A 118,922-nucleotide genomic window follows, 5' to 3' on the forward strand; every position below is an offset into this window, starting at 1 on the left:
AACAGCCCTTTTAGCCAAGAGAGATCACCACCTCAGTCTTGGCATCTGTCACAAATCTGGAGTGAGGTCACTAACTCTATAGCCATGTGACCAAAGATGAAGCCTTTTGGAAATCAGGGAGGACCTGTTCTTAGGGGCAAAAGAAGAAAATGCAACTTTTGAGAGTAGATTTTTGAAGGGCGGAATGGAGGAGGGAGGGAGAAAGGAGAAGATACATTAATTAAGTAATCCAAAGCAGCCTGAAGCAATAGGACTACCGTCCAAATTTGCATTCCCACAGGAGCCAAACCAAACTAATCCCCCAGCTGGGATGAGCTCTGCAGAAGGCCAGAGTCCAAGAGAACAAAAGCACCGTCGAGCCTGAATAACTCCTCACTCCTCACTGACATTCTAGCTTGACGATTTTGTTGGAGGGTAAAGACCGGTTTCTTTTTGTCTATTATTATTGTTGTTCGGGCAAAAGATGAAAACATTCTCATTTTAAAAGGCCCGTTCCACAGAAAGAAAGAAAAGGTGAGGTGATGTATTTAATCCCTTCAATACTGATGGATATTTGAATCGTTTCTAACTTTCCCCATTGTAGAAGTGTACTAACGTTCTTTGTACGTAAATCTTGGCGCAGGTGTGCAGACATTCCTTTAGCATCCGTTGCTGGCATTACCAGCATACTGACTAGACCCAGAGCGGGAGAGCCATCCGGTAGGAGGCACCATCAGTGTCCGGTCTGAGTCGGCAGGAAATGCTCACGCCCATCCTGGGTACCTGTGCCCACTCTTGTCCTGGTCCTGATCGGCCACCCTCTGGCTGTTCCTGCGGGCAACCCCTCCCCCCGCTGTGCTCACCGAACTCCCTGTCGCACTGAGAACACGTTACCTGACAGTATTCACCTGTGTGCAGAACGTTCCCACACTTCTTTATCTTAAACTGCCCACAACTGTTTTTAGCCAATGATGTCCTCACAAAATGAGGCTGCTGCAGGTCCTGCAGCGTTGGCAGGAGAGAGGAGGTGATGAGGAAAGGACAGCCTGCATTTTACAACAATAAAAAACAAGGGCTCCTCGGAGGCACATGCCATCTTCCCCCCACTCCGCCCCCCATCCATAGTCTATTCCTTCTTGCCACTATCATCCTCAGACCTGTTCCCTCCCTCACAGTGATCCGGGATTTTGGCCCAGAATTCAGTCATCGCTAAGTTAGACCTAACTATACTCAAAACAGCAAAAATGAATTAATTATTAAAATGTAAAACAAGGGGTGCCTGTCTGGCTCAGAAGAGCTGTGACTCTTGATCTCAGGGTCGTGAGTTCCAGCCTCATGTCGGGTGCAGAGCTTACTTAAATGAATAAATACAATACTTAAATAAAACTTTAAACAATAAAATGTAAAATAGTAATATAAATTTATTAGGAAAAAATTTGGAAAATGTATGCATAATCCTAGGTAGGGGATTCAAAGTAGAAAACCAGAATCCACAACTTGCAGGGGGGTGGGGGAATGAGAGATTCGACTTTATTAAAACTTAAAATGCATGAATAGAAAAAAAATCTCCACGACATTAAAACACACACACACAAACCTACACACACACACACACACACAAACAGTAGACAGAAAACATTTGTAACAAATATAACTAACAAGAGATTACTCCAAGTATACACAGTGCCTACAGATTGGTAAGAGAGGGAAAAAAAAAAACCCCACAAAAACGCTGAGAGAATAAATAGCCAAGGGATCTGAACAGGTAATTCAAAGGAAATACAAATTACAAATGAACTTGAGAAGATGCTCAAAGATATTAGCAGTTAGGAAAACACAAACTATAGCTGGGACGTAACATTCCTCCTCTCCCCCTCCCATCCCCACTCAAGAGTAAGAGTAAGAATGATGATAATAAGCCAAAATTTAAAACTTGGAGAACATCTGGAGCTGAGAAGGGAGGATCGGTATTCTCATCCACTGCTAGTGGGAATAAAATGGTTTCAATCTTAGAATCTAGTAGTATCTGTTGAAATTTTTAATTTGGCATACATTTTGGCCCAGGACCGCCACTTTTAGGAATCTGTTCTAGAGAAGTAGGGCATATGTGCAACAATGTTCACTGCAGTATTTATCTCACCTCCTGTACTATTGATGAGGGAGCCGAAGGCAAACTGAGGACAAGGACAAAGCACAAGCTCACACCCTGCAAATCCCCTACCTCCACTCCCAGGTGGGATCTGTGACATGCCTCAGGCACTCCTGGCTGCCCTAAACCTAAGGGAAGGGAAACACCACCACCACCAACAACAACAAATGGTTAGCAATAGAGATCACAGTCCAGCAAGACAGGAGTCTCCCTCAGCTTACAAATGTCTTAGTGAGTTATAAGAAAAAAAAGAATCTTATTAATAGCCTAACTTCCAGAAGAAAACTGTCTTAATGTTAATGCTTTACTAGAGGGAAAAGTTACCTTAATCTGACAATGGCAAGGCCTCCAGGATCTTGTAGGTCCTCCTTAGCAAATAAAAGTTCTTTTGAAAACCTCGCTTTGCCTTATATCCCCAACTCCCAAGTACAAAAATCAGTCCCCCCTCACAGCCCCCAGGGAGCAGTTCTTTCTGTCCACGAGTACTGTCCCCATGCTTTAATAAAATCACCTATTTGCACCAAAGACGTCTCAAGAATTCTTTCTTGGTTGTCGCCTCTGGACCTCACCTACATTCCTAAACTACATCACTGTTACTTCCAGATCTTTTCCTGTCCAGCATGTTCCTCGCTCCAGGATCCCCTACTCTTGGGGTTTCTTACCTACTTCTGGCTACTTCTATTTCCTGAAACCTCCCTGTAAAACCCCCACCCTTCATCATTCCTACCATTTGACTTCTCTGTTACTACAACTGGTCTGGCGTGGGCTGCTGCCGATAATCAGGCAATAGTGTAGGCTGAAATCATTAAAAACGTATGGCTTCCTGCCTCACCTGAGCTCTCAGTACTGACCGGCAATGTTGTGTCTCTTAGGTAGATGTCTCTTTTCCCTGTGTAGAAATTCCAAAATTCTGCCTTCCATAGATGCCAAACCTATCACTTCCTCCTTCATTCTCAGTATATAACCTTGTCCTTTATTTCACTGAGAAAATAGAGTTCACCAGGCAAGAACAGTGTCCATTTTCTTTTTTCTTTTTTTTAAGATTTTATTTCTTTACTTGAGAGAGACAGTGAGAGCACGGGTGAGGAGGGGGGTTCGGAGGGAGAGGGAGAAGCAGACTCCCCAATAAGCAGAGACCCCGATGTGGGACTCGATGGCAGGACCCCGGGATCATGACCTGAGAAGAAGGCAGCCGCTTAACCAACTGAGCCACCCAGGCGCCCCAACAGTGGACATTTTCTTTCCTATCATTTGGACAAATGTATCGGAATCTTCCCCTATCCCTCCCCCTTCCATGGGAAGGGGGGCACTCTTTCCACTCAAAATGATTTCTTCCATTTATGCATTGGGTCACACAGTCATCCACTGCCTCAAAGATCCTGGTCTTGCATAAATTTTTTAATCTCTCTTTTTCAACTAAGTTGAAATTTATAAACATGAGCTACTCTTTCTTATCCATATGTAAAAATACACCAGTGGAACATAGAGCCCTTTATGTAGATATTCTCTTTTTCCTTCCTGCTGTAACAAAACTTCTTAAAAACTGCTTAAAAGAATTATCTAAACTCATTGTTTCCATTTCCTTACCCCCTGTCAGGTCACTGAAATTTCACATCTTTCACTAGCACACTAATAAAGAATGATGAGCAATGACCTCCATATTGTCAATTTCATTGACTACTCTTCTGTCATTATGCTACTTCACATCTTCTTAGCATTTTAGATTGATGAATGCTCCCTCCACCTTGAAAATCACTCCTTCCTTAGCTTTTATCACATTCCTTTCATACTTTCTCTTGTGTGCCAAGAGTTTTCTCCCCACCCCTTTAATTCCTTCCTCATCTCATTACTACTATGGAAACAAAGACTTCATTATCATCAAGGTTTTGCTTTGAGAGTTGATTACTAGCAAAGATCATTACTAGCTTTGTCTTACAGAGGTCTTCCAATGTGAAGAAACTGAAAGACCTTCTAAGTAAAAACTCATAGGAGGATAGAGCCAGGAGTGAAAACTCATGATCAAAAGGAGCCTGTGGTTCACTTCACCCTTGCCTGAGTAGGGTAGAGAGCAACAGGCACTTAACTTCATACATTGCTGGAGAGCTTAAAATAGTAGGCTCCTTCGAACAAAGTATCCATTGACCCAGCAATTCACCTCGATATATTCATACATTTACAAAATAACATAGGAATAGAATATTTATCTAAGATCTACAGTAAAATATCATAGGACCTAGAACAACTAAAACAATTTTGAAAAAGAAAAACAAAGTTGAAGGATTACACCACTTGATTTCAAGACTTTTGATAAAATTACAGTGGTGTAGAAATGAAATGACAGACATATAAATAAATGGCACAAAAGACAAAACACAGAAATGGGCCAATATGGGGGCACCTGGGTGGCTCAGTCGTTAAGTGTCTGCCTTCAGCTCAGGTCATGATCCCAGGGTCCTGGGATTGAGCCCCTCATCGGGCTCCCTGCTCAGCGGGAGTCTGCTTCTCCCTCTCCCACCCCCGCTGCTTGTGTTCCCTCTCTCGCTGTGTCTCTCTCTGTCAAATAAATAAATAAAATCTTAAAAAAAGAAAAAGAAATGGGCCAATATGATCATTGATTTTCAACAAAGGTATCAAAGGAGCTTAATGACGAAAGGGTAGTTATTTCAATAAAAGGTGCTGGAACAATTAGGCCTCTTTAAAAAGAAGAAAAAAGAGACCTCAACCCATACCTCACACCATATATAAAAGTTGGATCAAAACAGATCACAGACCTCAACGCAAAAGCTAAAACTATAAAATTTCTGGAAGGAAACAAAGGCAATCTTTGTGAACGTGGACTAGGCAAAGATTTCTTAGACAACATACAAACAACACAAACTATAATACAAAGATTGATAAAATAGACTTCAAAAAAATTAAAAACTTCTGTTCTTTGAAACACACTATTAAGAGAATGAAAAGACACACCACAGACCAGGAGAGAATATTTGCAAAGTGTATATCTGGTAAGAACTTATATCCAAAATATAAAGAACTCTGAAAACTCAGCAACAAGAAAACAAAGATGCAAAATATTTGAACGGATACTTCACCAAAGAAAGATATATGGATAGCAAAATAAGCACATGAAAAGATGCTCAACGTCACTGATCTTTAAGGAAATGGTAATTAAAACCACAAGATACCACTGAGTACCTACTAGAATAGCTAAAAATAAAAAGACTGACGATACCCAATATCACTGAGGATGTAAAGGAAATAGAAATCTCATACACTGCTGGTTGGAATATAAAATGGTACAAACACTTTGGAAAAGAGGCTGACAGTTTCTTAAAAAGTTAAACGTATACCTACCATATGATCCAGCCATTCCCACCTTCTAAGTATTTTATTCAAGAGAAAAGAAAACCTATGTCCATACTAAGATTTGTACCCAAATGTTCACAACAGCTTTATTTTTAATAGCCCAAAACTGAAACAACCAAAATGTCAATCAACGAGTGAACGAAGAAACAAATTATGACACATCCATATAATGGAATATTAGCAATAAAAAAGGGTAAACCACTGATACACACAACACCATGAATGAATCTCAAAATAATATTCTGAGTGAAGACTGAAAAAAAAGAGTACATACTTAATGACTCTGTAAAACTCTATGAACTGTAAAGCTCTAGAATACGTAATCTAATCTATAGTGACGTAAAGTAGATCAGGGTTTCCTGAGGATGGGAGAGTGTTGGGTGACAGGGACGAGAGAGAAGGAGGAATTACAAAAGGCATGAGGAAGCTTTTCAGGATAGTTGTTTCACCATCTTGATTACGGTGACATTTTCATGGAGATATATATATATATATATATATATATATATATATATATATATATGCATGTCAAAACTTGTCAGATTTTATTCTTTAAATATATTCAGTTTATTGTGTGTCAACTACACCTCAATAAAACTATTTTTTTTTAATTTTATTCATTTATTTAGAGAGTGAGTGCACACGAGTGGGGGAAGCAGCAGAGGGAAAGGGAGAGAGAGAATCCTAAGCAGAATCCTTGCTGAGCACAGAGCTGCCTCAGCACTCCATTCCATGACCCTGAGATAATGACCTGAGACGAAACCAAGAGTTGGACACTCAACCACCTGAGCCACCCAAGTACCCCCTCACTAAAACTGTTTTTAAAGGAGGTAATAACAAAAGAAGCTGTCATAGTAATCTAGGTGAACAGCAACAGAGTCTTGGACTGGAACTCAAAGCGGAAATGGAGGGGCACCTTGGTGGCTCAGTCGGTTAAGCGTCCCACTCATGATTTTGGCTCAGGTCATGATCTCATGGGTCATGAGATGGAGCCCAGGTTGGGCTCCATGCTCAGCGGGGAGTCTGCTTGAGATTCTCTCCCTCTGCCCCTTCCCCCACTCGCACTAGTGCGCATGTTCTCTCCTGTTCTCTAATAAATAAGCAGACCTTTTTTTTTTAATGGAAATGGAAAGAAGAGAGGAGATTTAGAATATAGTTTGCTGCTGGTGATGATAAAATTTGTTGATATAGAAAAAAAGAAACCAGGAAGCTCTTTAGTTTGTAATCTGAACAACTAAGTGGAGGTAGAGCCATCTCCTAAGATGGGGCAGACTTTGGAGTAGGGATATACAAGAGAATATCCATTCCATCACTGTTTGTGATAGTGGGGAAACAAAGGCAAACTAGGTGTCCATCATTAAGAGAATGGATACATAAAATGAAGATTATGAAGCTAAAAGGATGAATTACATGTACATAGTGCAACAGAACTCACACACATGCTCGTGGAAAAAGTAAAACAATGAAATATATAGAATCATTAAATATGAAACAAACAAAGAACACTACACATTTTATAAGGATACAAACAAGCTTAAGGAATATATCAAATATCAAAGTATGTTCCTGTGAAGGAAAGATAAATGAAAGTGGGGATTTAGGGCCAAGGGGAAAGGTAAATGGACTGTGAGAGAGGCATATATGACTGATGAAGAGGGTGACCCATGAACTGAGGAGTTTGATTTTTTTTCTAAGACTTTATTTATTTGACAGAGACAGACACAGCGAGAACAGGAACACAAGCAGGGGGAGTGGGAGAGGGAGAAGCAGGCTTCCCCCCAAGGAGGGAGCCCGATGTGGGGCTTGATCCCAGGACCCTGGGATCATGACCTGAGCCGAAGGCAGATGTTTAACGACTGAGCCAGCCAGGAGCCCAAGGAGTTTGATTAACTAATCATGTACTCTAAACAATAAAACACAGATGAAAGAAACTGAAGATGGCACAAACAAATGGAAAGATATTCCACAGTCATGGATTGGAAGAATAAATATTGGTGGCGTCTGGCTGGCTCAGTCAGTACCAGCATGTGACTCCTGATCTCAGGGGTTGTAAGTTCAAGCCCCACTTGGATGTAGAAATTACTAAAAACTAAAAACTCTTTGGGGCGCCTGGGTGGCTCAGTCGTTAAGCATCTGCCTTCGGCTCAGGTCATGATCCCAGGGTCCTGGGATCGAGCCCCGCATCGGGCTCCCTCCTCGGGGGGAAGCCTGCTTCTCCCTCATCCACTCCCCCTGCTTGTGTTCCCTCTCTCGATACGTCTCTCTCTGTCAAATAAATAAATAAAATCTTTAAAAAATAGTAAAATAAAAAATCTTTTAAAAAAGAATATTGTTAAAATGTCTATACTACCCAAAGCAATATATAAATTTAAAGCAATCCCTATCAAAACACCAACAGCCTTTTTCAAAGAACAAGAACAAACAATCCTAAAATTTGTATGGAACCACAAAGAAAAACAAAACTGGAGCTATCACAATTCGAGATTTCAAGATACACTACAAAGCTGTAGTAATCCAAAGAGTATGGTACTGGCACAAAACCGACACATTAATCAATGGAACAGAAGAGGATACCCAGAAATAAACCCACAGTTATATGGTCAATGAAGCTTTGACAAAGGAGGCAAGAATATGCAATAGGGAAGAAGTCCTTTCAACAAATGGTAGTAGAGCTAGGGCTGAGCAGTTATTTCTTTCCAGTACTTTTTAGTTCTTAAATTTTATGCTTGCATTTGATTATAGATGCCAGTGACACTTCATAGTTTCAAAAGTCCTTGATGCTCTGAGAAGTGTAGAGTCTAGTGAAAAGTACATTGTCATAAGAGAAATGTGTTTTGTTTTTGTTTTTGTTTCCTTTTTGAAAGTTGTGCTATTTTGGCTCTACGCTCCCTGGAATATTACTGCTTTGTGAAAGTGCAGACCGAATGCAGCACCTTCCTTGTACCTAGTACATTTATAAACCTGGGTTTCTCACTACTTGATATGTTTGCATTAGTTAAGAGAGAAATTTGGTAGCTTGGTTAGAGGGGAGGGGGAATCTGCTGCTAGATAGGTCTGAAATAAGTGCCATACTTTTTTGGGTAAGATTTGGGAAACATAACCTCTGTACATTTAAAAAAAAAAATTAAACATCACATAGTAGACAGCCATTAAATTATTTAAAAAGTTAATTTATGAAGAAAGACCTTTTGTACAGATTGAAAAAAAAAAGATTTTCATGGAGATAACCATACGATCAAGAGAGTTAATTTTTTTATTTTTGTGGGGCACCTGGGTGGCTCAGTCGTTAAGTGTCTGCCTTTAGCTCAGGTCATGATCCTGGGGTCCTGGGATCAAGCCCTACATCGGGCTCCCTCCTCGGGGGGAAGCCTGCTTCTCCCTCTCCCACTCCCCCTGCTTGTGTTCCCTCTCTCGCTGTGTGTCCCTCTGTCAAATAAATAAAATCTTTTAAAAAAAATTTTTTTTATTTTTGTTTTACCAGTACCACAAACTTGCCAGTGCTCACTTGTCTGGTTCAAGAAAACTCTAGTTTTTTTTTCCTAGGACTTGTTGCTAAATGCCAAAAGACATTTTTGAACTGTACATTTGATCAGATTGTTAGCTTTTTCTGTTTTATTTCTTTTGAAAACCTTTGAATAAAAAACATTTGAATTTTTTTTTAAAAAATGGTGTTGGGAAAACTAGTCAAAAGAATGCAAAAGAATGGGGGCGCCTGGGTGGCTCAGTCATTAAGCATCTGCCTTCGGCTCAGCTCATGATCCCAGGGTCCTGGGATCAAGCCCCACATCGGGCTCCCTGCTCAGCGGGAAGCCTGCTTCTCCTTCCCCCACTCCCCCTGCTTGTGTTCCCTCTCTCGCTGTGTCTCTCTGTCAAATAAATAAAATCTTAAAAAAAAAAAAAAAGAATGAAAGTAGACCATTTTCTTGCACCAGACACAAAAATAAACTCAAACTTTATTTCATTAGGCAAAGTAGAAGAATTGAGTTAGTAACTGACCCTGGCTCCTAATGAGTAAGTCTAGGGGATAAATAAATAACTAGGAGATAAGTGATTTCTAACGTAACATCCTAAAGGGAGAAAGAGCAGTGAAGAACTAGGTCCAATCCTGATGAGAGGTGGTGAGAAATCCTTGCAAAAAGACCGAACCTTGGGGCACCTGGGTGGCTCAGATGGTTAAGCATCTGCCTTCAGCTCAGTTCGTGATCCCGGTGTCCTGGGATCGAGCCCCGCATCAGGCTCCTGGCTCGGCGGGGAGCCTGCTTCTCCCTCTCCCTCTGCCTCTCCCCCTGCTCCTGCTTTCTCTCTCTGTGTATCTCTGTCGCAAATGAATAAATTTAAAAAAAAATCTTTAAAAAAAAAAAAAAAAGACCGAAACTTTGTTGCAGAGAAGAGCTGCCTGCTCAGGGGAGAGCTCAGGAGTGCACAGTCCTCCTCTGTCTCTCTTTGAGTGAGTAAATGAGATTGTGTGCCCTGTAGCAGCCATGACCATGGCCCAAGTGGAGTCATTATCATTACATCCTTAACCAAGCGGGAGTCGCTACCATCACATTCGTAATCAAGAGACACCCTCCCGCCCCAGAGCCAAAGGTAAGAGATCATAAGGAGATGGGAGTTTGTTTCCACCACTTCTGTGAACATTAGTACATCTAGACGAAACCGGCTTATTGCCTCTTTAGAGGCAGCTACTGAATGCACACATAGGTGGGGTTAGGAAGGATTAGAAAATACTGTGTTTCTTGCCCTTAATTCCTCTAATTAACTCATGGGCTAACAGAAAAAACTAGAGTCAGAATTTTTAAATTTTTATTCATCCATTCATTTATTTAATATTCACTGATACAAGCACTATTTTAGGTGTGAGGGATACAATGGTGGATAAGATACAGTTCATGTTCCTAAAAAAATAAAATCTATGAGAGAAAGATAAGAGATTATAATCCAGGATCATAACAGTACAGAACGGTGGTCCCCTTCAGTACTCCCTCCTACTCTATCTCCAAACCCTACTTAAGAGAAATAATCGAGTTTTTCTCATTTTTGAGGCATTCGTGCCTAAAATAATTTGGGAATCAAGCACATAAACGGCTTTTGTAAACTTTCCTCAGATTGACCACTATTGTGAAGTTAACCCGCAAATCACACATTCACAACATGGAAAAGCTATGATCATATATCAGTTTATTCAACCACGTCTATGCACGCCCAGAAAAATTAAATTCAGCCAAGGCCAGGTCTCTAAGTGAAGAGCTGAGAAGCAGAAAGCACTACCCTGTTCTCATCCACTTACTACAACTTACATTCTCACTGTTTGCATTATCCTTTAGAATACAGCTTTATCTGTGAAGGGCCACCGTTAGGATAACAATATATTATGAGGAATAAGTAACATGCCAACCCACTAACACACACCAAACCCCTATAACACATGAGCAATAGTATATACCTGCACGGATTTCATCAGATCAGTTCGGATCATAACATAGAGGAGAGGTACATTTTTTAACAGAGATGGTGGGAATGGGGATGAAGGAGGCAGCCTCAGTCACTAGAGTGAGAAGTACTACAAAAAATTTTTATTTCCCAAATGTTCCTAGACCTGATCTTTAAATTGTTAAGATAATATCTAAATGTTCTCAAAGAGAGTCCAGAGTCTTGCATCGCATGCCATGTCCTAGAAGGTTCAGTATTCACACATTCATGTCCATCCCAACACCCAGAGGCCTGCTCCTTCATACTAGGAAGCCATATGACAGATCTGACCCCTCAAAGTCTGACCTTCTTACAGACCCACTGTAAAAGAACTTCACAGCTAGAGGCTTGGAGACCATCTTTGCTGATGGTACCACACTTCTGTATCAAGCTGTTTGAAAGAATCCTGTAAGAAATCAGAAAAGTCCATCACTTAAGGTAACATGAGAGCAAAGGAGCTGCAAGGCGTGAAGGGATAAAAACTGGGCAGTTCTTTCTCCCATTTCAGGCCCCACTTCTCTCAGCTCCCAAAACAGCAGAATAAAAATTGTTCACTAGCCTCTCTTTAAAATGTCTTTTTTTTTTTTGCTCTTATCCGCCATTCATTTCCTCTCCTGTTCCCTAGTTCCCTTCCTTACCCTTTCCTCTCCTCTCCATCTGTTATCCATGATCTATTTCCCCAGTCACATAATTTCTCTTCCCCTTTTCTCTTTTTTTCCCATTGTTTTGAATCCCCTTACCTTGAGATGTTTAGGGCTGATCCATCTTCCCACCTCCAGCCAAAATTGTTCCTCAGACCAATCCAGTAAAAGTCCTTTTTGAGGAAATGTTGAAGCAGTCTCTAAGGGAGAGATTGAAGATGATGGGAAAAGGTAAGAAAATGCAGGAAACTGAAGAAGAGATTCAGTGTCATGATCAAATTCCTTACATCCCCTCTCATTACCATTAATATGGACCGAATGTTTATGTCTCCCCAAAATTCATATATTGAAGCTCTAACCTCTAACATGATGGTACCTGGGGGTACAGACTTTGGAAGGTAATTAGGTCCAGACAAGGTCATGAGACCCTCACTAATGATGGGATTAGTGTCCTTGTAAGAAGAAGAGACCCCAGTTCAATCTCCCTCTATCAGGAGAGGACACAGAGGGCAGCTGTCTGCAAGCCACAAAGAAGGTTCTCACCAGAAACTGAAAATGTCAACACCTCAATCTTGGACTTCCCAGCCTCCAGAACTATAAGACATAAATGTCTGTGGTTTAAGCCACCCAGTGATACTTCGGTTAACAGTTCAAGCTGATTAAAACTACCACCTAGTCCAAATAACTAATCTCTCTTTTAAACTCTAATTCCAGAGATGCACTGCAGAGTGGAACATTTCCTAGAATTGAACTTTATGTGTATAATTGCATTCTATAGCATGAAAGATAAGATAAATATTATACTCTGCCTTCCACTATAACTTCCTCCTTGATTAGACTGAAGTTATTCAAATAACTTTTACAGAAGAAAAGCTAAATACCACTATGGAAGCAGTCGTCTTTGTCATTATCATTTAATATATAAGTTATTATTAAGCCTGTAGCAAATATACTTGTTTTTTTCCCACTACACACCCATTTTTCAAGTTCTCATCAATCTTTCATTTGACAAAATAAAAACAGGTTTTTTTTTAAAGATTTTATTTATTTATTTGACAGAGAGAGACACAGCGAGAGAAGGAACACAAGCAGGGGGAGTGGGAGAGGGAGAAGCAGGCTTCCCGCCGAGCAGGGAGCCCGATGCGGGGCTTGATCCCAGGACCCTGGGATCATGACCTGAGCCGAAGGCAGACGCTTAACCGACTGAGCCACCCAGGTGCCCCAAAATAAAAACAGTTCTTAAGGAAAAAAACATAAGATGGTTAAGTTGGCTGCACCCATAGGTCCCATGCTACCACTAGAACAGAGATAACAGATTCTATGCTCTGTAGAGTCTGACATTCAAATGAACGAGTTTATACTCTAAGGTAATTGCTTCTGTAAGTGGAATAAAATAAAGGCTAAATCCCAGAAGATTAATTCTGTTGCAGGATTTGGTGTTAGTGTAATGAATAGACTTTACAATAAACATCACCTCAGCTTTGAAAATTGCTTTTGTTACAGAGACTTTTCTTGTGATGCTGCATTTTTAATGTGACGTTAATGTTAACAAGTAATGTGTTTTTTCATGAGCAAAATTGTGAGTCTGAAGACCAACATATTGATGGGAAACTGTTACATATAAAATAAGAAGCTCAGTTTGTGTATGTTTTAGAGTACAAATGAATATTTAGAGGTATTCATATGTGTCTTAACAGCAAAGCCCCTGGGTTACAAGTGGTGAGCAAGTATACACATGTGCAGTGGCATTTGTGAACATTTGATAACTGATGTCTCTGTGTGCCCAGCAAATACTGTCTGTATAATTAATGAGATCATTGCTTGGTATCTTCTCGATATCTACTTTATTCTTAAGCCTCAAAGTCAGTGCAAATCCCTTGTGGAAAAAAAATGGAAAACTAATAAGAAAGCATCCAAATTATATCTCCATTCCTTTTATTTTGTTCCCAGGAATCTTGTGTGTTAATGGTTTTGTTTGGTTGCTTGGTTGGTTTGGTTTTCTCTGAGTTAGAGTTTAACTGGATAGATGTTAAAGAAAAAGGCCATAACTTGTTCCCGTGATCATGTACTTCCTGACCATTTGTCTCAAGCCTCCTTCCTGCATTAATGCTTTGAGATAACCAGCCATTTCATCTGGCAGTGGTCATCACGAGAGCATGATATTCTCAAATTCAGAGAACTTGCTTTGATCTCTCTCCTCACTCTGTAGACTTCTTCCATTTGGAGGAATAGAAACTCAAAAAAGAGCAGTGACATATGTTATTCCACAACAATTTAGTGGTAGGACTTGGACTAGAACCCAAGGTCTTGCCCTAGTACCCAAGGCCTTGGCATGTCCTCTACTGAGATAGTCCATCTCTCTGCAACCCAACTCTCTTTAAACTATGCTTTCTCAGGGCACCTGGCTGGCTCAGTTGGTAGGGCATGAGACCCTTGATCTTGGGGTTGTAAGTTTGAGTCCCACGTTAGGTGCACATATTACTTAAAAGATAGAGTAAAATAAATTGTGCTTTATCTAGCCCTGAAAAAAATCATGAGACTCCTAGGATGTGTCAAGAAACATGCACATTTAGCTAAGAAACCACATTCTCTTTGAAGAAACATGCCAAGAAGACAGCTTAAGCTTATATTATAACATTAGATCCCAGTATTATTTACTTTCTTGGGGTCCCAGTGTTGCCACAGAACAGGCTGATGTATGAATAAGGATGTCTACTAAAGTGAATACATCACATTTGTTTCCCATTATACCCAAGGTCAGACATCCTAAAACCTGGGCTGGGTGAGAAAGATCTCACATGGCAGAGTACAAAGTGCAGAACTAGGGGGCAAAAATAGCCACATCAGGGAAGATAGGAAGTGCCCAGACATGATTCTGGGGAGAAAAGAAACACAGGTGCTGCAGAGGGGAGGGTGTTTTGATCTTGGAAAGAGGAGAAAGAGAGAGGGAGAGACAGACAGACAGACAGAAAGAAGCAGCATAGGGAACTGCACAAGAGAAACACTTCCCCCAAACCACTGACTAGGAAAACTAGAGCAGCTGATTATCCCAAGTTTTTACAAGCAGGGGAACCCGAAGTCTGAAGCTTCAGAAGTCCATCAGCCACCACCTGGTGGAGGCTGGCAGCCATAGCAGTGCTTCTACGGGTAAGGAAGGCAGAGACCTGGGACCGGTCAGCATAGTTTGAAGATCCCCTGGGTTGTGCTGGAAGAGAGAGCTCCCCTTCTTGGGAGAGGTGGCATGGCCCCTCAGGGGACAAAAGAGCTGGTGGGCACCAGTGTGCTGCCCGGTCATTAGCATAGGAACAGAGACACCTGCTGAGAGCAGCAAACCCTGGTGCCAGTTTTTGCTGCACTTTACCATAAACTCCAAGCCACTGTGCAATCACATCACTGCTTTTCTGGGACTAATGGGCACCAACTGCAGCATGGCAAGACCTCCCCCGGAGGATCGTCACCACTCTGCACTGCTCTGGGTCTCTAAAATTTGGAGTTTTGAAGCCCAGCCAGGAGCCTGAGAGTTTGAAAACACAGGAGTACTGTGCCATGCGGTGGGCAGATGGCTCAGCCACAGACAGCATGAGGGCAGGGTCTGATGGAAGCCAGGAACACAAGAGGGGAGACTGGTCTTCTGTGAGGGCTTCCTAAACAGTGGCAGGGCCTGCCCCCCTGTACCCTATAGGTGCACGTTTACTAGGGCAAGTCAGCCTGACAACCAGCAGAGCAGGCTCCTCCCCCAGAAGAGCAGCACAAATCCTTCACACACACCAATTCTACTGACTATAGAGTGCTACAAAGCTTCAACTGTAGGGGAAATAGGATCTAGCCTCTTTTTTTTTTTTTTTAAAGATTTTATTTATTTATTTGAGAGAGAGAGAGAATGAGAGATAGAAAGCACGAGAGGGAAGAGGGTCAGAAGGAGAAGCAGACTCCCTGCTGAGCAGGAAGCCCGATGTGGGACTCGATCCCAGGACTCCAGGATCATGACCTGAGCTGAAGGCAGTCGTTTAACCAACTGAGCCACCCAGGCGCCAGGATCTAGCCTCTTAACAAGCAGACTGAAACACACCTAGTTAAAACTTGCCACACTGTGGACAAGATCCAAACACTCCCCACTGCAGGCAAAGAGAAACTCTGCAGAGGACTGACCTGAGGGATAGAGCAGCCAAAACACAACAGCACAGTGCACACTCTGAAATACATCCTAAAGCACCAGGCACTGGACAGTATAGGACCTCTTCTTAATATAGCTATTACTCTCAGGAGCGGGAAACATAACAGGCTTTTCTAACACACACACACACACACACACAAAAACATTGACCTACCCAAAATGACAAGATAGGGGAATTCACCCTAAAAGAAAGAACAGGAAGAAGTGACAACCAGAGAACTAATTAATCAAAACAGGTAAGTAATATGCCTGAACTAGAACTTAAAACAACAATCATAAGGATACTAGCTGGGCTTGAGAAAAGCACAGAAGACACTAGAGATCCCTTCCTGCAGAGGTAAAAGAACTAAAAACTTGTCAGGCTGAAATCAAAAATGCTATAACTGAGGGGTGCCTGGATGGCCCAGTTGGTTAAGCATCTGCCTTCAGCTCAGGTCATGACCCCAGGGTCCTGGGATCGAGTCCCACATGCTGAGCAGGGAGCCTGCTTCTTCCTCTCCCTCTGTCTGCCACTTCCCATACTTGTGTGTGCTTTCTCTCTGTTGCTCTCTCTGTGTCAAATAAATAAAAGTATTTTTAAAAATTAAAAATGCTATAACTGAGATGTAGAACCGAATGGATGAAATGACAACAAGGAGGGACAAAGCAGAAGAACGAATCAGTGATATGGAAGATATAATTATGGAAAATAATGAAGCTGAAGAGAAGAGGAAAAGAAAAGTATTGGATCATGAATGTAGACTTAGGGAACTCAGCGACTCCATAAAGCATAATAAAATTCATATCATAGGAATCCCAGAAGAAGAAGAGAGGGAAAAGGGGGCAGAAAGTTTATTTGAGCAAATTATAGCTGAGAACTTCCCTAATCTGGGGAAGGAAACAGTCATCCAAATCCAGGAAGAAAAGAGAACTCCCATCAAATTCAACAAAAGCTGGACACCAAGACATATCATAGTACAATTTGCAAAATATAGAGATAAGGAAAGAATCCTGAAAGCAGCAAGAGAAAAGAAATCCCTAACCTACAAGGGAAGAAAAATTAGGTTAGCAGTAGCTCTCTCCACAGAAACCTGACAGTCCACAAGAGAGTGGCATTCAACGTGCTGAATGGAAAAAATATGCCTCCAAGAATACTTTATCCAGTGAGGCTGTCATTCTGAATAAAAGGAGAGATAAAGAGTTTCCCAGACAAACAAAAGCTAAAAGAGTTCATGACCACTAAACCAGCCCTGTAAGAAATATTAAAGGGAACACTTTAAGTGGGAAAGAAAGACTAAAAGCAACAAAGACTAGAAAGGAACAGAAAATTTCCAGATACAGCAACTTTACATGTAATAACTGGCACTAAATTCTTATCTATCATAATTTCTCTGAATGCAAATGGACCAAATGCTCCAGTGAAAAGATACAGGGTATCAGAATGGATTAAAAAAATAAGACCCATCTATATGTTGCTTACAAAAGACTCATTTTAGACTTAAAGACACCTCCAGATTGAAAGTACAGGCATGGAAAACCATCTATCATGCTAATGGAAATCAAAAGAAAGCCAGAGTAGCCATACTTATATCAGACAAACTAGATTTTAAACCAAAGAATGTAACAAGAGAATTATATCATAATTAAGGGCTCAATCCAACAAGAAGATCTAACAATTATAAATATTTATGTCCCCAACTTGGGAGAACCCAAATATATAAATCAATTAATAACAAACACAAAGAAACTCACTGATGGGGCATCTAGGTGGCTCAATCAGTTAAGTGTCTGCCTTCAGCTCAAGTCATGATCCCAGGGTCCTGGGAAAGCCCCGCGCCTTGTGTCGGGCTCCCTGCTCAGCAGGGAGTCTGATTACCCCTCTCCCTCTCTTTCTGCCCTTCCCCCTGCTTGTGCACTCACTCAGGTGCTCTCTCTCTCTCTCTCTCTCAAATAAATAAATAAAAATTTTTTTTAAGAAACTCGTTGATAATAATACAATAATAGAAGGGGACTTTAACAACCCACTTACAGCAATGGACAGATCATCTAAGCGGAAGATCAACAAGGAAACAATGGCTTTGAATGACACAATGGACTGGATGGACTTAACAGACATTCACAACATTTTATCCTAAAGCACCAAAAAAAAAAAAATACAAATTTTTTTTGAATGCATATGGAACACTCTCCAGAAGAGATCACATACTGGGTCATAAATCAGTCCTCAACAAGTACAAAAAGACTGAGATTGTACCATGCATATTTTCAGACCACAACACTATAAAACCTGAAGTCAACCACAAGAAAAAATTTGGAAAGACCACAAATACATGGAGGTTAAAGAACATCCTACTAAAGAACGAATGGGTTAACCAGGAAATTAAAGAAGAAATAACAAAAAATACATGGAAGCAAATGAAAATGAAAATAGTCCAAAACCTCTGGGATGCAGCAAAGACAGTCATAAAAGGAAAGAAAAGAGAAAGGACCCAAGTAAATAAAATCACGAGTGAAAGAGGAGAGATCACAATCAACACCACAGAAAGACAAATAATTACAAGAGGATATTATGAAATGCTATATGCCAACAAACTGGGCAATCTGGAAGAAATGGATAAATTCCTAGAAACATATAAACTACCAAAACTGAAACAGGAAGAATAGCAAATTTGAATAGAACCATAACCAGCAAAGAAATTGAATCAGTAATCAAAAATCTCCCAACAGACATAAGTCCAGGGCCAGATGGCTTCCCAGGGGAATTCTACCAGACATTTAAAGAGTTAATACTGGGTGCCTGGGTGGCTCAGTCATTAAGCATCTGCCTTCGGCTCAGGTCATGATCCCAGGGCCCTGGGATCGAGCCCCGCAATGGGCTCCCTGCTCCGCGGGAAGCCTGCTTCTCCCTCTTGCACTCCCCTGCTTGTGTTCCTGCTCTCGCTGTATCTCTCTCTGTGTCAAATAAATAAATAAAATCTTAAAAAAAAAAGAGTTAATACCCATTCTTCTCAAACTGTTCCAAAAAACAGAAATGGAAGAAAAACTTCTGAACTTCTAGGAGTCTTATCTTCTATGATAAGAACCATATGATCCTCTCAATAGATGCAGAAAAAGCATTTGACAAAATACAGCATCCGTTCTTTATAAAACCCCTTAACAAAGTAGGAACAGATGGAACATACTTCAACATCATAAAGGCCGTATATGAAAGACCCACAGCAAATATCATCCTGACTGGGGAAAAACTGAGAGCTTTTCCTCTACAGTCAGGAACAAGACAGAGATGTCCACCCTCACCATCATTATTTAACATAGTACTGGAAGTCCTAGCCTCAGCAATCAGACATCAAAAAGAAATAAAAGGCATCCAAATAGGCAAGGCAGAAGTCAAACTTTCACTATTTACAGATCACATGATACTCTGTGTAGAAAACCCAAAAGACTCAACCAAAAAATTACTAGAACCGATACATAAATTTAGCAAACACAGAATATAAAATCAATGTACAGAAATCTGTTGCATTTCTATACACCAATAATGAAGCAACAGAATGAGAAATCAAGGAATCAATTCCATTTACAATTACACCAAAACCATAAGATACCTGGGAATAAACCTAACCAAAGAGGTAAAAGATCTGTATTCTGAAAACTATAAACACTTATGAAAGAAGTTGAAGAGGACACAAAGAAATGGAAGAACATTCCATGCTCATGGATTGGAAGAACAAATATTGTTAAAATGTCTATGCTACCCAAAGCAATCTACACATTCAATGCAATCCCTATCAAAATACCACCAGCATTTTCACTGAGCTAGAACAAACAATCCTAAAATTTGTATGGAACCACAAAAAAAAACCAAATAGCCAAAGCAGTCTTGAAAAAGAAAAGCAAAGCTGGAAGCATCTCAATTCCAGACTTCAAGCCATATTACAAATCTGTAGCCATTAAGAAAGTATGGTACTGGCACAAAAACAGACACATAGATCAATGGAACAGAAGAGAGATCCCAGAAATGGACGCACAACTCTATGGTCAACTAATCTTTGACAAAGCAGGAAAGAATATCCAATGGAAAAAAGTCTCTTCAACAAATGGTGTTGGGAAAACTGGACAGCCACGTGCAGAAGAATGAAACTGGACCACTTTCCTACTCCATACACAAAAATAAACTCAAAATGGAAGAAAGACATAAATGTGAGACAAAAAACCATCAAAATCCTAGAGAGGAACACAGGCAGCAACCTCTTTGACCTCAGCTGTAGCAACTTCTTACTAGACACATCACCAGAAGCAAGAGAAACAAAGGTAAAATGAACTCTTGGGTCTTAATCAGGATAAAAACCTTCTGCACAGTGAAGGAAACAATCAATAAAACTAAATGACAATCAATGTAATGGGAGAAGATATTTGCAAACGACATATCTGATAAATAATTAGTATCCAAAACCTATAAAGAACCTATCAAACTTAACACCCAAAATACAAATAATCCAATTAAGAAATGGGCAGATGACATGAACAGACATTTTTCCAAAGAGAACATCCAGATGGCTGACACATGAAAAGATGTTCAACATCACTCATCACCAGGGAAATACAAATCAAAACCACGATGAGATACCACTTCACACTGGTCAGATGGCCAAAATTAACAACATGGGAAACAACAGATGTTGGCAAGGATGTGGAGAATAAGGAACCCTCTTACACTGTTGGTGGGAATGCAAACTGGTGCAGCCACTCTGAGAAACAGCATGGAGGTTCTTCAAAAAGTTAAAAACAGTACTACCCTATTCCCCAGCAATTGCACTACTAGGTATCTACCCAAAGGATACAAAAATCTGATTCGAAGGGGCACCGGCACCCCGATGTTTATGGTAGCATTATCAACAATAGCTAAATTATGGAAAGAGCCCCAAATGTCCATCGGCTGATGAATGGATAAAGATGTGGTGTATACATACAATGGAATATTACTCAGCCATCAAAAAAGAATGAAGTCTTGCCATTTGCAAGGATGTGGATGGAACTAGTTGATATTATGCTAATCAAAATAAGTCAGTCAGAGAAAGACACATACTATATGATTTCACTCATATGTGGAATTTAAGACACAAAACAGATGGACGTAGGGGAAGCAAAAAAGAGAGAGAGAGAAGCAAACCATAAGAGATTCAACTATACAGAATAAACTGAGGGTTGATGGGGGGATGGGCCAAAAGGATCATGGGTATTAGCAGGACACTTGTTATTGATGAGCACTGGGTGTTATATGTAAGTGATGAATCACTAAATTCTACACCTTAAACCAATTTTACCATATGTGTTAACTAACTAGAACTTAAATAAAAACTTGAAATTAAAAAAAAAAAACCTAAAAGATATGCAAGTTTTCTCATCCTCTTCTTTATAGAAGAGTAAAAAAGTTCACCTGGGTGAAAGGGCTTACCCAAGTCTCCCTATTGAATAAGCATCCAAGTTTTCTCTCTCAGTACTAAACTTTTGCATTACATGAGGCAAATAATAGATACTAGTAATAGTATTACCTTCTAGTAATAAATAAGATCATATTGTGCCCCTGATTAATGCTCTCTGATGGTTTCCTCTTTCACATAGAATAAAATCAAAATCATTACTACGTATTACAAGATTTTACATGATCTAGACCCTGCCAACTATTTATTCACTTACTAGCTTCCAGTCAGGCGAGCCTTCTTTCTGTTCTTTTAACATGCCAAGGTCATTTTTACTTTAGGGTCTTTACATAGCTTTTCCCTTTCCCTAGATTTTCACATGGCTGTCATTCAGGCTTAGGTCTCCGCTCAAATGTTACCTCCTTAGAGAGGCCTTCCTTTGCTGGCCAATCTAGAGTAATACCTACATTCACTGTTATACTGTTTCATTTTCTTCAAAGCATATATCACCATATTTATTTATTTGTTTGTTGTCTGTCTTTCCTCTAACTAAAATGTAAGTACCATGATAGCAAGAATTTTTGATTGCTGTTGTATCCCCACCACTTAGGAAAATATATGAAGTGATTTAATTTAATTATCTAATATTATTTAATAATATTTACAGAATTAAGAAATTTAAAGACAAGTCTTATGCCACAAGAAATTAAAACCTTTTGAACACAAACTCTCTGCACTTTTTACTCTACCCCCATGGAGTACTTACTTATATATGTTGGGGGTAGGGAGGTAAACTGAAGAGTCAAGGAGCGTAAGAGAGATGAAATGATGTCCTAATTTCCAGAATAGCTTGAAACCTTTCATGCAGTTCTTTTTTTTAAGATTTTATTTATTTATTTGACAAAGAGAGAGAGACAGCGAGAGAGGGAACACAAGCAGGGGGAGTGGGAGAGGGAGAAGCAGGCTTCCTGCTGAGCAGGAGCCAGATGTGGGGCTCGATCCCAGGACCCTGGGATCATGACCTGAGCTGAAGGCAGACACTTAACGACTGAGCCACCCAGGTGCCCCCCTTTCATGCAGTTCCTAACCAACTTGCTTTAAAGGATTATTTAAATTGGAAAAAATGAGTTTTTCCTCATTTCTCCAGCGGAATGACAAGAAAAACAGTCTCTTTCTTCCACTTATTTCAAGGGTAGAGGGATGGCTAATAAAGCAAAGAGATGAATAAAGACTTGCTCAAAAACCTCAGGTAGAGTCTGAAGGGCTGGGATTAGATAGTGCCCACATACAAAATGCCAACCCTGCACTAATTTACTACTCTCGGCCCACACAATTCTGAGTCACGTGACCAGGCCAGTTTACTACTTCTCACTGATGAGGCTGGGGAGTGAAAACTTTTATATTCCACTTTCACTTGAAAACCTGCGCACTTGGAATAAGCCTCAAAACCAGATTGCAATTACCTATGTTATATGTACTCATGGATAGTGTGTGTGCGTGTGTGTGCGTGTGTGTATGCATGCGTGTGTGTGTGTGTGTGTAGAGAAGCAGCATAGAAGTATAAACAAGGGTGTTACCTCAGAATCCTTGTCCTACAGATAGGGTGTGAACTAAAGGACTCAGGTTTGTTATATTTACTGTGGAGTTTGTGATGTTTGGTCATATTTTAGAGAGAAAATATGCAAAACCTAAAAGCAAAATGAAGACAGAACTCAAACAGATAAAATCAGATACATTTTTCTTTCTTTTTTTTTTAAGGTCAATATTTATGCCTTATACACACACAGACACACTTTTGCAAGTAGTATTTTAAAATTGTAACTTAAATATTATTAAGGCATAGAACATACTCCTTAAAATACCAAACTAACATGGTTTATGGGATATATCTAAGTTCTTTCAACCCTTATGGAAATAAACTAATAATATGTCAAAGTTACTTGGTCATATCTTCAATAGGCTAATCTAATATTAGGAATTATATCCTTAAAAAATTACTCCAAGAAAAATAATTCATATAAATATGCTTTAACTGCATAAAAATTAGAAATAAGTGAAATTTTGTCTAAGAATATGAAAAATAGATAAGCAATAATAGAATATACAGAACCTTAAAAAACAAATACCTAAAATAATTTAATGTTTGGAAAAAACAGTGATGAAATAATGTTATATGATAAAAGCAGAACATAAACATAAGGTGTCCAAAAAATCTAGAAACACAGGATAAATATATTTTTAAACATATATATCTGTTTTAAATAAATGTATCTGTTATATTTTTAAATAATACCATTAATATTTTTTTCTTCAATCTCTGGACACCTTTTCAGGTAAGGTATTTTAAGCAATGGATGTAGTTATTAATTTGGAAAAAAAAGCACAATACAGATCACCCATAATATCTAAAATCAACTGGATCTATTGCTTTAAATTTAAAGGAGTTTTGCCTAAAAACATATCTAGAGGTCTAATAACAACATATTGAGCATATTACTTGAAAATGTAACTAACATACTATTTAAAAATAGGTTTCTCCTATGTTTCCAGACTTTCAGATGCCTTATAGTCTACAACAGCAATTAGTATCATATAAAAACATGCAGATACATTAAGAGATATCAAAGGAAAATCTGACAAACTACACATTACTAGAGTTTCATATTGATATGAATGTTCCTTATAATTTTGTGTATGTACACAATACTAAAAGTCAATTAAGACTTGCTGTGTAGGGGTGTCTGGGTGGCTCAGCTGGTTAAGCATCTGCCTGCAGCTCAGGTGATGATCCCAGGGTCCTGGGATCGAGTCCTGCATCGGTCTCCCTGTTCAGCGGGAAGCCTGCTTCTCCCTCTCCCTCTGCCTGCAGCTCCCCCTGCTTGTGCTCTCTCTCTGTCTCTCTCAAATAAATAAATAAAATCTTAAAAAAAAAAAAGACCTGCTGTGTAAACCAGAGCATTCTCTTTATTTTTTTTAAAGCACTCTCTTTAAAAGACAGTGAGACTGTCCACTGACAGATGAATGAATAAACAAAATGCGGTATATCCATATAATTGAATATTACTCAGCCATAGAAAGAAATGAAATTCTGATACATGCCTCAGCATGAATGGACCTTGAAAACATGCTAAGTGAAATAAGCCAGATACAAAAGGACATAACAGGCAAATTCAGAGACACAAAAAGTAGAACGGTGCTTACCAGGGGTTGAGGGAAAGGGGGAATGGGGAGTTAGTGTTTAATGGGTACAGAGTTTTGGTTTCGGATGATGAAAAAGTTCTGGAGATGAACAGTGGTGATGGTTGAACGACAATGTGACCGTACTTAATGCCACTTAACTGTACACTTGAAAATGGTTCAAATGGTAAATTTTATGTTATGCATGTATTTTACCACAATTTTGTAAAATGTTAACAACAACAAAAAAAGATAGAGATATCTTAACCTATCTACCATACCTACACTTTTGGTGTGAAGGTCACAGCTGCCACTTGTTCCGTTTATGAGGGAAGGGTGACAAAAACACAGACATTATCAGACTATAAGCATCTCCAGAGTAAAATAGTTCTCCTACCATCACCCTGTGTTTGCAGGCATTTCTTTGAATCTTCTAACATATTTCAGATTTCCTCATAACAAAAATACATAGTTCAACAAGTCATAATTTATTTTGTGATACATATTTATTGAAATTTCATGTCTTGGGAGAAAGCAAGTTATTTTGACTCCAGGCTTTATTTTGAGCGACAACGAGAACTAAAGTGGAAAAGAAGGAAAACTAATATTAAGTGATTCCTACTATGTTAAAGGAAATTCCACACAGATTTTCTCACTTAATATCATAATAATTCTGGAAAGAATTTTCTCTACTTTATGCCTGAGGAAATTGAGAGTCAAAGAGGTAGAGAAAATTTCTCAAGTTCACATAGCTAGTAAGCAAGGGAGTAAAAACCAACTGGTGACTGTCTGAAAGAAACCAAAAAAAGCCCTTTCTGTTACTTTAAAATATGGGGGAAAGTGAGCACATTACCACAGTGTTTGTGTTGTAGTATCCAAAGACGGAAGCCCTGAGTATATTTAGATGTAAATCCTAAAAACAAGAAAAGCCAATATCAAAAGTTCAGGAGGAAGACAGGGACAATCCCAAAGTCATAAACTCTGATAGGGAAAGAGCATTAAGGCTGAATGAGAGGTTGTTAAAACAAGAGCCTGATGATATAATCTCACATTATGATAATGAGGAAGAAAGATGTCACAGGGTGAGAAGCAGCAGGATCGATTTAAAGAAACCAAAGTATTTCCACAGGGAACTTTCTGGTCAACATGCGTTTTAAAATAACATACCAACAACTATAACAAATGCTAACAGAAGTGTGGGAGCGGCAAGGGCCCTGGTTCCTGTGAGCCGGGCAGAGAGTGGGAGCTAAAAGAAAAAAAGAAAACCTAAAAGCAAATGCTAACATCCTAAGTGAACTGAATCTAGCGGAAAAACATGACAACGAAAATCAAGAACTTGAATATACCTAAGGATCTAAAGATAAATTCAAAGAGCAAGAAAAACAACAAAGTCGATGCCATAACATAAACTGAAAACTGAAGAAATAACTGAGTGATTCAATTTCCATTTTGTATATTATTTTCTCAAAAATAAAATAACTATTTAAGGCCAAGATAGAAAAAAGATAGTAAGTGAGCATCTCACTACTTTAAATATATTTAAATCCCAAGAGTCCTATAATGTACATTCCAGATTTCAACTTCAAATGATTTTTTAAACATGAATAGAAAAGGCACAGCAGACAATTAATAGGAAAAGTTATTTCATTTTTCAGCATGCCCAAGATGGGTCTGGAAGCCATCAAATACAATATTTCTGTACGTGACTTTAAAAGGCTGGCTGATGGACAGTTTAAAATCTGGCTTTGAATAAAAAAAATGTCTAGCTCTGCCAGATTTGTAACCCTGCACTTGTTCACTAACTCTTGTTCATTAACTATTGACTCCTCAGTAAATGCAGATGTTGAACTCAATTTTGTAGGATGTGCTGTGAAGATTGAGAATAATATACATAGAATACCTGGCACATGGTAGGTGCTCAATATATACTAGTTTCCTATTATATATACTTTGCTGTAACTGATCAAAGATAGAAGTGGGCTATATTTATATAGCCTACTGACATAACTATTTAACAGCAGGAGAGAGATACTTTCCCATACCTTTGCAGCCTCTGGCATATAGCAAACTAATTCGCTAGTAGTATTCTCCACCAGTGGAATGCCAATTTGAAAACCTTCCATTTTAATGGACCCATGTGCTCTTCTGGTAGCTGTTGCGTCCTAAGTATGATACCAGAAGTATCAAGCATACCTTAAAGTAGTATATAAATCTTGCCTTGAGAACAAAAGAATAACAGCGCTAAAACAGGAGGCTCAGCAGATCAGACAGAAGTCAAGCTGGTTCTATAGAATCTGACCAAAGCTGGGGGCAAGAAATAGAATTAGACCAGAGAATCGAGCAAGATTCCACAGGAATGTCAGAAGCAAAACTCATCTGATTGCTATTAAATCTCTCAGGGGCATTCTACCTTCTCTTGCACAGCCTTGAACCAAGGGGAATTATGAGAAAATGAACTGGTTTTGGAAATGTAGCCAATCTAACTCTGTTCGGCTTAACGGCAGAGGCAGGACTCAGGGAAAGTAAAGAAAGACAGACAAAAAGCCCTCTAATACCACTCCATTCCTTCGGGGGGAGCGCTGAAAAACAGAAACATCCCTAAGTCCCAGATATTCTGGGCCTTAGGGCTTTTCCTCCCCCCTTCTTATTATCACACCGCCTCATTTATAATAGCTGCTACATCACACTTCTCTGTGGCAGTCTTGCTTTATGACTCACTACTCTGTTTATCAGTATTTGCCCTGCAATGTTTCAAGCTCTTTGCTCTTTTCTGCTATTGACTTCAGTCAGCTCAAGACTTCAGATGCAGATATATATCAGAGTGAGAATAGGAGTTGCTGCAAAGGGTCCAGAAAGCAAGGCTATTATTATCAGATGCCACAAAACCAAGATCTCACATATCTAATGGATAGACCCAATGCGTTCTACCATCTAGTTGAGGGAAGGCACAAAAGAAAAGGAAGTCACGGGAACAGACTGATTTGGAATTAGATTCTATGCAGAATTTCAAAGGAATGAGCATTCCTTTTTTGACAGAAAACAAGAAATCTAGATGCTTTAATCTTTTCTTAAAATAGGAAGTTATACAATTTAAGTTATACAAGTTATACAATGTTCTCCTCATCAGTTTTAGAGTAGTTACCTCTCTGAATTTCCCCAAAGAATGTTAATATAATTGAAATCTTTTTTTTAATTGAAGTGTAGTTGACACAGAATGTTACATTAGTTTCGGATGTAGAACACAGTGATTGGACAACTCTGGGTATGCAATGCTACAAAAGTAGTTAACATGTGTCACCATACAATGTTATTATAATATAGTTTAATTCTTTTTTTTCTTCCTTATCCTTCTCTCTTTTTTTTTAAAGATTTCATTTATTTATTCATGAAAGACAGAGAGAGAGAGGGGGGCAGAGGGAGAGACAGGCTCCCAAGGAGCAGGGAGCCCGATGCAGGACTCGATCCCAGGACCCCGGGAGCATGACCTGAGCCGAAGGCAGACCCTTAACCATCTGAGACACCCAGGAGCCCCTCTTTTTTTTTGTTATTAACATATAATGTATTATTTGTTTCAGGGGTACAGGTCTGTGATTCAACAGTCTTGCACAATTCACAGCACTCACCACAACACATACCTTCCCCAACGTCTATCACCCAGCGACCCCCCCACCCCCCTCTGCTCCAGCAAACCCTCAGTTTGTTTCCTGAGATTAAGAGTCTCTTATGGTTTGTCTCCCTCTCTGGTTGCATCTTGTTTCATTTATTCCTCTCTTCCCCTATGATCCACTGCCTGTATTGTCTATTTCAGGCCTAATTCCTATCTGTAATACTCCCCATCCTTCCACCTCCAGCACACACACATATACACATACAGGAGTACGCAAACATCTGGGTTTCCATACCTGAAGGCTGCTGGGTCAAGCAGAGAAAGGGTAAGGAGTAGGAAGGAGAGGGAAGGAGCAGGGGTAGAGGAGGAGGAAGGAAGGGAAAGAAAGAGGAGAGAGGAGAGGGAAAGAGAAGAGCGTTCCTTTGGCTCCTCAAAAGAGAACACACAGTACGCTGGAACAGCATTCACCAACAAAACAACCGACATTTGCTACATGTTTGCATTTACCATTTCCTGGTTGTCTGTGAACATAAGGAGATGTGAGTCTTCAGCTAGGCAGAATTCCAGACTAGAATTCCAGTCTTTTTTCTCCACTGAGAAGTAATAACAGTAGTTACCATACTTCATCCAGAGGTCTGGACAACTGTGACAACTGGCACAAGAGGTACATTTGGAACCTGGAAAGGAAGAGGGCGTGGTTCGCATCTTTATGGACCACTTAGTCTTGGAAATGAAAGGGGAGATAAATAGAACATGGCGGTCCCCCCCCCCCCCCGTCTTCCCTGTCCCACCGCCTTTCAGACTAAGATTTAGAGAAATGCACAACGCCTGCCCTCAAATTAAAAACTTCATGATGTCCAACTCTATTACTACTACTGTGCATTCCACTACTTAAGCATGTGACTATGACTAAAGCAGGTAAGGATCCCCGTACGGGCCACATGCGTTTTGGGCGCCTGGGTTGCTCAGTTGGTTAAGCGACTGCCTTCGGCTTGGGTCATGATCCTGGAGTCCCGGGATCGAGTCCCACATCGGGCTTCTTGCTCAGCAGGGAGTCAGCTTCTCCCTCTGACCCTCTTCCCTCTCGTGCTTTCTATCTCTCATTCTCTCTCTCTCAAATAAATAAATAAAATCTTTAAAAAAATAATAATAAAGCAGGTAAGGAAATGGATACAACCTGGCAGAGCACCGTGGACAGAGTACACCACTTGTGCTGGAGATCTTTATGCACATATGCTGTATTCATACCAGATAAAATAACCCAGCATCTGCATTATATGTATCAGCCCATTGTCTATGTGGGCTTAGTGCACGCACTGCGTAACTGCATAATATACATTGCTGAAATCAGGCCGAATTTTCCAGAATGCCCAACCTCAACCAATACCCCATGATAATGCAAAAGAAAAGGACAGAAACTAGAAAAAGCAAACTTAACTAGAGTGAAAGATAGGTGTTTTATCTTTTATCACAAATGTGATTGTCTGTCATCATTAGATATTAGATAAAAGACTTAAACTTCAGCAAAAAGAATTTATCAAACAAGTTTCTGACAGAGAAGGATATCAGATGCTAAAGTAAGAAGTGATGTAATTTCTTCACAGGGCTCTTTTAAATACAGAACATTCTCACTCCTCTAAAATGGCTGGATTATATCCTAAAAGGGGGGGGGGGGTGCCTCCGTGGCTCAGTCAGTTAAATGTCTGCCTTAAACATCTGCCTTCAGCTCAGTTCATGATCTTGGGGTCCTAGGAATAAACGCCGCATTGAGCTCCCTACTCAGTGGTGAGTCTGCTTCTCCCTTGCCCTCTACCCCTTTCCCTGCCTCATGCTCGATCTCTCTCTCTCTCTCTCTCAAATAAATAAAATCTTTTAAAAAAAATGGCTGGATTATAGTTCTGTGAAAATGAGAGGGAACTGAATAAGCTTTCAAGGTCATTTCAGCCAAGATTCCAAAATTCTATTGGTTTTCTACTTTCATAAAATACATTTGTATAAACTCCTCACTGGCACAATTCCACGACAAGCACGTACGAATCATTATAGCAAATGAGCACGTGTGAATATCTGACTGCACAATACGTTATATACCTAATCTAGGTTTGGGGGTTAAAAAGTAGCAAAGGCAGTCCTTTTTAAAAATGTCAAAATTAGACAACTTTTCTGTGGCTTGGCATGTGACCAATATAGGGTTCTGGAAATCAAGCTATACAGTTGGCACCTTATAAATTTGTGCTTTTTCCATACAACTGTGACATTACCCAGCCTGAATGAGAAATTCCCAACCTCCTTGGAGTCTCTTTCTTTCAAAGGACTTGGGTCTGAGGTAGAGGTCCTAGGGCTGAACCCTTAGAGTCCTTTTTTTTTTTTAAGATTTTATTTACTTATTTGACAGAGAGACAGAGAGAGAAAGCACATGTAGGCAGAGTGGCAGGCAGAGGGAGAGGGAGAAGCAGGCTTCCCGCTGAGCCAGGAGCCTGATGCAGGGCTCGATCCCAGGACCCCGGGATCACGACCTGAGCTGAAGGCAGCCACTTAACCGACTGAGCCACCCAGGCGCCCCTGAATCCTAGGATCCTAATGAATAAAGTCTGCATAACAATCATCTCCAGATAACATAAACTTAAGTCAGCACTCTGGATTATAAAATAATAAACTGAGGGCTTTCTGGATCATCATAGTTAATGATCTAGGAATAATTAAATCTAGAAAATTTCACTTCAATGTGAAAGCACTCTAATTGGAAAAAAAAAGCAGAATATATTTAATTAAATTTTGATATATCTATTATGTGAAAAGTTAAACACAATACATAAATAATACAATTTTGATTATCATAATAGATATGGTATTAGGAAAGTGTTTATGACATAATACCCAGTCTTACTTTAAAAAAAAAAAAAGGTGGGGAAAATTTTAGAGGACTTGATATTCTTTGTTAAAAGAATAAATACTTACACAAATGCCTGTAGTCAAAGCCTAGGAGACGATACCCAGGAAATGTTGTTCTGTACAAGTAATGATTTATTTTGTTGGCATTATTCTTCATTTTTCAAACGTTCTGTTATGTTATGTTGCTTTTATAACAAAACATAGGTAAAATAGGGATACTTCTGACTGGTTTAGTCAGAAGAGCATGCAACTCTTGATCTCAGGGTCATGAGTTCAAGCCCCACATTGAGTGCAGAAATTACTTAAATAAATAAACTTTTTTAAAAATAGGCAGAATAGGGGCGCCTGGGTGGCTCAGTCGTTAAGCGCCTGCCTTCAGCTCAGGTCACGATCCCAGGGTCCTGGGATCAAGCCCCGCATTGGGCTTCCTACTTCCTGCTCTGCAGGAAGCCCCGCATTGGGGCTTTCTTCTCCCTCTTCCACTCTTCCTGCTTGCATTCCCTCTCTTGCTGTGTCTCTCTCTGTCAAATAAATAAATCTCTAAAAAAATAAAATAAAAATAGGCAGAATAAAAGATTTTAACTTAAGTTAGTACTTACTTAGTACTTACCCTGGCAGTGAATCCACTGGACAAGCAGGAAACACACAAAAATGGTATTCAGAAGTCCCAAAGCTACTGCCACAGGGCATGAGAGAGGGAACCTGGAAGAAGAAACTGTGAGAACAGAATCCAAAACAAAATCCTGAGTTAGAATAAAAGTTGAAGGAAAAGAAAAGGCAAAGGAAGGATATCTGGAGCCTTGAAGAAATTTGGCCTAGTGAGAACTGAGACATAGGCCCTAAATTTCTTTGCTGGATATCAGGGATTTGCTCTGAAGTCTAGAGTAACAACCCACCTCTCTATCAAGGAACATCCTACATTTATCAAGTTAAGAATACTTTTTTCTTGGGATGCCTGGGTAGCTCAGTCAGTTAAGCGTCTGTCTTTGGCTCAGCTCATAATCCCAGGCTCCCGGAATCGGTCCCGCATCGGGCTCCTTGCTCAGTGAGGCGCCTGCTTCTCCCTCTGCCTGCCACTCCCCCTGTTTGTGCTCTCTCTCTCTCTCTCTGGCAAATAAATAAAATCTTAAAAAAAAAAAAGAATACTTTTTGTGGGCACTGAATGGCTCAGTCTGTTAAGCAGCCAACTCGATTTCAGCTCAGGTCACGTTCTCAGGGTCTTGGGATCAAGCCCCATGTCAGGCTCCCCGCTCAGCAGGGAGTCTGCCTCAGGATTCTTTCTCTCCCTCTGCCCCTCCCCCCCAAAATAAGTAAGTTAATCTTTATTTTTTTCTAAAGTTTTTATTTATTTATTTGAGAGAAAGAGAGAGCGTGAGAGAGTGCATGAGCAGGGAGAGTGGGAGAGGGAGAAGCAGGCTCCTCACTGAGCAAGGAGCCTGATGTGAGACTGGATCCCAGGACCCTGGGATCATGACCTGAGCTGAAGGCAGATGCTTAACGACTGAACCACCCAGGCGCCCGTGTAATACCTTTTTAACCCAATTTAAAAAATACATATTTTGACTAGAAAAAAATTGATAATGCAATTCTCATTCTCTTCTCCATTTCAAAATCTCCCTCTTATCACCAGTATATCACATCTCTTTCTCTGTGTCTTTTCCCACTTTCTGAATAGCCTCTTCTAACTCACCCTCTAGAGAGTTCTCTTTAAAAAAGACTGCCTTTTCTTTTTCTTGCAGTTGGTGCTTTTATATATACATAAACTTACTAACATATATATAATTTATATATATAAATATTATAGATATAAATATATAAAAATATAAAAATTTATATGTATAAATTTTTCTGGATTTTTAAATATCAATATATATGAAGTCTCCAAAAATGTGTATGTCCTTTTCTGACCTCTCTATATTCAATTCCATTGGTCTATGTGTCTACTCCAGCATCAACAGCAGTGTTTTAACTAAAATAGCTGTATAATGTCCCCCCCCCCCACCAAATCTACATTAAAATTTGGGATAGGATTATGTTAAATGTATAAATCAATAGAAGGCCTGTTGGAATATTTGACATCTGAACATATCAAATCTTCTAATTCATGATCACAAATATCTCTCCACTTATTTGTATGCACTATACAAGAATTTTAATTTCTCGGGCACCTGGGTGGCTCAGTCGTTAAGCGTCTGCCTTCGGCTCAGGTCATGATCCCAGGGTCCTGGGATCGAGTCCCACATCGGGCTCCCTGCTCGGCAGGAAGCCTGCTTCTCCCTCTCCCACACCCCCTGCTTGTGTTCCTGCTCTCGCTATCTCTCTCTCTGTCAAATAAATAAATAAAAATCTTTAAAAAAAAAAAAAAAGAATTTTAATTTCTCTGTAAAATTTTGGGCAACCTTGGTTATATTTATAACCAGTTTCTTAATATTGTTGATGTTATTTAAATAGTATCTTTTTCTATTTTTTTCCCTGTTTGTTGCTGGGATATGGAAGTGTAATAGTGTTTTATATATCATTTTGTATCTAGTAAACTTACTTAAATCTCTGAATATGATAGAATCTTTTGGATCCCCTATTTATTTGTGACTTCTAAGCCTTTCTTGGTTAGTCTAGCCAGATATTTGTATGTTGTTTTTTGCTGTTGTTGTTGGTTTATTTGGTTTTTTAAGGAACCAACTTTTTCTACTGTTGCATGTCTATTATGTGCGTGTTTTCTGTTTTATTTATTTTATTTTTTTGTGGATGTGTTTTCTTATTATTAATTTCTGCTGTTAACTATATTATTTCCTTCTACTTTCTTTGGATTTTATTTCTCCTTTTTTATACATTAAAAAAGTATTCTATTTTTTAGATGGATATTTGACTCAGTAATTTTTATCCTTTCAGCTAAAAAAAGATTAATTTATTAATTTATTTTAGAAGTTGGGGTAGCAGCAGTGAGAGAGAGAAACTGAAGCAGGTTCCATGCTGAGCATGGAGCCCGACTTGGGGCTCCGTCTAACACCCCCGAGTTTATGACATGAGCCAAAACCAAGAGTCGGATGCTCAACCAACTGCACCACCCAGGTGCTCCATATCCTTTCAGATTTTTTTTTTAATTTATTTTTTAAGAGAGAGAGAGACAGCAAGAGAGGGAACACACAAGCAGGGAGCATGGGAGAGGGAGAAGCAGGCTTCCCGCTGAGCAGGGAGCCCGACGTGGGATTCGATCCTTTCAGCTTTTTAATATAAATATTTAAGACTAGAAGTTTCCTAAAAGCACAGTTTTAACTGCACCCTACATATTTGGTATTTAGGATTTTTATCATTCAGTTAAAATGTTCTAAATTTTCTTTCCAACTTCTTCTTTGACCCATAGATTATATTAAATATTAAATGTGTTAGTTTAGTCCCTCTTTTTTGCTGTTTTGCTTTGTTGTTGTTTCTAGTTTCTGACTTAAGTACACTGAGGAAAGAAGATATGCCATGTATGATTTCAGTCCTTTGAAATTTGTTTAACTTTTTTTATGGCCCATTATATAGTCAATTTTGCAAATGTTCCCTGTGTGTTTGAAAAAAATTATTTTGCACTCGGTGGATATGATATTCTGTATGTGTCAAAATTTAATTATGCTGTAAAATTTTGTCTGACTTTTTAATATCAATTATGAGAAAACTTGAAGTCTCCTACAATAATTGCAGAGCTATTCATTTCTCCTTATAGTTCAGTTTTTGTGTCATGCATCTTGAGGTCATGTTTTAGGCAGACACAAAATTATATATGCAAATATAGGTATATATATTTGAATTGTAACTTTTGTCCTTATAATATGACCCTCTTTCTCCCAAGAAATTCTTCCAGCCTTAAAGTCTATTTTGCATGATAATTAATATAATAATTAAATAATAACTAGCTTCCTTTTAATGTTTGTGCAGTACATTTTTCCATCTTTTACTTTCAACTTGTCTGAATTATGTTAGATCTTTTTCTAGTTGACAGCATATATTAGATTCTTTTTTAAAATTCAATCTGACAATCTTCATCTTTTTACAGGAGCATTTAGTTCCTTTTAGTCCATGTAACAGCTGATATATTTGTGTTTATACCTAATCTTCTATTTTTCCTTTTGTATTATTGATCATTTATTCTTTTCCCACTACTAGTTTAGAAGCTATACATTCTGTTTATATTTTTTAATATAAACTACAACAGACATCCTTAACTGATCAAAGTCCAAATTTAGCCAATACTTTTAACCTTCTCTGGGATATTTTAGGGACCACAGAAACGTTTGCTTGATTTCTTTCTTTCTTTACATTTATGTTATTGTCCTTGTTTACTTTAATTTTTTTTAACCATAGAGATACATTTTTTTGAGACATATTTTTTTAAAGATTTTATTTATTTGAGAGAGAGAGAGCATGAGAAGGGGGGAGGAGCAGAGGGAGAGGGACAGACTCCCCCCTGAGCAGGAAGCCTGATGAGGGGCTTGATCCCAGCACCCTGGGATCATGACCTGAGCCAAAGGCAGGTGCTTAACTGATTGAGCCACCCACATGCCCCTAGAGATTTTTTTTAAAGATATAATATATTTATGTATTTGACAGAGCGAGGGAACACAAGCAGGGGGAGGGGGAGAGGGAGAAGCAGGTTCCTCACTGAGCAAGGAGCCTGATGCAAGACTGGATCCCAGGACCCTGGGATCATGACCCGAGCTGAAAGCAGACGTCCAACTGACTGAGCCACCCAGGCGCCCAAATAAATTAATCTTAAAAAAAAAAAAGAAAGAAATTGTGACTTACAGTTTCACGCTTTAGTGGTGAAAATATTAATTGGTACAACCTCTTTGAAGGACAATTCGGCAATGTCTACAAAAATTGCAAAGGCATTTATCCTTTGATCCAGCAATTTCTCTTTGAGGATTTTTTCCTACAGATACTCACCCATGTGAAAACTGTCATATTTATAAGCCAATTCATGGCAGCAGTATTTTTAGGAGAAAATGTCATAGACCAAATACATTTGATATAGCCATAAAGTGAATATGTAACTTCTAACAAAGGATAAAGACATGCTTTTTTTTTACAGATATGAAGTGATTTTCAAGATATATAGTACAGGGAATAAAAATTAAAAAAAAAAAGAAAAGATATATAGTACAGGGAAAGAAACATTTTGCAGAACAATGTATGCTAGTATCTCTGAAAGTAGACACAAGAATCTGATAATGTTGTTTGCCTCTGGGGAGGGGATATAAGTCACTGAAGAAAAAAAAGGAGGGATACTTTTTCCCTTGTTTTCTTTTGCACCTTCTGTGTTTGGAACCATGTGGGGGTATTACCCATTCAAACTTTAAATAACTACAGTTTAAATAAAAATAAAATAACCTACAGCTCAGAAATGCTTTGTAAACTGTCATTACTGAAAAAACAACGAGTTTAGGTTGATATATTTAAGGATGAAACACTACTTCATATTAACTATGTTACATATAAGAATGCTATTTTCCTTCATTTGGAAAATGGAAATTTTTCTTAACCCACTTTTATTTCAAAATCATAGTGGTCTCATAGTCTGACAATGTAGGAGTTATTTGTAAAGAACAAAAATGTATAAAGTAAGAATTTAAGCACTAGTTTTGACCCTTTATCTGGTAATCTTTAATTAGGAAATTTGGAAATTAATTCTATTTGGGGCCTCACTTTATTACTTAAATTTTAGATAAATTACCCTGTAGACATGTGTGTATATCCATGAAGCATTCTGAACTTCTTTTTTTTAATTGTTGTTGTTAAGCGAGGGAGAGGTAGAAAGAGAATCTTAAGCAGGTTCCATGCCCCCCATAGAGCCCCTGGGAGTTCAATCCCAGAACCCGGAGACCATGACCTGAGCCAAAATCAAGAGTCAAATGCCTAACCGATTGAGCCACCCAGGGCCCCCCACCCCACACTTTTTAAAAATTTATCTTAGCATTCTGAACTTCTTAAAAGAAAGAAATTCATAGTGAGGAGTGCCTGGGTGGCTTAGTTGGTTAAGTGTCCGACTCTTGATTTCAGCTCAGATCATGATCCAAGGGCGTGGGATCAAGCCCCGTGTTGGGCTCTGCGCTCAGCATGAAGTCTGTTTGTCCCTCTCCCTCTGCACCTCCCCCTTCTCACGCTCTCTTTCTCTATCTCTAAAATAAATAAATAAAACCTTTTTAAAAAGGAAACATTTATAGTGAGTGGTACCTTTAAAATGAGAGAGTTCTGCATGATAAATATTTGGACTGATACATTCAAAAACACTAGATTTCTAGTGACATAAGAAAATGTACTTTCGGGACACCTGGGTGGCTCAGTTGGGTAAGCGTCTGCCTTTAGCTCAGGGTCCTGGGATGGAGTCCCACATGGGGCTCCTTGTTCAGCAGCGAGCCTGCTTCTCCCTCTGCCTCCTGCTCCCCTGCTTGTGAGCTCTCTCTCTCTGACAAATAAAGAAATAAAATCTTGAAAAAATGAAAAAAACATACATTTTCACTATAGTAAATATTAAGTGAAATAAATGATTTTAGATGTTATGCGAAATGAAAAAAGGTATCAAAACTTAATTGCAGGGCGCCTGGGTGGCTCAGTTGGTTAAGCGACTGCCTTCGGCTCAGGTCATGATCCTGGAGTCCCAGGATCGAGTCCCACATCGGGCTCCCTGCTCGGCGGGGAGTCTGCTTCTCCCTCTGACCCTCCCCCCTCTCATGCGCTCTCTCTCTCTCTCTCTCTCTCAAGTAAATAAATAAAATCTTTAAAAAAAAAAAAAAAAAAAAACTTAATTGCATTTGTGTGACCACAATCCAATTCAAGAAATTAAGCGTTATTTAGAAATATACATATTAAAAGCCTCTTAGTAGACACAGACAGGCAAAAATAGATCAGAATAGTAACAGTAATAACCGCCACGTTGTTGTAAAATTATTAGTGATTTTTGTTTTCCTCTATCTGCTTTCATAGATACCCTATTTTCCATAATAAACATGTAATAATTTTCTAAAGAGATTTTTAATTTAATTTTAAAGCTCCTAGTCCGTTTTCCTATTCCCAAGTAGAGTACCCTGGAAAGCTGGGGTGGAAATGAGCATACTGGCAGCAAACAAGAATGTGCAATGTGTACTGTATATAAATAAAAAACCACTTGCCTAGAAATCAAAATAATTATATTCAAGTTTCAACTTACCACCAGCTGTGTGACCTTGCACTTAAACTCTAGAATGTAGATTCCTTTGACTTAACGTTTCTATTCCTTAGAAATTGGTACAGATATAATCCAAAATTATAAATCCAAGAAATCTATATATAAATGAAAATATCCAATGCCATATAAATTATAGTAATGGAAATAAATCTCAATATCCCAGTATACTGGAATGATGTAGCAAATTATAGCAATGCTTTCAAAGAACAACACTAAAAATTATAATAATAAGACTATGTAGCAAAAAGAGAGAAAGCTGATGAAGCCTTACTAAAGAACATACTTAATGGCAGTGTATTGCCTAAGATATAAAATCAAATATTAATTTTGGCTCTTATACTATGATCTGCCTGTCTCAGAAAGTGTTCGCTCAAGGCTCCACGTAAAAATGTCTTTTTCATCCTCAAATCCCCAAAGAGTCACCGGGAATACTTATTTGTAGTATTCTTAATGCCTTCTTCCTATCCCTGTCACACTCTAGTGCAGTACTGTGGGAGGGGAACCTAAATAATGTGAATCAGTTTCTTTTCTGACAAACTCTTACTATTACCCATTAGCAAAGTTACTGAGGTCTTTCTCCCAATTTAATAGTCAGAAAAACAGAGGTACTTAGAATTTAAACAGTCTTAGCTTGGGTTTCATAGATGAGACCTTAGCAGTGAACAGTTAGAAAAGACTTTACCTGAGACTTAACTAAGATCAGATCCTTGACCGTATACCAAATTTTCATATCCCAAGTCTGGACTTACAACTGAACCAAATGTATTCCTTCCAACTACCCTCGATTTTTCTGCATCCTCTCCTCCAAACTTATTCTACCTCCCACTCATCCCTTAGTCTATGAGCACTGTGCATGGTTTTGCACACTAACTTGATTAACTCACCTTTTTGTTCTGGTCTGTAGTCATTCTGGGCTTGAGGTTCAGTAGACAACTGTAACGCAGAATAAATATCATTGTCAGTCATCTCGATCTAATATCATTCACATTCAGTTGAGAGAGTAAAATTACGGAAGTGTGAAGAGACACATATCAGTGAGGAAACAGCCCAATGTCTAAACTGCAAGCAGGAAATTTGAAGGTTTTCAAGTTTTTTTTTTTAAATGGTCCAACATGATAAAAACAGAAGTAATTTTTCAGGAAATGACTCAAAATCTGGAGCTGATTAAGAAATTAATATTCTAAACTGTGATTTTTTTTTTTTGCCTCACCACTCTCTCTAGATACTCATGAAATACATACTAGATTGATTCCCACGTCACTAAGTCTATTCAGCAAGGAGAAGTTGCTCTGAAGTCCAGCAACTTCAATTATGGAAACAGGAATAAAAATGACAGTGTTCTTAGCTATGAATTTATCTCAGATTTTATATTTGCTTTGTTTCCTTTAGAGAAAATAGATGCATGCCAAATGGGACCGATTTCATTGTTTCTTGGAGTGTTTGGTTAAGCATATGTGACAAGAGAAATGGACTGTTGGCTGCATGTGCCTGGCATCATGGGGAAAATGAGCTATTTCCCAGATACATGTTTTGTGAATATGCTGTACCCCTCTATTCCCCCAAATGTCTTCCTGATTGTGCTCTAATCTTTACACTTAACTGGGTCAGAAATTCCATTAAATTTTCTCTCCCTGTTCTCTTATTTTTGTATGCAAAGACAACTATAAGGGGAACAAATCAAATAAATACAATCTAAAGCGTGAATAATATATTTCTAATAGGTGAAACATTAATAAAAAGTTAAAATAATGAAAACAAATGGAATTAAAACTCTACGTAAGTTCAAGACAGGAAAGAGATGAAAAGCAGGGACAGCATACTAATAAAAACTAGTACAGGGCGCCTGGGTGGCTCAGTTGGTTAAGCGACTGCCTGCGGCTCAGGTCATGATCCTGGAGTCCGGGGATCGAGTCCTACTTTGGGCTCCCTGCTCAGCGGGGAGTCTACTTCTCCCTCTGACCCTCTTCCCTCTCGTGCTCTCTATCTCTCATTCTCTCTCTCTCAAATAAATAAATAAAATCTTAAAAAAAAAATAAAAATAAAAAATAAACCTCTGTTCATTCTTTAAAAAAAAAAAAAAAAAACTAGTATAGCTCTGGGGCACCTGGCTGGCTCAGTTGGTAGAATGTGCGACTCTTGATCTCAGGGTCACGAGTCTGAGCCCCACATTGGGCACAGAGATTACTTTAAAATAAAGTTTAAAAATTTAAAAAAAAAAAACCTAGTATAGTCCTGTTTCCCACCATGACAGAGTGAGACTGGACTTGCTCTTCAGCCAAAGAACTATATACAACAAAACACACAAGGCAACTGTTTTCAGGCAGAGAAGTATAGGCAGCGCTGTGATCCCTGAAAGAACAGAACATGCAAAGGTGAGCACCAGTACCACCCTGGCATTACCCTACCTCTGGGGAATTTCTGGCCCAAAGCAGGAAAATGAATCCTAAACAGAGGAGGCAGAGATGCAAGTTTTGAGCTGTTTACACGCCTGGGGTTTGCAGGGCAGGGTAACTGATGAGAGACTGCAGAGAGAGGTGTCCAAAAAATGATATAGGAATCCACCATGGTCCTTGGCTAAGAGCTAGGCTGCACAGGCAGAGGACAAGCCGCTGCCAGCCCCCCCGTTGAGATGGTCTCCTGCAGGACCCGAGGTGATGCAGTGCTGATCAGCATGAACCGAGGGGAAAAAAACGTAAAGCCTGACAGAACCAGAAAGATCTACCAGTAATTTAGCTGCCTATAAGAACAAGTGTTGATGCCCTTAAAAAGAAGACAACAGAAACAAAATGTGGTCTATACGTAAAATGGGATATTATTCAGTCTTAAAAAGGAAGAAAATTGTGTCACTCTACAACATGGAGGAACCTTGAAGACATTATGATAAATGAAATAAGCCTATCACACACACACACAAAGACAAATACTCTATGATTCCACATATATGAGATATCTAAAGTAGTCAATTCATAGAAACAGAAAACAGAATGGTGATTGCTGGAGCTAGGGTGTGGGAGGAATGGAGAAGTTACTTAATAGTTATAGTTTCAGTGCCACAAGATGAGAAACTTCTGGAGCTCTGTTGTACAACAAGGTGAATATACGTGTATCAGTCTGCTTAGGCGGCCATAACAAAATACCCTAGACTGGGTAGCTTAAACAACAGAAATTTATTTGCACACAGCTGTGGACACCGGAAGTCCAAGATGAAGCTGCCTGCAGGGTTGGTATCTGCTGAGAACTCCCCCGTTGGGCTGCAGTGTCCTTCTCACCGTGGTCTCCCGTGGCCTTTCCTCGGTGCATGTGTACAGGAAGAGAGCGAGCAAGCAAGCTCTCTGGTGGCTCATCTTATAAGGATACTAATTCTAACAGATCAGAACCCCACCATCATGACCTATTTTAACTTTAATTACTTCCTTAGGTTAGGAGTTAGTTGGACAGTTAGGTAGTCAGAGCCAGGGTCCCCAACAAGAAAATATGGAGTCAGGACAGCTAAAATGAAATAGCACTGACATCCTGTTTTGCAGCTTAGACAGGACCACACTAGCATTCTGCTTTGCAGCCTTTGCAGAAATGACTTCTGCAAAACGTCCGAAAATAAGACAATTAACCACAAAAGCATTTGTCAATATCACGGGCAAGAGGCAATGAAGACCTAAGTCCCCAGATGTCAGCAAAAAAAGACCATCAGCACAGAGACATTAACCTAATAGGTAGACAGATACGTGACCAAAGCCCTAACTGGCACAACTCAGCACACCCTGATTGCTGAAGATAGTTCCGCAAAAGAGCTCACAAAAACCGCTAAACTTAGAAATTCTGGGGGCAACTCCCTCAGGCGCCCCTCCCGCTGCAGGAGCTTTATACTCTTGCTCAACAAACTGCTTTGCTGCCCACCACTCTCCATCTGGTCTACCTCTTTGTTCTTCAAAGCGATGTGACCAAGAACCTGGGCACTAAGGGGACAAAAATCCTGTAACATTTAGAGGCCACATCACAAAATAAAGAATGAAGCCACACTGGAGGTTAAGGTTCCAACAAATGACTTTGGGGACTTTGGGGACAGAAGGGGACACAAATATTAAGTCCATAAAATATGTAACACTGCTGAACTGTACACTTAAAAACAGTCCAGATGGCTGAAGAAGAAGAGGAGGAGGCCGTGGTGGCAGCATAAGAACCAGAGCTTCTTGAGGAAATGACTAAATCTAGGATCAGGGCACAGAAAATTCAAGGTGAGTCTGGGGCACCTTTTAGTCTTTTAGTGCTAGAAAATGAGGAAGTACTCAAAAACTAAAAAAAAAAGATGAGGGCATGTCGGAAGGACACAGGAACCAAGCTGACAAAGCTCCCAAAGGCTAAAAATGAAACAATTAGAACAACAAAATAAATAATAGTACTGGATTATAACTCAGGAATAAAAAAGAGCTGTGAATTCATACTGACTGATTTTTATCTGCAGGCATTTATAATTGAAATTGTACATATTTATCACTCAGCCATCAAAAAGAATGAAATCTTGCCATTTGCAATGATGTGGATGGAACTGGAGGGTATTATGCTAAGCGAAATAAGTCATATAATTTAACTCATATGTGGAACTTAAGAAACAAAATAGATGAAGGGGAAGGGAAGGAAAAATAAACTAAAAGGAAAACAGGGAGGCAAACCATAAGAAACTCTTAATTATAGGGAACAAACTGAGGGTGGCCAGAGGGGAGGTCGGTGGGGGGAAGGGGTAACTGGGTGATGGGCATTAAGGAGGGTACTTGATGTAATGAGCACTGGGTATTGATGAATCATTGAATTCTACCTCTGAAACTAATAATACACTATATGTTAATTAAATTGAAAAAAAATATATATTTAAAGCATATAATGTGCAACTTTTGATATAAGAACACATTGTGAAATGATTACCACAAACTAACATATTCAATACTTCTAACAGTTACCATTTGTGTGTGTGGTTGTGTGTTGAGAACACTTGAAATCTACTCTTTTTAAGATTTTATTTATTTATTAGAGAGAGAGAGAGAGAGAGAGCACGTGCGGGGAAGCGGTAGTCAGAGGGAGAGGGAGAAGCCCGCTCTCCACTGAACAGGGAGCCCAACGCGGAGCTCGATCCCAGGACCCTGGGATCATGACCTGAGCTGAAGGCAGACACTTAATGACTGAGCCACCCAGGCACCCTGAAATCTACTCTAACAAATTTCACGTATACATTTATTTTTTTTTAAGTAGGCTCCTATACCCAACATGGGGCTTGAACTCACAACCCCAAGATCAAGAGTCACACACTCTGAGCCAGCCAGGCACCCCTCAAGTAAATATTATTTTTAATAGCTTTACTGAGGTCCAATTAACACATATGCATGCATCAATGAAACCATCACCACAATCAAGAAAATAAACACGTCACGCCCGAAAGTTTACTTATGTACTCTGTACTACTGCCCTTCTGCCCCTCCTTTCTCTAGGCATCCACTGATCTGCCTTTTATCATCGTAGATTAGTTTGTATCTTTCCCAAGTTTGGTTTTTTTTTTTAAGATTTTATTTAGTTATTTGACAGGGAGAGCGAGCGCACAAGCAGGGGGAATGGCAGGCCGTGGGAGAAGGAGAAGCAGGCTTCCCGCTGAGCAGGCAACCCAATGTGGGGCTCGATCCCAGGACCCTGGGATCATGACCTGACCCAAAGGCAGACGATTAACTGACTAAGCCACCCAGGCGCCCCCCAAGTTTTTCATAAAAGGAGACTCATCCATGTTGAAGTAACAGTAATGCATTCCTTTTTCTTGCTGAATATATTCCACTCTATGAATAGACCAGTTTGTTTATCCATTCTCTTGTTAATACATTATTATTTAAACTATAGTCACCATGCTGCATGTACATTAGGTCTCCAAAGCTTAATCATCTTATAACTGAAAATTTGTACCCTTTGATCAATATCTCCCTCTCCCCCACCCACTAGCCTCTGGTAATGACCTTTCTACTCTGCTACTTTGAGTTCAACACTTTTTTTTTTTTTAGATTCCACAGTGAGATCATGTGAAATTTGTCTTTCTGGTCTGGTTTATTTTACATAGATAATGTCCTCCAGTTTCATCTATGTTGTTGCAAATAGCAGGATTTCTTTCTTCTTTAAAGGCTGAATAATTTTCCATTATATATATATTCTCATATATACGGTGTGTATAAATATATTTTCTTTATCCACAGACACTAAAGTCGTTTCTGTATTATGATTACTATGAATAATGCTGCAATGAACATAGCAGTGTGGATATCTCTTCGAAAGAGTGATTTTATTTCCTTTGGATATATAATCAGAAGTGGGATTGCTGGATCATACATTAGTTCCATTTTCAATGTTTTGAGGGGACCCCATACTGTTTTCTGTAGTGGCTATACTAATTCACATCCCGATTCATTTTGTTTCCTTTGCTCTGCAAAAACTACATCATCTCAGGTAGTCCCCCTTGTTTATTTTTGCTTTTTTGTTTCTTGTTTTTTGTGGGTGGGGGGTTGGTTTGTTGTTATTTTTTTTTAATATTTTATTTATTTATTTGACAGAGAGACACAGCAAGAGAGGGAACCCAAGCAGGGGGAGTGGGAGAGGGAGTAGCAGCTTCCCGTGGAGCAGGGAGCCCAATGTGGGGCTGGATCCCAGGACCCTGGATCATGACCTGAGCCGAAGGCAGACTCTTAACGACTGAGCCACCCAGGCGCCCCTATTGTTGTTTTTTAAATAGGCTCCATGCCCAGCGTGGAGCCCAACACAGGGCTTGAACTCATGACCCAGACATGAGGACTGGAGATCAGGACCTGAGATCAAGAGTCACTTAATTAACTGAGCTGCCCAGGCACCCCTATTGTTGCAGGGTTTCAGAATTCTTGTCTCACAGAGTCAAAGAATGAATCTCAAGGACAAAAGGGTGAAGTGAAAATTTATTAAGTGAAGGTGAGAATAGAAAGGAAAGAAAAGAGCTCTCTGGAGTGAGAGGGGTATCCAATGGGTGCCACTGAGGGCTTTGTGGATTTGTGAATATCATGTCTATATTTGGAACAAACATGGTAGACCTGTAACTATCATGAGAACAAACAAGGTGTTCTTATAAGTGTCATGTCTATTTCTCCCCATCTGGGATTTCTGTGAGCCTGGTTATATCCACCCCACACACACAATGACCCTAGTCATGTGGCCCCCTACTTAGCCTCACCTGTCCCTTACTATTTTTGCCTTTGTTACCTGTGCTTTTAGTGTACATTCCAAAAAATTACTGTCAAGACCAAGTCAAGGAGCTTTTCCCCTGTTTTCTACCAGGAGTTTTACAGTTTCAGGTCTTAGTTTTAAGTCTTTAATTTATTCCAGTTTTTTTTATATATGCTGTAAAAAAAGGGGGGGTCCAATGTCATTCTTTCACATGTGGACATATAGTTTTCCCAACATCATTTATTTAAGAGACTATACTTCCCCAGTTGTATGTTCTTTTTTTTTTAAAGATTTTATTTATTTATTTGAGAGAGCGAGAAAGAGAGAGAGCACATGAGAGAGGGGAGGGTCAGAGGGAGAAGTAGACTCCCCACTGAGCAGGGAGCCCAATGCGGGACTCGATCCCAGGACTCCAGGATCATGACCTGAGCTGAAAGCAGCTGCCCAACCAACTGAGCCACCCAGGCACCTAGCCAATTGCACATTCTTGATGACTTTGTCAGAAATTAGTTGAGTATATATATGTGGGTGATAGAACTGTTCTTCCTACCCTTTTTGTGTGGTTATGCTCAAGTTTTTCTGCCCCACTGTGTTGCTGATTCTTCTTAAGTAGACTCCTGAGATCTTTCAGAGCTATTCTCATTAGGAGATAGCTAATTATTATTCTTTGTGGGGGGATAGAAGCTGGGGTCTCCTACTCTACATCATGGTGCTGCCCCTCCTCTGAATCCATATTAATTAAATATATGCTTGAATAAATAAATAAATGAGAGAGATGTTATAAATCTTTCATACAGAGATTCCAAATAATATATGCAGGCACTCCCCCATCATGATATTCAATTTAATTCTCCTCCCCTTGAGTGTTGGCAAGACTTAGTGACTCACTTCGAAAGAATAACATATGGTTAGTGGAAAACTGTAACTTTATAGTAGAGAAATCTAGCAAACACAACCTTTAACATGTAAACAGGGTTAATCATGTAAATCACCAGTAATAAGTCTTGTTAATATCACATACCTCCAATATAATGCAATAAGAAAGATACCTAATTACTATGGTATATTTTATACAAACCCCATAATCTTAGTCTAAAGATTAAAATAAAAAAATCAGGTAACTATAAATTGAGAAGCATTCTACTAAATATCTGACCAGTACTCTTTAACTATATCAAGGTTATGAAAAATAAGGAAATACTGAGGAACTACCACAGACCAGAGAAGATTAAGGAAATATAAATGCAAGGTGGTATCCTGGATTAGATCCTGGAACATAAAAAGAACATTAGTGAAAACCTGGTGAAATTCAAAGAAAACTTGCAGTTAGTTAATAATAGTAGAGCAGTTATTAATTCTTAGTTTTGATTAAATGAATACTTTATATGTTAACATTAGGAGAAATGGGGTGAAGGGTATGAAAAAATGCTACGTAGTACCTTTGAAACTATTCTATAAGTCTGACATTATTTCCAAATAAAAATTTTATTTAAAAAAGGCAACATAATGCAGACTCCCTATAAGGTAATATATTTATTGTCCAGCATACAATAAAAAAGTATTACAATGCAAAGAAATAAGAAAATGTGGGCCACAGCCCAGAGAAAAGTAAGTAAGTAGAAAAGAAACTTAAGATGACATAGATGTTGGAATCAGCAAACAAGGACTTTAATAGCTATACAAATATGCTCAAAGACAAGAGGAAAAAATGGCCATAATGAATAAGAAGCTGAAGAACCACAGCAGGGAAACAGAAACTATAAAAAAGAACCAAGTAAAATTCTTAATCAGAAAAGAATAATATCCATAATTCTAAAAAACTAAAAATTTTTTAAAATTTTAAAAATAAAAAGCCCAACTGAATGGGATTAACAGCAAACTGGAGAGGACAGAAAAAAGGTCAATGGAATGTGAAGGTAGATTGCTAGAAATTATCCAATATAAAGAACAGAAAAAATAAAATAAGAGCCTCAGCGATCTGTAGGACAATATCAAGTGCTTAAAAGTGAAGCCCCAGGGGCGCCTGGGTGGCTCAGTCATTAAGCGTCTGCCTTCGGCTCAGGTCATGACCCCAGGGTCCTTGGATCAAGTCCCACACCCGGCTCCCTGCTCGGCAGGAAGCCTGCTTCTCCCTCTCCCACTCCCCCTGCTTGCGTTCCTGCTCTCGCTCTCTCTCTGTCAAATAAATAAACAAAATCTAAAAAAAAAAAAAAAGTGAAGCCCCGGAAATGCAGGAGAAAAATAATGGAGCAGGAAAATAATTTGAAGAATTAATGATAAAATACTTCCCAAATTTAATGCAAAATGTACAGATATGAGATATTCAATGAACCCCATTCAGGATAAATATATGGAAAATCACACCTAAGAACACCATAACAAAACTGCTTGAAAACCAGATAAACAGAAAATATTGCAAGCAGCCAGAGAAAAACAACATATTAACAGAGGGGAACAATGACATGAATGATTGCCAAATTCTCATCAGAAACCAAGAAGGAGGGCGCCTGGGTGGCTCAGTTGGTTGAGCAACTGCCTTCAGCTCAGGTCATGATCCTGGAGTCCCACGGTCGAGTCCTGCATCAGATTCCCGACAACATGGATGGACCTTGAAAGCATTATGCCAAGGGAAATAAGTCGGAGAAAAACAAATGCTGTATGATCTCATTTATATGTAGAATCTAAAAAAACCAAACTCATACTAACAGAGAGAATGGCAGTTGCCAGGGGCTGAGGGGTGGGACAAATGAGGAGACATAGGTCAAAAGGTATAAACTTCGAGTTATAAGCTGAGTAAGTTCTGGGGATGTAATGTACCACATAGTGATTACATGGTAACAATGCTATATTGTATACTTGAAATTTCCTAAGAATAAATGTTAAACATTCTTATCACACAAAAAAAGGTAATTATGTGAGGTGTTAGATGTAGTAACTGAATTTATGTGGTAATCATTTCACAATATATACATATATCAAATCATCACACTGTACACCTTAAATTTACACAATGTTATATGTCAATTGTATCTCAATAAATCTGGGGTGTGGGGTGAATGATACTACCAATCCACAATTCTATATCCAGCAAACACATCCACCAAAAATAAAGAGGAAGAAAAAAAAACACTTTTATTTAAAGAAAACATAGACTTGTCATTAGCAGTCCAGCACTCTACAAAATGCTAAAAGCAGCTTTTCATACTGAAAAGAAATGTCACAAGATGAAAACTTAGACCTACAAGACTGAAGAACAGAAATTTTAAATACATAGCAACATATAAAAGATTGTGTTTTTCTTAATTTATTCAAAAAAAAAGAACAAAGGAAAATAAAACACACAAGACAAACTATAAACAAATAGCAAAATGACAGACCTAGAGTCAACCATATCAATAACTGAATTCATCAAAAATGGACTGAACACATCAAAAAATGGCAGGGACTGTAACACTAGGGAAAAAAAGCAAAAAATCAACAATATGCTGTGTATAACACATGCACTGCACACATGATGACACAAACAGATTAAAAGAAAGTACAGAAAAAGATACATGCAAACAGTAACCAAAGAAACCTGAAGTGGTATATTAGTTTCTTATTATTGCTATAACAAATACCATAAACACAGTGGCTTAAAACAACGTACATTTATTCTTTCACAGTTCTGGGTGTCAAAAATTTAAAATGAAGATGTTAGAAGACTGCTTTCCTCTGGAAGCTTTAGAGAAGAATGCATTTCCTTTATCTGTCCTGCTTCTTTAAAAAAAAAAAAGATTATTTATTTATTTATTTATTTAAGAGAGAGAGAGTGACTAGGGGGAGGAGCAAAGGGAGAGGGAAGGAGAGAATCTCAAGGAGACTCTGCTGATCACAGAGCCCGATGTGGGCTGAGATCATGACCTGAGCCAAAATTAAGAGTAGAAGGCTTAACTGACTGAGCCACCCGAGTGCCCCAATTCTTCCGGCTTCTATAAGCTGCCTGAATTCCTTGGCTTGCAGCCCCTTCCTCCATTTCAAAGTGCATCATTGTTTCCATCATATCTCTTTTTTCTAACTTTTACTCTACTGCCTCATTGTGATTATACTGGATCTACGGGGATAATTCAACATAATTTCCATTGCAAGATTCTTAATTTAATCATATCTACAAAGTTTCTTTTGCTGTGTAAGGAAATATATTCACAGGTTCCAGGAATTAGGACATAGACATCTTTGGAGGTGGGAGTGGGGGACATTTTTTAGCCTACCACAAGTAGTTCTATTAATATACGACAAAACTGACAAGTATAAGAGGTACATTTCATAGTTATATGAATCACAGCATCAAGTACACGTAACGACTGCAAATGAGTATGCACCTAATGATACAACTTCAAAACATATGAAGCAAAACCTCACTGAATTAAAAAAAGAAATAAATCCATAATCATAGTTGAAAATTTAAACACCCCTTTCTCAATAACTGATAAAACAGACAAAAAAAAAATCAGTAATGACACCAAACAACTACAGAATACACATACTTTTCAAGTGTAAATGGAATATTTACCAAGTAAATTACATATTGGATAACAATACAAGCTTTAATAAATTTCAGTATGTTATAATGTTACAATCTACTCTGTTCTACGAGCAGAGTAGAATCAATAACAAGAAAAAATCTAGAAAGTTCCTAAATATTTAAAAATTTTTAAAACACACTTATAATCATCAGAGAAATACAAATCAAAACACAATGAGATATTACTTCACACCTGTTAGAATGGCTCCTTCTAAAAATAGCCCCGGGGCACCTGGGTACTTCAGCTCAAGTCATGATCTCAAGAGTCCTAGGATCAAGCCCCACATCAGGCTCCCTGCTCAGCAGGCAGTCTGCTTATCCCTCTCCCTCTGCCTCTCTCTTTCTCTCTCAAATAAATAAAATCTTTTTTTAAAAAGCCAAAAAACAAGAAATAACAGTGTTTATTAGAGTACTGGAAAGGATGGGAGGAAAAGGGAACCCTGTGTATTATTGGTGGGAGTGAAACTGGTGCAGCCATTATGGAAAACAGTATGAAGGCACCTTAAAATATAGAACTAACATATGATCCAACAATTCCACTCCTGGGTATGCAGCTGAAGAAAACAAAATCATTATCATTTCTATCTTTTATATCAAAATATATCTGCACTCTCATGTTCACTGCAGCATTATATATATATTTTTAAAGATTTTATTTATTTATTTGACACAGAAAGAGACAGCAAGAGAGGGAACACAAGCAGGGGGAGTGGGAGAGGGAGAAGCAGGCTCCCCGCTGAGCAGGGAACCCGATGCGGGGCTCGATCCCAGGACCCTGGGATCATGACCTGAGCCGAAGGCAGACGCCTAACAACTGAACCACCCAGGCGCCCCTCACTGCAGCATTATTCACAACAGCCAACACATGGAAACAAACTAAGTATCTGCTGATAGATGAATGAATAAAGAAAATGTGGCATATATACATAATAGAATATTATTTAGCCATAAAAAAAGAAAATCTGGTCATTTGTGACAACATCTTGCATCTATTCTTGAGGGAACTGTTAAGTGAAATAAGTCAGACAGAGAAAAACAAATACTGTATGATCTCATTTGTAAGTGGGATCTAAAAAACAAAAACAAAACAAAATCCTGAACTCATAGATAGGGAAGAAATTGGTGGTTGCCAGATGTAGGGGGTGAGAGTGAAGTTAAAAGGTACAAACTTCCAATTACAAGATGAATAAGTCATAGGGATGTCATGGACAGCATGGTGACTGTAGTTAACACTACTGTATTATATATTTGAAACCTGCCAAGAGAGTAGATCTTAAAAGTTCTCACTACAAGAAAAAAATTGGTAACTGCAGTGATGGATGCTGACCAAACTTAACTGTGGTAATCATTCTGAAATGTATGCATATATCAAATCATTACATGTACACTCAAAACTAAAACTTCTATGTCAATTATAGCTCAATTAAAAAAAAAGCGGGGTGCCTGGGTGGCTCAGTTGGTTAAGCGACTGCCTTCGGCTCGGGTCATGATCCTGGAGTCCCGGGATCGGGTCCCGCATTGGACTCCCTGCTGAGCAGGGAGTCTGCTTCTCCCTCTGACCCTCCCCCTTCTCATGTACTCTCCCTCTCTCATTCTCTCTCTCAAATAAATAAATAAATAAAATATTTTTTTAAAAAAAAGCGTTAGGGGCACCTGGGTGGCTCAGTCAATTAAGCATCTGCCTTCAGCTCAGGTCATGATCACAGGTCCTGGGATCAAGCCCTGCATCAACTCTCCCTCTCCCCACCACTCCCCCTGCTTGCGCTCTCTCTCTCTCTCTCTGTGTCAAACAAATAAATAAAATCTTAAAAAAAAAAAAAAAGCGTTAGAGAGGTGAGAGGTGTTAAAAACCCACGGGACTAACCTGAGATTTTTTTCATTGATGTAATAATAAAGATAATTACAAAGAGGCAGAAAAAAACAAAAAAAAAATAATTCTGTTAGAATAATTAACATGACTTTCTGTATACCGAAAACACACACACACATTCTAAATAATCCATGGGTCAAAGAAGAATTAATACACAAAATTAGAAATTATTTAAAAAACTAAGTAATTATGAAAATTTGTAGACCAGTAGCTTAAAGAGAATGTTAGAGCTTTAAGTGAATACAAAAGAAGAAAGATTTTAAATAAATAATCTGTTTCTAATTTAAGATACAAAAAGAACAAATTAAAAACCAAAGCAAGAAGTTCAGAAATTTTAAATTCTAAATCAATAAAATTTAAAAAACTAACCACACGCAACAGAAAAATTAACAAATTTTTATTATTATATAACATATATGCTTATATATGTTATATAATATATAATATAAATTAACAAAATAAAAATAAAAATTTGGTTATTTGATAAGATTATTGACTGATAAACTTGTAACAAAACTTACCAAGAAACAAAGAGAGAAGACAAATTATGAATATCAAGAATGAAGCGAGTACATTACTACAGATTTTAAAAACATAAAAAGGATAATAAGGGAATATTGTATCTGTATGCCAATAAATTTAACAATTTAGATAAAATAGAAAAATTCTTTGACAAACACTGGGTATTATTTAAGACTGATGAATCACTAACCTCTACCTCTGAAACCAGTAATACATTATATGTTAATTGAATTTAAAAAAAGAAGTCTGTAGGGAATATAAACAGATAACTCAATAGATTTTATATAGGATAATGTCTCATAATGATAATTAATATTAGCAAATGAAAATGTATTTGACTTTTAATTTTTTGTATTTATAAAGAGTCCAAATAAATGAAATGTATAGATAATTCCCCCCCAAAAAAGAAAAATACAATTTACCACTGACACAAGAAGAAACAAATTTTTGAATGGCTCTACTAAAGAAACTGAATTTCTTAATACAAACCTCCTCATTAAGAAAGCTTCATGCTCAGATGACTTCAATAGCATATTCTATCAAACTTCAAGGAATAAATAACACAATTCCTTCAGAAAATAGAAAATGAAAATATACTCTCCAACGTTTTTTAGGCAGCTATCATGACTCTGATACAAAACTGACAAAGAACTACAAGAAAAAAAAAAATTAGGGATGCCTGAGTGGCTCAGTGGGTTAAGGGGCTGCCTTCGGCTCAGGTCATGATCCCAGGGTCCTGGGATTGAGTCCTATGTAGGGGCTCCTTGCTCAGCGGGGAGCCTGCTTCTCCCTCTGCCTGCAGCTCCCCCTGCTTGTGCTCTCCCGTGCTCTCTCTCTCTCTCCCTGACAAATAAATAAATTTTTTTTAAAAAAAGAAAAAAAAATTAGACTCCAACATTAATGAATATAGACGTCAAGATCTTTGAAAAAAATCAGCAAATCAAAATCAGAAAAACATGAGACAATTCATCATTACAAAGTGTGGTTTATCCCAGGAACAAAGCAAGGATGTCTAATTTTATCATTTCTATGCAACACTGTAATGAAAATACTAGACAGGACTAGAAAGGGACATGAGGAAATATTCTTGGGTGATGAAAATGTACTAAAACTTGATTACAGGGTGGTTACAGTTATGATGCACTGTTAAGATTCACTGAATTGTATACTGAAGGGCCACGTATTTCAATATTTATAAATTTTACCTCACCAACAAAAAAAATGAAACTTTAAACAAATACTGAACTCTCATTAGTAGGCTTGCTTTACACAATGGTATGGTTTATCAGTTATAAAACTACTTCCTGTCTTTTCTTATGTGTGAACAAATGTAGAAATATATTGAGTATAATGGGATCCTGGTTTCTCACTCTTGAAAAAATATATAGATTTCCTAACTGCTGAGAGGCACTAAAGCACTGACCCAAAAGTAGCAACAAACACCCCTTGTCATCAGACCTTGGTTTCTCAACACCACTCTTTCACTAAAAAGAACAAGCTCCCTTGGAGAAATGACTGATTCTAGGGTAATTAAAATACAAGATAAACATGGAACATAGTAAAGAATTTGCTCAAAAAATGATGGGGACATGTCAAAATGACAAAGGCAGGCTCCCACTGGCAGTTCAACATCAACCCACAGCCTCCAGCAATTTATCTGTTACATCAGTGGGCTGCCTGTTCCTGTGGCAGGAACTACACCTTCTCTTCACAGGTCTGAATCTCTACCTTGTGGCTGGGGAAGTGAGCACTTCCTTCAAGTTTCTAAGATACCTCCTTGCTAACTCTTCTTCAGCCCAGAGGTGGTAGCTGCATTTTGTAGTTATTATTTCTGCGTAACTTCTGTATAACCTAGAGTCCTTGTTTACCCCCTCTTAGTACTTATTTTTTACTAGAAAACAAGTCTATATTAAAATTTTCCTTAAAATCACTGGTGTGGTATCTGTCTTCTAATTGGATGCTGACTGATATAAGGGTACATCACTTCTCTTTTCTCTATCAAAATACCTAAATATAATCATGAGGAAATATCAGACAAACCCAAAATGAGAGACATTCTACAAATTAAGTGACCTGTACTTTTCAAAATTTCAAGGACAAACAAGATAAAGAAAAATGACAACTGCAATGTGTGACTCCTGCTTGGCTTCTGTGGTTGGGGAATGGGAAATAATTATAAAGCATATTTACTGGGACGATTAATGAAATCTGAATATGGGCCATGGATTAGGTAATAATATTCTACCAATGTTACAGTTTCTAATTGTGATGATTATACTGTGGTAAGGTAAGAGAATGTCTTTATTCTTGGGAAATACAAATATACTTAACAGTAATGGGCAACTTTCAAATTGTTCAAAATAAACTAGTGCGTGCGTGTGTGTGTGTGTGTGTGTGTGTGTGTGTGTGTGTGTGTGTGTACGTACAGGAAGAGGGGAGACTAATAAAGCAAATGGGGCAACTCGTAAACCACTGGCAAATCCAGGTAAAGTGAATACAAGAGTTCTTTTTACTATTCTTACATCTATTCTAAAAATGTTAAATTATATTAAAATTGAAAATTACCAAAAACAAAAAATATATTTAGTCCTTGAAATATGTTAAACATCTTAAAAGGAAAGCATCAATAAAAATTCAAAACTGAAATCGGGTTCAAGATAGCAAACTGAATACATGCATAACAGGATTAAGAAACTACCAAACAAATTTCAAAAGATCCCTGAACAAATCAGAAATTGTAAACAGGTAGGATTTGATAGTGAAACCAGAGCAAAACCTGTAACACAAAACTCATACAGAAGGAAGCTGCTGAGAGGTTTAAAAAGCCATTCCCAACCAAGCTCCCAGCTCAGAGTTAACGAAGAAAGCAGATCCGGGAAAATTATCAAAGCAATGAACTGAAGGAAGAGTTCAGGATACAGTAGTCTGCCCTACCCAGTTTCACCTTCTGGAATTTCAGTTACTCAAGGTCAACCACATTCTGGAAGCAGATGATCCTCTTCCTGACTTATCTGTCAATAGCAACCTAATGTTAAGTCACAATACCTATGTCATTCACCTCACTTCGTTTCATCATGTGGGCATATCATCCCACACCATCACAAGAAGAAGGGTGAGTACAGCACAGTTAAGATATTTTGACAGCGACCATATTCACATGTTGTTATAATTGTTCTATTTTATTATTATTGTTGTTAATCTCTCACTGTGCCTCACTTATAAATTAAGGTTTATCATAGGTTATGTATAAGAAAAATATATAGTATATATAGAGTTCGGTACTGTTCATGGTTTCTCGGGGTCTTGGACTATATCCCCATGGACAAAAGCAGGGGGGACTAGATCTTTCAAGCACCTTCCCCTCCTCTGCTTATACTAAACAGGAGGGATCCTCAGCATTTGATTTTAGAACAAAAGTCACAGAACTGCTTTCTAAACAAAGTGAGCAACTGTATTTGTGGAAGGGGGTGTAGGTGTGGGTACAATGTGGAGGGTGTCCTTATTAATGATATGGCTAGAGAGATGCAGAGCAGAAAGGCAAAAAAACCCTGCTAATTTCGGTTTTGTCCCTGGCACATATAGTTTCCACAATGGGCACTAAAGGCTGAAAAGCAGGGAAGTAACCCAGGTTATTTGTAAGTGGATGGAAAGGGAAGTCTCTCCCTCCTTCTCACTCCTACTACATAAGACAAGTTATTTATTCATCCTGCTCAACTGCATTGCTGGACCTTTCACCACTTCCAACATGCACCCTACCTTCCCTCCAGCCCAATGCTACTCTAGGCAATGACCAAGAAGCAATATTTCTGAAGTTAAAATTTGAATTCACCAACAAATGAACATCAATTCTAGAATGAAAGCTCATTGTAAAAGGGATTTTTGTCTTTTTTTCCTCTGATGCATCCCCCAAAATCTGCAACAGTGTAATTGTTCAGTAAATATTTGTTGAATGAATTGATAAAAGTAATTCAATAGAAATAACTTAAATACCTGACTCTAATGGAATTGCTTAAGCAGCAATCCATACATCTAAATATTATACAAACATTAAAAAGTTTATTTGTAAAGTTAGTGATAATGGAGAAATATCTGATGACATGAAATGTTTTTTAAAAGATAATGGATAGGGGCACCTGTGTGGCTCAGTCAGTTGGGTGTCTGCCTTCGCTGGGGTCATGATCTCAGGGTCTTGGGATCCAGCCGCACATGGGGCTCTCGGAGCCTGCTTCTCCCTCTCCCTCTGTGCTCTCTCTCTCAAATAAATAAATAAAATCTTAAAAAAAAAAGGAAATGGATAACATATTCCTGAAGGAAATACACAACCTCTTGGTGGGTTTTTGGATTTTTGTTTTGCGTTCTCTGTATTTCCTGATAATTACAAATTATTATTATTAGAAAGAAACTGATTACAAATTATTATTATTAGAAAGAAACTCATCTTTTAATTTTTTTTTTCTTGAGAACACATTCAAACTCAACCCAGGCATGATAACTACCTTGGCTGAACTGAATGTACCAATTAATAAACAAATGCAGGATCCTATACAGTAAGCAACAAGTATTGCTTGAGAGTTTGGACTCAGAAGACTACATGCTTATGTAACTTACACCTAAGTTAGGGAACTTGAATACTGACAACGAAACTTAATAGCTGTGGGACCCAGAGTAAGTGACTTAGCCACCATCAGCTTTAAAATTCAAGGTTAGTGTCAAGATTAAATGAATCAATACTCGTTTTTTTTTAAGATTTTATTTATTTATTTGACAGAGTTGGTGAGAGCAGGAACACAAGCAGGGGGAGTGGGAGAGGGAGAAGCAGGGCTCCCATGGAGCAGGGAGCCCGATGCGGGGCTCGATCTCAGGACCCTGGGATCACGACCTGAGCCAAAGGCAGACACCATGACTAAGCCACCCAGGTGCCCCGAATCAATACTCATTTAAAGCACTTAAAACAGTGCCGGCACCACAGAACTATGCACGTATTAGCTTCTGTTATTACTGGACTCAAAACATTGTACTAGCTCTGTTGAGAGGACAAATCAAAATACGGTCCCTACCGTGAAGAGAGGGGGGACACACACAAAAGCAACGTAGGAGTCAAAGCAGAATGAAATCGGGCTAAAACCAGGTAGAGGCAACAAGCGGGCAGTTAGAGAAGAGTTAATCCAGAAAGTCACAGGAGCAAAACTGAACCAAGTTCCAGAAACGCGCAGGACTTCAGCAAGCAACGAATAAGACTGACCTGAGGGAAACCGCAAAGGATCTTGGCAAAGGCAGAAAAACTAAAAGTGAATAGCTCTTTCCCCAGGACACCAGAAATGCCGACAGGATGGAGTGAACAGAATTGGTTACAGAGTGCTCATCACGCAAAATGCCACGAAACCTCTGGTGAACAGAGCTGGTTGCAGTGTTTTACCCAAAATGACCGGGATGACAAGGGTAACGAAAACAGTATCGGTAACAACAGACCCCAAGGTACTAAACTGTAGAAAGGAAATAACAAAGGTGTCGTTAAGAAAGCTCGGACTACCGCGACCCAATCCCTGTCCACTATCCCCTGGGTGCCGCGGACCCTGGAGACAACGTGACTCGGGGCCGGCAGACGGCGAAACAGCGCCTCTCGCAGGCGGCAAACGAGCTGGGGAAGTACGGAGAGGAAGAGACCTGGGGTGAGAACTACAGCTCCCACTGAGGCCTGGCCCAAGGCTCCCTTTCCACATTTCCGCTTCCGCCGCCCGCCCTCGCGCACCGCCTTCAGGGGGACCTACCGGGGAGCGGGGCTGGCGCGTGATTGCGCGTGACCCTGCGTGACCGCGCGTGACTCTTCGAGAGGAGAAGCTCGGAGGCGGGACTCTGGGACTCCATTGGTTGAAAAGGCGACCCGAAAAGGTGGAACTCAACTTGAAAATGTCGATAGTGATTGGAGTTAATAGGACGGGGGCGGAGCTACATGGCCAGGACCCTGGCCAATCAGCGTCTGGGATCGGCCAGGAGACCGGGAAGGAGAAAGGGGCGAAATGGTTTTATGGTCACATGCCGCGGGGTCTAGTGGGAGGAGCAGTTGCTCAGAGGACGCCTGGTGCTTCCTGTTTCCGGTTCTTGGAGTGGAGCACAACGAGGCGCCTTGGGGAAGCTTTGACACGAGTTCTGGGTCCGGGGTCTGCGGCTGGCCCCTCGCTGGCCCTGTCTCCCGGCCCCAGACAGGTATTCAGCCGGGGATTCTGCGCCTTGGCTACTCCCTTTGCCCGTGACACGTGAGTATGAGGGGCGTGGAGGAGGAGGGGAGCTGGAGAGCGCTCACACCTCGGTGTCCGTAACAGGGGCTGGGATCCCTAAGTCTCCTTTGGCCAGGGTTCGAGCCAAAATTCCAGCTAAGGAGCCCTAGGGCAGAATGGAGGCGGAGGCGTGAGGGCGGGGAGTTAGAGTTGTGAAGGGAGTGAGGGAAGAAAAGACCTACCAAGACTGGAGAGGGAATGGACGTGTGTTTGGAAGGCAAAGAAAGGAAGGACCCTGGGTATGGAGTCGTTTGAGGTGTTACTGGATACCTGTAGAGGGAATTTTTGGCCTGCATCGTGAAGGAAGGTATAGCGGCATCATTTGGAGAGGATACGGCCCTAGGCAGTTGGAAAGTCAGGAGATTAGACGGAATGAGAATTTCTAGAACCTTGGGAGAAGTTTGAAGGGGATGCGTGTATGGTATGGAGTAGCTACTAGAGAGCTTCTCTAGTGTTTTCTCTTTGTGGGGAGCTTCCGCCCATCGGACCTAGAGCTACTTCTCTAAGGCTTTTCAGCATTGGGCCGTTTAGCTAGTTAGGGCTGGTCTTCTATAAAAGGGTAGGCTGCTGGAGACAGGAGATAAGAGCCGCTACCTCAGGAATGAGCCAGATAGCGGAAAGTAGAAATTCCACTGAAAAATGGAAAAATGCTCATGGCTAGTCTTGAGGGGTGGGAAAGAGTGGTACAGACGCCCAGTGATGTGAACTGCTTCCCAATTCCTGGCTTAGTCGTGGGTCATCCCATTGTAGAGAATTGTTTGGCATTACCAAAATAGATCTGTCCTAGAACAAGAAAATTGAAGGGGATTTTTCAAAATCTTAAAGTCCTGCCCTTTATTTCCAAAGTATCTGGACAAGCTATTGCACCTTGAGGATCTAATTGTAGCACAATAAAAGGGAACTACACAGCCCTTGGATTTCATAGTCTCCCTAATAAATTTTTGCACCCCTGTATTTATCAGAAATTTTCCAGAAAATAGCTTTATGCCATGAATCCTCCAACTTGCCCCACCAACTTCATACATGTTTAATACTTGTATGACCTAGGGCAAATAATTTAACCTCTATAAGCATCAGTTTCCTCATCTGTAAAATGAGAGAAATTATACCTACTTTTCTGGGCTGTGAAGATTAACCTAATAGATAAAGCACTTAGAGCATTTGTCACTGAATCAAAAAGAAGTAGCTCAAAACCGACAAACCTTAAGCAGAAAAGAGAGAAGAGTATAAGTTGATTCTCATCCTAACTTCTTGAACCAATAAGCAAATGAAAGATGGTTCAGCTCCACTAAAGCAGACTGCAGGGTGTTTAACCCTTTATCCTATCCCAGTTTTGTAAGATTCTTTGTTCTAATTTAGGAAAAGAAATCATCAACTGTTAACAAATGAGGAACTAATTTTGAGGCCATACGACACAGCCTTCTGTGTGAGCATCCCCTCCAGAAAACTGGTTTGGGGGTGGGGGGAGCTTGAAAATCCAGAATGTTAAAATTTTAAATTAGACCCTGAAGAGAATATAAAGAATATGGCATGTTAAATCAATCTAATAAAAGGAATCTCTTAATACTTTTTTAGGAACGCAGCTGGTCACATAGTGTGTTGAGCAATGAGTTAATTTAGGGAAGGTAGGAGTTTGAGGTTTGAGTTCTTTATTCCATCTCCTATTCAGTGAACTGTGTGAGGAGTCACTTCCCCCCTGCTTTGTCAAAAAGAAAGCTTTGGCTGCCTCCTCTTGAGCCCCCAAAAATTAATGTGAAAGGGGATACACATGTGGTTAAGTGTAGACCATGAGCTCTGGAGCCAGACTTTCTGGGTCACTCCCCTGGCTGTGTCTCAGTTTTCTCATCTGTAAAATAAGGACAATAATTGTATTTACTGCATAGCGTTTTTGTTAAGGATTAATTAGTTAATACATGTTAAGTGCTTTTAAGAGTAAAAGGCAAGCACTCTATTAAGTTTTCTATTAGTGCTTTAAATGTGTTTATGGGGGCCTCAGACTTTATGACGCGATAATTATTCTGTGGACTTTATTAATATTGCTATAGTGAGTTGATTTTGGAAATACCCAAAGTTGAGGCGCCTGGGTGGCTCAGTCGGTTAAGTGTCTGCCTTTCGGCTCGGGTCATAATCCCAGCATCCTGGGATCGGCCGTGTAGGGCTCACCGCTCAATGAGGAATCTGCTTCTCCCTCTCCCACTCCCCCCTGCTTGTGTTCCCTCTCTCGCTGTGTCTCTTTCTGTCAAATAAATAAAATCTTAAAAAAAAAAAAGAAAAGGAAATACACAAAGTCAGGGAGACAACTTCCCAAGCATTTGTTGCCCTAGGGGAATGTGGAAAACAGAAGATCAAGTGTAAATTTTTTTAGGGGAGTAGAGAAAATTCAGTCAGGGCTCAGAGCATCCATTTTCCTATCTTTAAACTTACTAGTACCCATTAAACTCTGCCTAGTTTTATATTCTAGAAATGCACAGGAGCTGATGAAACAGCCTGAAAAAGAGTTAGAGGACTTTAAAGAGTATTAACCAAAGTCCAAGCTTGTAGCTGGAAGCATGTTATTACAAGTGAGAAAGGTTTGGAGGAATTAAATCTGTTTATGATAACAGTGACACTGTTATGAAATTAACAAGTAGCAATGGCCTGGGGGATCATTAACTAATGGACATCAGAGTGGAGTCTTTTGCAAGGGTAAATCAATATGTCCTGGGTGTGAGGATGGATTAGAGAAAAGAAAATGAGTTTGGGAAATGGAGCCATGTGTTTCCATTGCTAGAGCAGTGCAAGGAGCAGGTGAATTGGAAAGTGACTTAGTGATTCCCAAGAATTGTTACCAGTTCTGAGTGTACAAAGACAACTCTGAGATGAGCCATTAAAGTAGATAAATGTCAACTTTTAGGTGCTATGGCTGTGTTTATCTCTAGTCATCTTTCTTATGGTGAATATGAACAAAGACTGTTGGATGCTCCTGACTATTGATAGGAGAAGTTAGGACCCAAAGTACTGAAGTCCCTTTCTCTATCTTACATCTTTCTCAATAACTTTCAACTAGACTTGATCAAGTATTATAATTTCATTGTCATCTTAGGGAGGACCACAGGTTGAAGCAGTTTTTATGAACTAGTATTAAACTTTAAATGAGATATTGCAGTCTAACTTTTCACAAAACAGTAAAGATGCTCGCACTCTCTCTCTCAAAATAAATAAGTAAATCTTTAAAAATAAATAAAAAGAAAAAGAGAAACCTAAAGATTAAGAATCCTATTCTGAATATTAAAGAACGGGGGAAAAATAATGGGTGAAAGCTAAAAGCTTGAAATAGACACAAGAAAATAAAACCCAACTTTGTGATAATGAGGAAAACTGACTAGTGTAAAATAAGTGATGGATGGAAGATAAAACTGTAAAGATTACACATTCATGCGCTTTATCACTTTCCCCCCTCTCCTGATCTTCCCCCCCTCTCCTGATCTTCCCCCGCTTCTTCAACACCCACACCCCATCTCCCAAAAGGATGTTCCCCTTCTACAGCTGCTGGAGGACTGGACTGCTCCTGCCACTGCTCCTAGCTGTGGTAGTAAGAGAATCCTGGCAGACAGAAGAGAAAACCTGTGACCTGGTGGGAGAAAAAGGTCGAGAGTCCGAGAAAGAGTTGGCTCTACTGAAGAGGCTGCAACCGCTGTATAACAAAAGGTAAATGAGAAGAGCTTTGAAGGGCTTGAGAAAATAACTTTGTTAAAGAATCTTTACCTCCAGGGCGCCTGGCTCGCTCAGTTGGTGGAGCATGCAACTCTTGATCTTGTGGTTGTAAGTTCGAATCCCACATTGGGTAGAGACACTTTTAAAACAAATAAAACCCAGGGGCGCCTGGGTGGCTCAGTCGTTAAGCGTGTGCCTTCGGCTCAGGTCATGATCCCAGGGTCCTGGGATCGAGCTCAGCGTCGGGCTCCCTGCTCCACAGGAGGCCTGCTTCTCCCTCTCCCACTGTCCCTGCTTGTGTTCCCTCTCTTGCTGTATCGCTCTCTGTCAAATAAATAAAATCTTTTAAATAAGTAAATAAATAAAATCATAAAAACACTGTTTTTTTTTTCCCTCCACTTACTTTATTTTAGTATTACCACTCTATGTGGTGGGAATACATGTATAATAACCTCTCTCGGAGATGGTTCTAATCTGAACTTTAGTAATACTGGTCTTATTTGGCCATGATATCTTCATTTTTTAATTTTTTTTTTTTTTTTAAGTAGGCTCCATGCCCAGCGTGGAGTCCAATGTAGGGATCGAATCCACAACCCTGAGGTCCAGACCTGAGATGAGATCAAGAGTCGGACACTTAACCTACTGAGCCACTCAAGCACCCCTACTTTTTTTTATGCTATAGAGCAAATTCTCAGCCCAGTTTTTAGTAGCAATGTGCAATTCTCTTATGTAGAAGAGTAACTTTTCAAGACTGGATCCAGGAGACCACCTTGTAGGAATTAAAAAGCATTATTTGGTACTTCCACATAATAGGACTTTAGAAGTATCAGATAAACATTGAGGCCTATACACATCATAAGTGTCTGGAATCTTCAGGTATATAAATCTGAAGATAATCTTCAAAGAACAAGGGACCATGGGATACTTCCCATGAACATAGATCCTTATTCACAGGGAAATAGCAACTGACACTTCAGCATGGTCTAGAACAGGTATTCTAGAATATCTAGCTTTCTTGGATCTTGTGTTTTAATCAGTCATCATCAATAGTTAGGATTGTCTCATTCAACAAATAAACTATTCACTGTTACATGGATATCTCTTGATCAACAAATATTCACTAGTACATTTAGTTGTGACATCAGGTAAATAAATTGATCACACTTGGGGGTGGGCAGGGAGGTGGGAGGGTGGGGAGGCAGCTTAAAGGAAGAGAGGCTGCTTCTCCTAAGGCTGATAGCCAGTAATTCTTCCTTCGTTCTCCTCACTTCTCCTTACAGCTTTGAGAGCACTGTGGGCCAGGGCCCAGACACATATATCTACATGTTCAGGGTGTGCCGGGAAGCTGGCAACCGCACCTCTGGGGCAGGCCTGGTGCAGATCAACAAAAGTAACGGGAAGGAGACAGTGGTAGGGAGACTCAACGAGACTCACATCTTCAATGGAAGTAAGACTCTCCCTGTTGATTAATTGATCCCATGTCAATTCCTCTGGCAGTCCTGTATGTGTCAGCCTTTTCCATTCTCTTCCGAGTATCATATGGTACATATGCTTCAGCTCACCTGAGACTAACACGGCTCCTCTGGAGCCACGGCTCAGGACCTTTATGTGTTTGTTTTAAAGTTAATGAAAAGCTCATGCATAAAGAATCTAGCTGGGATTCTGTAGCTTCATGTGTTTTTCACACCAGACTTGAAAATACCAACAATGACCATTTCTCATCGAATTAGTCCAGTTTTGCCAGTTACATTTTCAGACATTAAGCTTTTTTGCAAACCAGTCTACAAAAACTTCCCCAAACAACTTGTGCTATGGTGATTAGGTTTCTCAAAAGTCATAAAATCATATTGCTAGAAAGAACTATGAGCACCTGTGGTGTGATTCCCTCCCTTAAGCAGATAACTGTATTTTCCAGTGCAAATATTTGTTCATATCAATAATATAATGAAAAATAACATCAAGAGTTTGGGGGTAGGGATTGGAAGACTGGATTTTTTACCCAGCTCATGTTTATTTGTCCTGTGACTTTGAAAAATCATTTCATCTTCTTGTGTTTCTTCATATGCAAGATTAGAAGAATTTTTAACCTTATTCACCTCACGTGATTGATAAATCAAAGGATATTTTGCAAAAGAAATTTGAATGCCATAAATATTAAAGAACAAATGGCTCCCGATCTTAAAAATCATCCATATTGTATTTATCTGTGGCTAATTTTAAATCTTAGGTTTTGCTCTGCCACCTAAGAATTTTATGGAACCTCTTCTGATGTTAGCAGGTGTTCAGAAAATGTCAATCATTGTCAGAGTATGGGTCCTAATTGTTTTTGTACTATCGGTTGCCTGCCTTTAATGTGGAAAATTAGGATTATTCTTATATGAATATCTGATTCTTAGTTGTCTTAAGGGAACAGAAAGCTGTTACAAAGAAGCAGGATTTAGCTTGGTATTTCTGTACTACAGAACTCATATTGCTGGTTATTTTAATTAAGACCAATTTCATTGAACTCCTCAGTGCCTTTCTACCATTGTACCCAGGCCTGCCTCTGCTTTTCCCCCCACCCCAAAGCAACATTTCCCTTGTCCCTCCTCAGGTAATTGGATCATGCTGATCTATAAAGGGGGTGACGAATATGACAGTCACTGTGGCATGGAGCAGCGTCGTGCAGTGGTGATGATCTCCTGCAATCGACACACGCTAGCGGTGAGGCGTCCTGGGGCACACGAGCCTAGAGAACAGATGACAGGACTGGCCTGAGGTGGGAGAGAATTTCCAGAGGGGACAAGATACATCGGGATGGATAGGAGAAAACTAGAAGTTCAGTTTTTTCTTGTGTCACAGGCACCTGTCTTCCATCATACATGGAAAATAAGTTATTCAATCAAGAGAAAGCAAATGCTTTTTTAGCTTGTGGGTTTTTTCTTTTTCTAAGGGTCAAAAGGAAACAGTTTACCACATAAGCGTTGTGTTCTGTCCTTCATCGTCAGGGCAATTTTAACCCTGTGTCTGAGGAGCGAGGCAAAGTTCAAGATTGTTTCTACCTCTTTGAGATGGATAGCAGCCTGGCCTGTTCCCCAGAGATCTCCCACCTTAGTGTGGGTTCTATCTTACTAGTCACGTGAGTGCTTTTTCCCTTATCAATCCAAACCTTCCTTTTTTTTTTTTCCCTTAAACTCAATTACTTGGTGATATTTAGACAAAAATTCTGTGTGTTTGTGTGTGTGCACGCACTGTACCATAATTGGAGGTGGGAAACTTTGTGAAAATTCTCTTTAAACTCTTGACTACGCAAGCTTAAAAAAAATTAGATCTAATGTTTCACCCCTGATAAATATTTGCATTTGGAAATGCTTTCTATCCCATTACTGGAGGACTGGACAGTTTTTAATACTATCCCATTAGACTATAAGAACTTTTGGAGAAATGGAACTGTATAGCTAATAGTACCTATTCTTGGCTCTAAGAGTCACACACTAGGTCTTATTTTTGTCTGAGCCTTTGCTTGTAGTGCTCTAATTGGTTTTCTAAAGAAGGTACCCTCCCTGTTTTGGTCCCCCCCCCCATTTTAATAGAATACAGACTGGGAAACCACTAATGAATATAAAGATTATCTTTATTATCAGAGTTTTAGTATTCCTTGGTTTTTAAGTAGAGATGTTTTTCTTCCTCACAGGTTTGCATCACTGGTTGCGGTCTATATCATCGGGGGGTTCCTATACCAGCGACTGGTGGTGGGAGCCAAGGGAATGGAGCAGTTTCCCCACTTAGCCTTCTGGCAAGATCTTGGCAACCTGGTAGCAGTAAGTAATAGGACTGCTGGCTGAGTCTAGCCTGCGGGCAAGGTTGAGTGACCAACCATCCTGGTTTACCCAGACTGAGGGATTTCCAAGGATATAGGACTTTGGGTGCTAAACCCACAGAAGTCCCAGCAAACCAAGTACAAAGTACTTGTTGGCCCTGGTATAAAGTAACATCTTAGTGTCTGGCCTTGCTAAAGACCTGGCTGGAAGAGCAACACTGTTGCTTCAATTGAGGAATATGATCAAGCTATTAAGGGACCTGGATGGGGAGAAAGAAAGACCTAATTAGAATTTTTCTCCTGTTAGCCCTAAATTCAATTTAGGCCGATCCTTAGAGCTTCTGGATTTTCTCTTCATCTTCCTTGAAGAAACCTAGTTCTTGGCATATTCTTAGACCATAGGTACATATTTGCCTTACCCTCGAAGTTGGTTATTCCAAATTATCATTTCCTTCCTTTGCTTCTTTCTGCAGGATGGTTGTGACTTTGTGTGCCGTTCTAAACCCCGAAATGTGCCTGCTGCATATCGTGGTGTGGGGGATGATCAGCTGGGGGAGGAGTCAGAAGAAAGGGATGATCATTTATTACCAATGTGATTGCACTTTAAATACCCAGCTGCTTCTCCAGTCCCCCAAACCAAAGCATACTCGGCCAGATTTCTTAAGCAGTGTCCACTCCAGTTCTCTCATCCCACCCTTAACATTGCTCTTGCTTTCCAGTTTGCTTTTGATTTGTATTCTCTTCTCACTAGTAGAAATGCCTTCCCTTTGTTCCGTTTTGTTTTTCCTCTAGAATACAGTTGTAAGAGAGAGAAAATAGGGCCTGTGCAGAAGAGGCTATCACACTATCTCTTGGTATCAGAAGGTACAAGTAGGATAGTTACAGTGAGCAAAAACAGTGTGGCAGGCTCCTTTTTTAAACACCTTTTCACAAGTGTTTGAGACACTGGATTTCTTTAATTAAAAAAAAGGGCAAAGAAACATTATTTATACAAGGTTTGATTGCTTTCATGCTGTTACTCTGTACCCTACAGTAGTTTCCATGAGAATCTGGATGTAATTTTTTGCTACTTGGAACTACTCTGTGGTGATTACTTGGTTGCGTTCCAAGTATTGCCATTTGGTCTGAGCCTGGAGATGTTGCAGACTTGCTTCTCCCACCTCTGGGATTAGGATGGGGAAAATGTTTTAATTTCCCACTTAGAGGATTATAAAATACCATCACATCAGTTGTTGGCATGGGAGTGACCTTATAGTCAGAACTGGGCCCTGGACTGTGGGCTCGTGGTCACTGGTCCATATGTGGCCAAAATGCCTTATCCAGAAGTCTAGTCCGTTGGAAAGGGAAAGTGAATTGGACCTCCTGTGCTACAGGGGTTCCAGAAAAGGAAGTCTGTTTACCTGTAGTGGGATCTCCTCGATGGCTTTCTTCTCCCACTTGCAGTAAAAGCTGGCAGAGCTTTTCTTCTAAGCTGTTTCCCTCTACCCATATTTCTAAATATGTTGCACTTTCTTCACAGGCATGTCAACTTCCCCCCCCCTTCCCCCGCCCCAATCTTTTGGAAAGGGAATGAAAGCAGAGGTGGGACATCTAGGGCTTTGCCATCCCGTGCTCTGGGTGTGGAATGCTGCTGTACCTGTCCCTTCTGGCTCAGGGAAGTATCTTCTTGCCCACAACAGTTTCTGTGGGGAAAGGTTTTGAATCCTCTGATGCTTCCACTTTTTTGTTTAGACCATGTGCCCAGAAGCCTGGCCCCATCTTTCTGTTAATAGTGAACCTGGGCCATTGAAGAGTAACGTGGCTCCACTGGACACAAGAGGATGGAATCAGTAGGCAGGGGCTTTTTAATAGCCTTTAGGGAAGAAAATGAAATTATTTCATGTTTGGACTTTTAAATACTATTGGAATGATTTTTTTTTCTTCTTTTCTAAACAGGGAAAATAATGTTATAAAACATCTTTTTTGTTATTTGTTTGCATCCCTCCCCCACAGTTTTAAAAATGCAAAAAAAAAATACATTTTTTGTATAAAAACACGTAAAAGATTAAAAAAACAAACAAGTTGCCCTAGTCTTTTGTGTGAAAGAAGAGAATAGAGACACTGGAATGGAGTAAGAGACAACTGAGACCAATTTTTATCCTTTTACTGAGGAGGAAAAAAATACTTAATATTTTTGTTGTATAAGGAATAGCGCCTAAGGCAGGTACTTATACTCCTGACCTCAGCCCCACACACTCCCGTTTTAATAAAGCTATAGGACAGAGCAGAGTTGGAATTGAAAAGAAAGGCAGGGTAGGAGACACAACAGGGAAACTGAAGGGAGCAGGGGGATGCAGAAAGAATGACAGCCACATGTGTGCCACACACCTTTTAGCCCCTGCAGCACATCAGAATGACACCAACCAAGTCTCTGCACCAGCGAGTGACTCTGCCACGGAGGCGCAGGAGAAGACGTTCAGTACTAAGGGAGCGACAACAAAGAAAACTCTGGGCCACAGCCGCAGTTGGGCAATCCAGAGGGAAGAGAGGGAGTACCCGATGTCACTACTTGTGTCACACAAGCTAGAAAAACCCTACCTCTCCCGTTGTGGAGGCACACCTACGTCCCACCCACTTCCTTACCTTACCATACTGTCTACTCCTCCTCTTGGAGAACTGAGACCCTGGCTAGATACTCCACTCCAGGATAAGGCTGAGCAGTCCTAGTTCTCTAGACTGCCTCTTTTATAAAGATTAGGGTAGGTGAGAAAAGTGAGAACTGTACTGATTTTAAAAAATAAGGTAGAACCAGAGAAAATGTCACAGCTGCCGCCATGTAGCACCAGCAACCAATTCTTGCACTTTTCTTCCCTGTCTCAGAAGATTTAAGTAATTGGAACAGCTCTTTCTTCCCTGTAAAGTCTGCTGGTACCAGGTTATAACCTGGACAGTGGAGAGTGTCTGCCTTAGGCTCGTTTGTGCAAGAGGGCCACCTTAGGTCTCCTTGAGGACGTTTATCTTGGCGCAGATCTTGAGGGCAGGGCCCAACTTGATGTTCATGGCACTCATAAGATGTTCCTCTTTAAGTAATAAAAGGGCCTGTCCATCAATCTCCTGGGAACGAAACTCCTCTGCAATCTCTTGGCAGCCTAGAAGGAAATGGTGGGAATACACATGAGAAACTATGTGGTGGCACAAGAGGATCAGAGGGGGAAACTCGAGATGAAAAAATGGAGACCCAGCAGTGGTTAATCCCAAAGTACTCATCCTAAATTCAGGAATATAAAAGTCTGAGGTGGGAAGCTTTGGAAGTAAAATGAAATCAGAGAAACTGGCTATGTAAAAAAGCCAAGAGGAAAGAACAAAGGTGTTCAGTCACAGAAGTAACTTCATTCAAATAGCTTGAGGGAGAAAAGGGAAGGAGCAAGACCGTATGTTTTCTTTCACAGTAGCAAAAAAATCAAAAAAGTTCAGAGCCTTTCTGGCATCTTTGTTTAAGGGCCGAGAATTCAGACAAACAGCAAAAAGGGTAATGTGATTTTCTTTTCTGAAGAAAACCATCCTTTTTGTCAAGAATAGCTTATAAACAGTCCTGCCTGTAAGAGTGTTGGATAACGATGGCCCCTACTTTCCTAATCCCTTTAGTGGAAACAGTCTTTCATCTATATCTGGTATCACAAAATCACATATAAAAAACATACTTTACCCAAAAATTATTGGTAAATAGTGAAAATCAAATATTGCAAGATTGCTGACAGAGGACAATCAGCCCAAAAGGAAATTAAGAAACCAGGCTGTGGGCAAGTAACCTGGGTAAATATGAAGAATAGAGCCTTTGTCATAACCATACTTAAGCACCTACTGCTTAAAAGTCAGTTCTGTTCCCTGTCACAAAGGCCCATGTGGGATGATCTAAAGAAAAGTAAACCTGTATGTGATCTGGGTTCTACTGGATAGGCCCTCAATACCTTGTAGAGAAGCGATAAACTCATACACCTCTTCTACACTCCAACGGCTGGGATTGCTGGACAGGAACACAGGGTTGATGCCATGTAATTCCGGCGTCGGTGGCGCTGTATTGGGGTTCCCCAGGTCACGTTCTCCATGCCCAGTTCGCACAGATAAAGGCCCAGGAGATGTTGGAGAGAGTGCTTCATCGTAACTGGAATTATCTGAACCCCGGCTAGAGTCCTCTTGACCCTACAGAGAACAACACAAAGCAGTGAGGTCATGAATGAGTGTCGGAAGGTTTCTTTCCCTCACCCCTTCCCAGTCAGCTGGGTTCGGGTTAATACTAGGCATAGAGGAGAAACTAGTATTACAGTGAAGAAACTGTACTTTGCAAGTGTCTGGAGTCACTAGTCCACTCTCAAGTAACTTTCAAGTATACTTGAAAGTATAAACTATCACTTTCTTGATTCTCCCCTTCTTCCAACAATCGTAATCTAGATTTTGTCAAATGTAATGATTAATGGACACATGAACCAGTAATCAGGTGAGAAGAGACAAGGAGTCAGGATCTCTTGGAATTTGGAGTAATGCCATCAATACAAAACTTCAGAGTTCTGGTCTCATACTCTTTTACCGGGGCAAAGGAACTGCCCCGTAGGGAAAGAGGAAGGAAAAAGGACCATTTTAAAAGTAGCTGGCTCTGCAACAGACGCTCACCCGGTGGCGCTTGCCCTGGATTTTGGCACGGGCAATGTCAGAGGAGCTACGGCGGGGTCCGCGCCGACGAACGCGAGCGTAGTTGGCTTCTTGGAACTCTTTCATTTTTTTCCTCTTCAGCCGGAACTGGTGACTACAGCTCACATTATACCTACGGGTCGGGGCATATATGGGATGTCAGCAGTGCCGGAGAAGACCACCTGGCTAGCCTTCACTACGTGGGAATTGGTATTTTAAGAACCAACTTGGGGAAGAACAAGAAAGCAAAGAAGGCAGGAAACATCAGCTGTGAGGTGATCCTAGGGATGGGGCCCACTATTAGATGGAGAAACTGATGCTGAAGGTGAGGAAGGGAGGGTGGGTGCCCATGGTACCTCTTAGCACAGGTCATTGAGCAGAACCTCTTGGAGCCTCGAAACTGCTCAGCAGGAGCATACTTTCCGCAGTACTCACACTTCAGGAGATTTGCCTTCTTATCTAGCTCTGGAAAACAAGGCATCCCTGGAGACTTGTCACTGGGACTGCTGCCGCTCGGGCCATCATTAGGCCCACAGCTGACTCTAATTACTCTCAGGGTTTGCCCCCCAAGACCTACACAACCTAATTCAGAATCCCTCAAACATAAAGCTCAAAACCCAAAACCATAAAGACACGTCCCTCAAGAACAGCATGGTCTTCCTGACTTAAACCAGCCTAGTTTCCATTTTCGATGACTAACTTTATCCCAATTCATACTCTCAGAATGCAGACAAGACTGCAATTCAGAATAGGAGAGAGGAACTAATTACTAACTAGAAAGATACAGGATCCCTCTCCCAGTAAAAGTTTACAAAAGCAGTGGGAGAGGGGCGCCTGGGTGGCTCAGTCGTTAAGCGTCTGCCTTCGGCTCAGGTCCTGATCCCAGGGTCCTGGGATCGAGCCCCACATCGGGCTCCCTGCTCCACGGGAAGCCTGCTTCTCCCTCTCCCACTCCCCCTGCTTGTGTTCCCTCTCTCGCTGTGTCTCTCTCTGTCAAATAAATAAAATCTTAAAAAAAAAAAAAAGCAGTGGGAGAAATGTAAACGAGAGACCTTAATATAGATTATAAAACCTCGAATAAGGAGAAATGGAAATTAAGAAATATACTATTTTAGATCATCTTTTGAAAAATACACCCTTAACAGTAAACAAGTAAATAAAATTCAGGTTGGCTTGATAAAATTACCCTAATCCGACAAGGAACTCCTTTTGTGTGATTCTACACATTCTGATATTTAATACAGTTCCTGTGTGTGGATGGACTTTGTATACCTCCCACTTTAAATAATTGCCATTTTACACTGAGTCCTCAAACAAATCTCCCTGAGTCTCCTTCCCCAGATGGGTCTCTAAATAAATACTTACCAGCAGATGGGCTGTCCCCTCCCAAGGGGGCCCCTGACTGATTCTCATTCAGCCCTGTCGGGAGGCCAGTCTGTAGTGGCTTCTCAGACTCTTTCAGTAACTGAGAACAACCCACCTGTGCCAGAAAAAGTTTACAATTAGGTTAGCCTAGTCCCTTTCTGCTTCTCTATAACTTTCCCCAGTGTTTCTCACCGCCATGCCTTTGCCTGGTTCTCGGAGTTAATGGCCAAGTCTGGTTTAGAGAAACATTTTTCAACATGGCAATCAAGAGGCCCTAACTGGCTCTTTTCAGATGAACCACTGGAAAACAGGTTCCTACCTTGGCTGTCTAGCTTGTCCTTTTCCTTCCGAAGTTACAGATACCTGTTGTTCTAGCCCTAGTTCTGCAACTCCTGGTATCCAGAAAAGTCCCTTAACTTCTCCACCACAAATCCCTTCATTGTAATACAGCCTAGTTTGCGTAACTAAACATTCAGCTTCTTCCTTCTCTTCCCAACACTTTCATTTGCTGGTCTACACATATTCTTTCCTTTACCCCTTCCCTTCCTTCTTTACAATTAACCATACAAACAATAGAACTGAACCATTCTCTAATAATTAAATGGTTCTGAGACTTGATTTTAGTGGACTTTGGAAAGATAATAATCAGACCAAGTCCCCACTTGAAAGTCCCACCTTATGGCCCTGCCCTCACCGGGAAAGGCTCTGCTCCTTCCTGGATAACGAAGCCTTCAATGATGTGGGTGAGAATCTGGGGCTTCACGATGGCCTGTGGAGGTTTTGAGTCACCCGTTTGTCTGGACACCATGGCTAGTGTAGGAGGGGGTGCGGATGGGGCAGGAGCCAAGGCTACTAGCTCACTGCTTGGAGTATTAGCATTCACACCAGTCACTGGTTCAGCTTTCTCTGGAATAGATTAAGGAACAGATAGGGGATGACGTAACTGATCCATCTATTAGCCAAGCCAGTCTGATCTTCCACAATCATACATGTTCACCTTTGAATATTCACCCTGGAGTCCCTGTTTTTGGATCTACCCATTCGTCCACGAAGTTCAGGCCCATCTTCTACGGAACCAGATGTAGCTCTGAGCTCACTCAGAACAGGTCTCTAATCTCTGCACTCCAATAGGACTGCAGAAGTCAGTTACTTACCTCCAAGACTGCTCTTCTCCTCCATGGCCTTTGGGCTCTCGGCTACTGGAGATGCCTTGGCAGAAAGCATTGAACCCAACGTGGAGACATCGTCTCTCTCCTCCTCAGACTCTGCCTTGCGTTTGACAGCCAGTGTCTGGGGTTTGCTCTACAAGGTGAGGAATAGGAAAGAAACCAAGATTTATGAGTGAAGGACAATAAGGAACCTCAATGACTCCCATACTGTCAGTGAAAATGTTCTTAGTTCCAGATTTCCCAATTTGTGTATCTTCCCACAGTACACTAAAATTCCCGGTCATTCCCAAGAAGCGTATCTTCTATGTCAGGACAAAAGAAACTGTCACATTTAGTCCTGACCTACACCTCGGGATCCTGGATTCATTATGGCCCCACTGAGAACCACTATTTTTATAAAGACCAATTTAAGTGATTAAGGCTATCTTGATCTAACTTTGTATAGATCCAAAAACCCAGAATGATTTCAGTAGCAAATTTAAGAGTATGAAGTACAGATTATTATATACATTAATGTCTCCTACAAAAGTAACAAATAAATACCAGTATCTTAACCTTCCATCAATGTCTTACAAAAGCAGCACATAGCAGTTTAAGTTTTACAGTTTGTAACAAATAGTTGTCATAGACGAAACAATGCAATGATTAACAGAGCAACTGGTGCAATACCATATTCATGCACGTGCGCGCACACACACACCACATACATACACACTCACACATATTATGTATCTGTCATGGACTAAATGTTTGTGGTTCCCTCCCCCTCCCAACCCCTAAGTCCTAACCCCAGTATTTGGAGATGGGGCTTCTAAGGAAATAATAAAGGTAAGATGATAAATAGCATCTCAACCTTCCCAACTCTTTACTCCCCTCCCAAGTTAAGCTCTATATGGGTCCACTGAGCCCCAGGTCCATTCAAGGGTGACCGTGCCCTCAAAACCATCAGACCTCACTCACCGGCAGGTGCACGGACTGCATGTAGAAGGCAGCAGGTACCTGGGCCACAGCAGGTGAGGAGGTCGTAGCCCCAGCCTTCACCACATGTGCCGTCCCTTGCACGGGAGCCAGGCTCATCCCAGAGGCCAACGTCGGGGGGCACTCTTGCAGCGCCCCGGGAGCCTGGGATGAAGGTGGTGAGGAGGCCAAGTGGGCCTGCCCAGGCTGCACCGTATTGGGCATCCCCCGGGACGTAGGTACGGCAGCTGCCAGCTGTGCCAACCCCAGAGCCTGCGCCTGGGCCGTCCCCGGCTGCCGGGTGCCCACGACTTGCACAGGGATGTGGGGCGGTGGTTGCTGGGCAGCTGACATCTTCGCGGCACCTAGCTGAGGAGGCTTGATGGGTGCTACAGGTGGCTTGGACTGGATGGGGATAGGTGGCTTGGGGGTTGGGTCAGGCGGGAGGGACAAGGGTGAAGACTGAAGCATGGGTTGAACCACCAGGGTCTGGGCTTGTTGCGGGGACTGGGAAGGCGGGACCTGCTGTGTAGGCGGGCCCTGCGGCGGCTGAGGGGCAGGGAGGGGGGTGGCCGGTGGCGGCGGGGGCGGCGGCGGGGGCGGCGGGGGCGGCGGGGGCTGCTGCTGCTGCTGCTGGGCCAGCTGGAGGTGCGTGGCCGTGTGCAGGAGCTGGGACTGCCGGTGCTGGAACTGCTGCTGGTGGTGGATGGCAATCTGCTGCTGGATGACCACCTGCTTCTGCTGGAGGTGGATCTGCTGCTGCTGCTGAATCAGGGAGTGGGGCTGGATCTGCGTGTAGGTGGCTACAGCAACAAGCCCAGGACGGAACAAAGAAGAGCGGGAAATAATCATTAACATTACAAATTAAAAGTGAAATCACCTTTCCAAGGCGTACCGAGCGTTGGTATCACACAGGGAATGGCAACGTAACTGGGAAGGACCCGGGAGATCGCTTCATTCATACTCTTCCCTCTGAGTCAGACATGACCAACTATCTCTCTCTACAATGAAGGACCTCAAGGGAAGAAGTCCCTTGCGCTGTCATTTCACGGTCCTCAGTAATTTCTTGCAGCCATCTAACTTTTATTTTCTTTGCTATACTAAATCCTGTCCATTTGATCCAGCAAAGGAGAAGGGCTGGCCCATCGCCCGTATGATTAGACTTGAGTTCTTCAAGGGCTGAGTCCCTGCTTTCTACATTTGTACATCCCCAGAAGCCAGCCCAGTGCCCGGCACATGAGAAAGACGTAATGGTCACTGAGAGAATAAACGTCCACAGAGGTAAAGATTCCAACAGCTTCCCGTGGATGCCTCGGTTCTTCAGACTCATCAGGTTAGGTCACCACCTAGTAGAAGTCTCAAGAGCCAGCTGCTGCAGGTCCGGCCTTTACCCAGTTTCCTCCGCGGCAGGCGGCGCCGACAATCTCCCCCACTCGCGACTCTCCCAGATTGCCCAGGGAGCATGTAGGAGATGGAAGCACTTCGGAAACCGAATGCTACGGTACGTAAATACTAGGTAGGAGGAGTATAGCCGATGATGAACTCATAACTTTTTGTAAGTAAATCATCCAAATACAGCAACAACTAAAGTGCTAGAAACAAGGCAGGGAAAAATAAACATTACCAAGTAAGGTGCACACATCTAACTATACCTAACCACATCTAAAAGCAACTATAAATCATTGGGGTTATTCTTTTTTTATTCTTATTATCGATCCAGATGATCACAAGTTCACTATATTAAACCGTGGCTCGGGCACCTGGGTGGCTCAGCCGTTAAGCGTCTGCCTTCAGCTCAGGTCATGATCCCAGGGTCCTGGGATTGAGCCCCGCATCGGGCTCCCAGCTCCGCGGGAAGCCTGCTTCTCCCTCTCCCACTCCCCCTGCTTGTGTTCCCTCCCTCGCTGTGTCTCTCTCTGTCAAATAAAATCTTTCAAAACAAAACAAAACAAAAACCCGTGGCTCTATTTGCTAGTCCTAAGTGCTCTAAGGCACTTACACCATCTCTGCTCTACCCTGGCCCAACAAATCATCATTAAACAGAGTGAGGAGGGGCACTTGGGTGGCTCAGTCGGTTAAGCATCTGCCTTCGGCTCAGGTCATGATCCCAGCCGGGAGCCTGCTTTTCCCTCTCCCTCTGCCCCCCACTGCTTGTGATCTCTTCCCCCCCCCCCCCACCCCCCGCTTGTGATCTCTCTCTCGCTCTCTGTCAAATAAATAAAATCTTTTAAAAAATAAAATAAAATAAATAGAGTGAAGAGAGAAGTCATCCCTTAAGCTAAATCGTAAGCTCCATGAGGACAAGGAATCTGTTTTTCAAAGATGCATCCCTAACACCTCCTACAACACAGCAGGCAATTCAGTTAAGAACTAGGTAAATGAATGGGTGGGATGGGTAAACTGACAAACTCAGGGCCAAGAAGAGGGGGACAAAGCAATCTGTAAACTGATTGCTGCCTGGTGGAAACAGAGATCTACCTCTGTTACCTGTCCTCTCTCCCTGGACTAATATGATCAAGGCTGATGTGATTTTCTTTCCTTCCACTACTCCAGGACCAAGAGAAGCAGGAAAAATGGCAAAGCAATGTACTCTGAAGATTTCAAACAAGTTCTGAGAGAATAATGACCTTGGGAGAGGTGACAGCTTACCTGAGCTAATAAGGGTCTGGCTGGGAGCAGGTGTAGCTGTCCGTGTCAGGTTCATGCCCACATTCTGCTGACCAGGCCCATCTGCTTCTGCCTTCTTGGCTGCTGCACTTTCTGCTTCTGTCTGGCTTCCCTGACTCACAGTCACTGTTTGGGCTGCAGGCAAGGGCTGCACCACTCCTGTGCCCTTCCTGGGACAGCTCCCACCCCCACCCATTCCTGAGGAAGGCAACTGACCCAAGCCCCCAGGTGCCTGGCCACCTCCGCCTGGCCCCACGGACCCGGGGATGGTACTCCCACTGCCTGCACCAGCTTGACTGAGGTTGAGGGACTGGCCCGAGGCCCCAGAGGAAGCCTGAGCCACAGCGAGGGCCTGGCTAGAGGCCTGGGAGAGGCTAGAGACAGGGGAGGCTCCAGGAGGAATGGCCTTCTGAGTAGAGCCTTGCATCTGGGGTCCTTGGGCTGAGGCCTGTTGGTTCCTCACTGCCAAATTCTGCACCTGAAAGATAAGAAGAAAAAGATATATTGAGAACAGGGGAACAGGGGGCATGAAGGTCAAAGACTTCTGTGACTGATTCAGGAGCAGTGAAGACAGAAATTAATAAAATACAATGACATGCACTTAGATATTCCCCAGCCCCCCCCCTCAAACTTTGTCCCCCCACCTTTACAATTACATACATTAAAGTCCATCCAGTCACCCAGGGAGGGACTCTTGAATCCTATTTGATTTTCAGTCTCCTTCATTCACTATCAAATCTATCAGCAAGTTTGCTCATCTATTCCTTCAAAATGTGTCAGATTTTCCCTTTCTTCTCCATTCGTTCATTCATTCAACACTGACCAAATAACCTACTATGTTTCAGGTACTACACTGGATACTGGAAATGCAAAGACGAAAGACACTGTCCCTGCTCTTAATGAGTACTTTCTACCAGAACAGACAGACAAGAAAATCAACGAAAGCCCTATTATACTCTATGCAGAGATCTGCACAAAGTGCCATGGGAGCAGAGGAGGAAGACGCACTCAGACCGGGGAGATTAGGGAAGACTTCCTAAAACAGTCTTTTGTTCCATCTGAGACTCCATGGGTGAGAGCAAAAGTGAAGTTTGAAGACATAGGTAACAATATTTGGAAGACCATCGAGCCCAGAAAGAGGATAGCATTTTTGGAAATTATGAATATTTCACTACGTTTGGGGTGAGATGGAGGGAGTGGAAAGAAATGAAGCTAGGAAGACAGGCTGAGGCCGGGGAGGATCCTGCGAGATCAGGAAGGGCTTGGTGCATTCAAATGAGGAGAGTCTGAACTTTAGTTCGGGAACAGAAAGTTTATCCATCTTCCCCACTGTTCTATTTCCAGCACCTAACACAGTGCCTGACATAGGAAGTACCCCAGAATATGAAGAGAGGACTGATGAGCACTTCACTGATGACAGGAAGCCACTGAAGAATATTAATCAGAATAAACATAATCAACTCTACAGCTGAAACCATTCTCTTAAACATTGCTGACAGAAGTGTAAATCAGTACAACCGCTTTGGCAAATGGTTTGGCATCTTATCCTCAAGCTGAACATTCACACACCCCCTAATCCAGGAATTCTACAGGAGATACTCTTGCTATATACAACAGGAGGCATGTGTGAGAAAGTTCACAGCAGCACTATTCATAGTTAACGAAAGTCTGGAAGCAACCCAAATGGCCATTATCAGAAGAGAAGATGAATGAACTACAGTATATTCACACGGTTCGATACTACATAGAAATTAATAAAATACGATGACATGCAATAATATGGATGGATCTTGACAATAAGCTATTAAGAAAGTATTCCCCCCAAATTACACACAGCACAAAGACCTTATAAACTTAAATACAAATACATACACATACACACACACACACACACACAAAATATAGAACATATGGTATCTGGAATTTACTTCTAAATAATCCACAGGTGGAGGAAAGTGGCCTGGATAGAAAGGCGATGTGTTGATAAATGTTGCAGCTGGCTGGCAGGTGCATAGGGATTCATATTTTTTTCTATTTTTGCATAAGTTTGAAATATTCCATAATAAAAAGTACTTTTTAAAAATATATGTAAACACAATAAAACTATATAAAAAGGGACACAGGGAAGGATGAACCTAGGAATCAGAGTGATTGTTACCATGGGTAGGGGCAGGCAGTGGGTGGAACTGGAGATTGCTTATTACATCATTAAAACATAGTAAGTAACTAAGAAAGGGCCATGAATGGACCATTGCTGACAGGATGTCACAAACCAAGGATTATGATTTATCAAATTCGGTATACCAGAAGTACCATTTAAACTAATGTTAGGAACAACAGGTATTTTCTTATTTAAAAAACTTATTCTGATAGTAATATGGAGGATGCTTAGAGGTAGACAAGGCTGAAGTCAAGAGACCAATTAGAAAACCAGTACAGTAATGCAGGTGAAAAATACAAAGACGCTGAGTTCAGGCAAGCAGTAAAGAGGTGAGAGCTTCTGAGAGAGATTTACAAGATTATCAGGATGGGGTGCTGGGGCACTTAATGTGATCAGGCAATTATATAGTTTGTTTCTAATCAGCTTTCCACAATGACTATTTAAAACTTTCCTGGTCTCCCGATATACCTCAGAACCACCTGCTCTTCCCCCTCTCCCTCATCACCCCTGCAGAGACAATAAAACCATCATATGAGCACACTGCAGCAGTTCCATCACCAAATCTATACATGCCGCTCACAAACCCCCACCACTTCCTTCTCCCTGCTCTCCCTTCTATCCTCTCTCCTATCAAGTCCTTCTCCACACTCAGGGCCGCAGCCCTCCTTGTACTATCAATTCCTTCCTGTATCTTCAACCTCTCCGCTAAAGGCGCCCTCCCATCACACCTGAACCCCATTTCCCCAACTCCAGCTTCATCCTCCTTTCCTTTTATTACTAAACTGGTAATAATTGTTTACATTCACTGCATCTATTCTCACTATCCAGCCATTCCTCAAATGATACTAGTTTGGCTTCAATCCCCCAAACTCCACTGAAATGGTTCTCCGTCCATATTAGTAACTCTATCTTGTCTCTCTGCTGCGTTTGACAGAGGACTCCCTGCCAGTTCTAACATTCTGCTCCCTTGTCTTCATGATACCACATAATCCAGATTTTCCCGTTTTTCCATCACTCTTTCCTACTCCCCTCTGCCAGTTCATCAGCCTCTACTTGACCTTGAACTATTTTCTAAACGGTCCTAACCCTCAGGGCTCCATCTTAATATAAAGACTTTTCTCTTGTCAATCCATACCTTTCCCTAAGCAATGCCAATGCTCTCTTTCCTTTTATTACTACCGTAATAAAAGGACACATAGATGATAATTACGATTATCATCTATGTGTCTACTACTCTTGAATGTTTATCTCCAACTCAGACCTTCCCTCTAAGCTCAAGCACCAGATATATAAAACAGCTGACCTTGTGACCCACTGACTCACAAGCACGTCTAAGACAGAGGTATCCAAAAGTTAACTTCACCCTAGATCCACTTCTCCAACATTCTCCATCTCCTAAGTAGCACTAACCTCTGCCTCACCACTGTCACATCTCGTCTCTGGCACTTCCCTCAACTGAATCAGTTTTCCTCTTTCAAAGATCTTCTAAATTTTTCTCAAATCTATTCATTTCTGTCCATCTCCGTTGTTACTACCTAACCCAAACACCATCTTTCCCCGAAACTGTTGTTCTCACTAGATTCACACTCACACCAATTCCATTTATTCTCCCTAGAGGAGCCAACATAGTCTTTAAACAAAAAAAATGAACAAGCCTTGAACCTGTCCCGGTCACTTCCAAACTGAAAATCCTCCCATAGTATCCCAACACCCTTTGCATAAAGCCCAAAATCCTAAACACTGTTCCCAACGCCCTGCAAGATGAAGTTTCTCCTACTTCCCCAGTACCATCTCCATCCCCCTTTGCCAAACTCCAAGCACACAGGTTTTCTTTCAATTCCTCAAATATATAAAGCTTCTTCCCTCCTCTTTGGATTCAAGGGGTATTTGGACATAAGGTTTCCCTGCCTTCACCACTCTCCTTCCATGTCTTCACCGGACACCCAATTTAAATGTCACCTCCTCGGGGCAGTCTTCTTGACTTTCACCCTGATCCCAAGGCTGAATCAGGTCTCTTTCTGTGTTTTCAGAGCACTCTGTACTTTCTAATGAAGCAATTATTAAACCATTCAGGTGATTCTTTGTGTAATGTCTGGTGCCTCAATGATTTTTCTCTCTAACTCATTTAATCCTCAACACACCCCAAAGTAGGTATTTAACAAAAGCTATTTTATACACGAAGAAACTGGCAAAAAGATGTTAGGCCTTTTTTTGCTAGGTCACACAGTAAGTCATGGACTCGGAATCTGACGAACTATCAGATTCACATTTGCAGCCACTACTCTGTCCCTCCACATATTGACACTCAAATATCTGATGAATAAAGAGACGGATAAATGAAAGAACTGGATATGAAACCAGTCTCAACCTCATCCTCTGATCCCACTGCTGTTACCATAGTCTAAAACGAAGGTCTTACCCTAGTAACTAAATGACCCCCAAGAATCTCTTACTAGGTTCCTTAACTTCTCTTTCTTCTCCAGGCACATGTTCCTAGATGATTCTTTCCAAAGTATTTTCCTTATCCTATTAAACTGCTGTGCAATAGCCAGCCATGACCCCTGCTACCTACAAAGTTACTTGGCTTTCAGACTTCTCCCGGACAATGACCTTTTCTACCATCAGGTGTGTTGTCTCCACTTTATCCACTCATCCCCAACTCAGTCACATATGAATCAAGCCTTTACACACACTGTTCTCTCTCCAGTTTTCTTCTAACTCCGAATCAAATCCTACCGATCCTTCAAGAATCTGCTCAAGAATCCCAAAAGTCCTGAGCAGGAATACAGCCAACTCTTCTCTAAATTCATGTGTCACTCCAAGTTAGTACCATTTACTTTGTACCTCTTTGGGCTCTAAGATCTTTCAAGACTTGACTTGTCTTTCCTTTCAAGCTTCCCCAAGTTTCTAGTATATATCTGAGCACATCAGTAGAAAGAGCTCAACCTCAATATTTACTTGCTAACTGATAAACTAAAAGAATGAAAAAAGTTATTATGAGATCCCAATTTGTATTAAATCCATAAGAAGCAAAAACTTCAAGCTCGAAATATATGTACATGTTTGGGGGTAAGGCACGGGAAGCAACGGTGAAGAAGACTTTCCTGGGCACATATCAAGGAGAAAGACTACTGAGAGTTGGCAGCCACAGTAACTCATAAAGAGAAGGAATCAAACATTCTTCCAGTAACAGCCAGGTGGGCTTCACGTCTACCTAACTGCAGAATTCCCTCAATCACCCCTTACTTTAAGAGAGCACTGCAAAGGAAGAGAATTAAGACCTCCTGAATAAACAGCCATGGAGGGCTGAAAGAATACAAGGAAATCTGCCCTGGGTTGAGAATAAGCCTTCCCAGATCTATAGGGCTGTTTTCAGTCAACTCTGCTTCCCTTCCTAACTCAAATAACTCACAAGTTACAAGGGATTCGAGTGCTATGGAAATTAAGAAAAGGGGAGAAAAAATAAGAATCCTGAGAAGTCGTAATGGGGTAGCAGGGTGGGCCCTGGTCTACAGTGGTTCCCTTCATCCTCCCCAGTGCCCATCCACAGGTCAAGTGGTTGCCACTGACCTGATCTGCATCTGTATGAACTCCCGGAGACTGAGCAGATGGCACCTCCTGCTGGACCGCAGCCACTGCCCCGTTAGGCATCAGGATGAGTTGGGAGGCTAGAGGCACATTCCGGCCCAGGGTCCGGTTTACCTGCAATAGGTTTCCCAGCTGTGGCTGGCAAGGAGAGGAGGAAGAGGAAGAGCAAAGGAAAGAGAACAAGAGGAGAAAAAGAAAGACAGAAGAAACGGAAGGGAAGGACCACAAGACAAAATAAACAGAAGATACGAAACTGCTAAGCCCTGCCCCTTTCCACACCAACCCAGGTGACCCTTATTCTCCATATGCGATGAATCATCCAGAAGGAAACCTAGAATGTATATAAAACTATAGATTGATATCAAAGAGTCAAACATCAAAGAAGTTGAGACAATGAGGATTTTAGAACAAGGATTTATGTATAGTAAGTAGACAGGCTAAGAGATAACACTTAGAATTTGGGTACTCAAGCCACAGGTTTAAAGATTAGATTCTATGTGACACTACTTCAGTCAAATATTAAGGCGAACACCTTCTCACTTAGGATCTCAATGCAATCTGCAGGCTACCTGTGAATCCTGAGCATCACTTCTAGAGGTTAGTAAGGCCTAGAAAGTAGATCAGCATATCTTAACGAATCTGGGCAACCATGGTTAAATCAAACAGCTTTCACTCAAGTCTGTGGCAGGGGCATAACAATTACGCCCCTAGAACAATGGTGGTTGTGTTTGTGGCTTACCCGTAGATACATCTGGGCCTGGGACTGGTTCAGAGGTGGGGAGGTGGTGTTCCCCAGTAGCACAGATTGGGTCAGAGTGGTAGCACTGGGAGAGCTCACACTCTGGGATCGGCTGATGAGCTGGGCAGCCGACGTAGTGGCCAGGTTGATCTGTGTGGTACAGAAAGGAACAGAACTAAGGACTTAGGAGACGTAAAAAGAAATGCAACATCACCGACAAATGCAGAGGGACACAGTGAAGAACAGAATATCTAATTTTCTTTCTTTCTTTTTTTTTTTTTTAAGAACAGACTATCTTATTTTCAGAGTCAGGGGGAAATGAATAATACCTTCCTGACCATAACTGTCATCCTGGCTACTGGAGGGTAGTACCAAAGTAAAGAAACTAGTCCCTAACCACTAACGGTACCAGTTGAGAGGGAAAAGGAACAAAATGGAGCAGACTTCACTCTTCGTTAAAGGGTCCAGAGATCAGGGCGCCTGGGTGGCTCAGTCATTAAGCGTCTGCCTTCAGCTTAGGTCATGATCCCAGGGTCCTGGGATTGAGCCCCGCATCGGGCTCCCTGCTCAGCGGGGAGTCTGCTTCTCCCTCTCCCATTCCCCCTGCTTGTGTTCCCTCTCTCGCTGTCTCTGTCAAATAAATAAATAAAATCTTTAAAAAAAAAAAAAAGGGGGGTCCAGAAATCAGTCCCATCCCTTTGTCATCTCCTCTTCTTCCCTAGGATTTTCTTCCTCCTTTCTTACACCTCCTCACTGAGACCCCTATATAGATTCCAGTCAGTTGTTTCCCTTTTACTAAGACTCTCTACATAAGAGCAATAATCACCATTGATGGCTCAATTCACAAAGTCCTTCCACCCAGAGACAAAGACCCAGGGAAGGCAGCCTCTCGGTGGGGAGCCGCAGTACTCACTGAGGCCTGGGTGGTGGTAGTCTGCTGCTGTGCTGTGCTGGTGTTTGGGGAGCTGGCTTGCCGACTGGCAGCAATCGTGGCCTGTTAGAGGGGAAAGGAAACAAGAGCAGAGACAACGAAGGAAAAGACTGAATCTTCTAATCACAGGCACAAAATGTAACAGAGATTTCAGATAAAAACCCAGAGACTCTACTACGGAGCAAGGATAAGTATATTCACTAAACCCAAAACTCTCACCTTACCTCCTACGCCAAGCTAGTAACTCCCACATAACCCCCCTGGGGCAATCGGGTAATCTGCCCTCCTCCTCCTCCCACTTTCTTTTAGGTGGAAGAAGAAGCTTTGACCAGTTCATATTATGAGTCACTCATAAGTCTAGCCCAGGGCTGTCCAAAACAAATATAATGCAAGCCACATGAACAATTTTCTAGTACGCACATTTTTTAAAAAGTGAAAAAAAGAGGGGCGCCTGGGTGGCTCAGTCGGTTAAGCGTCTGCCTTCGGCTCAGGTCATGATCCCAGGGTCCTGGGATCGAGCCCCGCACTGGGGCTCCCTGCTTGGTGGGGAGTCTGCTTCTCCCTCTCCCTCTGCCCTCCCCGCCAGCTCATGCTCACTCTCTCTTGCTCTCTTTATCTCAAATAAATAAATAAAATCTTAAAAAATAAAAATAAAAAAGTGAAAAGAAACAGGAGAAACAAACCTTATTTTATTTAAGCCAATGCATCTCATTTCAACATATAACCAATAAAAACAAAATGCTGAGATATTTTACATTTTTTTCAATACCAAGTCTTTGAAATCCAAAATTTTACTATACATCTCAATTTGGACTAGCCACATTTTAAGTGCTCAATAGCTACGCGTGACTAGTGGCCGCCATATTGGACAGTGTAGTCCTAGAACATAGACATTCTACCTCCCAGTTCCTACTGCAACCCCAAAAACTAAGACCCCTTCGTCCTCCTATGGGAGGACAGGAGGTAGACCAGACTATGTTTCTAGCCTGACTGGCAGGAGAAGTGGAGGAGGCATTATGCCCCGACCCACCGGTAGTGCCTACCCCCTCCCTCTTGGGCCAGCTAGCTGCTGACCTCTCACCTGCTGGACCGCAGCCAGGCTATGCAGCTGGGCATTGCTGAGCTGCTGCTGGAGCATGAACTGGTGGAAATACTGAGCTGCATTGGGCTGACGCTGCAGTGCCTGCAGAGCCTAAGAGGAAAAAGAGAGGGTCAACCCACTTAGAATGAATCACTCCTAATTCCTATTCTATGCAAATGACTGTGATCTGGTGAAAGGGAAACTGGGAAAGAGAGAAACAAAGGAAGATGGGGAGCGTGGCTAAGTCAATATCTGATTTGTCCATTTTTATATTAGAACTAGTAAGTTCACAGAGTCTTCAAAAAGTGGAGAAACAATTAATTCTGTTCTTGTATATAAAGAAAAGTAAAGCAATGTAACTCACATAAACTCTTAATTCCCCAAATGGAATGTGGAGATACATGACACAGCAAGGAAAAGAACTGGACTAGCCAAGTTGAAAATAAATCAGACATTGAATAATATAAAGAGAAGGGGCGCCAGGCTGGTTCAGTCGGTAGAGCATGCGACTCTTGGTTTCGGGGCTGTGAGTTCAAGTCCCAGACTGGGCATAGAGCTTACTTAAAAAAAATAAAAATAGGGGCACCTGGGTGGCTTAGTCAGTTAAGCATCCAATTATTGATCTCAGCTCAGGTCCATGGTTTCAGGGTCATGAGTTCAAGCCCGATGCTGGGCTCCAGTATAGAGCCTACTTAAAAATAAATAGATAGGGACGCCTGGGTGGCTCAGTCGGTTGGATGTCTGCCTTCGGTTCAGGTCATGATCCCATGATCAAGTCCCACATAGGGCTCCCTGCTCAGTGGGGAGCCTGCTTCTCCCCCTGCTTGTGCACTCCCTCTCTCTCTGACAAATAGATAAATAAAATCTTTAAAATAAATAAATAAATAAATAAATGGATGGATGGATGGATGGATAGAAGAAAAAAATTAAAGACCATATCCTAGGGACACAAAAGACCATGTTCTAGGGACACCAAAGACCATGTTCTTGGGACAGAGCCCCAAGTGATTGAAAATGATGAAAAAGAGAGTAAAGAGTGGCTTGTGAAAGATTCTATCGGTAAAATTTTCAAATAACTGGCATATTCAAATATTTACAGTAGATGTTTATAAAGATGATACTGCAGTTTTAGTGTCACCTTTAGGATATTACTGTATTCTTATTCTTTAATAATTAGAACTATTCTTATGATGTGCATAGTTATTCTAGCAACCAAGATATTTTGAGTAAAATACCCCATTCCCAAGAATTTTTTTAAAGCATGGAATTTACTATTTGTCTAAAAATAAAACTCCAAAGAGTTTCATACTTCCATTACTCAGGGCGATTTGTAAGAGAGACCAAAGATTAAAAATCTGACAATCCATGAAGAGAAACGGTTAGTTTAGTTAGAATCTAGCTACATGAACTGAATGGTATAAAAAAAACCCATGATTTGCTGACTGAATCTTATTCTGTTTGCTTGCTTGAACTGTTGTAAACTCCTAAGATTCTCAGAGCTTGAAGGGACATTAGTCATCACCTAATCCATCTCCCCCAGTTTGCCGGAAAGGAACTAAGAGCAATTATCTTCCAGCACCTCTGCCCACCCAAAGCCAATACGCACAGATCACAGCCCCTCAGAGTTGAGCCTCACCTGCACCGCCTGCCGTTCATACAGTGACATCTGAGCTATCTGGGGCCGAGAGCTGCCCCCAGAGCTGGAGCTCCCATTGGTGGAGTTGGAGTTCTGCTCACTCTCCGTCTCCATGATAGTGGTCCAGGGTCCCCAAAGCCGGTGCTCTGACTCAAGACCTAGATGGAAGTTAGCAAAGGATTAAAATTCACACCTAATCTCAAACTATTATTTCATGTTATCATTCAAGTTATCTAAGACTCTTCCTCTTCTTTCCATTAGCCATGACTCCTTGGGCTTAACTACCAAATCTGCAATACACACAACCATGTTTCCCATACCATCTTTTGAAACTATGCAGTGTCTCAAAAGAAACCTTTACATATTCCCTCATGACTGTCTATTAAATACCAAATGGCTAGAATTTAAGACTCATAATACTAAGGCTACCTTACATTCCCATAACATTTTTAATAGTTTAAAATAGTCCCACTTAAAAGTTCCTGTTTTCTCACTTTTATCTGCACCTGCAACATCATTACCAGCATCACCTTAACATTTACCATTTACTGAGAAGTCACCAGGTGCCTCCACTCGCTGCCTTAAGCTCTTCATCTCCATTACCTCTCACAGTGCTTTAATATGATTATCCCCATCTTGTAATTGTAGAAATGAGGTTTTCTGAGGTTAAAGAAGTTTTCCTAGTATCAAGTCTCTTTACATTAACACATGCTGCTTCCTCAAACCAAAAAAAAAAATCTGTGATTAAGGCAGCGTCATTTGGTTTGAGTATTCACTGTCCTCATTTTATGGAGGAGGGGCTCAAGATACAGATATGTTAAATGTATCATGGAAAGTCATAAATCTAGAGGTAGAGGGACGCCTGGCTGGCTCCGTGGGAAGAGCGTGCAACTCTTGATCTTGGGGTCATGAGTTCAAGCCCCACGATGGGTGTAGAGATTACTTAAACAAAACTTTAAAACAAAACAAAAAAAAAAACTAGGAGGTAGAAGAGCTATACAAATAGCTGCCTGGTTCCAGCTCAGGCTACTAATAAAAACACCTTGGGCACATCACTTTCCCTGCTGGCACCTCAGTTTCCCCATTTGCAGAAAAGCCTTCACAACTGAATATAATATATCATTTTAACAAATGACTACCAGGTATTAAACATATTAAATACACAGCAATGAAAATCTTCAAGAAAATAAAGCTCAACTTTTTAGCTCATTTTAATAACCAGAATTTACCCTCTGGGGTCTACACTAAAATTTGCAAAAAGACATGAAGACATTGCTAAGAACCAAGCAGAGACAGGAGAAGAGAAGCAAGAAGAAATATGCCTCCAAACAACAATAAGGGGTTTTGTTCATTCTTTTTTTTTTCCTCTTTTGTTAGGCCTAGACACCATATTCTCTACTTTGGAGGCATGGGGCCACTAGAAATACTAGGTCAGCAAAGCACTATTCGGTTTAGGGATGTAAACATCAAACCAGAATTTCTGCTAAGGCCTGTCAACAGTTTTATTAAAATGGATTTATCATAATGATTACATCCAAAACAAAGTAAATAAAATCAAACCGCTTGGCCTTGGAAACAGAGTTGGGGAGATTTCTTATTCTGTTCCCAGTATCATTGGATGGCATCATTATCCCCCAAGTACTCAACCCATCTCTTCAGTTTTGTTTAGGTATAGCAAACGTCACTGCAAACACGGATATAACCTAAGAAGTACACAGAAGAAATCATATCAGCTTCAACTCTAGTTATCTTCTCCCACATCTTTTGCCACAATATCAAAGCACTAAACAGATACAGACCCATGAATCCTCATTATCAGCATGTGAAGAAAAAAAGTGGGTAAGGATTAGAGGCAGCAAGGCATAGTTGTATAGATCAATGGATTTAGTTCACTGGACTCAGAAGCATGAGACCCCTTTACTAGAGGAGACATTAACTCCTATATTCATAGGGGAAAATGCTAAAAACTGTAGGACCCCACATCTCCCCCAAAATGGAAGTCTTAGTGGTATTTTTTTTTTCAGATTGTGAAATGAAAACAGAGATGGAAAGGTACTGGCTTAAGTAATAAAATCAGGAGAAACTGACATCAAAACCAGGATTCCTGGATCCCAGGCACATACTATTCATTTGTGATCAATGTTGGGACTGCAAAATTAAACACAGAAAATGAAAACAACAAAAAGTTTGGGAGGCACAGTGCATTTAAATTTTCAGAATTATGCCAGAAGAGAAAGTGCGAGAAGCTGACCCACAGAGGTGCCCACAATAGCTAAACTATGGTCACCCTGAAAGGGAGTATTTGAGTGTGTATGGGTTGGACTGGGTTGGGTAAGGAGCACAGACCTCTGGAAGGGAACTAGAAAAAGATAGTGAAGTGGACCTGAGACTAGGTCCACTGAGCCAAAAGTTGGAGGAAATAAATTGTCCTAAACCTAAAACTCTGTCTTGTAGAAAGTATGGGACATAGAAGGGCGGCAGGAGAAATGGGGGGGGGCGGGTAAGACTGTGCCAAAGAAATGGAAGTGATCTGGAGAACAGGGATAGTAAGCGCCCAGGGGTCCTTGTTGTATACAGAACCTTGATGAAAATGAGGTTCCAAAGAGGAATCAAAAACACCGGGGGAAGGGGGCAGATAGAGTGGAGCCAGGAGTGAACTGACCCAAGTGAGCAGGGAAATGTGCTTACTGATAGCCGGGAGACAAGCAGGAGAGAGACCGACAGAAGTCAAGGAATTGGAGACCGAGGGACCAAGCGGACCATAAAAAGCAGGGAGATTACCAGACAGCATGCTTGGATGGGAGGACCAAAGTCAGAGAAGGAAAAATGAATGAGAAAATGAGCAGTCAGAAGCAACTAGGGTGACGGACAGACGGCATTCAGCGCAGCGAAATGAATAGCAAGAAGACTTGGACAGACAGAGCCGAAGGACCGCAGAGCTAAGCGCTAGAGGTAGGCAGGGAAAGAAACTGGGGGAGGTACCTGGGGCGTTACACAGACGGAGGTGGCTGAAGAAACATCCCCGCGCAGCCAAGCCCCCAGAGGTCCTGCCCCTCCCCAGCCCGCGGCCGCCCGGTTACCTTCGCGCCTGGCTCTGCACTCAAGTGCTCCCGGGGGGCGTCCACCTCATGTGCCGGGGTCCCCAGTCGCCGGGCTGGGCGGGGGGCTCGCTCGGCCTCCGCGGCGGGCTCCCCTCGCCTCCTCCCCTTCCTGGAGGGGCGGGGGCGCCGAGGGCGGGGTGGGAGGTTCCCGGCGCGGCCGCGGCTCCCCGCCCCTCCCGCCGCTCCGGGTGCGGGCCCGGCCGCGGCTCTGCCAGGCCTCCGGGGCTCGCTCCGGGCCTGTCACTTCCTGCCGGGCCGAGAGGGTGGGGGCTGCAGGCCGGGGGCTGCGGGCCGGGCTGGAGGAGGGGGCTGGCGGGGAGGTGCTTCCGGGGCAGCCGGACCCCTCCCCCGTCCCTCCCCTCCCCTCGGCGCCCTCCTCCCCCTCCTCCCTCCCGCGTGTCCCTCGTTTCCTGCCGGCGCCCGTTGCCATGACGACGCCGCTCCCGGGCCTCTGCGCTCTAGGCCCCGGGGTTTTTTTCCCCCTCTCTCGCTCTCTCTTTCTCCTCTTTTTTTCCCTTCTTTCTCTCCGAGTTCTGCTCGCCGGTTGGAGGGACGAAACTGAGAAAGTGCTGGCCTCTAGTGGGGAACTCGCTCTCACCGAGAAGGAGATGGGAGAAGGGAGGGAAGTGACGTGAAAAGGGGGGGAAAGAGGTATTTTCTGGAGCTTCTGGGAATAAGGGCTAGAAAGAAAGGATCAAAGGGACGATCGAGCAAAGAGGGAGAAAGCGAAGCAACAACCCTAGAGAAACAACAGACTGGGAAAGGGAATAAAGCCGAGGAGAGGAGAAAACAGGAAAGAAAAAGACTGAGGAACTGGAGAGAGAATGTCGATTGTTTAATCTCTCACCTCAACTCCGAGAAGGCGGGAAAGAAGGCTGCTTAGAAACTGAACCCATTAGGCGTTGACATTCATTTAAAAGCAGCCACCCAATAAGACTTGCTTTGAATAACACATTTAAGTCTGTAGTTTCAGGGATTTTGTGTGCGTGTGTGTTCTTAGATTTAAATGTGTATGTAAAAGAGAACGACAAAAATAAGGGAAGAGACATAAAGAGAGCAGAACAATGGGGCTGTATTTGAGGATGCTAAACATTGGATGAGGCAGTAGCCTTTGTCATTTTATTTATGATAGCAGTTTGTCAGTTTTTAATTCTCTTACTGTTGTGAACGTTCAGGAAATATTAGTAGAGCACCTACTATGTGTCGCCTCCTGTTTTGGAAGCTTGGATTACTTCGGTGCACAGAACAAAGATAACTGCCCTCGTTTACCTTTACTGAAGGCTGGGGGACTCCTTGTGGATTAGTAACTGAGGCTGGTGCCTTTTCTTTCTCCTCTTAATCCAGTAACTATTTTTTACCTCATATTTTTTCCTAACCTCTGTTCTCCTCAGTTATTTTCTCTGTCCGCCCACTCTTAATTCTCTCCTTTAAAAGCCAATGCATGATTTGTTTTTAGAGGAAAAAATAGAACTGTTCTCTTTGTTTATAAATTAGACCCGTTCAGATTTGCGCTAAGAGAGGTGTGTTTGGACTCCCGGCTTTTAGTCTCTGGTAGCCAGATTTATGTCAGAGAGAAATCCCTGCCAGGCTTCTAGGAACCAGCCAGACGAGTATGGCAGCCAAAGGACTGGAAAAGCAAAGGCATGAGGTGTGGGGAGGTGAAGGGGTATGTTGCCAGGATGGTTGACAGGCTTTGGCAGAGGATGAATTGAAAAGATTCTGGCAGAGAACTAGTGGTAAAAAACTAGGTAAAGCATTAGTCATTTAATTCAAACCGGTTTTTGACATGTCAAAGAAGTTTTAAAGCTTTCTTGCGCAGGCTTACATGGATATATTGAGCCTAAGCTGAATCTCCTAGCACCAATGAAAAAGTTGTATACATAGATAATTTTCAGATGATCCAACGTTCACATTACTCATGTGCTTCCATGGGTTCCATGGGAGAATTGTTGCTGTTAAGTGTCTAAAGAAGGCCTGTACTATATCCCAAGGATAAGGAATCCAGGTGTCAGAGAGTATTTTTTCCAAAAGCCTGTGGAAGTTGCATACCTGGCGGAACATGGCCATTCCAGCCCCATTAGAAGTGAAGCACTACTATGGTATAGAGATGCATTACGCCTCTAAAGATTTTTTGTATTCCCCGGTCTACTAAAAGTTACACATTTCAATGATGTTAGGGAAAAAGGTAGTGATGATGTATAATTTTGTTGAATGATCTAAATCTAGCCTGGGAATACTCACAGACCATGTCTTATTGATTATGAACCAGTAGTTTAATTTTCTGACCTAAAGGCTTGTACCCCATGTTTCACAGTAATTCTTTTCAACTTCATTTCCCTCTAAGACAGACCAGTCTTCCAGAGTCATGGGTCTAAGCAGTTTTCCAAAGACAATTTCAGGATGAAAAAAAGAAATGCATCAATAATGAAGTAGTAGGAAAACCTCCAACCATAGGAAAATCATTCTCGTGGACTAAATCAGCTTGGGAACAGGTACTGAAGAATGTGTCTCCCTCGATCTAAACAGAGCAAAACAATTTGTAATCCCTAGAAAATCCTCGACTGACTTTTCTTTCTTTTTGAATTTTGCTAAGCTTTCTCATTTCCATTTAATGATTCTGCTGGAATTAGTCTTTTCTTTTTCAAAACGAAATAGTTCTTCTGAATGGAAGGCTAAATAATTTCTTTACTCTGCATAACACTGAAAGTCATTAGCCTAAACAGGTGAAAAGGAAATGCATTCTATCTGTTGTGTGGAAGTAGAAGCCCTCCCCCTGCAAACTCAGCTAAATAAGGAAAGATCAGGATTTGAAAAGAACTCAACTGTTTGACAACAACTAAAGCAAATAGAAGGTTGGCCAATATAATTTTGCATATCAACCAAACATTGAATAAGCTTTCCTCAAACCTTCCAAGCCCAGCATTGCACAACGAACTGTAAAGGAAGAGTGGGCCCTTAAGCCTAGAGGTGTTAGTATCATTGGAATGTATCTGTTTACAGGTAACCAAGTAAGTAAACAAGTATGATCACCGCTTGTATGCAAAGGTGGACTGGATGAAGTAGGAAAAATAGGAAATCATAACCTTTACTCTAACCACCAACTGCAGATGTGAACCACCATACACATCACACCCCCATTCCACCACCATGCTATATGCCACTTTAAGGTCTACTCAGGAGGAAGTAAGATGAAGATTAAAAGGACTTACAGACTCTTAAATTTTTTAAGCAAAAAGGAACTTTAAAAATTATCCAAGCCCCTCGACTTTAATGGGAGAAAATTGAAGGCTAAAAGATGAATGTAAAAGAGGGACATTTTATATTTCCCACCAAAGAGAAGAGGTCCAATAAATATTAGTTAACTGAATTAATTTCCTAGTTGGCTGCCCTTCTCTCAACTGAATAAAATATATGGAATTAAAAGATAATTCCTTATTCCTCACCACTAATAGCCATGATGGAGTTCTCAGTTCACACTACTCTGAAATATAGCACCTTGGTATAGTGACTATTTTAAACTGAAGGAGTTTGAGAAAATGGCAGAAGCTGGAAAGTCATTCTGAACTCCTACTTCCCTCTTCCTTCTTCTCTAAAACAGGTCATAAAACCCTCCTGTGAGAGGTGCCCTGGGCGGAAAGGAACATACATATCTCTGAAGACAAAGGGATACCAAGAAGAATCCTAATAGGCTTTGCTAAACTTCTCCCGATTTATAACAATTACCTCATACTCCTTAACTCAAATTATTCCTCTACAACAGTTCACTCTTTATCAAACCTAGCACAAAAACACACTGGTCTATTTCTTTGGGTCTTCATTTTCTGATGAAGGCTCCCAGGTCACATCAAAATTATATTAAATAAATTTTCTGAAATAAATTTGTAGGTCTGAGATGGAGTCACTTCTGCCCAGGATGCTGGGCGACCAAACTGAAATTTAGATAAATTCCATGTCCCTGTAAATGCTTCACTGGGCCAAAAACTCAATATAACCAATCAGCCAATCCCCAAACACTAAGCCAAACCTGGGCTCAATACTTATATCCTTGTTCTTTATTGTTTATCCTATAAAAGCTTCCTGCCTTCTGCCCCATTTTGCAGTTCTCTGAATGGAAACTGTCCACTTGTTAAAGTGTTAAAGTTCAGTTGTGTCAACTAAATTGTCTTCTTTAATCATTTTTAAACAATTTGTATGCTTTTCTCCTGTTAATCTGTCTGTGAATTTAATTTCAGGCTCAGCCAGGGACCCTAAGAGGGTTAAGGAATACTTTTTCGTCTACTACACTGACCATACTTCCTTTAGAGTAGAAGTTTAAAATTACCATATCGATTGGTTCTTCTCAGTATTTCATCCAGCATTTCCATCAAAAGAAATGGATACACCCCCACATCCTCGAGTAGCATAAAGTTGACAATAACATAGGATTCACCAGTTTAGACTGTTAGTATGCAATTAGAGCAAATAATGTACCTTCTCTTGGCCTTGATTTTTTTGTAAAATGGGAGTAATACCCAGTAGTTAATGGAAATAAATGTAACATTTATAAATTATTTCATACTATGTCAGACACATAGTATGATCTGTTAGTATTAGTTTCCTTTAGTAACTCAATATATTTTTGTCATCACCAGATGTATCTAAATCACTATTTTTCTTAAAGATTTTTTATTTATTCATAAAAGAGAGAGAGCCAGCAAGAGCAGGAGCACGGGGGAGGGTCAGGGAGAGAGGAAAAAGCAGACTCCCCGCTGAGCAGGGAGCCTGATGACCAGGGCTCCGTCCCAGGACCCCAGGACACCAGGATCATGACCTGAGCCGAAGGCAGACACTTAACCAACTGAGCCACCCAGGTACCCCCCCATCACTATTTTTTATTCAGCATACATCACAGCTTTATTAACTCATAATTGAGTTAATGAGTTTATACGTTAATGAGTTTAGTTAATGAATTTACTGTTGAGGAAAAATTTACTCTCTTAATGGGGGCCCATGAATTAAACTAACAAAAGATAGATTAACAGGAGAAAAGGCACTCAATTTTATTAATATTTATTTGTATGAGAGTTCGCAAAAAAGAAGTAAAACTCCAAGAAGGACTTAGACTCAAGAGCTTATATGCCCTTCTTAATCAATGAAAAAGGGTTTGGGCTTTCAGGTACGATAAATGACAGTGAGTTGTTTTCTCCCTGCACCCAAAACCAAACTGGGTGCAGAGGGGATCTTCCTCAAACGGAAATTTATTAGGTGGAGAATTGTCTGGCATCTGTTAATTCTCAGTTGCCTTCAGCTCAAAATAATCTTTATACCAATGTGGTATATTTTGGGTGGGATATTCTGATCCCTTTAGTACTATCATTTTATAAGAAAAGAGTATTCCCGGGGTGCCTGGGTGGCTGTCTGTTAAGTGGCTGCCTTTTGCTCAGGTCATGATCCTAGGGTTCTGGGATAGAGCCCTGTCGGGCCCCCTGCTCAGAGGGAAGCCTGCTTCTCCCTCTCCAACACTTGTGCTCTCGCGCGCGCCCTTTCTCTCTCAAATAAGTAAATAAAATATTTTTTAAAAGAAACAAGAAAAGAGTATTCAGTATTCCCTTCCTTATGTACAAGATTTACCTCCTTGGGGGGCTGCCTGGCTGGCTCAGTCAGAAGAGTATGCACCTCTTGATCTCAGGGTTGTGAGTTGGAGCCCCAGGTTGGGTGTAGAGATTACTTTAAAAAAATTACCTCCTTAGGGCTTCCAGTGTGTCTTCTGGTCTACTTTTCTAGGATTTGAGTACAAATCCACGTTGAGATTAAACACTAGATTTATACCCTTTGGGGTTATGTACCCTAGGTCAAGAGAGCTAATCTCCTAGGAAGAAGTCTAAAAGGAAAAAATGATTTAAAATGTACTCAGAGGGGGGTGCCTGGGTGGCTCAGTTGTTAAGCGTCTGCCTTCGGCTCAGGTCGTGACCCCAGGGTCCTGGGATCAAGCCCCACATCGGGCTCCCTGCTCCGCGGGAAGCCTGCTTCTCCCTCTCCCACTCCCCCTGCTTGTGTTCCTGCTCTCGCTGTGTCTCTCTGTCAAATAAATAAATACAATCTTAAAAAATAATAAAATAAAATATACTCAGAGGGGTGCCTGGGTGGCTCAGTCGGTTAAGCAACTGCCTTCAGCTCAGGTCATGATCCTGGAGTCTCAGGATCAAGTCCCACATCGGGCTCCCTGCTCAGCAGGGAGTCTGCTTCTCCCTCTGACCCTCTCCCCTCTCATGCTCTCTCTTTCTCTCTCTCTCTCTCTCTAATATATAAATGAAATCTTTTTTAAAAAATAAAATAAAATATACTTAGAGCCTCTGTTCATGACTTCACATACATTATTGTGTGTGAATAAAGGATCGAGTCCAGCATCGGGCTCCCTGCTCAGCAGGGAGTCTGCTTCTCCCTCTGACCCTCCCCTGTCTCATGCTCTCTCTCTCTATCTCATTCTCTCTCTCAAATAAATAAATAAAATCTTTAAAAAAAAAAGAAAAGAAAATAGAGTGGTGCAAAAGACCTATTTAAAATGTGTAGCACACACATAAATGTTTGCACAAATATGCCTGGCATTTGCCACTGTAAATACATGCAATGGAGGGCCCACCCACCTTTGTTAACAAGGGAAATAGCTCTGGTTCAAGAAGATACTGGGGAGATGTCTCAGCAAAAAAATTACTTTTATATTTATATGTATATTTTTATATTTTATATATTATGTTTATATTTATATTTTATATATTATTTCTCTAAATCTCTGTTTTCTCCCTTGATGCTTATAAACTATGGTATGCAGATAATGGCCCCAAACATGTCCTCACCCATGAAACCTGTGAACGTATTATGCTATGGCAAAGGGCATTAAAGTTGCAGATGGAATTTAGGTTGCTAATCAGCTGACCTAAAAATAGGGAGATTGTTCTATATCATCTGAATGTTCTATATTATCTTAATGAGCCAAATAACAAGGGTCTTTGAAAGTGTAAGTGGGAGGCAGAATAGAATGTTGCCATAGGAGAAGGACTTATCCTGTCATTGCTGGCTTTGAAGATGGAAGGAGACTATGAGCTGAGCAATGCAGGAAGCCTCTAGAAGCTGGGGGAGAAAAAAGGAAATGGATTTTCCCCTATAGTCTCCAGAAAAGAACACAGCCCTATGACACCTCAATTTTTACCCAGTGAGATGCATGTCAGGCTTCTGATCTATAGAACTGTGAGGTGATAAATTTCTGTTGCTTTAAACACTAAGTTGTGGTAAATTGTTAGAGCTGCAATAGAAAACTAACACATGGGCGCCTGGGTGGCTCAGTTGGTTAAGCGACTGCCTTCGGCTCAGGTCATGATCCTGGAGTCCCGGGATCGAGTCCCACATCGGGCTTCCTGCTCAGCAGGGAGTCTGCTTCTCCCTCTGACCCTCTTCCCTCTCGTGCTTTCTATCTCTCACTCTCTCTCTCTCTCAAATAAATAAATAAAATCTTTAAAAAAAAAAAAAGAAAACTAACACATAAGCTAACCAATATTTCCAAAAGCAGCAGCGCATTTTAGGCCTTTTCTGCTGCCTTAAGTCCAGCCAATTGCCAACTTCATTACTCCTTTGTCTGCTAACAATAGGAGAATGTATTGTATCACATGCTTGGACTAATCAACGAGTAAGTGCCCAGGAATCATTTTGAGTGGCAGCTTTTCAGTTCTGTGAAAATGATATTAAAGTATAATTTTCAAAAAGTTAGAATCATAACTCTTCTGCAAATGTAAATTGAACACGTGTCAAAGGTTTTATGTAACTTGTTAAGTAATGAAAGAACCAATGAGACATTAAAATCAGCTCAAAGTTGATTTGAGAAGCTGGATGTTTACAGTCATTTTAATAAAGGAATGCTAGAGAAGATTGCTGGGTTGGATACAAAACTGGTTAATGTCCTTTTGAACCATGAACCATAACCTTAAGGATTATCTTTTCCTCCATTAGACAGGAAGTATTTTCATCTATGAGTTAATCTCTGCCTCTTCAGAGTTGTAAAGTAACCCAGTCAATAGAAAATCAATCAAAGGCACGAATCCAGTCCTAAACTGAAAGGACACATACTACCCCAAAATATAGCACCTTGGCATACTGATTATTTTCAGCTGAAGGAGTTAGAGAGAACAACAGAAACAGGAATGTCATTTCACCCTCTCCCGACCCTTCCTCCTTGAAATAGGTCATAAAAGCCTCATGTGAGAGGTGCCTTCCCAGTACCTGCAGGAAAGGAGCAACCTTAGCTCCAAAGACAAAGGAATGCTGCTAAGAATCTGAACAGGACGTGCTGAGTTCCCTCCAGTTTACTACAAGTACTTCATACTCTTGGACGTACCGTATTTCTCCTCAACTATCTGTTTGTCATCACACCTGGCATAAAAATATTCAGGCTTAACCATTTCTTAAGTCTTCGTTTTCTTGTGAAAGCTCCCTTGTCACATCAAAATGATATTAAATAAATTTGTATGGGGCTTTCCTTCGGTTGTCAGTTTGGCTTTCAGACCCAGCCAGAGACCCTAAGAGGAACAAGCAGACTCCATGCTGAGGGCAGAGCCCTACTTGGGGCTTGATCTCACAACCCTGAGTTCATGACCTGAGCCGAAATCAAAAGTCCCTGGCTCAACCAACTGAGCCACCCATGTTCCCTGCCTCCAAGCTTTTTGACATAGAATAGACTTTACTGATTATCCTAAAGAAAATATGTAAAGCCACCATATTCTTGTTTAACAATTGCATAGTATTCCCTTGTGTAGATATATTGAATGGACATTTTTGTTATTATACAATATAGGTATATTGATGAACATTTTTATCATTTGTAATATTTTGTAATCACAATAGCCTTACACACGTATTAGTACACATAGATGCAAGCATAACTATAAAATAAGTTCCTTAAAGTGTTACTATTAGGTCAAAATATGTGTATGTTTTATATTTCAATAACTATTGCAAAATTACTATCCATAGAAGTTGTAAATCTGTATTTTCTTTTTTTTAATTTAATTTAATTTTTTTAAGTAATCCTTACACCCAATGTGGGGCTTGAACTCACAACCCTGAGATCAAGAGTTATACACTCTACTAACTGAGGCAGCCAGGCATCCCTATATGTTCTTAAGTGGGTGAATTAATGCTAGCAGCCAGAATTAGATGTAATCCTGGGCCCCTTTATAGAGATGAGTCAGGGTAGAGATGGCATGTGGAAAATGTCATCTCATTCATGCTGTAGCAGTAAAATGGTTAAAAACCTCTGCTTTAGATGACTTCTTGTCCAAGCCTGCCTTGTAATTTTATAGTTGTCTTCTATCTTTTAAATGTTTCTTTCTGCCTTTCCAACCCTCCATACACACATGCACCAACTTGTCTAGACACACACACACACAGAACATGTCTTCTATGGACACTTGCTAACTAAAGATAAGCTGTAATTCCCATAGAAAGATTATCTGTTATCAACTGAATACACACTTTTGATGTTTTTCGTTTGTAGCAACAAATTTATGCTGAGTTATGTCAATATCATATATTTACAATATGATGGTTAGGGTTAGAAGTATATTATTTGACCATAAATGAGTTTTCTGCACATAAACCAAAATTTTAAGTTTTTATTTATTTAAGTAATCTCTACACCCCACATGGGGCTTGAACTCACAACCCCAAGATCAAGTCACATGCTCCTCCAACTGAGCCAGACAGGCGCCCCAATGCAAAATTATTGAATGAAAAAGCAAGCCTGAATGGATTCTAGCATCAAGAATATTAATATAGGGCGCCTGGGTGGCTCAGATGGTTAAGCATCTGCCTTCGGCTCAGGTCATGATCCCAGGGTCCTGGGATCGAGTCCCGCATCGGGCTCCCTGCTCCTTGGGAGCCTGCTTCTCCCTCTGCTTCTCTCCCTCTCTCTCTCCCTCTGTCCCTCATGAATAAATAAATAAAATAAAATAAAAGAATATTAATATAAATTTGAAAGTATTGCCCCCAGGATCTATCTAGGTGTCTTCAGCTTTAATAATTCTATACTTTGTGATAGATTCAACTATTTTCCTCCAAAGTTTAAAATAGACATAAGTAAAGAGAAGTTTAGATATTTGAAGCCACAGACTAGGGCTCTTGGGTGGCTCAGTCAGTTAAGCGTCTGCCTTCAGCTCAGGTCATGATCCCAGGGTCTTGGGATCGAGTTCCATGCCGGGCTCCCCACTCAGTGGGGATCCTGCTTCTCCCTCTCCCTCTGCCTGCCGCTCTGCCTACTTGTGCTCTCTCTCTCTAATAAAATAAAATCTTGAAAAAAAGGAAGCCACAAACTATGATATGATATGATTAGTCATTGTGTCCTTCATTTTTGTATTGAGAACAATTCATGATGATAACTCAAGTGGAGAAAGCAACATCATCGATCCTATGTGAGATATGGCTTCTGTGGCCTAACAGCTTGTTAGTCTTGGTAAAGGTGATTATTTTATTGTCTATCACAAAGGTAGTCTGATTTTTTAACTTTTAAATATGTAGGGGAGAAAAAAAACTTTACGCTGTTAAGTTCTGCAGTTGGGGGCTGTGGATAGATTGACAAAAGACAGATTAACAGGAGAAAATGGTTTTTTTTTTCATATGCACACAGGGAACAGGGCTCACAGAAAAGAATTGAAAATCCCAAAGAGCAGTTAGAAGTGTGAGTTTGTATACCATTTTAGCAAAGGGCAATAAATATGTGGAGAAGTGATAAGACAGAGAAAAAAGGGTTTAGGTTTCTAGGAGCAGTAAGTTGTGAGAAGATAAATATATGGGGGAACTAATGGAAAATAAAGGTGACTTTACCAAAGCTTGTCTGTGCTGACCTATCTCGGTGCTGCATCCCTCTCATTGTGTCTGGTGATTAAAAGTCTGTTCTCATTTTCCTGGTATGGGAGAGGGGAGGAAGACATATTCACACAGGGAAATTTATGCCCTGATTTTAGGCAGATAGGGAGAGGGGAGGGGTAGAAGTTTTTCTTCCATCTGCTCTTTCTAAATTGCCTTCAGTTCAAAATAATTCTTATGCCAAAGTGGAATATTTTGGAGTGGTATAAGTATATTCTAATTCCCTTCAAATGCATCACTCGTAAAACCTGAACTCATATACCTGAATCTGTAATTCTTTTCACAAACATAACAATCTACAGAGAATTAATAGATATTTCCCATTATTTAACTATTAACTTTGTTCAAGGTATTGTGCTATAAACATTATGGACACACTGAGATGAACAAATCTATTCATTCCTTTCAAAGAATTAATATAATTGGGAAACAAAGTCAGGTATATATATTACTTAAGTCTGGTGTTGCAGTTAAGAGCATGAACTTTGAGGATATAAAAATACAGATTTGAAGGGGTACATGCACCCCGATGTTTATAGCAGCATTATCAACAATAGCCAAACTATGGAGAGAGCACAGATGTCCATCAACACATGAATGGATAAAGAAGATGTGGTGTATACACACACATACATACACACATATATAATGGAATATTATTTAGCCATCAAAAAGAATGAAACCTTGTCATTTGCAATGAAATGGATGGAGCTAGAGTATTATGCTAAGTGGATTATGTCAGTCAGAGAAAGACAAATACCATATGTTCTCATTCATATGTGGAATTTAAGAAAGAAAACAGATGAACATATGGGAAGGGGGAAAAGAGAAAAAGGAGAGAGGAAAACAAGCCCTAAAGGACTTTTTTAAGATTTTATTTATTTATCAAAAAGCACAAGCAGGGGGAGCAGCAGGTTCCCTGCTCAACAGGGAGCCTGACACAGGGCTAGATCCCAGGACCCTGGGATCGTGACCTGAGTCAAAGGCAGATGCTTAACTGACTGAGCCACCCAGGCGTCCCGTTATAAGGGACTCTTAATGACAGAGAACAACCTGAGGGTTGATGGAGGGAGGTGGTGGGGGATGCGCTAGATGGGTGATGTGTATTAAAAGTGATGAGCACTGGGTGTCGTATGTAAGGGATGAATCACTGAATTCTCTTCCAGAAACCAATATTGCACTATATGTTAACTAACAAAATTTAAATTAAAAAAAGAAAACTCAAGGGGCGCCTGAGTGGCTCAGTCGTTAAGCGTCTGCCTTCGGCTCACGTCATGATCCTAGGGTCCTGGGATCGAGCCCCGCATCGGGCTCCCTGCTCCGTGGGAAGCCTGCTTCTCCCTCTCCCACTCCCCCTGCTTGTGTTCCCTCTTTCTCTGTGTCTCTCTCTGTCAAATAAATAAATAAAATCTTTAAAAAAATAAAAAAAGAAGACTCAAATAAAAGACTTTAATAAGGAAAAAACAAAGAGCATGAACTTTGAGATCTGGGTTCAGATTCTGACTCTGCTACCTCCTAGGTCTGCCACTTACATGGTCCTGAGCATGTAACATAACCTCTGTAAGTCTCATTTTCCTTATATGTAAAATGAAGAATCTACCTACCTTTAGAAAGTTGTTGTGAAAATTAAGTGAGTAATGAATCGAATTCAGATAGCCAATTGTTTGTCCTTGGTAAGCATTGAAAAAATATTGTAATTGTTGTTATTATTAACTACTAAGAGGGTAAAACAGGTTGTGATAAGGACTCTCTAAGATTTTACAGACTCAAGAATGTCCCCCCAGTCTGGTCTCCAAAAGAGTTACCCTTCCTACAAAAAAGGGAAAAATAATATCTGGAGTAGGGTTTGGTCAGAATATGAAGGAATCAGAGGGAACCTCTTTAAGAATCCTCTCTTGATCAAACTGAACAAATGACAACTTCAACAGTCATTTATGTGAACTATTCTAGATGTTTTTCACTTATTATCCACTTTATCTTCACAATGGTCCTGAGAGGTCATCATTACAGTGTCTGGTCTACATTTGGGGGTTATTAATGAGCCTTTACTCAAACTGTCTCTGATCTGGCTTTCTGGAAGGCTTTAGAGAGCAGCCAGATCTAGACAGAAACCACTGCAAATAAGCAGCAAGTTATCAACTTTACTGGCCCTTCTTCTCCTTTGGCACTTATGGTGCATAATTGATTTTGGTTTTATTTTTGTTTTTTTAAGATTTTATTTATTAGTTTATTTGTCAGAGAGAGCACGAGCACAAGCAGGGGGAGTGGCAGGCAGAGGGAGAAGCAGGCTCCGTGCTGAGCAAGGAACCTGATGTGGGACTCCATCCCAGGACCCTGGGATCATGACCTGAGCTGAAGGCAGACACTTAACCAACTGAGCCATCCAGGAGTCCCATGTCAATGGTTTCTTGGGTTGTAAAGCATCTGAGGTTGTTGTGCCAAAAGGTAAACTGTAGAGTGAACTCATGAAATCTCCCCTGATTTCTCTTCTTTAATTGTAAATGAGTGTAATATCTCCTTTGTGTCATCATAATATTACAAGTATAAAATAAAATAATCAATTGGAAAAGGCTGTAAAACAAAAGTTACAAGTTCTAGAAGAGAAAACTGAAATTTTTTGAAAGCTTCATTTGAGAGTTAACATAGTCCCATAGAAGTAAGACACTTTATAGGAGAAAATAATCAATATGTATATATTTTACCTTGTATTATGTTTTCAACACTGTGCTACCCAATGTAAGGGTTACAGAAGAACTGTAAAACATTGTGCCTGTTCTCAAAAAGCTTGTAATATGGTAGAAGAAAATTACTAATGAAAATTGCAGCAGGCAACCAACATAAACAAATTTTTCTTTACTGAAAATACTAAAACCGTATGATACATTATCTCTGAACAGTGGACGGAAGAAAAGAAAACTAATATCGGGCTAAGTGATTTCACATGTAATGCCTTATTTAATCCTCTCAAGAATTCCTTGAATTAAGAACTATTTTCTCCACTTTTATAACTGAGGTTACCAAAACTAATATGCTAAATGACTTATCCATGGTAACTGATATGCTAAACAACTAATTCATGGTAATATTAATAAATACTAGAACACGGACTAAAACTACATGCTTTTTGTTTTTACCATATAGAGGCAGGTTTTTTTTTTAATTTTTTTATTTTTTAAAGATTATTTATTTATTTGACAGAGAGAGACACAGCGAGAGAGGGAACACAAGCAGAGGGGGTGGGAGAGGGAGAAGCAGGCCTCCTGCCAAGTAGGGAGCCCGATGCGGGGCTTGATCCCAGGACCCTGGGATCATGACCTGAGCCGAAGGCAGACACTCAATGACTGACCCACCCAGGCGCCCCTGGAGGCAGCTTTTAAGACTTGTCACAAATGGGGCGCCTGGGTGGCTCAGTCGGTAAGCGTCTGCCTTCGGCTTGGGTCGTGATCCCAGGGCCCTGGGGTCGGGCCCCGCATCCATCGGGCTCCCTGCTCAGCGGGGGTGGGGAGGCCTGCTTCTCCCTCTCCCGCTCCCCCTCCTGTGTTCCCTCTCTCGCTGTCTCTCTCTCTCTCTCTCTCTCTCTGTCAAATGAATAAATAAAATCTTTAAAAAAAAAAAAAGACTTGTCACAAATGGGGGTGCTTGGGTGGCTCCGTCAGTTAAGCATCTGCCTTCCGCTCATGATCCCAGGGTCCTGGGATGAGCCCTGCTTCTTCAGGCTCCCTGCTCAGCGGGAAGCCTGCTTCTCTCTGTCTCTTCGCCCCCCGCCCCCGCTCATGCTCTCTCTCTCTCAAATAAATAAATAAAATCTTTAAAAATAATAATAATAATAAAATAAAAAGACTTGTCACAAATGTTCCAGATCTTTCCCTTTCTGGGCGTATGGTAGGATTGTACTTCTCAGCCCACCGGAAGTTAGGTATGGCTGTGTGACCTGCTCTGGCCAGGGAAATGTGAGTGGATGTGATATACATCACTTCCGAGCAGAAGCCTCAGGAACCGGTACACCCAATTAACCTTGTTCTTTCTTCCTCTGCCACAAAATGTAGCAATATTCAATACGGCAGCTGTTTAGTCACTTTGGGCCTGGGGAATGAAGACAACATGGAGCACAGGACTTATCTAACCCTCCATAGACATGAAAAATGAGGGATAAATGTTTTTACTTTAAGCACTAAGCTTGAAGTTTGCTTACTTTGGCAACTTATAACCAATCCTGACTCACTGGAACTGGAGATACGGTGCCATTCTCATTAAATTCCTAAAATACATAACTTTAGTTTAAGAACCAGGTGAAGAGGAAACTTAGTGGAGACTGAAAGTCTGGGACAATATGTTGTTATTTTGTCTGTAATAACTTGAAAGTCAGAAAATGTGTTTGACCATCTTATAGCTCTAAAAGAAGTTGGAAAACAGAATATCAGTAGCACGTTTTGGTTACTGCGTTCGACTGAAATTGACAAGGTACTACTATGAGAGAGGACCATAGCAAAGAACTGGCCAGTTTTCAATCAGGAGTGTAAGGGAAAAGAGAATCCTAAACTCTGGGCACTTAATGCAATTGGAAGAGGTAACTGTACGATAAAGCTTTTGACTAATAAAGTCCAATCAGACCTTAGTTTTGTGGCAAAGATCACATCAAGGTATGGTAGTCCCATTAGTTGTTAAAACGTCAGCATGGATTAACGTACTGCCCAGCAAATTCTTTCAGTTAAAAAAAATGGCTTAAGAGTATAACTCTCCCAACCAAAGCTGCACAGGCCTAGAGTAGCCACAGACTAAGACAGAAGTCTTGAAAGAATTACTGTTGTGGCTAATGACACATGGAGCTGACAAGAATAAAAGATAACTGTAATGTATGGTGATTAACATAACATAATAATTAAAAAAAAAGAATAAAAGATAACAAGCTGATTAACTTTGAAACCATGAACCTGAATTAGGAAATCTATAACTATTGGAGATGGGAAATGACTCCTAGACACTTAATCTTCTGTAGGCAACGAGGAAAGCGTAACCCTGCTAGGTAATCTAGCATCTTCTTCAGAAGTGGCCAAGGGAAATGATGGGGCAAAGAAAGATCTCCCAGACGGTGGAGACATAACCACAGAGAACTTAAACTGGTGGTGAGTCCTACCTGGAAAACAAAATTGAAGCCAAATTAAGAAAATTCCTCATCCCTGGTAAGAGACCCTCTGAACATTTGTCTAGAATTTCTCCAGAGTAACATTTTTTTCTAGTTAAAAAAAAGGAGCTCAGGATTCCTTATCTTTTCTTTTAAATCATCTCTACCTTCCACATATCACAGAAGGCTAATTGCTGGGGAAACATATCAGCACATCAGATTTTCTGTGAGATTAGAACCTGTTCAATTTCTGTAGCCCTCAGGTCTCCTGAGCAGCTTGTCTTGAATGTCAGAAAGAATTCTGTACTTTGGGTCTCAGTTTCCTCATTTTTCAGTTCAAGAGATCATATTAGGTGATTTCTACAGACCCTTTAGTAGTAAAAAATTATAATTCTAGTGTGGAGCACTGGGTGTTTTGCACAAACAATGAATCATGGAACACTACATCAAAAACTCATGATGTAGTGTATGGTGATTAACATAACAATAAAAAATTTAAAGGTAAAAAAATTATAATTCTATCTCCTGCTAATGGTAGTCAATTCTTGAACTTTATGCAGGATTCAGAAAATGATTTTCATTGCATCTAAAAACTAAAACGTAGTACAGGGCTGTCTTTCCCTAGGATCACTAACGTGAGAGGCTTGCACTGATGAGGGATGTTAGTCACAGAATAGATTCTTATGTATTCAGGATGATGACTTTTTTTTTAAGTTTCATGTAAGTAATCTCTATACCCAATGTGGGGGTCAAACTCAAGGCCCAAGATCAAGAGTCACACACTCCTCTGACTGAGCCTCCCGGGCACTCCAAAGATGATGACTTTTAACTGGGAAAATCTGTGTATACACACCTATTCACAATATTTGGAAAGGAGACCACAAGATGGTAGAACAAATGGCCAGACAGGGAAAACAGGGAAATTGAAAAAAATAGCCTCAGTTTCCAGAGAAGGCATAAGTATTTCCACTCGCACCTATATCATTCCTGCTTATCCCTCTGCAGGCAGCACCAGCATCAGTTCTGGGACTCCTTACTTTGGTCCCAAGATTAGGTTAGGTTCCCATACCTCCTGTTCTGTGTTATATTCATTCCACTCATACCTCTATGTGCAGTGTTTATCTTCCTCATTAAGCTCTAAGCCCTGTAAGGGCAGAGAATGTAGTTATCATATTCATCCTTGTGCCTAGCACAGTACCTGGAACTGAGTGGATGCCCAATGAACATATATTTAATATAGCTTTCTCCAGTTGCCTTCATATTTTAGTGCTATGGAATAACTCTTTCTCTCCCCTGCCACACAGCCTTGTAACTGCACTTTTTTTTTTAAGATTTTTATTTATTTATTTATTTAACAGAGCTAGAGAGAGAGCATAAGTAGGCAGAGCGGCAGGCAGAGGGAGAGGGAGAAGCAGGCTCTCCGCCGAGCAGGGAGCCCGATATGGGGCTCGATCCCAGGACCTGAGCCGAAGGCAGCTGCTTAACCGACTGAGCCACCCAGGCGCCCCTGTAACTGCACTTTAAGATGGAAAAGAAGAAGCCAGGAATGTGAAGAGAAAATGTGACCCACTGGTTTTGCCAAAACCATGAGCTGTTAGATAAATTGTTGAGGGGGAGAAATGCTGGTAGAATACTTCAAACAGTAATTCCATTCAACTCAAGAGATAAAAACATGCAAACTCCGGAAAAAAGTACATCACATATCACTACAGAGCAAATGCTATTGGAGAGCTATTATTTAAGGACTGTCTCATACCCAGCGTCTATATTTCTGCAACAACTGTTAGAGGGTAAAAGATGACATTTCTTTTTTTTGAACTTTTTTTCTAAAGATGACACTTCTTAAATGAATACATGTTTGACTGAATAAGCACAGACTATTTCCGAAAAGATGTACAAGAAACTGAGAACCATCTACATTAACTTGACTTTACTATTCCACTATCTTCATCAACAGGAATTTAGTATCCCAGGAAATTCTTGCCCAGAAAATAAAAGTTGCGGGGCCCCTGGGTGGCTCAGTTGTTGGGCGTCTGCCTTCTGCTCAGGTCATGATCCTGGGGTCCTGGGATGGAGCCCCACGTCAGGCTCCCTGCTCAGTGGGGAGCCTGCTTCTCCTTCTCCTGCTCCCCATGCTTGTGTTCCCTCTCTCTCTTGTGCGTGCTCTCTCTCTCTCTCTCTCTCTCTCTCTGTCAAATAAATAAATAAAATCTTAAAATAAAAAAATAAAAGTTGCAAATAATTGTAGTGTTCAATTCAGGAACATCCAGAAAAACCATTTGAAATTGCCCAGCTTTTCCATAGGCAGTTATCAAATGATTATTCTCTAAGACATTTTGAAACCCTCACCGTTGCTGTGTCCTAAGCCATGATCCTTAACCAATCTTAATCAAATCCCTACACTGAAAGACGCCCCCACTTAAACCAGACCCCCAAACCACATAAACATCCTGGCTCAGCCCTCCCCTCCCAGACAGTACTAAGCTTCCTTCAAGGAGTGTGCTTCCTTACCATGGTTTGCGTAAACCCAGCTTTGCCTTATCATGGGTGTTTAAGTCTTTACAGGGAGCTAGCATTTGACAAAACAGTAGTTACTCTTGAGGAGCAAACTGAGAGAAGAGATGTGGAAGGTGGGGGTTTTTTGTACCCTTAAATTTTACATCCGTATGTTTTATCTATTCCAAAATAAATGATAAAAACAAAAACAAAAACGAAGGAAAAGCTGAACGCTTAAAAAAGCGGAAGATACCATTGTGTACTCCCATCTCTGGCCAGGAGGTGTCACTTTCTTGCCTAGGTACAAGCGGCCTCCTCCCTTCCTCAGTCAGTTCCAGGGCAGAGGACCTACCTGGGCCTGGAAACTGTAACTGCTAGAAAGAAGGATTCAGGATCTCTCCTCACAATGATAGCTAATATTTATTGAATGCTTACTAAATGGCAAACAAGTTTGTAAGTGGCTTTAAGGTAAAATTAGTACAACTAACCACATATATTTAAAGTGCACAATTTTTTATTTATTTATTTTTTTAAGACTTTATTCACTTGAGAGAGAGAGGGACAGAAAGAGCACAAGCAGGGGGGAGGGGCAGAAGGAGAGGGAGAAGCAGACTCCCCGCTGAGCTAGGAGCCCTACATGGGGCTCGATCCCAGGACCCAGAGATCATGACCCGAGCTGAAGGCAGATGCTTAACCATCTGAGCCACCCAGGCGCCCCCTCACCACCACTTTTTGAAGTAATGAACAGGAGAGAAATAAGAGGCATATCCTGAGGGGATCATGTGCTATCTTGCAAGGTAGAAGGGTCTGCCTCATCTGTATGAAAGAAAGAAATTCTAGCATTTAACAGGGAGGAGTGGACCACTTTTCAGGCCCTGAGAATTCAGGGGAATCTGAAAATTCAAAAACTTGGAGTGCATCAATTGTGACATCCCCATCCCAATGTCTAGGGTCTGAGTCCTTCCCAAAGAGTGCTTTGACCTTAGCATAGCAGTCTGGCAATGGCTGAGAATTCAACATGCCCTGGAACGGTTCCTCTTACAACAAAATGTTTTGCCTGTTCTTCAGATTTTCCTGAACTGTGGCTGCAGAAGTTGAGAATTTTTATATCCTGCCAAGAGGCCCTCTGACTGTCATATTTAGTATTTAATTGCTTATTTTATTTATTTTTTTTAAGAGAGAGAGAAAGTGCACGAGTTGGAGGGAGGGGCAGAGAGACAGAATATTAAGCAGACTCCATGCTCATCATGGAGCCCAACGAGGGGCTTGATCTTATGACCCTAAGATCATGACCTGAGCTGAAATCAAGAGTCAGACTCTCGGGCGCCTGGGTGGCTCAAATGGTTAAGCGTCTGCCTTCGGCTCAGGTCATGATCCCAGAGTCCTGGGATCGAGTCCCACATTGGGCTCCCTGCTCCTTGGGAGCCTGCTTCTCCCTCTGCCTCTCTCTCTCTCTCTCTCTCTGTCTCTCATGAATAAATAAATAAAACCTTTAAAAAAAAAAGAGACTCTCAACCGACTGTGCCACCCAAGTGCCCCACATTTAATTGCTTATTAATCACCCTCAGCATGTAATTCTCTCTCCAAAGTATCTATTGCTCCTTATCAAAAGCCATCCAATTCCACTGTCCTAATAAATACTATTATTTTAATACTACAACACTATTATAGTAGTATATGTAGTACATATAAATATATATCAATTAATATATTAATTGCTATTAATTATGATTGATATCTTAATATGATTATACATTAATATGTGATGTTATTATATGATAATATATAATTCTGTTAATATATTATACCACTATATTATACTATACTATTACAAATACTATTTTCCTTTTCTCAAACATCTGACACAATGCCCAGCCTCCTGCATTTTTGTTTTTAAAGATTTATTTTTTGACAGAGAGAGACACAGCGAGAGAGGGAACACAAGCGGAGGGAGTGGGAGAGGGAGAAGCAGGCTTCCGCCAAGCAGGGAGCCCGATGCGGGGCTCGATCCCAGGACCCTGAGATCATGACCTGAGCCGAAGGCAGACGCTTAACTACTGAGCCACCCAGGCGCCCCTCCTGCATTTTTTTTTAAGATTTTATTTATTTATTTGAGAGAAGGGGAGAGAGAGAGAGAGAGATAGCAAGAGAGAGCACAAGCACGGGGGGAGAGGGAGAAGCAGACTGAGCTTCTCCACTGAGCAGGGAGCCCGATGCGGGGCTCGATCCCAGGACCCTGGGACCATGGACTGAGCCAAAGGCAGACGTTTAACCAACCGAGCCACCCAGACACCCTGCCACCTGCATTTCTTTCTACAGATAGGCCATTTCACTTCAATGCAATTTTAACAGTTGTGCTGCCAATGATGCCAGGGGCTATGAATGCGCCACCTGCCTGCAGTGATGAGGTCCTCTTCAGCAGCTGGTCAGTTGATGATCCAGCAACAAGAGCACAGTTTAGTCTTTTTCTTGGACCAATTCTGATACTCCTGTTTCAAATCAGATTCTCTAGGAAGCAGACTTTGAGATGTAGGTTTGCATGCAGGAAATTTATTAAGGAATGATCTCAAGACCAATGCCTGTTGTTGATGAAGGGAGAAGCTGGGCTGCGATTAATTCCTTCACAGTGAATCTCATGAGGAGCTCTGGAGCTGAGATGATTGTTCAGAGTGTTCCCGAATTGAGGCAAGAAGGTAGAATCTTTATCCTCCATACTGGCACGTTATTGATTATGGGCTGTCCCTGGGAAATGGATAATAGCTGAGGACAATAATCCAGAAGGAACACCACTGCAAGTTGTCAGCTGTTAACACTCCCAGTAGTAGCTGGAGCAAATAAATGCTTCTGACCTGAACAGGAATAGATGTGGGTGGTGTGTCAGAGTCCACTATACTGTTCTATAGATTACAAGGTTTTGTACCTAAATAATCTAAAAGATTCTAAGGAAAAATCAAGACAATAAGTAGATTTAGGAAGGTCACTGGATTCAAGTCCAAATATAAAACAAATAGGAAATTAAATTTAAAGACTGTTACCATTTATAATAGTATAAAAAAAAACTATCAAATACCTAGGAATAAATCTAACATAAGATGCACACCACTACATTGAAAACTATAAAACATTGATGAGAGAAATTAAGAATGACCCTAAAATTGAGGGATAAAGCATATTTATAAATTGAAAGATTATACTATAAAGATGTCAATAATCTGCAAATCTATGGCTTCAAAACAATCCTTCCAAGTTCCCAGCAGGTGTTTTGAGGAAATAACAAACTGATTTAAATTCATATGGAAATTCAAAGGCCAGGGAATAGCCAAGGCTATCTTGAAGAATCGCAAAACTAGAAAACTATACTACCATTATAAAGCTAGTATATGTGTGTGTGTGGCGGGGGGGGGGGGGGGTATTATTGTGAGGATAAGCAAACTAAACAATGAAACAAAACAGAATCCAGAAGTAAACTCTCACATGTATGGTTACCTTGTTTATGATAGAATAACACACTGCACAGTAGTAAGGAAAAGATGGTGTTTCAATACATGGTGCTGAGTCAATTGAGTATCCATAGAAGGAAACAATGTATTTTGTCCCCTACTTCACATCATTTGTAAAAATTAATTCCAAGTGGACTGTAGATCAAATGTGAAAGTTTGGAGGCACCTGGCTGGCTCAGTGGGTAGAACATGTGACTCTTGATCTCAGGGTTGTCCCATGTTGTGTGTAGAGATTACTTAAAAAAATAAAATAAAATAAAATCTTTTAAAAAATGTGAAAGTTGAAACAAGCTTTTAAGTGAAAACATAAGGAAAACATTTTTGTGACCCTAGCACAAAGATTTCTTTTTTTCCCAAATATTTCTTAAATAGAACATAAAAGCACTTACCTGAACTGTATTAAAATTAAGAACCTTTGTTCACCAAAAGACTCTATTGAAAGAGTAAGAATGCAACCCATAAACTGAAAGAAGACATTTGCAATACATATATCTAACAAAGGCCTCTTATTTAAAAAATACAAAGAATTTCAAAAAGAAGACAACCCAATAGAAAAATAGACAAAAGGCTTGAACAGACACTTTGCAAAAAAGGATATCCAACTACAATGGCTAGAATCAGAATGTCAGATTAACAATGATTATTAAGGAGGGTGTGGAGAAGGCAGAACCCTCATACACTGCTGGTGGGAATATAAAAGGGTATAGCCACTTTGGAAAAGAATCTAGCAATTATTCAGATAATTCAACATAGAGTTACCATATGACCCAGTAATTCCACTCCTGGGTATACAACCAAAAGAATTGAAAACATTTAACAATAACTTGTAAATGAGTGTTTATAGTAGTAGTATTCATCATAGCAAAAAGGTAGAAACGACCTAAATATCCATCAATGGACAAATGGATAAACAAAATGTGGTATAGCCGCAGCTAATATCAGACCATATTATCAGGTCATAGAAGTATTATCTGATCATAAAAAGGAATGAAGTGTTGATTCATACTACAACACAGAAAAAATCTGAAAACATTACACTAAATGAAAGAAGCGTCACAAAAGTTCACATTTGGGGCGTCTGGATGGCTCAGTCAGTTAAGCGTCTGACTCTTGATTTCGGCTTAGGTCATGATCTCAGGGTCGTGAGATCAAGCTGCATCAGTCTCCGTACTGGGCTTGGAGCCTGCTTAAGATTCTCTCTCCCTTTCCCTTTGCCCCTCCCCCACCTCTCCCTCTCCCTCTCTCCCTCTAAAAAAAAGGTCACATATTATATGATTACATTCATATGAGAGTTCAGAATATGAAAATTTGTAGATATAGATAGTAGATTAGTGGTTGCTTAGGGCTGGGCAAGGGGAGTAGGGCAGTAAAGGATGATAGGTATGGGGTTTCTTTTGAGATGATGGAAATATTCTAAAGTTGACTGTGGTGATGGTTGTATATATCTGTGAATATACAAAAACCATTGAATTGGACACTTCAAATGGGTGAACTGTAGAGTATAAGAATTATATCTCAATAAAGATGTTTTTTAGGCACATCTGGGTGGCTCAGTTGGTTAAGTGTCCAACTCTTGATTGTGGCTCAGGTTATGATCTCAGGGTCATGGAATGGAGCCCCCCATTGGGCTCTGCACTTGGAGTTTGCCTGTCCCCCTCTCTCTCTGTTCCTCCCCCTGCTAGCATGTGCAAGCCCTCTCTCTCTAAAATAAATAAACAAATAAAATCTTTAAAAAAATAAAGCTGTTTTTTAAAAAAGAGAATATCCAAATGACCAATAAACTTTTTGCAAAGTGCTCAACTTTATTAGTTATCGGGAAACTACAAATTAAAAACCAATGCAATGGCCATACACACCTACTATAGTGGCTAAAATAAACAAGTCAGGAAATACCAAAGTGTTGGCAAAAATGTAAAATAACTGAAATTTTCATACATTGCTGTTGAGAGCGTAAATTGGTTCAAACACTTTGAAAAATAGTTTACTAAAATAAAACATATGTATACCCTCTGACCCTATATATTCCTAGGTATATATCCAATATAAATGCATACAGTATGTTCACCAAAAGACCTGTATGAGACTATTCATAGCAATGCTATTCAAAGTAGCAAAAACTTGAAACTTCCTAATTTCCCACCAATTGTAGAATAGATAAATTGAAGTATACTCATACAATGGAATACTATGTAGCAATGAGCATGAATGATCTATAACTATACAAAAGAATATCAAGAATAGCTATAAACATACTGTCGAGGGAAATAAGCCAGGAGCAACCATATATTTTCTTACATTTTTTTTTACAGTAATCTCTATGCCCAACATGGGGTTCGAACTTATGACCCTGAGATCAAGAGTCACATGTTCCACTGACTGAGCCAGCCAGGCACCCCACATTCTTGTTTTTATATGCAAAGAGCACAGGCAAATATAATCTGTGCTCTTAGAAGTTACTGTTGTGGTTACCCTTGGGGGTTGGTGACCAGAATTGGAGAGTGGGCTTCAAGGATGCTGGTAACATTCTAGAATGCTAGTTGCATGGGTGTTTTTAAATTTGTTTTAATTCATTGAACTACATATTTTTAATATGTGTACTTTCTATATATGTTTATTATACTTCAGTAAAAAGTTTAGGGGCATTTGGGTGGCTCAGTCAGTTGAGCATTTGACTTCAGCTCAGGTCATGATCTCAGGGTCCTGGGATCAAGCCCTGTGTCAGGCTCCCCGCTCAGCAGGGAATCTGCTTCTCTCCCTCTCTCTCTCTGCCCCTCCCCTGCTCTCTCTCTCTCAAATAAAATCTCTTTTAAAAAGTTAAAAAAGGGGCACCTGGGTGGCTCAGTTGGTTAAGCGACTGCCTTCAGCTCAGGTCATGATCCTGAAGTCCCGGGATCGAGTCCTACATCGGGTTCCCAGCTTGGCGGGGAGTCTGCTTCTCCCTCTGACCCTCCCCTCTCTCATGTGCGCGTGCTCTCTCTCTCTCTCTCTCATTCTCTCTCTCAAATAAATAAATAAAATCTTTAAAAAAAATAAAATAAAAAGTTAAAAAAAAAGTAAGCCATTTATTATTTTCATTACTTATCCAAAATGTCCAAGGACAGGACTGATCTGTGATGTCATCAAGCACCCAAACTCCTTTCTTGTTTCTGCTCTCCCATCTTCAGCATATGGCTTTTATCTGCATGATTGCAAAAGGATGCTCTTCCTCCAGGATTCTTGTCCTTGTTCCAGTCAGGAAGAAGGAATAAGGGCCAAAAGCTTTCCCTTTGTGAGCTTTTGTCATCTCATTCAGAAGGGATTTATTTCCAGAGACTTCCAGTTACCTTTTTTGGCTAAGGACTTAGTGATGTCAAAGACAAAAGGCACCAGACAATTGAGATGTCTCCCCTAATGTAAGTAATTCTGAGATGAGTATTATAGTTGGGTACATTACTGTTCCAAATACAACTGTGCTTTTCCTTAGTAAAGAAGAAGAGAATGGATGATGGAGAGGCATTAACAGTGTATACTATAAGGCATAAGCACTCAAGGGTCTTACATTCTGGTGGGAAACATGGAGGTATTAACAGAAATGTGAACCCAGTATGGTAAGTCCTCAGTAGGAAGCACAAAGTGCTATGGGAATGGAGAGGAATTCTTGTGGAAGACTTACTTACTAAAGTAGAAAACACACCTTGAAGGCCATACCTTATAGGTAGTCCTCCAGGCAGAAGGATGGAGAGGCTTTGCAAGCAGCATAAAAAGTATATTTCAAAATTATCAGAGAACATAGTAGAAAGAGGGAACTAAATGTAGTTTGGTGTTCCTAAAGAAATAAGGGGAGACCAAAGGTGTATCTAGGAAGCAGATACAAGAAGAACTCTCTGCTTTCCTCATTCCCCCTTTCTGCCTGGAATGAAATGAAAGCAGGGCATTCATTTCCTTTTGTGAGAGTGTCTCCCCTCCCCTCTCCCATACCAGGAGAACAACCTTTATCACAGGAGTTGGAAAGTCAGCATTAACCTTTTTTTTCAAGGTTTTATTGACTGATTTGAGAGAGAGGGTGAGCAAGACAGAGAGAGAAGGAGCAGAGGGAGAGGGAGAAGCAGACTCCCTGTTGAGCAGGAAGCCCAACGCAGGACTCGATCCCAGGACCCCAAGATCATGACCTGAGCCAAAAGCAGACACTTAACCTAATGAGCCACCCAGGTACCCAGTCAGCATTAACTTGTATCTGCACAAGTAAACCTTACTAAAATAACCTTAATCTTCTATTCCTTTCCCCCTATATTTATTTACCTTCCCACAATGTCATTGCCCCTAGAAGTCCAAACCCCTTTTCCTTTGGTAATTTCTCCCACAACAGTATCACCCTTTGTTAAAATGGTGATATAAGCCCCCAGGCCTAACTAACCGATTCTTGGGGTTTTCATTTTTTTCCTGTGAAGTGACTAGGTGCATACAAATAGATCTTTTCTCCTGCTAATCTGTTTTTTGCCAATTTAATTCACAGGTCCCAGACACTCAATATAAGAGATTAGAGGAAAAGGTTTTCCTCTCTTATGTATTCTACAATCTAGAATACTGGCAGTCTTCCCAGACTCTTCTCTGACTCTCCTGTCTTATACCCAAATAATTACTGACAGTGGTGAGTTTTACCTGAACCCTATGCTTCTAGAAAACAGGCCAGTTAAGAAATACCCCCATTTTCTTTGTTTTCCAAAATCCCATTACCTTTTGTGTTCTGGGTAAATCTGAAGAACCTAAAATCTAAAGAACAGCTAAATCTAAAGAACCACCCTATTCTCAGATATTCCAAAAAGACCCATCTCTACCCTTCCTCACAACTCCAGTAAGATTCATGCATCTTTGGGTGCCTGGGTGGTTCAGTTGGTTAAGCGACTGCCTTCGGCTCAGGTCATGATCCTGGAGTCCCGGGATCGAGTCCCGCATCGGGCTCCCTGCTCAGAGGGGAGTCTGCTTCTCCCTCTGACCCTCTTTCCTCTCGTGCTCTCTATCTCTCATTCTCTCTCTCTCAAATAAATAAATAAATTCTTAAAAAAAAAAGATTCATGCATCCTTTGTTTTCCTACCTTTATAAAACCTCAGGTCCCTTTCCTTTCCCGAGACATTCTTCATTAACAAACATGTACTCTATTGCAATAGCCTGAATAAAATCATCTCAATTGTCTGGTGCCTTTTGTCTTTGACATCACTAAGTCCTCCTGATGCTATCTCCTCTAGGGAGTAACTTCTGTAGATGGCTCCTCTTCGTGCCCACTGTAGCTCCCCAGCCCCTGTCCAGGTTACTACAGCACTTTCTAGACGGTTTTGAGAACTTCAGCTTTACTCTTCTCTTCATTCTTCATTCTGTTGCTAGAATGATCTTTCTCTTTTTTTTAAGTTTATTTATTTAAGCAAGCTCTAACCCAATGTGGGGCTCAAACCCACAACCCCGAGATCAAGAGTTGCATGTTCCTCTGACTGAGCCAGCCAGGTGCCCTGCTAGAATGATCTTTCTAAAAAGCAAGTCATGACCTAATTTCTCTCCACTTTCTCAATCTAACTTTTTGACACACACACATACACACAATCCATGAGTGCACTAAACTACTTGGATGAAAGACCATGCTTGCTTCTACCTCTTTGTCTTTCATATGCAGCCCACTTTATCCAAACCTGCTTCCTCCTTCATTTTCTGGTGGTTGCTCATCCAGCTCAGGCATCCATTGACCTGGAAAAGCTGTTTTGACCACCCCTTCACCTCAGTCTAGGAAGGTGCCTCTCCTATGTACAACCAAAGCTTTTTGTACTTCTTCTATCTGCACTTTCCTCCTTTTCTTCCTTCCTTCCCACTCTATATTTTAATGGTTGATTTATTTTCTCCCTCCACCAGTCTGTGAGCAACTTGAGGATACAAACCTCACTTTACTTATCTTCGCATTCCCAGAACTGGTAAAGTACCTGGCATATAATTAATGCAGGTCTTGAGTACTGTAAGTACTGTAATACCAAGTGTCCCTTAATCCTTACAACCACCTTGCTTCTCAGATATGCAGAAATGTTTACATTTCAGTAAGTTGAACAATGCATAAATTTTTTCATTTACATCCTTCTGCTAGTGTAGTTGATAATTTAAGTCATAAGATTTCTCATATCTGAAGCCCAAAAGATACAAGAATGTTTCTCTATTCATTTAAAATGTTCTATCCAGATACAACTTAAGTCTTAAGGATCACCATCCCCCTTCATTGCAAAAAAGGGGATGGCTCTGGTAGGAGGTACAGAGCCAAATGTAACAGAGGGTAGAGCGCTCAGGAATGGGAGGAACATTCATGAGTGCCCTCTTTTCTTTAGAGTTCTCTCTATTCTCTTCTTGTGATGCCTGAGGAGTAAGGCAGGTTTGGGGACGACCTCCTTTGGGTATGTTCCCCATCTTCTCTCACTTTGGGAACTCCTAGGAGGTCCAGGGCAGAGTCTAGGGGCGGGGAGACAGGGAATGAATAGTTTTTGCAAGTATGGCCCTGGGCTTAGGGAAATATCTCTACATCATGGACTTACTTTCCCCCTGACTCTTTTGGTCAAAATTTAAAATCTAGAGGAGCAAGATCAGAGAGTGAATATCCAGGGTTAAAAGGTGTGATTACCTAGAAGATCTTCTCTGTTTAAATATCATTCATCTCTTTTTTTCCCCCATACCTTTGCCTCCAGTCCTGTTTCTAAAACAAAACCATTGCTTCCAGAAAGAGTTTACACAACAATAGGTATCCCCTGTAGGAAAAGGCTGGGGGAATCCTGAAGGAGAAAAACAGAGATAGGGAATCCTGGTCAGCTACTCTTCTCTTCTCGTAATCAATCACTGTTTTGCCCTGCAGTGCTG

General features: G+C 40.8%; 3 protein-coding genes across 16 annotated transcripts; 1 reads left to right on the top strand and 2 right to left on the bottom strand.

The window, feature by feature from the left end:
- Positions 1-10,308: 10,308 nt before the first annotated feature.
- KLRG1 (killer cell lectin like receptor G1) lies at positions 10,309-58,057 on the bottom strand. 4 transcript variants are annotated; one of them, XM_027593107.1, is made up of 6 exons: positions 57,997-58,057; positions 38,942-38,990; positions 31,464-31,555; positions 28,469-28,638; positions 11,704-11,804; positions 10,309-11,369 (listed from the first exon to the last, which is right to left on the bottom strand). In XM_027593107.1, exons 4-6 carry the CDS (start codon positions 28,586-28,588, stop codon positions 11,258-11,260), a joined length of 333 nt encoding a protein of 110 aa, XP_027448908.1. In that variant the 5' UTR covers positions 28,589-28,638; positions 31,464-31,555; positions 38,942-38,990; positions 57,997-58,057; the 3' UTR covers positions 10,309-11,257. The 4 variants fall into 4 exon arrangements, with proteins under 4 accessions (XP_027448908.1, XP_027448905.1, XP_027448907.1 ...); XM_027593104.1 differs by lacking the exon at positions 57,997-58,057 and having other exon boundaries at positions 31,464-31,568; positions 38,942-39,090; XM_027593106.1 differs by lacking the exon at positions 57,997-58,057 and having other exon boundaries at positions 38,942-39,064.
- Positions 58,058-58,230: 173 nt separating this feature from the next.
- On the top strand, positions 58,231-78,941 carry M6PR (mannose-6-phosphate receptor, cation dependent). 3 transcript variants are annotated; one of them, XM_027593102.2, is made up of 8 exons: positions 58,254-58,482; positions 62,011-62,190; positions 63,477-63,643; positions 64,790-64,899; positions 65,184-65,314; positions 65,870-65,996; positions 77,664-77,890; positions 78,163-78,613. In XM_027593102.2, exons 1-7 carry the CDS (start codon positions 58,262-58,264, stop codon positions 77,856-77,858), a joined length of 1,131 nt encoding a protein of 376 aa, XP_027448903.1. In that variant the 5' UTR covers positions 58,254-58,261; the 3' UTR covers positions 77,859-77,890; positions 78,163-78,613. The 3 variants fall into 3 exon arrangements, with proteins under 3 accessions (XP_027448904.1, XP_027448903.1, XP_027448902.1); XM_027593103.1 differs by lacking the exons at positions 77,664-77,890; positions 78,163-78,613 and adding an exon at positions 66,469-68,042 and having other exon boundaries at positions 58,231-58,482; XM_027593101.2 differs by having other exon boundaries at positions 58,255-58,482; positions 77,664-78,941.
- Positions 68,236-90,288, bottom strand: PHC1 (polyhomeotic homolog 1). 9 transcript variants are annotated; one of them, XM_027593096.2, is made up of 15 exons: positions 90,035-90,288; positions 86,955-87,112; positions 85,319-85,429; positions 84,220-84,300; positions 83,307-83,456; positions 82,550-82,705; positions 76,801-77,296; positions 74,155-74,954; positions 73,180-73,327; positions 72,720-72,931; positions 72,026-72,140; positions 71,017-71,143; positions 70,643-70,793; positions 69,943-70,174; positions 68,236-69,123 (listed from the first exon to the last, which is right to left on the bottom strand). In XM_027593096.2, the coding sequence occupies exons 2-15, from the start codon at positions 87,066-87,068 to the stop codon at positions 68,969-68,971; spliced, it is 3,048 nt and encodes a 1,015-aa protein (XP_027448897.1). In that variant the 5' UTR covers positions 87,069-87,112; positions 90,035-90,288; the 3' UTR covers positions 68,236-68,968. The 9 variants fall into 9 exon arrangements, with proteins under 9 accessions (XP_027448897.1, XP_027448895.1, XP_027448900.1 ...); XM_027593094.2 differs by lacking the exon at positions 90,035-90,288 and adding an exon at positions 88,754-88,966; XM_027593099.2 differs by lacking the exon at positions 90,035-90,288 and adding an exon at positions 87,497-87,540 and having other exon boundaries at positions 77,035-77,296.
- Between the last annotated feature and the right edge of the window lie 28,634 nt (positions 90,289-118,922).

Source organism: Zalophus californianus, chromosome 9 (assembly GCF_009762305.2).
Source record: "Zalophus californianus isolate mZalCal1 chromosome 9, mZalCal1.pri.v2, whole genome shotgun sequence".
Lineage (NCBI taxonomy): Eukaryota > Metazoa > Chordata > Mammalia > Carnivora > Otariidae > Zalophus > Zalophus californianus.

Excerpts from the sequence above, each read along its gene's own strand:
- PHC1 (XM_027593094.2), bottom strand. Across the intron at positions 84,301-85,318 it reads GCCTGGCTGCGGTCCAGCAG|GCCACGATTGCTGCCAGTCG; the intron begins GTGAGAGGTCAG and ends CCCCTCTAACAG. Across the intron at positions 70,794-71,016 it reads TCAATGACCTGTGCTAAGAG|GTATAATGTGAGCTGTAGTC; the intron begins GTACCATGGGCA and ends CCCGACCCGTAG.
- KLRG1 (XM_027593104.1), bottom strand. The coding sequence starts at position 39,023 with ATGACTGACAATGATATTTATTCTGCGTTACAGTTGTCTACTGAACCT. Across the intron at positions 11,805-28,468 it reads TCACAGACAACCAGGAAATG|AGACTGCTTCAACATTTCCT; the intron begins GTAAATGCAAAC and ends TCTCTCCCTTAG. Across the intron at positions 11,370-11,703 it reads TCAGCCCTAAACATCTCAAG|GATTCTTTCAAACAGCTTGA; the intron begins GTAAGGGGATTC and ends GATTTCTTACAG.
- M6PR (XM_027593102.2), top strand. The coding sequence starts at position 58,262 with ATGCCGCGGGGTCTAGTGGGAGGAGCAGTTGCTCAGAGGACGCCTGGT. Across the intron at positions 64,900-65,183 it reads GCAATCGACACACGCTAGCG|GGCAATTTTAACCCTGTGTC; the intron begins GTGAGGCGTCCT and ends CTTCATCGTCAG. Across the intron at positions 65,315-65,869 it reads GGTTCTATCTTACTAGTCAC|GTTTGCATCACTGGTTGCGG; the intron begins GTGAGTGCTTTT and ends TCTTCCTCACAG.